Source organism: Colius striatus, chromosome 13 (assembly GCF_028858725.1).
Source record: "Colius striatus isolate bColStr4 chromosome 13, bColStr4.1.hap1, whole genome shotgun sequence".
In the NCBI taxonomy this organism is placed as follows: domain Eukaryota; kingdom Metazoa; phylum Chordata; class Aves; order Coliiformes; family Coliidae; genus Colius; species Colius striatus.
In genome coordinates this window covers 1,907,434-2,044,284 of record NC_084771.1, presented here as the reverse complement: position 1 = coordinate 2,044,284, position 136,851 = coordinate 1,907,434, and the positions used below count along the sequence as shown (strand labels likewise).

At 56.1% G+C, this 136,851-nt stretch overlaps 5 protein-coding genes and 1 pseudogene across 18 annotated transcripts; 3 read left to right on the top strand and 3 right to left on the bottom strand.

The window, feature by feature from the left end:
* The window catches only part of LOC133626596 (metal cation symporter ZIP14-like), a 4,930-nt pseudogene extending 1,928 nt beyond the window's left edge, over nt 1–3,002 (bottom strand).
* Nucleotides 3,003–60,575: 57,573 nt separating this feature from the next.
* BRCC3 (BRCA1/BRCA2-containing complex subunit 3) lies at nt 60,576–69,914 on the bottom strand. 2 transcript variants are annotated; one of them, XM_062006746.1, is made up of 8 exons: nt 69,796–69,914; nt 68,565–68,684; nt 67,377–67,464; nt 66,120–66,208; nt 64,412–64,467; nt 63,684–63,815; nt 63,125–63,168; nt 60,576–61,303 (listed from the first exon to the last, which is right to left on the bottom strand). In XM_062006746.1, exons 1-8 carry the CDS (start codon nt 69,898–69,900, stop codon nt 61,152–61,154), a joined length of 786 nt encoding a protein of 261 aa, XP_061862730.1. In that variant the 5' UTR covers nt 69,901–69,914; the 3' UTR covers nt 60,576–61,151. The 2 variants fall into 2 exon arrangements, with proteins under 2 accessions (XP_061862730.1, XP_061862729.1); XM_062006745.1 differs by lacking the exons at nt 67,377–67,464; nt 68,565–68,684; nt 69,796–69,914 and adding an exon at nt 66,952–67,369.
* A 387-nt stretch (nt 69,915–70,301) lies between these two features.
* CMC4 (C-X9-C motif containing 4) lies at nt 70,302–80,850 on the top strand. Of its 4 annotated transcripts, XM_062007054.1 has the most exons (4): nt 70,302–70,347; nt 70,639–70,686; nt 76,339–76,406; nt 79,404–80,850. In XM_062007054.1, exons 3-4 carry the CDS (start codon nt 76,349–76,351, stop codon nt 79,571–79,573), a joined length of 228 nt encoding a protein of 75 aa, XP_061863038.1. In that variant the 5' UTR covers nt 70,302–70,347; nt 70,639–70,686; nt 76,339–76,348; the 3' UTR covers nt 79,574–80,850. The 4 variants fall into 4 exon arrangements, with proteins under 4 accessions (XP_061863038.1, XP_061863037.1, XP_061863036.1 ...); XM_062007053.1 differs by lacking the exon at nt 70,639–70,686 and having other exon boundaries at nt 70,305–70,347; XM_062007052.1 differs by lacking the exons at nt 70,302–70,347; nt 70,639–70,686 and adding an exon at nt 75,286–75,375.
* Nucleotides 70,693–76,368, top strand: MTCP1 (mature T cell proliferation 1). 2 transcript variants are annotated; one of them, XM_062007051.1, is made up of 5 exons: nt 70,693–74,673; nt 74,789–74,959; nt 75,115–75,166; nt 75,251–75,288; nt 76,339–76,368. In XM_062007051.1, the coding sequence occupies exons 1-3, from the start codon at nt 74,566–74,568 to the stop codon at nt 75,160–75,162; spliced, it is 327 nt and encodes a 108-aa protein (XP_061863035.1). In that variant the 5' UTR covers nt 70,693–74,565; the 3' UTR covers nt 75,163–75,166; nt 75,251–75,288; nt 76,339–76,368. The 2 variants fall into 2 exon arrangements, with proteins under 2 accessions (XP_061863035.1, XP_061863033.1); XM_062007049.1 differs by lacking the exon at nt 76,339–76,368 and having other exon boundaries at nt 75,251–75,339.
* A 621-nt stretch (nt 80,851–81,471) lies between the features above and the next one.
* FUNDC2 (FUN14 domain containing 2) lies at nt 81,472–91,036 on the bottom strand. Its single transcript, XM_062007048.1, has 5 exons — nt 90,965–91,036; nt 89,796–89,946; nt 88,388–88,463; nt 86,314–86,448; nt 81,472–84,042 (listed from the first exon to the last, which is right to left on the bottom strand). Exons 1-5 carry the CDS (start codon nt 90,981–90,983, stop codon nt 83,965–83,967), a joined length of 459 nt encoding a protein of 152 aa, XP_061863032.1. The 5' UTR covers nt 90,984–91,036; the 3' UTR covers nt 81,472–83,964.
* A 7,605-nt stretch (nt 91,037–98,641) lies between these two features.
* F8 (coagulation factor VIII) lies at nt 98,642–131,282 on the top strand. Of its 9 annotated transcripts, XM_062006804.1 has the most exons (27): nt 98,642–98,713; nt 101,117–101,293; nt 104,790–104,914; nt 105,197–105,319; nt 106,114–106,326; nt 107,299–107,370; nt 107,828–107,917; nt 109,743–109,964; nt 110,198–110,432; nt 111,402–111,576; nt 112,626–112,719; nt 115,143–115,354; nt 116,094–116,244; nt 116,372–116,581; nt 117,225–119,970; nt 120,466–120,634; nt 121,739–121,945; nt 122,523–122,751; nt 122,851–123,033; nt 123,184–123,300; nt 124,886–124,957; nt 126,500–126,585; nt 127,074–127,229; nt 128,059–128,203; nt 129,429–129,577; nt 129,865–130,041; nt 130,889–131,282. In XM_062006804.1, the coding sequence occupies exons 2-27, from the start codon at nt 101,145–101,147 to the stop codon at nt 131,042–131,044; spliced, it is 6,663 nt and encodes a 2,220-aa protein (XP_061862788.1). In that variant the 5' UTR covers nt 98,642–98,713; nt 101,117–101,144; the 3' UTR covers nt 131,045–131,282. The 9 variants fall into 9 exon arrangements, with proteins under 9 accessions (XP_061862788.1, XP_061862789.1, XP_061862787.1 ...); XM_062006805.1 differs by lacking the exon at nt 98,642–98,713 and having other exon boundaries at nt 100,889–101,293; nt 120,469–120,634; XM_062006803.1 differs by lacking the exon at nt 98,642–98,713 and having other exon boundaries at nt 100,889–101,293.
* The last annotated feature ends 5,569 nt before the right edge of the window (nt 131,283–136,851 follow it).

Genomic DNA, 136,851 nt, shown 5'->3' with positions numbered 1-136,851 from the left:
AGCACGGGATCCACCACCCCACAGAGGAGCAGGGATGCTAAAAACAGGCTTGGAAACCCTCCGTGGTTGACACAAAGGGCATTAAATAGCTCTACTCTGCTTGAAGCAAGATAGAGGTCTCCTTGGATAGATTCCCTTCCAAAAGAAGGGTGAAACAGCAGCTCTGGCCGCAGTCCTGAGGGCCTTCCAGCCTCCGTCACCTCACTCTCGGCTCCCCAGAGTGAGAGAGAACCAGCCCCCGAGAGAGAGAAAAGCACAGACCCCCCCCGGTCCTCACCCTACCTCGGGAATGAGCTGGAAGAGGACGTTGGAGTAGAGAGTTCCAATCGCCAGAGCTATGAAGTAGAGGAGCAGTCGCTTGTAAAAGGTCTTCTTCATGAAGGGTACGACGCTGGCTCCCACCAGCGAGCAGAGGGAGATGACGGTGACGCAGAGGAAACCGTAACCCCAGACTGCAGGACAAACCCACCCCGGGGGCCACAGAGGGAAAGCAGATCAGCGTGGGGAAGGGGAGGCAGGGGAAGGGATCCACGCCAAAAGGAAAGAGAGAGAAAGGAGGGAGGGAGAGAAGAGGATATTCATTAGTGATTGCTTGTTCATCTGGCATGAGGGGAGAACCTGGTGCTGAGTGGCTTTGGAAATACTCAGAGGGCAGAGCTCACCCCAGACGACCCGGAGAGGAGCTCTGCCTTGGAGCAAACAGCTCTCTGGGCTGAGTTTTGGGTTGTTTCAGAGCCAACACCCCAACTCTGCTCCCCGTAGGAACACCCAGCACACAGGTCCCTGTCCCCTGAGCATCTTGTACGCTCCGTGCCCCCAGAGCCCCAGCGGGACAGACCGCACGGAAGGCGTTTCAGTTCCTGGCAGAGCAGGAAACAAAAGCCTTTGCTGGTTTGTTTTTTTATCTTCAGCAAATAACAACAACAAAATGTCAGTTCTGGAGCTGAAAAAGGAGCCTTGAAAACAAACATTTCCCTCAGCGACACAGACGAGGCGTTCGCTGCCCAAGAGCAAAGCGGGCGGGCGAAACCCCGGCAGCAGCAAAGGCTCTGCCCAGGGGGAAGGCTGGAACCTCGCTGCAGGTTTCTCAGGCTGGAGCCTTGGATCCAGCTCATCACCTGCCCCGGAGCCACAGGGAAGCCCAGGTGTTTTGAAGGTGCCCGGCCTGCGGCCCGAGAGCGTGCGGGCATCGCTTCTTCAGCTCCAGAACAGGGCAATTAACACGGCAATTAAAGTTGCATCCGTCAGTCCCATCAGAGCACCAGGAAACCTCAGGTCAGCCAAAACCCCGGCGGCAACGTCGCTCTGGGAAGCCAAGGTGGGGGGGAAAGAAACGGCAATTTGGGTACTTGCAAAAAATTGGACGACTTGAGAGGAAGCTGGTGGCTCTCTGGGGAAAAACTCCCTCCCAAAGCTGAGCCAGGGCAGGAAACAGCTTCTCCCAGCGCCTTCCAGGACCTGCAAGCTGGGCAGCAGCACTGCAAGGACCCAGCAGGGCCACAGGACACGGCCTCCTCTCTCAAAGGGGTTTCCTGGTGCTGGGAGGAGCGCAAACAAAGCCCCTGCAGAGCCCCTGAGACAAAGCCCTGAGCCTCGGGTGGTGGAGGGATCGGTTGGATTCAGCAGGATGGAGGCAGAGAAGGATACCCAGAAGGGCTGCCCTCAGAGACGGGAGAGAGGCAGGGACTTTGTACCGCACCTCTGGGATGAGCTGGAAGAGCACGTTAGAGAGCAGCGTGCTGATGGAGAGCGCGATGAAAAACGTGAGGACCCGGCTGAAAAAGGCCTTCTCGGGACATGGTACGATGAAGACTCTGAGCAGGGAGGCCACATTAATCATCGACACACTGAGAAAACCAAAGCCCCACACTGCAGAAATGAAAGAAAAACGAAGGGGGCCAGACATTACCCAGGCTCGTGGCATGGGGAGGAGCCCAAGGCACCACGGCCGGGCACGGGGAGCAGCACGACAGCCCCGGCTCTGTGCCCCCCGGGGCCAACGGAGCGTCTCTGCCTGTGCTCAGGATGCTTCAGTTGCCACACAGACCAGCGTGTGGGTGGGAATGAAGCCACTTGGAACAGGCTTTCCCGAGCCACTGCTGTGCTCGGGGGAGCGGCCGATTCAAGACCTTGTGCTTCAGCAGGACCTGGATGTGTGAGAGCTCGGTAGCTGGAGGACTCCACACGTGCCAAACAACCCTCCTCCTACCGAGGAGGCTTCACAGCAACGTCCCTCCCATCATCCAGCTCCCACCTGCAGCATCTGCCACTGGGCTCAAATCCCCAGCGTGAGCCCACGGCACGAACCAGCCCGAGGAAGAGCCGCGGGGGGCTCTCAGCAAGCTGCCTCTGCTCATCGCTGCCAAACTGCCCATCTCACATCTCCTGGGGTACCCCCTGTCCCCAAGCTCCGTGTCCAGGCTCTGGCAGCCCTCGTGCCCGCCCCGTTCCCCACTCACTTTCAGCCGAGCTGGGTCTGCTCTCCTCCGTCTGCTCGTTTTCCTCGTTTTCCAGCTTCTCAGAGGCACATGCCCCCGATTCCAGCTGCTGCAGGATGGTGGGGCAAAACTCCTTGAACTCGCTGTGCCCCACGGCAGAGCCCTCGCTCAGGTTGTGGATGGCGAAAAGCTCCACGGAGCTGAAGCACTGGAGGGTGGGAAGAGACGGGCACATGGCTGTGAGCCCCCCGCAGCATTGCCGGGATGCTTTGGGGGGTCTGTGGAGGTTCCCCCTTCCCTGCTTACCCGGGAGAGGTTCACCTGCTGCTGCGGGGGCTGGGACACGTTGGTGTGCCCCACTCCCACGTCCAGGCGGTTCAGCAGGGCCTTCAGCTGCTTCAGGCTCAGGCTCTCGCTGTACCGCTGCAGGAGGTCCTGAAGGAAGGAGGCTGCGGAGAGCACCAGGCCCACGGCAGCGTCTCTGCCCGCCCAGACCCGCGGGCAGGGCAGGAGGCAGAGCAGGACGAGCAGGCAGTGGCCCCAGGGGCCTGTGCTGGGGTTCATGGTGTTGCAGCGATGCTGAAAGAGAAGCCACGTGCTGCCCTCAGCTTTGGCATCCCACTGCCCACCATCCGATGGCTGGGGGGGGACCATGCAGCTCCACCTTGCTGAGGGCACCCAGATCCCCAGGAGGAACTCAGTATCTTTTCACAAGCCACACAAGACCGAGCCTCTGCTGTGCCCCCACCCCAAACAAAACCCCCAGCACCCCTTCCCCAAGCACCGTGCTCACCACAGCCCTGCACTAGGGGGGCTTCCAGGCACTGTGCTGCACCTCAGTATCCCTTTGAGAGAGCAGCCAGGGCTCAGAAAAGCAGCCAACAAACCCCAGTGTCCTTAATAACAAACACTGACAGCCAGATTTGGCTGTGAGTGGGGTGAAGAGCTGCCACAGCAGCCCCCAGAGCCAGGACACACACCCCCTCGGGGACCTCTGCCTGCCCACGCCAGCGCTGGGAGGATGTGGGAGCTCAGGGGCCAGAGGTGGCTTTTTCATTAAGTTACAGTTTAACCACCATAATTAAGATGAACTGGGTCGTTCCTTCCCAGCCACAAACCGTAGGTGCTTTCACAGGGTTTGCCTACAGTCAATCCTTGCCCTGGCTGCTCCTTTCATCTGCACCGAGGATCAATGGAAGCGGGGAGTGGGGGGAGCTGGGGCTGAGCCGCCAGCACGAGGCGGCTGCAGATGAAGGGGTTCAGAGAGGTCAGGAGGGAGGCTGGAGTGGGGCCTGGGCCGCCCTTCTGGCAACAAGCAGCTTTGGGATTGGTAAGAAGCAGAGAAAGAATTCACTGTGCTCGGGGGAAGCAGTTTGAGGCTCGGGACAGATCCTGGCACGGGAGCCGTGCTGCCGCCGCCGCCGGCCTCCCCGGCACCTCTCCTGGCACCACGCTGTGCCCACAGCTCACAGACAGCTGTCTCCTCCGAAAAAAACCCACCAGCACAAGACATTTTTGAAGCTCAGCCAAACAATTGTTCTGAAAATAACCCAGGGCTCAGTTAGTGAGGCACTGGGCGGTGAGGCTGAGCGCGGCATGACCCCTGTTCCCACCCAGGACCCCGCTGGCCTCCTCCTAGACCTCGTTTTCCCCTCAGCGCCCACATTCCCGTAGGTTTTACAAGCTTTTCAAGCTTTGTTCTCCAGGCGAGACAGGCCTGGGAGGTTTTAGCCTCCTCCTGCCAGGGCTTAGCTCAGATGCTTTGGCTTAACCCCTTCTCCTCCCGAAACAGGGGAGCGAGCTTGGCTGCTGAGGCCCTGAGGATACCTGAGGCACCTCTGTCTCTTCAGCATCCCCAGCGACAGCCAGGCCCCTTCCTTTGCCTCCTCCCTACCCAAATGCACCCCACCAGATGGGTCCCTCCCTGGGCAATGCCTCAGCAGCCACGTGGGTCATTTGGGTGGCCGGTGACTCCCACAAGGTACACAGATGCTGGCACACAGCCCACAGTGGCAAAGGCCTGTCCAGGGGACACGACATCCCGGAACAGGGCCATGGGCTGTCTTCTCCTCTCTGTGCCAGCCCCACGTCCCTCATCCTGCCCAGATCCATCCTGTCCGGACCACAACGATTATCCCTGACCCAAAACTCTCTTCTAGTGCCAAAATACCCAAAGCAAAGGGGAAAACAAACAGCAGAGCCAGGCAGGGCTGTGAACTGCCCAGGCTCGCTGCCTGTTTTGGGGCAGAGAAGAGGCAGAGGAGCCGTCCCTCAGGGCAAAGGGCACAGGGTGGTCTGTGATCCCCCACAAACCCCATGGAGTCCCCAAGGCAAGGCAGGAGGGTGCCAAACACACCCGAGCCCCCCATTCTGGGCTAACGAGGAGCTGCAGCAACCCCCTGGGGACACACACCCCTCCTGAGCTCTCTCCAGCCGAGCTGGATCCCTCCAAACCCCCTCCTCGCAGCCCCCCGGCCTCCTGCCCGCTACTTTCAAGGGCGTCCTCTGCCCAGGCAGCCGCGGTGCTGCGCTCAGCCCAGCGCCTGACCTACTTTATCGCTCGCTGCCGCGCCGGGACGGGGCACAGGGAACCAACCTCTGTGGCATGGGGACGGGATGCCCAGGAGCACGTCCCACGGGGCGCGTCCGGGAGCGATGCCCGGTGCTTATGAGCGCACAGGACGTGCCAGGGCCACGCAAAGCCCCTCATGTTTTCCCACATCCCTCGGGTTCATTTCCCAGAGCTCATCGATCCCGCTCGCAAACCACCTCCCCCTCTGAGCGGGAAGGTGACGCCGCGAAGGAGAAAACGCTGGCAAAGCCGAGCAGGGCCCTGGCAACGGCAGCCCCGTGCCAGACCCTTCCCGAAACCCCGCGCTGGGACAACTCTGTCGCAAACCTGAGCTGGGAAACGGCGGGAAGGAGGCACCAAAGGGTCCCCAAAACCAACCCCGCCAGGGAGGTTTGCAGCCAGCGGTCCCGACATCCTTCCTGAGCAGGAGCCGCGTCTGGCAGCCAGGGCAGGAGCTGGCCACTGCCAGGGAGAGTTTCCGTGCCTTGAGCCACGTTGGCCATGGCCTCCCTTCGTCCCCCGACCTGCTTCCACCCGGCTGCTTCTCCCCTCTTTCCCCGCACCGCCCTGTGCCCAGCCGCTCCGGCCCCATCTGGCCCCGGCCCTGCCACTCCGTGCCGCCCCCAGCCCCTGCCGCATCCCACAGCTGCCCCTCGGCCGGCCTCGCCTGGCTCCAGTCCCCATCGCTGGCTGCTCTGCCCCACACCCGGCTCCTTCTCCCCACGCTCCGCCGCTCCCTTTGCCCTCAGCGGGCCCCGCGGCGGCCCTAGAGCTGCCCCCAGGCCCTGCGCGGGCTCTGAGGCGCGATGCCGGTGCTCAGATCCGCTCGGAGGCCGCCGAGCCCGTTCCTCCATCCCTCTGCGCTCCGCTCCGCGGGCTCCCTGCCCGTCCGGGCCCAGCCCGGAGCTTGCTCAGCCCCCCGGAGCGCCCGCGGCCGCCAGGCCCAGCGCAGCCCCCTCAGCGCCCGTCCCCGCGCGCCCTCACCTCACGCGCCGCCGCCGCCCGCTCGGGGCCGCGCAGGGCGCACGCTCGGCCGCCGGCACGGGGAGCGCTCCCATTGGCTGGCGCTGCGCATGGCCACGCCCCCTCGCGCAGAGGCCACGCCTCCTCGCCCCGTTGACACCCCCGACCCCCCTGAGCCCCGGGACACGGCTCTGAACAGACCCACCGAGACACTCCCGGGTTACGGAGCACCCCTCAGCCTCTTTCGACCACTCCGAGGCACCTCCAGAGGCCCCTGCCCAGCTCTTGAGGGGGGTACATGACATTGAACAGACCCCCTCGGGAGCGCAGGGCATCCCTCAAATGCCCCCAACCACTCTCTGGGGGCATAGGGCACCCCACAAAGCCCCCTGCCCACCTCTTGAGGATATAGGGCATTGCACAGACCATCCCCAGCCAGGGGAGCCGCTCCAGTGGGAATCCCACACCCCCAACCTCGTCAGCCCCAGCATCCACGCAGCCCCTCAGAACCAAGTTTGACCCTGTGCCCAAACCCAGGCAAGGAGGAGGCTGCCAAAGTTCACCAATAAAAAAGGATAAAAACAGGGAATTATTAACTCAGGGGGCAATCCTGGCATCCTGCCAGGGATGGTGTGTGTCTGTGTCCCCCCCACCCTGGGACACCCCCCAGGGAAAAAGGGCTCGGGACATCCCTCCCCTCTCTCTGCCCCCCACAACTGAGCCCACATCCAAAGGAAGGCAGAAACATTTTATTGAGGTTAAACACTCTCAAGAAAAAACAGAAAACCCAATAAACCTTTGGCTTTTGAACGCAGCCCCTGCACAGGGCAGGAGGGAGGGGGAGCTGCAAGCAGGGCAGGGGGAGCAGTTTGATCCAGTCAAGCTGAGAGAAGTGGGAGCAGAGGGGGTGTGCTCCAGCTTCCTCTCCCCCATGAAGCCCAAGAGCCCCCCGAGCTCTGGGTCTGTGCCAGAACCTTTCCAAACATTCTTTGAAAACAGCACTAAACCCAAGAACCACCAGACAGAAACAAGGAACGTTAAAAGAGAAACCACGTTGAAGGCAAACCACGGCCGGTGGTGTGAGGAGGCTGGGCGGCAGCAGCAGGGTGCTGGAGCCCAGCTGGAACTAGAGGAAGAGGAGTCTGTTGCAGAGCTGGAGGTTGGGCTTGCAGTGCAGGACCCGCCTCACCAGGAAGGCCAGCTTGTGGGCGTACTTGCAGGGGGCAGGGACCCGCACTGTGCCCGAACAGTTCCAGTACAGGTGACACAGCTTGAAAGTCAACCTGGGCAGAGGGAGAGAGGGAGAGGAGGGGCTTCATCTTGCTCTTGAGGCGAGATCGGCACCAGCCCCCTCCTCACCTGTTATGGAGGAATTTTAGCAACACATGGGTCAAACACTGTTGCTTAAGTCAATCAGCAATTTTATTAATTACAGCAAGCGTAGCGATAAGGCAATGCAGCGCTGGGCGACAGGGGAATCACCGTCCTGCCAACTGCCGCGCCGACTTCGGTCTAAGCTCCTCCTTTTATACAGTTCAACTTCCGGGTTTATGGTAGTACTCTGCGCATGTCCTTCTTGTTGCTGGGGCTCCTCTTCTTCTCTGCCACTTTAACGGTTCCTGTGTGGGTGAGGTTCCTGGAAAATATCGCTTAACATATTTTGCGTAAACCACATCCAGCCCTTACATCTTGAATTTGAACAAAACATGTTTATAACAATTCCCCCCTTTTTCTCTTAGGTCAATTTGTTTTGTTCATTAAATCGTTTTAGTTCATTTTTGCTCCATTCTAAATCTTCTTCCTTATCTGTATCTTCTAGAGACTCATATTTGGCTCTAATTAGTAACAGATGAGCTGCCTCTAGTCTCCCCTTAACTATTTCAATCACCTTATTAAAAATACAAGGTCCAAATGTCAAACCTAAAATTAATAGGATCAAAGGCCCAGCTATCGTAGACAGCAGGGTAGTTAACCATGGGGAATGGTTAAACCATGTTTCGTACCAACTTTGGTGTGCTTCTCTTTCTCTTTCTCTTTTTTCTAGCTGTTTCCGTAATTCTCCTAAGGTATCTAATACAATACCAGTTTTGTCTACATAAGTACAACATTCCTCTTTTAAGGCTACACAAAGTCCTCCTTGTTGCCAAAACAGCAGGTCCAGTCCCCGTCTATTTTGTAGTACTACTTCTGATAAAGATCTAACGGAATTGGTTAATGCTGTGATAGACTCATCTATTTTTTTCAAATCTTCGTCTACTGAATGTCTTAAAGCGTTTAGTTTCTGTGGCTGGGTGATTAGGGCAGCAGCCCCTGTGCCTACTCCAGTTCCGGCTACTGTCAGTAGTATTGCTAGTGTGAGGGCTGAAAATGGCTCTCTCTTAACTACATAATGTCTTTGAGATGTTGGTTGGTGGTTCAGGACATAGTCTTTAGGATGGTAGATTATCTTAGGAACAATAAGGACTTGTACACAAAAATCATTAACGCTTTTCAGAAGAGTGACAGATACACAGGGGGATACCCCTGTTTTACTGCAAACCCATTTAGCGTTTTTAGCTGGAATAAGCCAGTCTGCCCCTTTAGGTTGTATAGTCCGGTTGCATAAGTTGTTATTTTGGACACTAACATTTCCTATACATACTCCTTTTCCTGTAACTCTAAAGAGAGTAATTCCTGGGGCTTGTTCAGTTACATTTCTGCTTGTCCATTGACATTCAGCGGGATTAGTGCCGTTGGCTCTTTTTATCTTTGCAGCCAGCCCAATGGCTTCATAGAAGGGGGGTCGGATGTCATAACATAGCCAACATTCTCTAGTTAGATTTGGAAATGTTTGATTAAGTACCTCTAAGCTAGCTTGCATAACTTTCCACAAGACACTGTAAGTTCTCGCGGATGGAATCTGAAGGCTGGGGGTAGTTATAGTATGCTCTGACCTTCCTGGGGTGACGTTTGTTGTGTCTTGGTTAAAGGAGTCGTTCTTACCGGCTGAGGTAGGACGCTCCTTTTGATCTTCTTCTATTGCTGCATTTGGACCTATTAGATGACTGTTTTTCGGAGCTAATTCCTTTTTTATCAGAAAGTGTCCCCCTCGATCTCTTCCTGTCTCCCATAGCCTAACTCCCCATGTTTTCCCTACCAGCCAGCCAAGGTCCGTGGGGTTGCTTATATTAATTAAAAAGGTTGTGCAGGAGGTTGAATCCCAATCAGCCCCTACAGCCACAGCCTGCCACACATTAGTAGGTTTACATCCTTGTGGCCATCCAATATGTATGTATTTGTCAGGCCCTCCACCTGGGGTGAATCCGTGAGCGACAGTTTCACAACCCCAGTATCCACAATAATATTCCCCGGGGTAATTGCAATAGCTCTTTCCCGGATTTGAGGCTGGACAAAAGTAAAAACCTAGTTTTGTAAGACATGGCCATCCTGATGCTCCTGGTAGGAGTGCACATAAGTTGGTATCAAATGAGGGTGCCCCTGGTGTGGTTATACTCCGTAAAACCTTCTGATCCTCCCACCTAATCAAGCTCCATTTATAAGGTTGGTGTGGGCTAGCTTTTACACCCTTAATCCATAAAAGCAAAACTAACAATAATAATTTCAGAGAAGTAGCTTTTTCATTGCCTTGACTATATTTATATGTTCCAATTTCTCCCTTAATTTCATTCCCAGTCCCTCGGCATTTCCTGCTCCATAATTTCCTGGATCCACCTATTCCTGGGGCTTGCCTTCCACTTTCTTTTTGCCCTCTGCCTCGCCCGTCGACTCGGTTGCTTCGAGACACGGGGTGACCCATCTTCTCGGCAGCAGGGGTAATCTTCAGGAGGGTTGTCCGCCCTTTCTTTATAGATCTTTGGATATAGGTGTTCCAGTTACGATTCTTAATGTCGGGAGAGTCGCACCTCGGGTTATTCACCTGGTGTCGACAGACTCCTCTCAGGATTCTTGCCACAAAGGGAGCCGGTTCATTCGAGTGATATCAACACAGAGCAGGGTTAATTCTTTTTATAAACATATCCTATCACTCTCTGAATTCCAGTTCTAAAGTTCCATTCTCCACCCTTATTCTTAAGGCCGAATCAGTTGATTCTTATTAAATCTCCCAACAGGGGTAACAGACACCCCTGGGTGGGATCCCTCTTATGCAATGAGTCCACCACTTTTCATCGTAAACTAATCATTGATAACACACAAAAGATAACATTTAGTATTATAACATAAGCTAATACATCTAATGCATATATCACTTGCGTAAATATTTCCTTTCGACTCTGAATGTCAGTTGGTCCATTAATACTATTTAGTCAATTTGGTCCAGTTTTCCGACTCAGTTTTACTTTTAATTCTCCTGGAGGACTTGTTACTTCCCATTCAGGCTTTGGCACAGGTCCTTTAATTCGGCTGGCATGAGTCCATCCGCGCTCGGCAGTTCTCACAGCAGTATTGGTTGTAAGAAGTACTAGGTATGGACCCTCCCAGTGTGGTTGTAGGTTATTTTCTTTCCAGGTTCGAACCAGGACCCAGTCTCCAGGTTGCACCTGATGTAAGTTAATGTTTAAGGGTGGTCGTTGTACAATCTGCCCTTTTTCCCATAACTTGTTTCTGAATGCCATTAACTCTGTAACATATGTTTTTAACTGCTTATCCATAACTCCTGGGTGATCTCGGGGTATCCCCACTTCATACGGCATTCCATATAACATTTCAAAAGGAGATATCCCTAAATCTGCTCGGGGTAATGTCCTCAGATTTAGAAGTGCTAGTGGCAAACATTTAACCCAATTAAGTCTCGTTTCTATCATAAGTTTTGTTAACTGTTTCTTCAGTTCTCCATTAACCCTTTCCACTAGCCCTGAGCTTTGAGGGTGCCAAGGGGTATGTTCTTCCCACCTTATCCCTAATGCATCCGATAGAGCTTTGATAACCCTGGAAGTAAAATGGGGTCCCTGGTCTGAATCAATACTTTCTGCCACTCCATACCTGGGTACTATATTTTCTAACAAAACTTTGGCAACAGTTTGTGCAGTCGCCCTTGCGGTGGGGAATGCTTCTATAAAGTGTGTTAAATGGTCTATTAAAACTAGGATATATCTGTATTTACCCACTTTTGGAAGCTCAGCGAAATCTATTTGAATCTTAGAAAAAGGCCTTACTGCCCCTGGGTGACCCCCTTTTGGTAACTTTCTCTGTACGGACCGATTTACTCGCAAACAAATTTCACAGTTGCGAGTTATTGATTTTGCCAGATCATGTATTCCAATGCTCATATATTTAAGGGCAAATTGATCAATGAGAGCCTGGCTTCCCCAATGAGTTTTCTGATGTATCCTAGACAATAATTGGAATGCTACTGCCTTAGGCAATACTTCTCTTCCATCAGGTAACTTCCATTTCCCGTCTGCGTTTTGTTGGATCCCCATTTTTGTTAATTTTTGTTCCTCCTGTGAGGTAAAACAAATGGGGGAAGTAGGAGAGTCCTCTGTCGGTTTAGGACTTGGATTAATTTGCTTTATCATCTTTACCTGCAAGGCAGCCTTTTTAGCTTCTATATCAGCCCGATTATTTCCCCTTATTTTTAATTCCGTTCCCGATTGATGTCCCCTGATGTGAACTACTGCAATTTTGGTTGGGCCCCTTAAGGCTTGTAATACCTCTCTGATCAGTTCTTGATGTATAAGATCCCTTCCCTGTGAATTAATTAAGCCTCGTTCTTCCCATATTTTTCCAAATGTATGTATTACCCCATAGGCATACTTCGAGTCTGTATAAATAGTCCCTACTTTCCCTTTTAGCCTTTTTAATGCTTGCAAGATTGCATATAATTCACATGCTTGGGCAGACCAAGTAGGGTCTAAGGGTCCAGCTTCCAATACTTCTAAGGTTGTTCCAGTTACTAATGCATATCCTGATTTGCGTTTTCCTTCTACTACTTTGGAAGACCCGTCCACAAATATCACTTCTCCCTCAAGGAGTTCTTCTTCCTCTAAGTCTGGCCTAATTTTTGTCTGTTCCTCTATGGTTTTTAAACAGTCATGAGTTAAGTTTTCTGTCTGTATCGGTTCTCCAAATAAAAATTGGGCTGGGTTTTGCAGTGATGTGGTCTCTAGACTTAGATTAGGGGCTTCTAGGAGAATCCCTTCATATTTTAAAAGCCTTGCGTCAGAAATCCATTTTTCAGCTTTTTGATTCAAAACATTTCGTACATTGTGGGGAGATAATATTTTTAGAGTGCTGTTAAAAGTAATTTTCCGGGCTTCTTCAGCCATTAGGGCACATCCCACAATTGCTTGCAAGCAGGTGGGCCATCCTCTGCTTACAGGATCTAATAATTTAGAAAGATATCCTATGGGTTTCTTTCTCCCTGCCCATTCTTGAGTTAATACTCCATATACTGTTCCATTGTCAATGTTTATAAATAAATAGAATGGTCTTTTTAGATCTGGTAAACTCAAGACTGGAGCATTCGCAAGATCCCTTTTTATTACCTGTAATTGGTCTTCATCTGAATTCTCCCAGCTCACACGATTAGAAGCAGTGAGTTTAGTATACAAAAACTTTACTTTACTGCTGTAGTTTTCTATCCACATTTTACAGTATCCTAACAATCCCAATAACTGTCTGATTTGTCTCTTACTTTTTGGGACTGGTAAAGATAAAATTCCTTGCACTCTTTCCGGATCTACCATTTTCTCTCCTTTTTCAATATAATGCCCTAGATATTTTACTTTTTCTTCTGTAAACTGCAATTTGGATTTTGATACCTTCAACCCTTTAAGTCCTAGAAAGTTCAACAGTTTTATGCTTCCTTTCCTCACTTGATCCTCCGTTTGTCCCGCTATTAAAAGGTCATCCACATATTGAATCAAGGTTAATCCCGGGTCAAGGACAAAATCTTGGAGGATTTGTTCCAATGCTTGCCCAAACAAATTGGGACTTTCAGTGAACCCCTGAGGGAATACTGTCCATCTGAGTTGTTGTTTGCGTCCAGTGTCTGGGTCTTCCCACTCGAAGGCAAAGTAATCTCGACAACTTTCGTCCAAAGGGCAGGCCCAAAAAGCATCTTTTAAATCTACTACACTATACCACAAATTTTCAGGTCCTAACTTGCTTAGGAGGGTATAGGGATTAGCCACTACTGGGAATCTAGATAATGTGCGTTTGTTAATTTCTCGTAAATCATGTACTAATCTATATGTTCCATTGGGTTTCTTTACCGGCAGGATTGGAGTATTAAAAGGAGACATACATGGCTCCAATAGTTTTTGGGATACTAGTCTCTCAACTTCCGGTTTGAGTCCCTTTTGTCCTTCTAGGGATATAGGGTACTGCTTAAGTCGGATGGGTTTATCTGGATCCTTAAGTGTTACTTTAAATGGTGTAATATCCAATCTGCCTACCGTTTCAGAAGTATACCATACTTCAGGATTAATCTTTTGTTCATCTTCAATCGTAAGTTTAAACAGCTTAATTCCTAATCCTCCTTGTTTGATTTCTAATCCTATTCCTAATTCTATCATCAGATCTCTCCCTAATAGATTGAAATCAGCTTCAGGGACTAAAAGAAAATTACCCATACTCATTCTGGATTCTGTTTCTATCAATACTTGTTGTATAATACCCACTTTGAAGGGCTCTCCTTTTGCCCCAATTACTTGGGCAGTCTCCCTGGATAATTTACATCCAGGGGGTATATGTTGTATAGTAGATCTCTCTGCCCCAGAGTCTACCAAAAACTCTACTTCTTGCGCTTGGGGACCTATTTTTAATTTTATCAAGGGCTCATTGTTCGTACGTGTCCCCAATATGTAGAGCCCCTGACTCCCCTATTCTTCCTTAAATACCATTTCATCTCTGATTCTTTGTCTACAATTCTTTTTGAGGTGTCCAGATTTCCCACAATAGTAACAGGTGGGCAATTCTTTTAAGTTTCTCGGTTTTCCCTTGGGTGGCATTCCTGGAGGGGTTCTGTTAGGCCGTCTCCCCTCCTGTACTGCTGCTACCATAATTTTTGCTTGCTTCCTATAACTCTCTTCCATGATCTTTGCTTGTCTACGATAACTTTCTTCCTCTCTCCGCACATACACTTTCTGCGCCTCTCTCAATAATTCATCCAGGCCTCTCTCTTGCCAATTGTCTAATTTTTCTAGTTTCTTCCTAATGTCTTCCCATGACTTGGCTACAAACTGTGTTTTCAGCAGGGCCTGGCCTACTGGAGTGTCGGGATCTACTCCCGAATAAAGCTGTAAATTCTTTCTTAGTCTTTCTAACCACTCAGTCGGGGTTTCTTCTTTCTTTTGCCTCTCATTAAAAGCCTTATTTATGTTCTGTCCTCGCGGGACGGCTTCTCTTATTCCCTGTATAATTATAGTTCTCAGGTCCTGCATATGACCTCGATGTTCCATATTTTGATGATTCCAATTGGGGTTTTGCAGTGGCCATTTAAGGTCTGCTTGCGGGCCCTGCACATGCTGGGCATCCCATATACGCATTCCTGCCTGCCTAATCATATTTTTCTCTTCTGCAGTGAATAAAATTCCTAGGATTGACTGCAGTTCTTCCCAGGTATAGATATTGGGACCTAGAAACTGATCTACTCTTTCTGATACTCCCAGTGGATCTTCCAATAAGTTGCCCATTTCCTTTTTAAAATCCCTTACATCTCCCGAATTGAGAGGAACTGATATAAATCCTATTCCAGGCTGTGGTCCCCCCATCGGCATTTCCCTTAAGGGGTAAAGATTTTGCTGCCTTGTCCTTTGTCGGGTGACGGGCCCCCTTGGTAAATGATCCTCTTGTCCCTGCATGTTATCTTGTTCTGGTAATGGGGGAGCTTGCGGGGGTGGGGGCTCGTCCGGGATCTCGGGAGGTACATAGGGAGGGGGTATTAGGGGTACTTCCTCCTCTTTCTTATTCCTTTTCTTGTTCCGTTGGCAATCGTTTTCCTGTTTTAAATTGAATACTGCAACTCCCGGAGCTTCCATCCATATTGCAGCGTAATCGCTTTCCTCCTGACTAAAAGGTATTTTACTATTTACATAAAAGTTCAATTTTTGTCTCACCCAATCTTCAGATGACCCATACATTGGCCAAAACATATTTCTAGATATCTCTTTCCCACCCCACACCTCAACACAATAATGTATCATTTTGGCCTTGTCCTTATTTCTTGTCTCAGGATAATGCTTCCACTCGGCTAGCATGAATCCTAATGGACTATTCTTAGGTACAGGTGGGGGTTTTATGGGTGAAGGGGGCTTGCTTTTCCCCTGTCCCATCTTCTGGAGCACCTTCCTCTCGTTCACGTGTGTGCACACACTCGCTTCCCTGTTTTCGTGGCCCAGTCCCTCGCGGGAGATGGGAACCGCACTACTTACAGGTCCACACTCACTTGGAGAATCCGGCTGCCAGTCCTCCTCTCACACACACTCACATTCGCCGTGCTCCAGGAATCCCAACCCAGCCCGAACGGATCTCCCTGCCCAAAAGGGGCAGTTACTTACGCGTCCCTGCGTCTTCGTCCGGACCTCGAGTGCACTGAGCTTATAGGGTTTTTCCTTGCCTTATCGTTACAATTTAGGTTCGTCGGTGAGAGTAGGATCCCGGCCTCAGAACCAGGGGCCGCCTATACAGGCGGGGCGCCTCCCCTGACTCCTCCTGCCGGATCTATATTCTCATCCGAGTCACGGCACCAAATTGTTATGGAGGAATTTTAGCAACACATGGGTCAAACACTGTTGCTTAAGCCAATCAGCAATTTTATTAATTACAGCAAGCGTAGCGATAAGGCAATGCAGCGCTGGGCGACAGGGGGATCACCGTCCTGCCAGCTGCCGCGCCGACTTCGGTCTAAGCTCCTCCTTTTATACAGTTCAACTTCCGGGTTTATGGTAGTACTCTGCGCATGTCCTTCTTGTTGCTGGGGCTCCTCTTCTTCTCTGCCACTTTAACGGTTCCTGTGTGGGTGAGGTTCCTGGAAAATATCGCTTAACATATTTTGCGTAAACCACATCCAGCCCTTACATCTTGAATTTGAACAAAACATGTTTATAACATCACCTGCTGCCCAGGCTCAGCCCAGGACCCCGCTGCCTCCTGAAGCCCAAGGCTGGGGGGTTCAGGCAGGGATCCCCCTGCCCCTACCTCTGGAGGTGCTCGCAGCTGAGGTTGGCTGTGTTCAGCAGGCAGATGTAGCGCGTGGGCACGCTGCAGCCCTGGCGAGGGCAATGGGCCAACAGGAAGAAATCCTGCCTGCGAGGGAGGGAAGGACAAGGGGGGTTTGCACCTAAGGGGGGGCTTTCTGTACACCAGGGGGTTGCTTTTGCACCTAAAGCTGTTCTTTTTGCACGCAATAAGTTGGTTTTGAACCCAAGGGAGCTTCCATTTTCACTCAGGAAGATTATCACCCTCGAGGGCTCATTTTTCATCGAAAGAGGGGTTTTTTCACTCCCAAATGGGTTGGGTTGGTTCCCCCCCCCCCCCCCCCCCCCAAAGGCTTTTGTTTGGCATCCAGGTTTTGCAGCTGAGAGTGGGTTTTTTACACCCAAGGGGGTTTGCATTGGCACCCAAAGGGGTTTGCACTGGCACCCAAAGGGGCTGGGTTTGCACCCAAGGGGGTCTGTATTGGCACCCAAAGGTGTTCTTTGCAGCCAAGGGAGTTGGTTTCAGCCTGGGCAACTCTGCAGGGCACAGCCACCGCTGCCACTCACCACTCCAAGCTGGTGACCGTGTGGTCCATGACCGTTCCCGCCCGAGGGGACACGAATTCCTCTGCATCGAGGGCGTAGAAGTTGTTGCTGATTTGTTTCTGCACCACCGTGGCCACCACACCGGGCTGGTAGTTGCCAAAGGTGTTAAAGGTCTTCTGCAGCTGCGGGATCTCGTACTTGAGGATGGTTTCCAGCTGGTTGTCAGACATACCATCCCTGTACAGGACGATCTTCTTGGGCAAGCAGTGGTTTGCTGAAGACAACGGGAGACAAGCCCACCCTGTAGTGCAACAAGTCTCAACTTTATCTGCAAAGATACAGCTCTTTTATAGATACAATAATCAGGCTCATACATATTGCAAAAGCTAAGCTCATCATTGGTTCCCAATTACGTACAACCCCCCCCCCCCATTTCAACATACTTCGGATGCTTGTGGCTGCTCAACCCAAACCAGGCTCCTGATTTTCTCATCCTGTTGTCATACCACTCTCTTGCTCTCACGGCCTTGAGCAGGAGTCCAGTAGCTTATTGCTTAGTGCTCACTGCCTAACCAGCTGTATTCTATCATGTCCTCTTTTCTCTAGCCAAGTCTCTACAAAACTCCCCACATTTCCCCCGTTTTCTTTTTGGAAAATGGTATTAGCCTGCCACATCCTCTCAAATATTCTTTCTATTGTCTGTGGGCTAATAAAAGTCTATGGCAGCTCTATTTTGTAGCACCGCATGATTTACACTTCGAACATCAGCTGTTAACATACCAATAATTTCTGAAGTTTAATTGACCTCGTCCTTAGTCCAACATCCTAACTGTTTAGCCAAATTCATGGCCTTATTGGCTGGTGCTCCTGGCAAAAAGGGTGGCAACTATGACTTGCTTCAGTTCACTCCAAAATCGTGGGAGACCAATATTAGCACAATCAAACTCATAATAACTATGTTTTTTGCGAGAGCTGTTATTATGGTTAGCAAGCTGCATTAGCATGGTTAAGTAAGGGTGGAATAAAGAAAGTTTCCCCAAATAACAGGGTCCACCTGGGGGATTTACTGGTATTCCGTTCCAGGCCCTTTCCCCACAGGTTAAAAATATAACCGTGGGTAATTTCTTCGGTGATGTGATACTAGAAACATTACAGCTGGAATACAATTGCTTAAATACCATTTCTGACTTCAAAGAAGAGTCTAAGGTGGCCCAATATTTTCAATTTCTATTAAAATCGTGGCTATCCCATGACATAAAACTTACCCAATTTTCCCCAGTTCCATTAATACCAAAGCTTGCATTGGCACTTTCAAACAGGTCTATTTCCTCAGGGGGTGAGGCTAATGTGGTATTAAGGGACTTAATTATCTTACATTGATGTTTCTCATCCTAATTGTGCTTAGCCCAGTTCTATTACACAAGGTGTTATTATCTATTAGTCCACAAAGTTCCTCCAGATTCCACACTGGCAATGCTATCAAACACATTTTAAAAGGATTAGTAACCCCTCCCAAACCAAGACAAAGAGATGACTGACCAGTTCGATTAGCAAAGGTTATCCAAATATTATCTCTAGGTTGATTAAAATGCATCACGCTGTTAGCAATGATAGTTACACTAAAAGCTATGGTTATAACAAAACATTACATTATTATTCATTAAAAATCGCTATATTTCTGTTATATAACCTTCAGTCTTTTGATTGTTCAATACCCCCTGTCCTGTCACTGGACGCTACAGGAAAAACCCTCCCTGCTGCCTCATCTCCTTGGCATGCAGCTTTCAGCACTTGTATTAACGAGGTCCCCCCTCAGTCTCCTCCAAGCTGAACTGTCCAAAGTCCAGCAGCCTTTCCTCAGAAGGAAGATGCTCCAGTCCCCTGAGCATCTGGGTGGCCCTGCACTGGCCTCTCTGCAGCAGTTCCCTGTCCCTCTGCAGCTGGGGAGCCCACACTGGGCACAGGACTCCAGCTGAGGCCTCAGCAGATGTGGCAGAGCAGAGGGGGAGCAGAAGCCCCTTGGCCCTGCTGCCCACACTCTGCTGGATGCCCCCAGGCTGCCATTGGCTTCTTGCCCACGAGGCCACGTTGCTGCTCACGTACCGCAAAGTTTTTGGCTCTTGGCCTTAATAAACCTGCAAAGCTCACCCAGTGCAACCCCCTGCCAGGGCAGCACCACTTAGAGCAGGGCACTCAGGAACTCCTCCAGCTGGGTTGGAATGTCTCCAGAGAAGGAGCCTCCACAGCCCATCTGGGCAGCCCCTGCCAGTGCTCCCACACCTCAACAAGGAACAACTTTGTCCTTGTGTTGCTCTGGAACCTCTTCAGTTCCAGCTTGTTGCCCCTTGTCCTGTCACTGGCCATCCCTGAGCACAGCCTGGCTCCAGCCTCCTCACACCCACCCTTGATGCATCTGGAACCATTCCTGAGCTCACCCCTCAGGCTCCTCTCCTCCAAAACCCGGTTGTTGGCTGGTCACCAGTGTGTTCCTCAGGGCTCAGTGCTGGGCCCTGTTCTGTTTAACACCCTTCTCAATGATCTGGATGAGGGGATTGATGCTCCCTCGGTAAATTTGCCAGGTAGAGTCAGGACCCTGAACTTAAAGAGAGTGGATGAGATCCCCTGGGAAACTGCCCTGAGGGACAAAGGAGGTGAGCAGAGCTGGGAGCTTCTGAAGGACAGTTTTTTGAGCCCAAGAGCTCCCTGCCGTGCCCAGGCCCCATGTGAGTGACTGCAGGCAGCCCTGCTGTGGGCTCTGCCAGAGCCTGCACTGGGAGAGGGAGCAGGCAGGGCTGAGCGTCCCGCTGGTACAGGCACTGAGCCCTGAAGGAGGCTGAAGCTGGTCACATCTCAAAGAGCAGTTCTCAGCTGGCCTGTGCTCGGGGGCCAGGGCTGGAAGTGGCTGGTCTAAGGGTCTGGAAGTGGTGTCAGGGGACAGGTTCTCCTGTCTGTTCAAGCAACAACCAGCTGGGCTGCATCTGGGAAGTCACAAATCACATTTGAGGGCACTTGTGGGCATGGAGATGTTCTACAGGGCCCAAGAATCTCTTGCATGTGTTCTCCTGTGGGGCTCAGGGATGCTGCCAGTCCTGCAAAGGCTTCAGCAGAGCTCTTGTCCTCCACACAAAGGCGGGAAGCACTTGGTTGGGGTTTTTAATACAAAGTACATAGGTGTCGTGGTTTGGCCCAGCCAGCACAGAGGCACCACGACAGCCTCTCACTCCGTGCCCCCATCCACCCCCACCCTCGTCAGGATGGCAGAGGCCCCAGAGAAAAGGGAGGAGGAAGAGAAGCAAGGTTGTTGTGGATGGAGACAAGGGCAGGGAGGGCTGGCTGCCCGTTACGGTTCCCGGCAAAACAGGCTCCAGTGCTCGACTGAGAGAGGAAAGGAGGAAAGTTTATTCTGCTACCAACATGAAACAGAACGGAACAAAAGCAAAAAGGGAGCAGGATGATGAGAAAATGACAACCACGGGACACAGTCCTTGGGGAACATCTCTGGCGTGGATTCTTCACACCTCCTCTCTTTCCTCACTGACCTTGGAGTCCGCGTGGTTGTTTCTCTCCCTCTTCCCACTCCTTGCATCGCCAGCAGACAGAGAAGAAGGAGGGACAGGAGGAGGAAGAAACAGGAAGAACCGTCATTTTCCAGCTTCTCCAAAAGTGATGGTGGAGGCGGCTCATTGGCTCAGCCCCAGCAGTGGGGCTGGCTCAGAGCTGGGCAGGGTTTCCAGCGACTTCTTACAGGAGCCATCTTTACAGCCCCTTCCCCCTTCCCAGAAACGGCTGTCATGTCAAACCCTGACCACAAAACATCAAACTCAGTCACTTTCCCCAGCAGAGACGTACCGGCGCTTGGCTTGGAAGCACCAGCAGCACTTGGCACACGAGCTCTGCAGCGAGCGCTGCTGCCTTACAGACAGCAGGATCAAGTGGGTCTGAGTGGCCAGGCAGCAGATGGAGGGCTCGGGGTCTGTCTGCAGGGCCTGGAGGGCTGTGGCAGAAGGAGAAAGGGCCGGGATGAACCCCCGTGGCTTGTGTATGGCCGCCCCGGGCAGCCCCTCCAGACCCTGCCGGCCCCACGCGGCTCTCGCCCTGGCAGCAGGAGCACGTGGCACCAGGGCATGTGCTGGGAGCTGCTGCTCAGGAAGGCCTCAGAGCTCCCAAGCCTCTCCTCTGCCCTGCCAGCGTTTCCCTGGGGCAGAGCAAGGAAGGGCCGTCCCAGCCCCAGCCGTACTCACCGCAGTGGATCTCTCTCAGCCTCTCCTCGCTCCTGTCCCTGGCGAATCGCGCAGCAACCCCTGAGCAGAGAGCCCCGTCACAGCTGCTGCCGCCCAGCACGTCCCCAGCTGCCCCTCGCTGCCGGCAGCAGCGGGGCCGGGCTGCCAGGAGAGGGGCTCTGGGGGCTGCAACTCACCCACAAACCTGATGGCCGCCGCTCGCACGCTGCCCTGCGAGTCCTGGAGGTACCGCAGGCTCTGCTGCAGGTACATGTCAGCTCTTCGCCTGTCCTTCCTCACCTGGAGAGAGTAAGAGGCTGGGATGGACCCTCCACTGCCGGCCAGAGCAGTCCCTTCTCCCGCTGATCCCCTTCCCAGCCCGGGCACGGCCATCTCCCCAGCAGAGGCCTGTGGGGCCGAGGTACGGAGCCGCCGGCAGAGGCGGCTCTGGGGTGCCAAGACCCCTCTGCCCATCTGTCCGGGCTGCCAAAAGGACTGGGGTCTCCTCCAGCGGCCTGCGGGGTGGGGAGGGGAGCGTGGCTGGAGAAGAGCCCCTGGGGCCTCTGTGCTGGAGGGCTCCAGGCTGCGGGCCCGGGCCTTTGTCCTCACCAGGTACTCTGGGATCCTCCACGAGTCCTTGGAGCTGATGAAGCGCGTGGGCTTTTTGCACCGCAGGACGTCCATCACAGCCACGAGGGTGTGCTGAGCCACCTGCAGAGCAGCAGAGGATGGGAACTGGCATCACGGCTTGGGGAAGGAGAGCCGGCGTCCCGCTCCTCTTGGCCAGGCGGCCTGCTGTTCCCAGCCCCGTATGGGGAGAGGCAGAGCCCGAGCGGGGGGCAGTGCCCGGGGCAGGGACATGGGGCAGCCAGCACCGCAGCTGCCTGGTGCTGCCGGCCAGCAGAGATCCCGGAGAGCTGAGGGGCCGTCCCAGAGACACTGGGGCGGGCCGGAGCCAGCGGCACCTGCCAGGGGCACGTCCAGGGGCCTTTAGGCCACTAAAGGCCTGGGCTGCTCTGGGCAGATGGACCCCACCGGCCGCACCCCTGGGGAAATCAGGAAAGCCCATGGGGTGCATTCAGGCCCCGGGTGGCCACGGGCAGTGGCTGCTGAGAGCTGCTGCGCCAGGGCAGGCAGGGTGGGCAACGTCCGTGCCAGCTGCCAGCAGCCCCCACCCATGAGCCTCGGCCACCCCCGGGGTCTCTTCTCCCCCTTCCCCGCATCGCCGGCCCGCTTTGCAATCTGTACCTCGGCCACGCTCTCACAATGGTCGCTGCTGCGGAAGTAGAGCGGGACCAGCGCCCTCCTCAAATGGCTCTTCATCTTCTTCATGTCCTGGCGCTCCACAGTCCCCACCAGCTCTTGGAAGAAGCTGATGGAGAGCTGCCGCAGCTGGAGGCACTCCTGGCAGAGAGGAGGGCAGGGCAGGATGAGCAGAAGCACGAGGGAGGCCGATGGGAGGGGAGATGCTCTGGGCTCAGCTCCCACAGAGGCCTTACGTCGTCAAAGAGCGGCAGCAGCGGCTCCAAGAGCTGGACGGCGATGCAGCTGGCGAGCTCTCCCTCCAGGTGAAACATCACGTTCTGCAGGACAGCCAGGGCCCGAGCCCTCACCTCCATGTTGGCATCCTGCAGCGTCTCTGCAATATCTGGCAGCAGGAACACCATTTCTTTTGCCTGGGTGAAGCAGAGATTTCCTGTGAGGCGGGGCAAAGACCACCCACCCTGGCCAACGTGCTCTGGCCGCTGAGCACCAGGCTCCCCCCGGCTCCCGGCACAGGAGTCGCTGCAGCGGGCTCCTGGCTGGTGGTGGCCGTGGCAGGCAGAGGAGCAGGGCCAGGGAAGGGCAGCAGAGACTCCCTGTGCGCTGCTCAGCCGCTGCTTTGTCCAACCACCCCAGCGGGGCAGATGGCTGGGGAACCCTGATCCTGGAAAGCTCCCCAGGCACCCACCAGCCCCCTCCACGGCAGGAAGGGCGCTTGGAGCCGTCCCCCCGCCTCCTGACCCCCAGCCAGGGCTAAACCTCCGTGTGGGCCAACGTGGCTCCACTCAACACCTCGCTCACCGTCTGATGTCTCCGTGAGAGGGCGCGGAGACCCGCGAGCACCAACACGCGGTTCTCCCTCATCTCTGGGCTCCTCAGGTACTTCTGGAGCAGCTGCAGGAGGTCAGTGCTCTTCCCTTCAGCGTCGAACTCTTGCACCTGAGACAAAGAGACAAAGTGGTGAGAGAGGGGCAGAGCCTGTGGGGCTCCTGCTTCCCACGGGCAGCTCGGAGCAGGGTCCCGGGGCAGCCCTGCCCGCGCAGGACCGCACGGCAGCTTTGCCCACTCCTCCTGCCCTCTGACCATCAGCAGCCTCTTGTCCTCAGCCAGGGCTGGTTCCTTACCATCTGCTTCACGTCCTTGGTCTGCTGCTCCTCAGGGCCCAGCTGCCGGTTCCAATCATCAGCGACATCCAGCAGCTTGTGGAAGAAGTCCGGCAGTGCCACGTCCTGGAGCAGCAGCGTCTCCCACATGGCCAGGCCGGCGCTGCCAAGTCCAGAGCATTTGGTCAGCGGGGCTGTCACGCAGCCCTGGCCCTGCCCAAGGCCCCTGGCCCGGGGGCAAGCAGGAGAAGGCTGAGGGGAGGGGGTTCCCCATGGGGCAGGGAGGAGCGTGGTGGCTGGCAAGTGTGCAGGGGCGGTGGGCCCTGCTCCTCGGGGCTGGGGGGGCTGATACCTGTCAGACAGTGGGATTTGGCTGGACATGGTGTCAACCAGCGCCCTGGGGTAGCTGTGGGCCAGCGGGACAATCAGGCCCATCAGGCTCCGCCGGGCTGCCAGTTTGCTGGTGTTCTCCAAGCTCTTGTGGATGGAGCTGACGACGTCTGACACCTGGAGGGGACACGGACTGTCTGGAGCGCGGCCCTTTCCTCAGCTGCCCCTTCCCACCCCTCTCGGAGAGGCAAGGCAAGGCAAGGCAAAAGCAGGAGCAAAGGCCTCGAGGGCAGGGCAGCTCAGCCAGAGGCTACTTACATCGCCCACCCAGGAGTCAGGCTCTCTCATGGCCTCGTTCAGCACCCTCCTGGCCCCCTGCTCGTCTTCGGTGCTGGTGTCCTGCATGGCTTCGATGGCCGACAAGACGGACCTTCTCTTCTGCAAACGTGATACAGGACCTAGCAGAGGAGGAAGAGCAGGGAGGGCTGTAGAGCAGAGCTGCGGGCAGGAGTGGGCAGAGGAAGGAGCTCTGCCCTTTGTCCCCATGCCCCCTTCCTGGGCACAGCCTCCCCGGGGCTCTCGGAGACAGAGGCTGCGATGCTGGAGCCCCTCACTCACCCGCTTCCAATGGCTCAGAACTCCTGTTCATCTCACACACCAAGTCTTCCTCCCATTTCACCCTGTGCTTGAGTTTCTTTTTCTTAGTGCAGGGAGCCTCATCCTCCTTCCCAGCTCCCTTCGAGCCTGACTCCACACTCCTGTGGGATGCTGGAATGGGTTCAGAGCGGGAATGGCGAAGCCTTCGCGAAGCGACTCGTCTCTTGGAGTTTGTCAGGGACTGTGTCAAAGAGAAGCTGTGGTGGCTCAGGGCACTCCTCAGCTCCCTGCTCCTGACCTGCCCCATGGCTGTCTCAACAGACACTGGCTGGGGCAGGCGGCTGCTGCCAAAGGCCCTGCGCTGGGGGTGACGTCACAAAGGGCCCCGTTCTGAGCTGCCGCCCAGTGTGGGGCACGGGAAGGGGGGATGGAATCATGGGGGGCACGGGAAGGGGGATGGAATCATGAGGGGCACGGGAAGGGGGGACAGCATCATGGGGGGCACGGGAAGAGGGGATGGCATCATGGGGGGCACAGGAAGGGGCAAGGGGGATGGCATCATGGGGGGCACCGGGCTTTGGAATTAAACTTGAGGCTGTGAACTCTGAAATTAGGGTTTGTGTCTGAAAGTGATGCTTTGGTCCTGAAACCTAAGGTTTGCACCCTCAACACGAGTCCTGGGAGGTGCAACGAGAGGCTTTGGCCATGAAACAGTTGAAGTATTCTATGCTAACCAAGTAATTTGGACATGCAGAAAGGTATTCCGGGCCCTTGAAAGTATGGCTTGGAAGTTGGAAATGAGGGCTTCAACCCTAAAAAGAGTCATTGGAGCATCCAGATGCTGCTGTCAACCCAGGAATCAAAGCTGTGGACCCTGCAATGAGGCTGTGAGCCTTCCAACACAGGTGTTAAGATCCTCCTGTCACACCAGAAATACAGAGGAGAGAAAATACAAAAAACAAACCCAAATCCCAGGGTAAAAAGCATTTTCAAAATGAAACAAAATATTTGATCATAGAACCACAGAGTTTCAAGGGCTGGAAGGGACCTGGAAAGCTCATCCAGTGCAACCCCCTGCCAGGGCAGCACCACCTAGAGCAGGGCACACAGGAACCAGCTGGGTTGGGATGTCTCCAGAGAAGGAGCCTCCACAGCCCATCTGGGCAGCCCCTGCCAGTGCTCCCTCACCTCAGCAGGGAAAAACTAATCCAATCAGTTTAAAGGTCATAGTAGAACAAAGCACACTTCGTCGTGATGTGTGCTGCCTGCTGGGAGCCAAGATCCGCAGCGTGGCTGAGAGTGTGCCACGTCTCATCAGGGACGTGGACTGCTGTCCTCTCCTCCTCTTCCACGTGGGGCTGAATGATGGAATGAGCCATGGCATTACCAGAATGGGTTTGGTTCCCTCAGTTAAATCCATTCCTTCAGGTGCCTTCAGTTGCCTGAGTCACGTCAGTGACTGACCCCTGCAGCCCAGTGACACTCCTGTGTGGCGTGTGGAACTGTACATGTGTGGGAGGGAGATGGGAGACACATGCCCTTGTAATCACAGTAATAATAGGCACAAGAAGCTTATTCTAAGAAGTGATCTCTACAACTTTCCTGTTGGTCTTTGTTGCATCTTTTTCTCATGATCAACATTCAAAGTCATTTTTCGTGCTGCTTCTCTTCCTACCCTTGGGTTATTTCAAACAGCTGGTGTTGAAGTGCTTGCTTTGTGTCCCACTAAGCTTTTGCAGGCAATCTCAGGTGATGTTTTTTGCTGCTCCCATCAGGAGCCATGAATGGAAAGCACTTCCTACAACGTGCAGTTTTGTCAGCGTCACAGTTTTTAGCGCAAACTTTGCTCTGCTTCTACCCACAAATCTGTTTGGTATTACAATGAACAAGCCATCCATTTAAAAAGCTTTGTTTCCCTCAAGAGATCATCTCCCAGTCATGCTCTCCAAATTGGACCAAGGGCTCTCTTGACCTTGACACGGGCTGAAAGGTATTTCACGGAATCTGGAGGTTTTTCCATTAGGTTTGGCATTGGGTGTATTCTGGTGGGCAGCAAACTAAACAGGAGCCAGCAGTGTGCTCTCCTGGCCAAGAAGGCCCATGGCAGCAGGGGGGCTGTGAAGAGAAGCAGGTCACAGGCCACGTGCAGAGTCCTGCATCCACTTCTGGGGTTGCGGTTGAAGAGAGACAGAGAATTGGTGCAGAGAGGCCAGTGCAGGGCCACCGAGATGCTGAGGGGATGAAACATCTCTCTGAGGAGGAAAGGCTGCGGGCCCTGGGGCTGTTCAGCCAGGAGGAGGCTGAGAGGGGACCTTATCAATGCTGAATAATGCCTAAAGGGTGGCTGTGGAGAGGAGCCAGTCTTTTTTGCTGACAGTGCCCTGACTGAGGGAGGGGCCGTGGCGGATGCAGGAACCTGACCCAGGAAGGGACCGACACCAGCCGAGCCGCAGGGGAGGTTCCAGAGAGCAGCGCAGGGCCTGGCACAGGGACTGGTCCCCCCGCGGGTCCCCGTCGCCATGGACACGGGGCCCGTCCCGCCCGGCGCCGTGTCACAACGGGCCCGTGTCACAAGGCGACACTTCCAGAGCCAGGGTGCCCGTGGCCCCGCAGTGTCTGACGAGGCCCCGGCAGCCCCACGCTGCTGGGCCTTTGTTTGCCTTCAGCTGCCCTCCCCTCTTCCCCACACGTGCCTCCATCTGCAGGATAGCACAGAGACCGCCCTGGGACAGCCAGGGAGGAGGAGTGGGCTCCTCACAGCATGGAGCAGAGACCCCCCAGCCGCCCCAGGACTGCCTGGGAGGAGGAGTGGTCTCCTCACAGCATGGAGGAGAGACACCCCAGCACAGCCTCGGAGGATGAGTGGTCTCTCGACAGCATTGAGGAAATAGCCCTCATCTGGCACAGAATGGCCTGGGAGGAGGATGGGGCTTCTCAAATGACTGAGGAGAGACCCCCCAGCCACCCCTGGACAGAGAGGGAGGAGGAGTGGGCTCCTCACAGCATGGAGCAGAGACCCCCCAGCCGCCCCAGGACTGCCTGGGAGGAGGACAGGGCTCCTCAGGAGAACAGGTCTCTGCCGAAGCCCTACGAGGTGTCGGAGGTGCAGGTGCTGCAGACGGGTGAGTGAGGGGCTCCCAGGGCTGGGCAGGCCGGGGCCAGCGAGCGCGGCCGGCTCTGTGCCGGGAGCCCGTTTCTGTGGCTCGCTGGCAGCAGCCGTCCCGTGGGCACGGGGCACGGCGGGGCTGCAATGCCAGGGCTGCTCGGGGCTGGCAGCTGGCCGCAGCACAGCCTCCCCCTGCTCAGCTACGACGAATGTCCAGCTCTTTCCACCCTTTGGGGAGGTGGTTGGCAAGGCTGATGAATCCCACTGACCCTTGTCTACACGCCATGTAGGCGAGACGCTGCCAGAGGAGCATCCAGAGGATGAAGCGCTCCAGACAGAAGAGGATTCTGTGAGTGCCGCCTCTCCTTCTTCCAGCAGCAGCAGCAGCATCAGCTTTGTGACTGAGGTACTGAGCTTTGGCCTCGCTGGGTCTCCTGTCCGTGGCACTGTCAGGATGCTGCTGTGAGCAGAGGGGCCCAGAGTCGCCGGGCCTAGCAGGGCCTCACCGTCCCTGGGGAGAGGGCGGCTGCTGTCCCCGAGCAGGGACTGTCTGAGGGTGGCACTGCAGTGTCCCAGGCAGAGCTGCACACCTCCTGGCCACCAGCCAGCCCTGCTTCTCTGCCTGGCAAACACACGCTGCCCGTGATCCCAGCTTTCCTGCTCCTTCCCCCTGGGGATCCTCCATCCTGCAGAGGCTGCAGCCCCTGCTGCCAGCTTTCCTGGGTGCTGCTGCCAGCACTGCTCAGCACCTCTTGTCAGAGCTGCTCGTGCCGCTCAGCCGAGCAGCACCATGGGGGTGCTGGCCAGGACAGCTCCTAACTCACTCTCTTCCCTCCTTCCTCCCTCTCTCCCACAGGACCTTGTGAACAACCTGCAGCCTTTTTATAGGACAGACACCGTCCTCACGGCCATTGAGGCCTTAACAGCATCCAAAGCCTGGGTGAGGCAGAAGGGCAAGGAAATCCTGGACATGGCCATGAGTGACCCGGACTCCTGGCTGTGGGATGTAAGTGCCCTGGGGCTGGATTGCCCTGCCCGTGAGCCCTGCCAGGCCTTGCTCCTCTTCCCTCCCTGACCCAGCTCTCTCGGGCACCTGAGGCCATTTCGAGGCAGCAGAGAGGGACGGGAAGGGCAGAGGTTTGAGAGGCAGACGGTGGGCACCACCATCCTCCCACGTGTTCCCTTCAGGTGCCATCCATCATGAGGTGCATCCACGAAGCCATGGAGGGTGTGCACACAGACATATCCCGGCACATACTGAACTCGCTCCTTCTCCTGCTGAGCGACAGGAGACCCGTGGAGGTGGGCAGGAACTTGCTGAGCATCTCTCCAGCGTGCGACAGGTACTGACCCCGAGAGCCATGAGGGCTTGTTCCCCCTGGGGAGAGAGAGGGGCTGGGTGGCTGCCAGAGCCGTGGCAAGCTGCAGGACATCCCTGAGGAGCGGGGCGTTCGGTCCCTCCCTCCCACCCCACGTCCCAGCCCCAGTGGGTCGGCCAGAGCCGGCCGAGGCAGAGCCCCAGCACCCCGCTCCTTCCCAGCCCTTGGGGAGCAGCCCCTCAGCCCCGTCCCGCCTGCCTGAGCAGGGCCCCTGGGCACCCCAAGCGCAGGAGGTGTCGGGGCAGGGCCGCAGCACGGGCCGGCGGCGCCGAGGCCGGGCGGGCACGGCACGGTGGCTGCGGCAGCCCCGCTGACAGAGGCTCTGTCTCTGCAGCGCTGTCCTGGCCATGCTGGAGGTGATCTTCTCGGCGCCCGGCCCTTTGCACGCTGCCCTGAGGGAGATGATGCGCGCGCTGCGGGAGCGGCGGCCGCGCGGGCCGTTGGGCTCTGACCTGGAGTACACCTGCATCTATCCCTTGGCGGTGAGCGAGGGGTCAGTGCCCCCGTGCCTGCAGCCTCCTCTGCGGGCTGGAGCCCCGGGACTGGGGAAGGGCCGGGGCTGGGGAGGGAAGGGCCGGGAGCCAGAGGCTCTGCTGCTCCCTCACCGCCGTCTCTCCTGCAGCTGCTGTCCCAGGGGAGCAGGACTGCAAAGGGCTTGGAGGAGATGTACAGAGCCTGGAGGTTCCTGAGGCGGCCCAGCACGCCGGTGCTCTCGCTGGTGCTCAGAGGCCTCGTCACCCTGTCGCAGGACCCCGGGATGGTGAGCGGCGCGTAGTCAAGTGACTGCGGCTCGGGGGGGGTCTCTCGGTGCCTCACACACACCAGCCCGTGTGTTTCATCCAGGCCAGAAGCATGCAGGTGCTGCTGCCAGACATGATGGAGATGATGCCGCATGCCAGCGCTGACGTCAGGCTGAAGGCCCTGGCTGTCTTCAGGAATGTGTTGGGGGCCATGGAGATGCACGAGGCCAGCCCCATCGCTCTGCGGCTCTCTGAGGAGCTCCTGCGCTGCTTTGACGATGTAAGGAGCTGTGGAGCCTGAGCCCCACCGATGGCCACTGCGGGAGGACGACTCTGCTCCCCTCCTCGCTCCTCCTGGCTGGCCCTTCACGGGCCTGGGGCTGTTCAGCCGCGGCTGCACATGTGGCCCACATTTGAGGAGCTGATCCCGGAGCTTCTCCCTTCCCATCGGCCACGCCAGTGACCCTGCTGGCCTGGGCAAGGGAGCGGCTGTTGCTGAAGTCCTCCTGTCCTCCTCCCTCCCAGGAGTGTAGGCACTTGCGAGAGGACTCCATCAGGCTCTTCAGAGACGTGCTGCACATGGTGGAGAAGAAGAGCGAGTATCAGCTAAAGAAGAACGTGCGGAAGAGCCTGATCCCACTGCTCTTCCGCATGAGTGACGAGGACATGGCCGTGGCCAAGGTACAGACGTCACAGCATCCCAGTGGTGTGGGGAAGGGTCTGCTGACAGCACGGGGGCTTGGGCTGGGGGCGGTCAGCCCCTTGGAATGTGTGTCACCTTGGGGTCCCACTACCTGAGGCAGCAGGGACAGGGCAGAGCTTCCCTCGTGCCCTGCAGCGGGCCCCTGGCTGCCTTCCTACCCAGGAAGGAGGAGGAGGGTGCCCAGTCCCCCTTTCCCTGGGCTCTGGTGCCATCTCCAGCCTCTGCTTTTCTGCAGGCCTCCATGGTCACCTTCCTGGCCTGCTCAGACATCCTGGGGTGGAGGAAGCTGAGCTACGTGGCTGTGACAAGTCGGACGGACGAGATTGCAGAGTGCTTGGTGAGGACAACCCCCACGGCCCCGGGGGGCTGCAGGAGGGCTGCCCCACGGACCCACAGCCCACAGCTGCGCCCTCCTTCCAGCACCCACCTGCCAAGGGCTCTTCTCTCTCCCCGCCCCAGCCCAGGGTGCTGAAGGAGACCCACGTGGGCCCTGGCAAAGGGACAGAGGTGGCTCAGCACTCCCGGGCCCCCTCTGCCTGTGTCTCTCACCTCAGCCCCACAGCGCTCCTGGCTGGGGGACGGGAATAGCCGGGGGGCAGGGGGGTGCTGCTAGGAGGGATTGGTGCAGATGGCTGGGGAGGGTCTGTAGCAGCCCATGTCCTTGTGCTCTCTCCAGCTGCAGCAGGACAGCACCAGGGCACAGAAGTACCTGCTCTGGAGCGTGCCATACCTACAGGACACTCAACCATCCGTGCGAGCTGAGGCCATCAGGTTCCTGGGTGAGCCACAGCCCCTGGGGCCCCTCTCCTGGCAGCCTGGCCCTGTGCCTTCCTGCCTTCCCCCTGCCCACACGCCTGGCTTGGAGGCAGCCTGTCAGTCCCACAGCCCCAGCTACTCCCCTCCCTTCCCTGGGGCCGTCCCTGCTGAGGGGCAGGAGGGTGCAGGGCCCGTGGCAGCTCTGACAGCCGCTCTGTCCCCAGGTCTTGCCGCGCAGCACCCAAAGCCCCTGAGACGCCAGAAGCTGCAGGACGCCTGCAACGGTGAGTAGGGCCAGTGTTGTGGTCTGGGGCTGGTGGGGCAGGGCACAGAGCGTGGCCCTGCTCCAGGGAAACACTGGAGGGGCAGAGGGATGCCAGGGGCACAGGGCATTGCTGGGCAGCGGCTTCCAGCAGGTCCCTTTGTCTCACCCGCTCCTCCTGGCAAGGGAAAGCGGTGGGTGAGTGGGCATGGCCTGGAGGGCACTGCTGGGGGTCTCTGCAGGCAGGGGGGGTTCATGGCTGCTCTGCTTCTTTCTCTGGCAGCCCTCCAGCCCCTGACGAAAGACAAGGAACCCTCAGTGGCCCACCTGGCAACTCAGACCATCTACATCCTGACGTCTCTCCGGGAGAAGTTACCCGCAGGACAGAGACGGTGGTGGCAGCGCTTCTGGCCCTTCTGAGCCTTGAACGTGGCCACCTGAAAAACTGTTTGCTTTAAAGCAGGAACAACCAGCCCAGTTACAAGGTGTCCTTCCCATGGCCTCTGAGTGTGCTGAGCTGCTCCATTCCTGGCCTCTGCTGCTGCCTGCGGGACGGCGTTTGGGAGTCATTTGTCTCCCAAAGCACCTGCAGGGCATCTGAGGCCCCTCTTCCCAGAGAGCGGCTGGGCAGCAGGAGCTGAGGGGAAGGAGAGGAGGAAATCTCGTTGTTTCCCTTTGCTGCCACACACAGCCTTTGCTTTTCTTTATTAAACTGTCTTTATCAGGACATTGATCATTCCTGCTGTTGCTCTGTCTGTGCTTACAATGTTCCTCTAGAGACGTTTGGATTCCTCTCCCTGCAGCTCAGGCCTGAACCTGCTCTGTCCCAGCTGGAGCCCGGTGAGAAGTGTGTCCAAGGCTTCCTCAGAGCTGGCTCGCTCACAGCCTCTGTCTCTTGAAATGGCATCTGCCCAGGAGAGAGCCTGAGCTCTGAGCCCTCCCTCCAAAGCTGGTGTTGAGAACAGGCTTTAGGAAGAGCATCCTGAAAGTTGCTCTCCCTGCCTGTGCTCAGGGTCACAGCGTCCCCTGTTAGAGACCGAGGACTAGATTTAGGAGTCACCCATCTGCTGCCCTTCTCTCCTCCCCCTTCTGCTCCAGCACCAGCCCTCTCCATGGCCTGCAGGCCTTCAGGAGAAACCTGCTCCTGCCTGGGTTCGCCTCACAGGCCACAGCCACCTTCAGGAGAACGTGCTCCAACGTGGGCTCTCCACAGGCTGCAGCTTCTCTCAGGAAATCTCCTCCTGCTCTGGCTGACTCCCCAGAGGCTGTGCTGCCATTCAGCGGGATCTCAACTGGCTTGAGAGTTGGGCAGAGAGGAACCTCATGAGGTTCAACAAGGACAAGGGCAGAGTCCTGCATCTGAGAAGGAACAACCCCCTGCACCAGCAGAGGCTGGGGGTTGAACTGCTGAAGAGCAGCTCTGCAGAGAGAGACCTGGGAGTGCTGATTGATAATAAACTAAATAAGAGCCAACAACGTGGCCTCGTGGGCAAGAAGCCAACAGCAGCCTGGGGGCATCCAGCAGAGTGTGGGCAGCAGGGCCAGGGAGCTTCTGCTCCCCCTCTGCTCTGCCACAGCTGCTGAGGCCTCAGCTGGAGTCCTGTGCCCAGTTGTGGGCTCCCCAGCTGCAGAGGGACAGGGAACTGCTGCAGAGAGGCCAGTGCAGGGCCACCCAGATGCTCAGGGCACTGGAGCATCTTCCTTGTGAGGAAAGGCTGCGGGCCTTGGGGCTGTTCAGACTGGAGAAGAGGAGACTGAGGGGGGATCTTGTTAACATTTATAAATATCTAAAGGGTGGATGTCAGGAGGTTGGGACATCCCTTTGTTCTGTAGTAGCTAGTAACAGGACAAGGGGTGATGGGATGAAGCTGGAACAGAAAAAGTTCCACTTAAACACAAGAAAAAACTATTTCCCTGTTGAGGTGAGGGAGCCCTGGCCCAGGCTGTCCAGAGGGGTTGTGGAGGCTCCTTCCTTGGAGGTCTTTGAGACCCACCTGGACATGTTCCTGTGTGACCTGACCTAGGTGAACCTTCTTCTGCAAGGGGGTTGGACTAGATGATCTCTAAAGGTCCCTTCCAACCCTACCATTCTATGATTCTATGACTCTCTAACCCCAGGGCAGTGTGTGTCTGCACTTGAGCCCATGAAAGAGCCCAGCAGCTCTATTTTGCAAAGCTGAATGTCTAATACTACCTACATCACTAATCAAGCCTTCTAATGTCATTGAGGTTTGGTTACTTTGTTTGCTAAGCCAGCATCCTAATTTGCATAGCTGAGTTAATAAAGCAGATACTCCTACACCTGGAGCAAATATACTAGTTGCTATTATTGTTGAGGGAGACCAAAGGTAACATGGTCATCACATTTGCCAGTAAATGCATGCACAAATTGTTTTGGATGATGGTGTTTCCAAATCATTGTGTGATCAGGCATCAAGACCGTCAGTTGTCCCAAACTGCGTGGTCCCCCCTGTGATCTCGAGGCTATTCCAGGCCATGCCTGGTCCCCACAGATCAGAAGCATTCCCTTTGGTAACTGCATAGGCACAAGACTAGGCCTGGATCTTTTTGGTGCAGTATAATTGCACCAAGATGTTGTGTTCTTATACACGCCCAGGATGGGATCCACATTCTGTCCCAAATGTTTTGGTATTGCTGGTAAAATTAAACATAACACAAAAATCCATCTTTATAGATCCCAATAATTCTAACTCCTGTGGCTCTGTTGTCATTATTGGTAGCTATGAAACCATCAAACCCCAGCTGTCAACTTTGCCATTACCCCTAACTAAGGGATTTGTTTTTAATGCCTTTGGTACAGGCCATTGTGCCACATCTGATGGAACTCCCACCAAACAGGTAGAAAAAGGATTATCTGGAGTGGCCATTGATAAACATAGTGTAGACTGATTGATTGCTTTGGCCAGTGTAACCCACATGTTGTGCTTGGGTTGTTGAAATTGCCTAAAACCATTTAGCACAATCATTTGAAACATCAACAGTGTGACAAAATCCATTTTTTTTTTACTCCTGATCAAAAACAATCCTTCACCAATGAGTCTAAAACACAAAGCACCTTTTAGCTTCTCAATGTCAAATGTTCTGTTCTTCCAAGTTCCATTCCTGACACCTAAACCACCTTAGAAAGTTTCCACTGTCAGAAAACCACTGTTCATCATCACATCTACAGCAAAATGCACGGCATCACGGCCAACAGTTTTTACACTCGTTGAGGCAAGGGACTGAGGATGGAAAGGACGAGCCCAGCGGTCCGTGAGGGCCGGGGCCGGCGGCGTCAGCGTGGTGTGTGGGGGGGGCTCCGGAGACACTGACCGGGCGCGGGAAGCGGCTGCGCGGTGGCGGCTGCGGATGGAAGGGGCGGGGGGAGTCTGGCTCACTCCGTGCCGGGCCCGGCGCCGGCGGCACAGTCGCTGTTACTCTCTCCTGTGTTTTCTTTGTCTCCCCTTGCGTGCCCGATGGTGCCCAGTCTGACATGGGGTCATGCTCCCCCCTTCTCCTCCGATCATCCTGCACACCCCAATCAGCGACAGCACCGGGCTGTGTTTCAGCGGTACGGGCCACACGAGGCTGTGTTTCAGCGGTACGGGCCGCACCGGGCTGTGTTTCAGCGGTACGGGCCGCACCGGGCTGTGTTTCAGCGGTACGGGCCGCACCGGGCTGTGTTTCAGCGGTACGGGCTGCACCGGGCTGTGTTTCAGCAGTACGGGCCGCACCGGGCTGTGTTTCACAGGTACAGACCAGACAAATGGGTCAGTTTTAAGTCCACCCCCCGCTTTTCTAACAAGCGATGTAAAAGTGAGAGTGCTGCCTCCTTATCCATGTTGCCGGCTCCTCGTCTCACCGCAAGCTGTAGTCACTCCCCCGGGTACAGCAACCTCCGCTTGGGATCTGGCAGGCTTCCTCCTCCAACGACTGCCTCTGCCTCTGGGTTTTCAAGTCTCAGCTCCCCGCAGGCCGGCTCTTTACCCAGTAAAACCCAGTGAGAGTCCCTGTTCGGGCGCCATTTGCCGTGAAGTTTTTGGCTCTTGGCCTAAAAAAAACAGCTCATGGCCTAAAAAACCAGCTCGAAGCCTGAAAAAGAAAAACAGCTCCAAGCCTACTTCATGCGGCGATCAACCCAGGGTCCGATTCTCAGCTGGGTGGGAAGAAATCAATCCTACTCAGTGTGAGTGATAGCAGAAATCTTCTTCCCTTTATTGAGAGCAGGCTCTAACTTACATACACAGCAGCTTCAAAGCTAGCTCAGCAACAGCAGCTGGTAGGTTACATTTTCATGTTCATCCTGCTTGCAGTTCCTGTGATAAGCAAGCCTCCCTTCCTGTCTTGTTTTTCCCCAAAGTTGTTAACCACCTTTAGCCGAAAACAGTCCGACCTTGAGGGAACAGAAAGCGGCCTGCTGTCTACGTGACAGCAACTGCTTTAACCATGGCTCTGACTCTGGTCTTGATTGTGCATCAAATCCATATAACTAGAGCCCAGGCTGCCTTGCCCCAACGGGCCCAGCATTATACCCCGGGATCCATGTCTGTGCTCCCTCAAGTTTTTCTCCACAAGCATGGACGCTCAGCCCTGCCTGCTCCCTCTCCCAGTGCAGGCCCTGGCAGAGCCCACAGCAGGGCTGCCTGCAGTCACTCACATGGGGCCTGGGCACGGCAGGGAGCTCTTGGGCTCAAAAAACTGTCCTTCAGAAGCTCCCAGCTCTGCTCACCTCCTTTGTCCCTCAGGGCAGTTTCCCAGGGGATCTCATCCACTCTCTTTAAGTTCAGGGTCCTGACTCTACCTGGCAAATTTACCGAGGGAGCATCAATCCCCTCATCCAGATCATTGAGAAGGGTGTTAAACAGAACAGGGCCCAGCACTGAGCCCTGGGGAACACACTGGTGACCAGCCAACAACTGGGTTTTGGAGGAGAGGAGCCTGAGGGGTGAGCTCAGGAATGGTTACAGATGCATCAAGGGTGGGTGTGAGGAGGCTGGAGCCAGGCTGTGCTCAGGGATGGCCAGTGACAGGACAAGGGGCAACAAGCTGGAACTGAAGAGCTTCCAGAGAAACACAAGGAGGAATTTGTTCCCTGTTGAGGTGTGAGAGCACTGGCAGGGGCTGCCCAGATGGGCTGTGGAGGCTCCTTCTCTGGAGACATTCCAACCCAGCTGGAGGAGTTCCTGAGTGCCCTGCTCTAAGTGGTGCTGCCCTGGCAGGGGGTTGCACTGGGTGAGCTCTGCAGGTTTATTAAGGCCAAGAGCCAAAAACTTTGCGGCCAAAAACTTTGAGCTCCTCCCTGTGCTCCATGGCAAACCTTGGACCTACCAGCAGTTTTCTTTTGCATCGTTGCTCAGTAGTTTAGACACCGAGTTTAGCACTTGGGTTTCTTCCAGTTTGTGTACGTTTGATTTTCTGGCTTTCTTCACCCTGTGAGAACCATTTTCTACAGCTGGAAACTCTTTGTTACCCTTCGTGTCAACAAACCTGGATTTGTTCCGTGTTGTTTGAGGGACGCAAAGTGCTTTGGTAAAAACAATAAAGCTCCGTCATCAAACCTTAACCAGTGCTCCCCATGTCTGGCCTGTCACGTTTCAAGCAGTAGCTCAAGAAGTCCCAGGGACGGACAGAGTTCTTCAAACAGCATGACAGAACCAAATATTTGTAGGTACAAATATGACTTGGACCAGCCAGCTTGAATAAAGATGGTGGGGACAAGTTAATGCAGCTGGCAAGCTACTTCCAACTATCAGAAACAGGTGCTGCAAGTTAATCAGTTGGGCCCTGGGTGATCACATGGGCAGAAGCAGCATATAAGGAAGTAGCCAGCCAAGGAAGGCTGGCTTTGAGTCCCTCTGTTGGTTGCACTGTGTTGGCTGTGTATGTCTCTGCAGGTGCATTACCCAGCCTGTCTACATCTTTGAATGGATATTGCTTGCACCGTTACAACAGGAAGGTGTCCAAGTGGGTTTGGAAACCTCCCAAGAAGGAGCCTCCACACCCTCCCTGGGCAGCCTGGGCCAGGGCTCCCTCACCTCAACAGAAAAGAAGTTTTTCTTTAAGGGGAATTGTTTGTGTTACAGCTTTTGTTCAATACCCCCTGTCCTGTCACTGGACGCTACAGGAAAAACCCTCCCTGCTGCCTCATCTCCTTGGCATGCAGCTTTCAGCACTTGTAAGTATTAACGAGGTCCCCCCTCAGTCTCCTCCAAGCTGAACTGTCCAAAGTCCAGCAGCCTTTCCTCAGAAGGAAGATGCTCCAGTGCCCTGAGCATCTGGGTGGCCCTGCACTGGCCTCTCTGCAGCAGTTCCCTGTCCCTCTGCAGCTGGGGAGCCCACAACTGGGCACAGGACTCCAGCTGAGGCCTCAGCAGCTGTGGCAGAGCAGAGGGGGAGCAGAAGCTCCCTGGCCCTGCTGCCCACACTCTGCTGGATGCCCCCAGGCTGCCATTGGCTTCTTGCCCACGAGGCTACGTTGCTGCTCATGGTCTGTTATCACCCAGCACTCCCAGGACGTGCAGCTGACCTGGGGCCTGTGCTGGAGGATGGCTTCAAGCCCAGTCAAAACAGCTTTATGAAGGGCAGGTCCTGCTGGACCAATCTGATCTCCTTCTATGACAAGGTGACCTGCTTAGTGGGTGAGGGAAAGGCACACAGGAACTTGTCCAGCTGGATTGGAATGTCTCCAGGGAATGAGCCTCCACAGCCCATCTGGGCAACCCGTGCCAGTGCTCCCTCACCTCAACAGGGAACAAGTTTGTCCTTGTGTCTCTTTGGCACCTCTTCAGTTACAGCTTGTGCCTGTTGCCTGTTCTTCTGTCTGTTCAAGCAACAACCAGCTGGGCTGCATCTGGGAAGTCACAAATCACATTTGAGGGCACTTGTGGGCATGGAGATGTTCTACAGGGCCCAAGAATCTCTTGCATGTGTTCTCCTGTGGGGCTCAGGGATGCTGCCAGTCCTGCAAAGGCTTCAGCAGAGCTCTTGTCCTCCACACAAAGGCGGGAAGCACTTGGTTGGGGTTTTTAATACAAAGTACATAGGTGTCGTGGTTTGGCCCAGCCAGCACAGAGGCACCACGACAGCCTCTCGCTCGGTGCCCCCATCCACCCCCACCCTCGTCAGGATGGCAGAGGCCCCAGAGAAAAGGGAGGAGGAAGAGAAGCAAGGTTGTTGTGGATGGAGACAAGGGCAGGGAGGGCTGGCTGCCCGTTACGGTTCCCGGCAAAACAGGCTCCAGTGCTCGACTGAGAGAGGAAAGGAGGAAAGTTTATTCTGCTACCAACATGAAACAGAACGGAACAAAAGCAAAAAGGGAGCAGGATGATGAGAAAATGACAACCACGGGACACAGTCCTTGGGGAACATCTCTGGCGTGGATTCTTCACACCTCCTCTCTTTCCTCACTGACCTTGGAGTCCGCGTGGTTGTTTCTCTCCCTCTTCCCACTCCTTGCATCGCCAGCAGACAGAGAAGAAGGAGGGACAGGAGGAGGAAGAAACAGGAAGAACCGTCATTTTCCAGCTTCTCCAAAAGTGATGGTGGAGGCGGCTCATTGGCTCAGCCCCAGCAGTGGGGCTGGCTCAGAGCTGGGCAGGGTTTCCAGCGACTTCTTACAGGAGCCATCTTTACAGCCCCTTCCCCCTTCCCAGAAACGGCTGTCATGTCAAACCCTGACCACAAAACATCAAACTCAGTCACTTTCCCCAGCAGAGACGTACCGGCGCTTGGCTTGGAAGAACCAGCAGCACTTGGCACACGAGCTCTGCAGCGAGCGCTGCTGCTTTACAGATAGCAGGATCAAGTGGGTCTGAGTGGCCAGGCAGCAGATGGAGGGCTCGGGGTCTGTCTGCAGGGCCTGGAGGGCTGTGGCAGAAGGAGAAAGGGCCGGGATGAACCCCCGTGGCTTGTGTATGGCCGCCCCGGGCAGCCCCTCCAGACCCTGCCGGCCCCACGCGGCTCTCGCCCTGGCAGCAGGAGCACGTGGCACCAGGGCATGTGCTGGGAGCTGCTGCTCAGGAAGGCCTCAGAGCTCCCAAGCCTCTCCTCTGCCCTGCCAGCGTTTCCCTGGGGCAGAGCAAGGAAGGGCCGTCCCAGCCCCAGCCGTACTCACCGCAGTGGATCTCTCTCAGCCTCTCCTCGCTCCTGTCCCTGGCGAATCGCGCAGCAACCCCTGAGCAGAGAGCCCCGTCAGAGCTGCTGCCGCCCAGCACGTCCCCAGCTGCCCCTCGCTGCCGGCAGCAGCGGGGCCGGGCTGCCAGGAGAGGGGCTCTGGGGGCTGCAACTCACCCACAAACCTGATGGCCGCCGCTTGCACGCTGCCCTGCGAGTCCTGGAGGTACCGCAGGCTCTGCTGCAGGTACATGTCAGCTCTTCGCCTGTCCTTCCTCACCTGGAGAGAGTAAGAGGCTGGGATGGACCCTCCACTGCCGGCCAGAGCAGTCCCTTCTCCCGCTGATCCCCTTCCCAGCCCGGGCACAGCCATCTCCCCGGCAGAGGCCTGTGGGGCCGAGGTACGGAGCCGCCGGCAGAGGCGGCTCTGGGGTGCCAAGACCCCTCTGCCCATCTGTCCGGGCTGCCAAAAGGACTGGGGTCTCCTCCAGCGGCCTGCGGGGTGGGGAGGGGAGCGTGGCTGGAGAAGAGCCCCTGGGGCCTCTGTGCTGGAGGGCTCCAGGCTGCGGGCCCGGGCCTTTGTCCTCACCAGGTACTCTGGGATCCTCCACAAGTCCTCGGAGCTGATGAAGCGCGTGGGCTTTTTGTACCGCAGGACGTTCATCACAGCCACGAGGGTGTGCTGAGCCACCTGCAGAGCAGCAGAGGATGGGAACTGGCATCACGGCTTGGGGAAGGAGAGCCGGCGTCCCACTCCTCTTGGCCACAAGCTCTTGGTTACAGCTTGTGCCTGTTGCCTGTTTAGTGGTGACATTCAGGATGAGTTGTTGCATCACCTTTCCAGGGATGGAGGTCAGGCTGACCAGCCTGTGGTTTCCTGGCTCATCCTTCCAGCCCTTGTTGCAGCCTGCAGTGACATTGGCCTATCTCCAGCCCTCAGGCACCTCGCCTGTGCTCCATGATTGATCAAAAATGATGGAGAGAGGCTCAGCAATCACATCAGCTGCTCCCTCAGCACTCTCAGATGCATCCCATCAGGACCCATTGACTTATGAGCCTCAAGCTTGGCCAGCAAATCTTTAACTTCTTCCTCTTCCACCCAGGCCAAGTGCTCTGCTGTCCAGGCCATCCTCCTGTCCTTGCTGGACTGGGCTTCCCGAGGCTGGCCTTGTCTGTACAGACTGTAGCAAAGAAGGCATTCAGTAGTTCGGCCTCTGCATCCCCTGTCACCAGGGCACCCTCTGTGTTCAGCAGTGGGCCCACAGAGCCCCTCTTCTTCCTTTTGCTGTTGATGTCATGACAAACACCTTCTTGCTTTGCTTTACTTTCTTGGCCAGGTTGAATTCTAGAAGGGCTTTGGCCTTCTTGGTGGCACCCCTGCATGCTCTGGCAATGTTGTGTACTCTTCCCAAGAAGCCAGGCCCCGTTTCCACCTCTCAGAGATGGCTGCTTTCGGCCTGAGCTGTCCCAGCAGATCCTTGCTCACCCATGGAGGCCTCCAGCCTCCGTTCCTACATGTGGGGACACACTGATCCTGGGCTTGGAGGAAGTGGTGCTTGAAGCATAGAATTCAACTATTTCACGGCCAAAGCCTCTCATTGCCCCTCCCAGGACTCGTTTTGAGGGTGCAAAACCTTAGATTTCAAAACCATCACTTTCAGACACAAACCCTAATTTCAGAGTTCACAGCCTCAAGTTTAATTCCAAAGCCAAGTGCCCCCCATGATGCCATCCCCCTTGCCCTTTCCTGTGCCCCCCATGATGCCATCTCCCCTTCCTGTGCCCCTCCATGATTCCATCCCCCCTTCCCGTGCCCCCCATGATTCCATCCCCCTTCCCGTGCCGCCCATGATGCCATCCCCCTTCCCGTGCCCCCCATGATTCCATCCCCCCTTCCCGTGCCCCCCATGATTCCATCCCCCCTTCCCGTGCCCCCATGATTCCATCCCCCCTTCCCGTGCCCTCATGATTCCATCCCCCCTTCCCGTGCCCCCCATGATTCCATCCCCCTTCCCGTGCCCCCCATGATTCCATCCCCCTTCCCGTGCCCCCCATGATTCCATCCCCCCTTCCCGTGCCCCCCATGATTCCATCCCCCCTTCCCGTGCCCCCATGATTCCATCCCCCCTTCCCGTGCCCTCATGATTCCATCCCCCCTTCCCGTGCCCCCCATGATTCCATCCCCCTTCCCGTGCCCCCCATGATTCCATCCCCCCTTCCCGTGCCCCCATGATTCCATCCCCCCTTCCTGTGCCCCCCATGATGCCATCCCCCTTCCCGTGCCCCCCATGATTCCATCCCCCCTTCCCGTGCCCCCCATGATGCCATCCCCCCTTCCCGTGCCCCACACTGGGCGGCAGCTCAGAACGGGGCCCTTTGTGACGTCACCCCCAGCGCAGGGCCTTTGGCAGCAGCCGCCTGCCCCAGCCAGTGTCTGTTGAGACAGCCATGGGGCAGGTCAGGAGCAGGGAGCTGAAGAGCGCCCTGAGCCAGCGCAGCTTCTCTATGACACAGTCCCTGACAAGCTCCGAGAGACGAGGCGCCTTGCAAAGGCTTCGCCATTCCCGCCCTGACCGCATTCATGTGCCCTCCCAGAGCGTGCCGACAGTCGCCAGCTCCTCGAAGGAAGCTGGGCAGGAGGATGGGGCTCCCGGCGCTACGAAAAAGAAACTCAAGCACCGCGTGACATGGGACGAAACCCTGGTGTATGCGATGAGTGAGAGTTCTGAGTCATCGGAAAAGCGTGAGTGAGGGGCTCCAGCATCGCAGCCTCTGTCCCCGAGAGCCCCGGTGTCGTGGTCTGGCCCAGCCAGCACAGCAGCACCACGACAGTCTCTCGCTCGGTGCCCCCATCCACCCCCACCCTTGTCAGGATGGCAGAGGCCCCAGTGAAATGGTAGTAAAAAGATAAGCAAGGTTGTTGTGGATTGAGACAAGGGCAGGGAGGGCTCGCTGTCAGTTATGGTTAAAGGGTAAGACAGACTCCAGCACTCGACTGCGAGAGGAAAGCAGGAAAGTTTATTCAAGTTTATACAGCTGTGGATATTGGGTCCCTTCCTTGGCACACGGCCTCCTCCTCTCTTTCATCACTGACCTTGGAGTCCGCGTGGTTGTTTCTCTCGCTGTTCCCACTCCTTGCACCACCACCAGCCAGAAGGAAAAGAAAAGGCAGAGAAGGAAGAAGATGGAGGAAGATGGAGGAAGAAACCTCCTCTTCTGGCTTCTTCTCCAAAAGTGATGGTGGAGGCGGCTCATTGGCTCAGCCCCGGCAGTGGGTCTGGCTCAGAGCTGGGGAGAGTTGCGAGCAACTTCTCACAGGAGCCATCTTTACAGCCCCTTCCCCCTTACGAGAAGAAGCTATCATGCCAAACCACGACACCCAGGGAGGCTGTGCCCAGGAAGGGGGCATGGGGACAAAGGGCAGAGCTCCTTCCTCTGCCCACTCCTGCCCGCAGCTCTGCTCTACAGCCCTCCCTGCTCTTCCTCCTCTGCTAGGTCCTGTATCGTGTTTGCAGAAGAGAAGGTCCGTCTTGTCGGCCATCGAAGCCATGCAGGACACCAGCACCGAAGACGAGCAGGGGGCCAGGAGGGTGCTGAACGAGGCCATGAGAGAGCCTGACTCCTGGGTGGGCGATGTAAGTAGCCTCTGGCTGAGCTGCCCTGCCCTCGAGGCCTTTGCTCCTGCTTTTGCCTTGCCTTGCCTTGCCTCTCCGAGAGGGGTGGGAAGGGGCAGCTGAGGAAAGGGCCGCGCTCCAGACAGTCCGTGTCCCCTCCAGGTGTCAGACGTCGTCAGCTCCATCCACAAGAGCTTGGAGAACACCAGCAAACTGGCAGCCCGGCGGAGCCTGATGGGCCTGATTGTCCCGCTGGCCCACAGCTACCCCAGGGCGCTGGTTGACACCATGTCCAGCCAAATCCCACTGTCTGACAGGTATCAGCCCCCCCAGCCCCGAGGAGCAGGGCCCACCGCCCCTGCACACTTGCCAGCCACCACGCTCCTCCCTGCCCCACGGGGAACCCCCTCCCCTCAGCCTTCTCCTGCTTGCCCCCGGGCCAGGGGCCTTGGGCAGGGCCAGGGCTGCGTGACAGCCCCGCTGACCAAATGCTCTGGACTTGGCAGCGCCGGCCTGGCCATGTGGGAGACGCTGCTGCTCCAGGACGTGGCACTGCCGGACTTCTTCCACAAGCTGCTGGATGTCGCTGATGATTGGAACCGGCAGCTGGGCCCTGAGGAGCAGCAGACCAAGGACGTGAAGCAGATGGTAAGGAACCAGCCCTGGCTGAGGACAAGAGGCTGCTGATGGTCAGAGGGCAGGAGGAGTGGGCAAAGCTGCCGTGCGGTCCTGCGCGGGCAGGGCTGCCCCGGGACCCTGCTCCGAGCTGCCCGTGGGAAGCAGGAGCCCCACAGGCTCTGCCCCTCTCTCACCACTTTGTCTCTTTGTCTCAGGTGCAAGAGTTCGACGCTGAAGGGAAGAGCACTGACCTCCTGCAGCTGCTCCAGAAGTACCTGAGGAGCCCAGAGATGAGGGAGAACCGCGTGTTGGTGCTCGCGGGTCTCCGCGCCCTCTCACGGAGACATCAGACGGTGAGCGAGGTGTCGAGTGGAGCCACGTTGGCCCACACGGAGGTTTAGCCCTGGCTGGGGGTCAGGAGGCGGGGGGGACGGCTCCAAGCGCCCTTCCTGCCGTGGACGGGGCTGGTGGGTGCCTGGGGAGCTTTCCAGGATCAGGGTTCCCCAGCCATCTGCCCCGCTGGGGTGGTTGGACAAAGCAGCGGCTGAGCAGCGCACAGGGAGTCTCTGCTGCCCTTCCCTGGCCCTGCTCCTCTGCCTGCCACGGCCACCACCAGCCAGGAGCCCGCTGCAGCGACTCCTGTGCCGGGAGCCGGGGGGAGCCTGGTGCTCAGCGGCCAGAGCACGTTGGCCAGGGTGGGTGGTCTTTGCCCCGCCTCACAGGAAATCTCTGCTTCACCCAGGCAAAAGAAATGGTGTTCCTGCTGCCAGATATTGCAGAGACGCTGCAGGATGCCAACATGGAGGTGAGGGCTCGGGCCCTGGCTGTCCTGCAGAACGTGATGTTTCACCTGGAGGGAGAGCTCGCCAGCTGCATCGCCGTCCAGCTCTTGGAGCGGCTGCTGCCGCTCTTTGACGACGTAAGGCCTCTGTGGGAGCTGAGCCCAGAGCATCTCCCCTCCCATCGGCCTCCCTCGTGCTTCTGCTCATCCTGCCCTGCCCTCCTCTCTGCCAGGAGTGCCTCCAGCTGCGGCAGCTCTCCATCAGCTTCTTCCAAGAGCTGGTGGGGACTGTGGAGCGCCAGGACATGAAGAAGATGAAGAGCCATTTGAGGAGGGCGCTGGTCCCGCTCTACTTCCGCAGCAGCGACCATTGTGAGAGCGTGGCCGAGGTACAGATTGCAAAGCGGGCCGGCGATGCGGGGAAGGGGGAGAAGAGACCCCGGGGGTGGCCGAGGCTCATGGGTGGGGGCTGCTGGCAGCTGGCACGGACGTTGCCCACCCTGCCTGCCCTGGCGCAGCAGCTCTCAGCAGCCACTGCCCGTGGCCACCCGGGGCCTGAATGCACCCCATGGGCTTTCCTGATTTCCCCAGGGGTGCGGCCGGTGGGGTCCATCTGCCCAGAGCAGCCCAGGCCTTTAGTGGCCTAAAGGCCCCTGGACGTGCCCCTGGCAGGTGCCGCTGGCTCCGGCCCGCCCCAGTGTCTCTGGGACGGCCCCTCAGCTCTCCGGGATCTCGCTGCTGCTGGCCGGCAGCACCAGGCAGCTGCGGTGCTAGCTGCCCCATGTCCCTGCCCCGGGCACTGCCCCCCGCTCGGGCTCTGCCTCTCCCCATACGGGGCTGGGAACAGCAGGCCGCCTGGCCAAGAGGAGCGGGACGCCGGCTCTCCTTCCCCAAGCCATGATGCCAGTTCCCATCCTCTGCTGCTCTGCAGGTGGCTCAGCACACCCTCGTGGCTGTGATGAACGTCCTGCGGTGCAAAAAGCCCACGCGCTTCATCAGCTCCGAGGACTTGTGGAGGATCCCAGAGTACCTGGTGAGGACAAAGGCCCGGGCCCGCAGCCTGGAGCCCTCCAGCACAGAGGCCCCAGGGGCTCTTCTCCAGCCACGCTCCCCTCCCCACCCCGCAGGCCGCTGGAGGAGACCCCAGTCCTTTTGGCAGCCCGGACAGATGGGCAGAGGGGTCTTGGCACCCCAGAGCCGCCTCTGCCGGCGGCTCCGTACCTCGGCCCCACAGGCCTCTGCTGGGGAGATGGCCGTGCCCGGGCTGGGAAGGGGATCAGCGGGAGAAGGGACTGCTCTGGCCGGCAGTGGAGGGTCCATCCCAGCCTCTTACTCTCTCCAGGTGAGGAAGGACAGGCGAAGAGCTGACATGTACCTGCAGCAGAGCCTGCGGTACCTCCAGGACTCGCAGGGCAGCGTGCGAGCGGCGGCCATCAGGTTTGTGGGTGAGTTGCAGCCCCCAGAGCCCCTCTCCTGGCAGCCCGGCCCCGCTGCTGCCGGCAGCGAGGGGCAGCTGGGGACGTGCTGGGCGGCAGCAGCTCTGACGGGGCTCTCTGCTCAGGGGTTGCTGCGCGATTCGCCAGGGACAGGAGCGAGGAGAGGCTGAGAGAGATCCACTGCGGTGAGTACGGCTGGGGCTGGGACGGCCCTTCCTTGCTCTGCCCCAGGGAAACGCTGGCAGGGCAGAGGAGAGGCTTGGGAGCTCTGAGGCCTTCCTGAGCAGCAGCTCCCAGCACATGCCCTGGTGCCACGTGCTCCTGCTGCCAGGGCGAGAGCCGCGTGGGGCCGGCAGGGTCTGGAGGGGCTGCCCGGGGCGGCCATACACAAGCCACGGGGGTTCATCCCGGCCCTTTCTCCTTCTGCCACAGCCCTCCAGGCCCTGCAGACAGACCCCGAGCCCTCCATCTGCTGCCTGGCCACTCAGACCCACTTGATCCTGCTATCTGTAAAGCAGCAGCGCTCGCTGCAGAGCTCGTGTGCCAAGTGCTGCTGGTTCTTCCAAGCCAAGCGCCGGTACGTCTCTGCTGGGGAAAGTGACTGAGTTTGATGTTTTGTGGTCAGGGTTTGACATGACAGCCGTTTCTGGGAAGGGGGAAGGGGCTGTAAAGATGGCTCCTGTAAGAAGTCGCTGGAAACCCTGCCCAGCTCTGAGCCAGCCCCACTGCTGGGGCTGAGCCAATGAGCCGCCTCCACCATCACTTTTGGAGAAGCTGGAAAATGACGGTTCTTCCTGTTTCTTCCTCCTCCTGTCCCTCCTTCTTCTCTGTCTGCTGGCGATGCAAGGAGTGGGAAGAGGGAGAGAAACAACCACGCGGACTCCAAGGTCAGTGAGGAAAGAGAGGAGGTGTGAAGAATCCACGCCAGAGATGTTCCCCAAGGACTGTGTCCCGTGGTTGTCATTTTCTCATCATCCTGCTCCCTTTTTGCTTTTGTTCCGTTCTGTTTCATGTTGGTAGCAGAATAAACTTTCCTCCTTTCCTCTCTCAGTCGAGCACTGGAGCCTGTTTTGCCGGGAACCGTAACGGGCAGCCAGCCCTCCCTGCCCTTGTCTCCATCCACAACAACCTTGCTTCTCTTCCTCCTCCCTTTTCTCTGGGGCCTCTGCCATCCTGACGAGGGTGGGGGTGGATGGGGGCACCGAGCGAGAGGCTGTCGTGGTGCCTCTGTGCTGGCTGGGCCAAACCACGACACCTATGTACTTTGTATTAAAAACCCCAACCAAGTGCTTCCCGCCTTTGTGTGGAGGACAAGAGCTCTGCTGAAGCCTTTGCAGGACTGGCAGCATCCCTGAGCCCCACAGGAGAACACATGCAAGAGATTCTTGGGCCCTGTAGAACATCTCCATGCCCACAAGTGCCCTCAAACGTGATTTGTGACTTCCCAGATGCAGCCCAGCTGGTTGTTGCTTGAACAGACAGAAGAACAGGCAACAGCCACAAGGTGTAACTGAAGAGGTGCCAAAGAGACACAAGGACAAACTTGTTCCCTGTTGAGGTGAGGGAGCACTGGCAGGGGTTGCCCAGATGGGCTGTGGAGGCTCATTCCCTGGAGACATTCCAATCCAGCTGGACAAGTTCCTGTGTGCCTTTCCCTCACCCACTAAGCAGGTCACCTTGTCATAGAAGGAGATCAGATTGGTCCAGCAGGACCTGCCCTTCATAAAGCTGTTTTGACTGGGCTTGAAGCCATCCTCCAGCACAGGCCCCAGGTCAGCTGCACGTCCTGGGAGTGCTGGGTGATAACAGACCATGAGCAGCAACGTAGCCTCGTGGGCAAGAAGCCAATGGCAGCCTTGGGGCATCCAGCAGAGTGTGGGCAGCAGGGCCAGGGAGCTTCTGCTCCCCCTCTGCTCTGCCACAGCTGCTGAGGCCTCAGCTGGAGTCCTGTGCCCAGTTGTGGGCTCCCCAGCTGCAGAGGGACAGGGAACTGCTGCAGAGAGGCCAGTGCAGGGCCACCCAGATGCTCAGGGGACTGGAGCATCTTCCTTCTGAGGAAAGGCTGCTGGACTTTGGACAGTTCAGCTTGGAGGAGACTGAGGGGGGACCTCGTTAATACTTACAAGTGCTGAAAGCTGCATGCCAAGGAGATGAGGCAGCAGGGAGGGTTTCTCCTGTTGCGTCCAGTGACAGGACAGGGGGTATTGAACAAAAGCTGTAACACAAACAATTCCCCTTAAGGAAAAGCTTCTTTCCTGTTGAGGTGAGGGAGCCCTGGCCCAGGCTGCCCAGGGAGGGTGTGGAGGCTCCTTCTTGGGAGGTTTCCAAACCCACTTGGACACCTTCCTGTTGTAACGGTGCAAGCAATATTCATTCAAAGATGTAGACAGGCTGGGTAATGCACCTGCAGAGACATACACAGCCAACACAGTGCAACCAACAGAGGGACTCAAAGCCAGCCTTCCTTGGCTGGCTACTTCCTTATATGCTGCTTCTGCCCATGTGATCACCCAGGGCCCAACTGATTAACTTGCAGCACCTGTTTCTGATAGTTGGAAGTAGCTTGCCAGCTGCATTAACTTGTCCCCACCATCTTTATTCAAGCTGGCTGGTCCAAGTCATATTTGTACCTACAATTCCCCCCTTTTTGTTTTTGGACCAGCCAGCCTTCAGCAACACATTTCATAATTAAAGTACATGAAGAAAACATCAGAGTTTTTACCCATGGCCCTGGGTTTACAACAAAAGGTCAATAACAGAACACAGAAATCCACACATCCAAAATAAACAGAATGTGATGTGTGTTGCTAGGAGGGACAGACACTGGCGAGAAGGGATGAGTTCTCTGTGCTTCCACTGCTCTTTCTCTTTCCTGAATGTACTTTCTGAGTTCTCTTCAGCTTCTTTAGCATGCTGATCTGTGGGCATTCTGTCAGTTGGGAACATCTCTTCATCCGTAGAAAACACACCAGTTTAGCTTGCAAGGTTCCATTGCCCATTTTGTGAAGTTCTTCAGTTCTTTGAATGTGATACGGATTGCTGGGGGAATTTACAGCAGTGTGTGTGGTGCCACAGTGGACAGGTTTTACATTTCAATAGGGTGATGGATCGAGCGTGGATCACTTGTTTTTTCCTCAAGATTGTTTTCTCCATTGCTCTCACAGTCATTAAGGCCTTTGGGTTGATGTGCCTTGATCCACTTTGCCGGAATCTACAAGGGACCTTGATCTGTAACGACACAAGCATAGCCTCTTCCCCACATTGACAGATCTGCAGGTCCTGGCCACTCTCCAGTAGTGGGATTCTTATACCAGACTTCAGGTTTATCAGTAAAATCCAAATCCCGACTCATTTGGGCAAAGTGTGTTAATGCCGGTGGTTCATTCCGGTTTGCCACAGTTCTGAGATGATTCATTGTATAAAGGGCTTTCATGAGTCTGTCTTGAGGGCTCACCCCCTCTTCCCCCATTCTTTGTTTTTCTAGCAGGCCTTTGAAGGTTTGATGTGTCCGTTCAATCGTGGCCTGTAGGCACAGATGTCGGATATCACCGTCTATGCTCCTTTTGGGCGATTTAAACGTATACATGTCACTATTGATACCTATTGGGCCACGGTTTGGGCCACAGCCTTAACCAGTGACAGTTCTCGAGACATCATAAGACATTGGAGGAGTTGCTTTGCTGTCCTTGGTGTTCCAAGTGAGATAAAAACTGATAACGGCTCGGGATACATAGCCAGTAAAACACGTCAGTTTCTAAACTTATGGGGTGTTAAACATACTACTGGAATCCCAGGAAATTCCACCGGTCAAGCCATTATTGAACGGACACATATGATGGTTTCATAGCTACCAATAATGACAACAGAGCCACAGGAGTTAGAATTATTGGGATCTATAAAGATGGATTTTTGTGTTATGTTTAATTTTACCAGCAATACCAAAACATTTGGGACAGAATGTGGATCCCATCCTGGGCATGTATAAGAACACAACATCTTGGTGCAATTATACTGCACCAAAAAGATCCAGGCCTAGTCTTGTGCCTATGCAGTTACCAAAGGGAATGCTTCTGATCTGTGGGGACCAGGCATGGCCTGGAATAGCCTCGAGATCACAGGGGGGACCACGCAGTTTGGGACAACTGACGGTCTTGATACCTGATCACACAATGATTTGGAAACACCATCATCCAAAACAATTTGTGCATGCATTTACTGGCAAATGTGATGACCATGTTACCTTTGGTCTCCCTCAACAATAATAGCAACTAGTATATTTGCTCCAGGTGTAGGAGTATCTGCTTTATTAACTCAGCTATGCAAATTAGGATGCTGGCTTAGCAAACAAAGTAACCAAACCTCAATGACATTAGAAGGCTTGATTAGTGATGTAGGTAGTATTAGACATTCAGCTTTGCAAAATAGAGCTGCTGGGCTCTTTCATGGGCTCAAGTGCAGACACACACTGCCCTGGGGTTAGAGAGTCATAGAATCATAGAATGGTAGGGTTGGAAGGGACCTTTAGAGATCATCTAGTCCAACCCCCTTGCAGAAGAAGGTTCACCTAGGTCAGGTCACACAGGAACATGTCCAGGTGGGTCTCAAAGACCTCCAAGGAAGGAGCCTCCACAACCCCTCTGGACAGCCTGGGCCAGGGCTCCCTCACCTCAACAGGGAAATAGTTTTTTCTTGTGTTTAAGTGGAACTTTTTCTGTTCCAGCTTCATCCCATCACCCCTTGTCCTGTTACTAGCTACTACAGAACAAAGGGATGTCCCAACCTCCTGACATCCACCCTTTAGATATTTATAAATGTTAACAAGATCCCCCCTCAGTCTCCTCTTCTCCAGTCTGAACAGCCCCAAGGCCCGCAGCCTTTCCTCACAAGGAAGATGCTCCAGTGCCCTGAGCATCTGGGTGGCCCTGCACTGGCCTCTCTGCAGCAGTTCCCTGTCCCTCTGCAGCTGGGGAGCCCACAACTGGGCACAGGACTCCAGCTGAGGCCTCAGCAGCTGTGGCAGAGCAGAGGGGGAGCAGAAGCTCCCTGGCCCTGCTGCCCACACTCTGCTGGATGCCCCCAGGCTGCTGTTGGCTTCTTGCCCACGAGGCCACGTTGTTGGCTCTTATTTAGTTTATTATCAATCAGCACTCCCAGGTCTCTCTCTGCAGAGCTGCTCTTCAGCAGTTCAACCCCCAGCCTCTGCTGGTGCAGGGGGTTGTTCCTTCTCAGATGCAGGACTCTGCCCTTGTCCTTGTTGAACCTCATGAGGTTCCTCTCTGCCCAACTCTCAAGCCAGTTGAGATCCCGCTGAATGGCAGCACAGCCTCTGGGGAGTCAGCCAGAGCAGGAGGAGATTTCCTGAGAGAAGCTGCAGCCTGTGGAGAGCCCACGTTGGAGCACGTTCTCCTGAAGGTGGCTGTGGCCTGTGAGGCGAACCCAGGCAGGAGCAGGTTTCTCCTGAAGGCCTGCAGGCCATGGAGAGGGCTGGTGCTGGAGCAGAAGGGGGAGGAGAGAAGGGCAGCAGATGGGTGACTCCTAAATCTAGTCCTCGGTCTCTAACAGGGGACGCTGTGACCCTGAGCACAGGCAGGGAGAGCAACTTTCAGGATGCTCTTCCTAAAGCCTGTTCTCAACACCAGCTTTGGAGGGAGGGCTCAGAGCTCAGGCTCTCTCCTGGGCAGATGCCATTTCAAGAGACAGAGGCTGTGAGCGAGCCAGCTCTGAGGAAGCCTTGGACACACTTCTCACCGGGCTCCAGCTGGGACAGAGCAGGTTCAGGCCTGAGCTGCAGGGAGAGGAATCCAAACGTCTCTAGAGGAACATTGTAAGCACAGACAGAGCAACAGCAGGAATGATCAATGTCCTGATAAAGACAGTTTAATAAAGAAAAGCAAAGGCTGTGTGTGGCAGCAAAGGGAAACAACGAGATTTCCTCCTCTCCTTCCCCTCAGCTCCTGCTGCCCAGCCGCTCTCTGGGAAGAGGGGCCTCAGATGCCCTGCAGGTGCTTTGGGAGACAAATGACTCCCAAACGCCGTCCCGCAGGCAGCAGCAGAGGCCAGGAATGGAGCAGCTCAGCACACTCAGAGGCCATGGGAAGGACACCTTGTAACTGGGCTGGTTGTTCCTGCTTTAAAGCAAACAGTTTTTCAGGTGGCCACGTTCAAGGCTCAGAAGGGCCAGAAGCGCTGCCACCACCGTCTCTGTCCTGCGGGTAACTTCTCCCGGAGAGACGTCAGGATGTAGATGGTCTGAGTTGCCAGGTGGGCCACTGAGGGTTCCTTGTCTTTCGTCAGGGGCTGGAGGGCCGCCAGAGAAAGAAGCAGAGCAGCCATGAACCCCCCCTGCCTGCAGAGACCCCCAGCAGTGCCCTCCAGGCCATGCCCACTCACCCACCGCTTTCCCTTGCCAGGAGGAGCGGGTGAGACAAAGGGACCTGCTGGAAGCCGCTGCCCAGCAATGCCCTGTGCCCCTGGCATCCCTCTGCCCCTCCAGTGTTTCCCTGGAGCAGGGCCACGCTCTGTGCCCTGCCCCACCAGCCCCAGACCACAACACTGGCCCTACTCACCGTTGCAGGCATCCTGCAGCTTCTGGCGTCTCAGGGGCTTTGGGTGCTGCGCGGCAAGACCTGGGGACAGAGCGGCTGTCAGAGCTGCCACGGGCCCTGCACCCTCCTGCCCCTCAGCAGGGACGGCCCCAGGGAAGGGAGGGGAGTAGCTGGGGCTGTGGGACTGACAGGCTGCCTCCAAGCCAGGCGTGTGGGCAGGGGGAAGGCAGGAAGGCACAGGGCCAGGCTGCCAGGAGAGGGGCCCCAGGGGCTGTGGCTCACCCAGGAACCTGATGGCCTCAGCTCGCACGGATGGTTGAGTGTCCTGTAGGTATGGCACGCTCCAGAGCAGGTACTTCTGTGCCCTGGTGCTGTCCTGCTGCAGCTGGAGAGAGCACAAGGACATGGGCTGCTACAGACCCTCCCCAGCCATCTGCACCAATCCCTCCTAGCAGCACCCCCCTGCCCCCCGGCTATTCCCGTCCCCCAGCCAGGAGCGCTGTGGGGCTGAGGTGAGAGACACAGGCAGAGGGGGCCCGGGAGTGCTGAGCCACCTCTGTCCCTTTGCCAGGGCCCACGTGGGTCTCCTTCAGCACCCTGGGCTGGGGCGGGGAGAGAGAAGAGCCCTTGGCAGGTGGGTGCTGGAAGGAGGGCGCCGCTGTGGGCTGTGGGTCCGTGGGGCAGCCCTCCTGCAGCCCCCCGGGGCCGTGGGGGTTGTCCTCACCAAGCACTCTGCAATCTCGTCCGTCCGACTTGTCACAGCCACGTAGCTCAGCTTCCTCCACCCCAGGATGTCTGAGCAGGCCAGGAAGGTGACCATGGAGGCCTGCAGAAAAGCAGAGGCTGGAGATGGCACCAGAGCCCAGGGAAAGGGGGACTGGGCACCCTCCTCCTCCTTCCTGGGTAGGAAGGCAGCCAGGGGCCCGCTGCAGGGCACGAGGGAAGCTCTGCCCTGTCCCTGCTGCCTCAGGTAGTGGGACCCCAAGGTGACACACATTCCAAGGGGCTGACCGCCCCCAGCCTGAGCCCCCTTCCCCACACCACTGGGATGCTGTGACGTCTGTACCTTGGCCACGGCCATGTCCTCGTCACTCATGCGGAAGAGCAGTGGGATCAGGCTCTTCCGCACGTTCTTCTTTAGCTGATACTCGCTCTTCTTCTCCACCATGTGCAGCACGTCTCTGAAGAGCCTGATGGAGTCCTCTCGCAAGTGCCTACACTCCTGGGAGGGAGGAGGACAGGAGGACTTCAGCAACAGCCGCTCCCTTGCCCAGGCCAGCAGGGTCACTGGCGTGGCCGATGGGAAGGGAGAAGCTCCGGGATCAGCTCCTCAAATGTGGGCCACATGTGCAGCCGCGGCTGAACAGCCCCAGGCCCGTGAAGGGCCAGCCAGGAGGAGCGAGGAGGGGAGCAGAGTCGTCCTCCCGCAGTGGCCATCGGTGGGGCTCAGGCTCCACAGCTCCTTACATCGTCAAAGCAGCGCAGGAGCTCCTCAGAGAGCCGCAGAGCGATGGGGCTGGCCTCGTGCATCTCCATGGCCCCCAACACATTCCTGAAGACAGCCAGGGCCTTCAGCCTGACGTCAGCGCTGGCATGCGGCATCATCTCCATCATGTCTGGCAGCAGCACCTGCATGCTTCTGGCCTGGATGAAACACACGGGCTGGTGTGTGTGAGGCACCGAGAGACCCCCCCCGAGCCGCAGTCACTTGACTACGCGCCGCTCACCATCCCGGGGTCCTGCGACAGGGTGACGAGGCCTCTGAGCACCAGCGAGAGCACCGGCGTGCTGGGCCGCCTCAGGAACCTCCAGGCTCTGTACATCTCCTCCAAGCCCTTTGCAGTCCTGCTCCCCTGGGACAGCAGCTGCAGGAGAGACGGCGGTGAGGGAGCAGCAGAGCCTCTGGCTCCCGGCCCTTCCCTCCCCAGCCCCGGCCCTTCCCCAGTCCCGGGGCTCCAGCCCGCAGAGGAGGCTGCAGGCACGGGGGCACCGACCCCTCGCTCACCGCCAAGGGATAGATGCAGGTGTACTCCAGGTCAGAGCCCAACGGCCCGCGCGGCCGCCGCTCCCGCAGCGCGCGCATCATCTCCCTCAGGGCAGCGTGCAAAGGGCCGGGCGCCGAGAAGATCACCTCCAGCATGGCCAGGACAGCGCTGCAGAGACAGAGCCTCTGTCAGCGGGGCTGCCGCAGCCACCGTGCCGTGCCCGCCCGGCCTCGGCGCCGCCGGCCCGTGCTGCGGCCCTGCCCCGACACCTCCTGCGCTTGGGGTGCCCAGGGGCCCTGCTCAGGCAGGCGGGACGGGGCTGAGGGGCTGCTCCCCAAGGGCTGGGAAGGAGCGGGGTGCTGGGGCTCTGCCTCGGCCGGCTCTGGCCGACCCACTGGGGCTGGGACGTGGGGTGGGAGGGAGGGACCGAACGCCCCGCTCCTCAGGGATGTCCTGCAGCTTGCCACGGCTCTGGCAGCCACCCAGCCCCTCTCTCTCCCCAGGGGGAACAAGCCCTCATGGCTCTCGGGGTCAGTACCTGTCGCACGCTGGAGAGATGCTCAGCAAGTTCCTGCCCACCTCCACGGGTCTCCTGTCGCTCAGCAGGAGAAGGAGCGAGTTCAGTATGTGCCGGGATATGTCTGTGTGCACACCCTCCATGGCTTCGTGGATGCACCTCATGATGGATGGCACCTGAAGGGAACACGTGGGAGGATGGTGGTGCCCACCGTCTGCCTCTCAAACCTCTGCCCTTCCCGTCCCTCTCTGCTGCCTCGAAATGGCCTCAGGTGCCCGAGAGAGCTGGGTCAGGGAGGGAAGAGGAGCAAGGCCTGGCAGGGCTCACGGGCAGGGCAATCCAGCCCCAGGGCACTTACATCCCACAGCCAGGAGTCGGGTCACTCATGGCCATGTCCAGGATTTCCTTGCCCTTCTGCCTCACCCAGGCTTTGGATGCTGTTAAGGCCTCAATGGCCGTGAGGACGGTGTCTGTCCTATAAAAAGGCTGCAGGTTGTTCACAAGGTCCTGTGGGAGAGAGGGAGGAAGGAGGGAAGAGAGTGAGTTAGGAGCCGTCCTGGCCAGCACCCCCATGGTGCTGCTCGGCTGAGCGGCACGAGCAGCTCTGACAAGAGGTGCTGAGCAGTGCTGGCAGCAGCACCCAGGAAAGCTGACAGCAGGGGCTGCAGCCTCTGCAGGATGGAGGATCCCCAGGGGGAAGGAGCAGGAAAGCTGGGATCACGGGCAGCGTGTGTTTGCCAGGCAGAGAAGCAGGGCTGGCTGGTGGCCAGGAGGTGTGCAGCTCTGCCTGGGACACTGCAGTGCCACCCTCAGACAGTCCCTGCTCGGGGACAGCAGCCGCCCTCTCCCCAGGGACGGTGAGGCCCTGCTAGGCCCGGCGACTCTGGGCCCCTCTGCTCACAGCAGCATCCTGACAGTGCCACGGGCAGGAGACCCAGCGAGGCCAAAGCTCAGTACCTCAGTCACAAAGCTGATGCTGCTGCTGCTGCTGGAAGAAGGAGAGGCGGCACTCACAGAATCCTCTTCTGTCTGGAGCGCTTCATCCTCTGGATGCTCCTCTGGCAGCGTCTCGCCTACATGGCGTGTAGACAAGGGTCAGTGGGATTCATCAGCCTTGCCAACCACCTCCCCAAAGGGTGGAAAGAGCTGGACATTCGTCGTAGCTGAGCAGGGGGAGGCTGTGCTGCGGCCAGCTGCCAGCCCCGAGCAGCCCTGGCATTGCAGCCCCGCCGTGCCCCGTGCCCACGGGACGGCTGCTGCCAGCGAGCCACAGAAACGGGCTCCCGGCACAGAGCCGGCCGCGCTCGCTGGCCCCGGCCTGCCCAGCCCTGGGAGCCCCTCACTCACCCGTCTGCAGCACCTGCACCTCCGACACCTCGTAGGGCTTCGGCAGAGACCTGCTCTCCTGAGGAGCCCTGTCCTCCTCCCAGGCAGTCCTGGGGCGGCTGGGGGGTCTCTGCTCCATGCTGTGAGGAGCCCACTCCTCCTCCCTCTCTGTCCAGGGGTGGCTGGGGGGTCTCTCCTCAGTCATTTGAGAAGCCCCATCCTCCTCCCAGGCCATTCTGTGCCAGATGAGGGCTATTTCCTCAATGCTGTCGAGAGACCACTCATCCTCCGAGGCTGTGCTGGGGTGTCTCTCCTCCATGCTGTGAGGAGACCACTCCTCCTCCCAGGCAGTCCTGGGGCGGCTGGGGGGTCTCTGCTCCATGCTGTGAGGAGCCCACTCCTCCTCCCAGGCTGTCCCAGGGCGGTCTCTGTGCTATCCTGCAGATGGAGGCACGTGTGGGGAAGAGAGGAGGGCAGCTGAAGGCAAACAAAGGCCCAGCAGCGTGGGGCTGCCGGGGGCGGCAGGCAAAGCCAGGAGCTGCGCTGGGGGTCTCCCGGGCAGCTCCCTGCTCCTGTCCTCTCCCGTCGCTGCCTTGTCAGACACTGCGGGGCCACGGGCACCCTGGCTCTGGAAGTGTCGCCTTGTGACACGGGCCCGTTGTGACACGGCGCCGGGCGGGACGGGCCCCGTGTCCATGGCGACGGGGACCCGCGGGGGGACCAGTCCCTGTGCCAGGCCCTGCGCTGCTCTCTGGAACCTCCCCTGCGGCTCGGCTGGTGTCGGTCCCTTCCTGGGTCAGGTTCCTGCATCCGCCACGGCCCCTCTCTCGGTCACGGCGGCACTTGCTGTGTCTGCTGCTGTGTGCCCGGGACAAGGGCCTTGGAGCTGTGACAGGAGGGCTATGGCACGGGAAGGGTTAACAGGAGTCATCCTTTTGGGGTTCACTAAGAGGCCTTTGTTAGTGCTCAAACAGTGCTCTAATGGCAATTCATGAAGGAATGAAAATCAAGGGGTCCTCAGGTGACTGGATGCAGGGATTGAATGGCAGTGAAACGGGGATTTGACAGCCAGAGAGTCCCAGCGTGGTGGGGGCTGGAAGGGCCCTGCAGAGCTCATCCAGCCCAAGCCCTGCTCAAGCAGGTTCCCCTCAATCAGGGGCACAGGAACATGTCCAGGTGGGGTTGGAAACCTCCCAAGAAGGAGCCTCCACACCCTCCCTGGGCAGCCTGGGCCAGGCCTCCCTCACACTTCAGCCCGTGTCAAGGTCAAGAGAGCCCTTGGTCCAATTTGGAGAGCATGACTGGGAGATGATCTCTTGAAGGAAATAAAGCTTTTTAAATGGATGGCTTGTTCAAAATGACTTTGAATGTTGATCATGAGAAGAAGATGCAACAAAGACCAACAGGAAAGTTGTAGAGATCACTTCTTAGAATAAGCTTCTTGTGCCTATTATTACTGTGATTACAAGGGCATGTGTCTCCCATCTCCCTTCCACACATGTACAGTTGGATTCCACACGCCACACAGGAGTGTCACTGGGCTGCAGGGGTCAGTCACTGACGTGACTCAGGCAACTGAAGGCACCTGAAGGGATGGATTTGACTGAAGGAACCAAACCCAGACAAAACCGTCCCCTGTGCTGCTTTCATCACCAAATAAATCCGTCCTTTCTCTAGCGTGGTGGGCAGAGGAGCTCAGCAGTGGGTTCCAGCAGCACCTCAGGCAGCACGGGCTGAACTGGAAACGTCTGCTGAAAGCCCAACAACTGCCCATTAAAGCTCACATGAATCCCAGATATACAAGAACAAAATGCAAATAGTCTGCTCAAGCCAGAGTGAAGAAGCCAGGCTGCAGTTGAGAAAGAAATACCTTAGACAGGAGGGACACAAGAAAGCCTCCAGCCTCAGGTACCCTTTAGAGGCATCCCAGGATACCCTGTCACCCAGCAAATTTCTACCATCCCAACCTGTTGCTGACTGACAGGCCACACTGGGATCTCCCTACAGGTGTCAGTATCCAAGGGCTGGGGGCTCTCTTGTGTCACTCACTGTCCACTCCATCTATTCTGCAGCCTGGCTTTTTCAGTCTGGGCTGAGCAGACTAATGGCATATGATTGATGATTGATATGATTGATGATTTGTTGAACTTCATGAGGTTCAACAAGGACAAGTGCAGAGTCCTGCAGCTGGGGAGGAACAACCCCCTGCACCAGGACAGGCTGGGGGTGACCTGCTGGAGAGCAGCTCTGCAGAGAGAGACCTGGGAGTCCTGATTGATAATAAGCTAAATATGAGCCAACAACGTGCCCTCGTGGGCAAGAAGCCAATGGCAGCCTGGGGGCATCCAGCAGAGTGTGGGCAGCAGGTCAAGGGAGGTTCTTCTCCCCCTCTGCTCTGCCCTGGTGAGGCCTCATCTAGAGTCCTGTGTCCAGTTCTGGGCTCCTCAGTTCAAGAGGGGAGATCTTATTAACATTTATAAATATCTCAAGGGTGGGTGTCAGGAGGTTGAGACATCCCTTTGTTCTGTAGTAGCCAGCAACAGGACAAGGGGTGATGGGATGAAACTGGAACACACAAAGTTCCACTTAAATATAAGGAAAAACTGTGTCAGTGTTTCAGTGAGGGAGCCCTGGCCCAGGCTGCCCAGAGGGGTTGTGGAGGCTCCTTCCTTGGAGCTCTTCAAGACCCCCCTGGGCATGTTCCTGTGTGACCTGATCTAGGCGGGAGCTGCTTGTGCAGGGGGGTTGGACTGAATGAGCTCTAAAGGTCCCTTCCAACCCCCACCATGCTGTGATTCTATGATTGAGGAGAGCTCCCACAGCAAAAGGGCTTTGGATAGATCCTTTGCTTGCTGACCTGCAACCCTGGAACCTCTCAAAGGGGTAGGATACCTGAGGCTGGGAGCTTTCTTGTGTCCCTCAGGGTATCTTGGCAGAACCTGGCTTTTTCAGTCTGGGCTGAGCAGTTTAAGTGCATATGATTGAGGACAGCTCCCACACCTAAAGGGCTATGAAGGTACAGCTCTGCTGCAAGGCAGGTTACCCTGAGATCTCTCTAGAAGGGGTAGGGTACTTGAGGCTGGGGTCTTCCTTGTGTCCCTGTCTCTTTCTTGGCTGCAGCTTGGCCCTTTCAGCGTTTGCAGAGCAGACCAACTGCATACGAGTGAGAAGAGCCCACACAGCAAAAGGGCTGGGAAGGCAGAACTTTCTGGCTGCCCTGGGACCTCTCTACAGAGACAGCATACCTGGAGGTTGGGGTTTCTTTCCTCCTTCAGTCCACTGAATGTCTTCCTCTGCCTCAGCCTGTGTTTTTCAGACTGGGCTGAACAAAGTGCTCACCCTTTCCACCGTGGCAACTCTGCTCTATCCAGCCAGGCTGAGAAACCTCGGTTGCAGCACACTGAGGGACACAGCCTGAGGCTTCCCTACCCTAGTAGAGATGTCCCAGGGCAGCCTGACAGCCAGCAAAGTTCTGCCTCCTTGGCTCTTCATGTCTGGGAACTCTCTTCAACCACATGCATTTAGCCCAGGTTCAAAAAGCCACGGTGCTGCCTGGAAAGATACAGCTTACACTGAGCAACGAGAGAAAGCCTCCAGCCCAGATTTCCTACCTGTTTTAGAGAGGTCCCAGGGCGGTTTGTAAGGCAGCAAAGTTCTACCTCCCTAGCTTTTTACATCTGGCAGTGAATGGTATGATTTCAGCCCAGACTGAAACAATCAGGACACTGAATAGTTTACACTGAAGGACAGAAGTGAAGTCTGACAAAAACAAGATGGCTTAAGGGGCTTCCAGATCTGACAGCAGTTTAACAGTTGCTAATTGACACTGGCTCTTCACTGGAAAGCAACTGCCTCCCTCTCAGCTATGCTACTTTCGCCCTCTCAAAGCAACAGTAAAGCTAAGGAGTCGGCAGGAATGTCACAACCTCTGCTGCACTAACTCAGGCAGCTCATTTTCATCTCCTTGAGCATTTCAGGATTTAGATTAGCACCAAGGAGCTGAAACACAAGTGCTGTCTGTGCTCTTGGTTCCTTTGCTCCCTGGAGACAAGGGCTGCCCAGGGGAGTTGTGGAGGCTCCTTGGAGGTCTTTGAGAACCACCTGGACATGTTCCTGTGTGACCTGATCTAGGTGACCCTGCTTCTGCAGGGGGTTGGACTGGCTGATTCCTAAAGGTCCCTTCCAATCCCCACCATTCTATGATTCTATGAGACAGATTCCACAGAACAGAATGCAGATGACAATGTGCATGATGGAGGATACTCTGAAATGCAAAGGATTTGTTCAACAGCAGCTATTACATTTCAACCCAATGAAATTGCTGCAAAGCTCAGCATGTAAGAATGACAAGCCTGCATGTTTATCCACTCCCTTGTCAGCACCTCTGAGAAGGAGCCACATTCTCTTCCCCTGAGCCAACAGCAACAGTTGATGTTGTAGAGAAAGTAAGAGAACACAGACTGTTCCAGAAGTGCAGGCACTGGCACTTGGTAGCACCCACTTCATTGGGACTCCAAACATCTCTGGCTTTGGAATTCTTTATTTGGTTTGAAGTATGCTGAACACAGATCCTATGTCAAGGTTCTGCCAGGTCCCTTCCCAAGCTTCCCTCCCACCTCTTACCTGCCTGGGTGGAAAACCACTAATCCAGAACACTTCTAGATATAAGATCAGGGTCAACTGAAGCTAAGAAAAGATGGCAGGAATTGGCAGCATAAAATACAACTGCAGGGACACACTTTTCCTTCTAACACTCCTGTTCTAGGCTCCTGCAACACATGTGAAGTAATAACCCCTCTCTCAAAACACAGGGGAGGAACAACATGTTCCTTAGGTGTGTCCCCTCTTCAGGTGCTGCCCAACCCTGCTGCTGAGCTGGGATTCCACTGCACTGTGCAGTACCTGGGCAGATGCTGCTGTTTTCCATCAAGCTGAGGCAGGTAAAGCCCTTATTTATCCTGCTGAAGTGCTCTTTGTTGCATGCAGCAAGAGGCACAGCTTGTATCTTCATTGTAAAACAATGCAGGGCCACCCTTCAGCCAGGAGGAAGTCTTGTGTAGAGGTTTCTGTCTCTTTTCTGAAGGGTGTGCAGTTCCTCCTTCACTCCAAAGCAGCTAATTCCTCCAGGAGCTGCTCTTTCTCCTGCTGCAGCTCCTGCACCCGCTGTTTGTTCTGCTCTAGTCTGTCCTCCAGCCACTGAAGAAGTGGCCCACTGATGGCAGACATCTGGCTGCACAGGTTCTTTGTGAACACTGGAAAAAGCAAGAACATACCATACACGTGTGACCACACAGAAAACTCAGTGGGCTACAACCACCCCAAAGCCAAAGAAACTCTCCAACATCCCAGCCAAGGCACCCAGGCATCCCCATGAGAAAATCAGAATCAGCAGCTTCCTAAACAGGGAAATAAAGGATTCCAAGGTCATCTTTGGACACCCAGGGGGCAAATCAGAGCTACCACAGAAGCCTGCAGAGGAGCCTCTCACTGATGCTAATCAATTTCTAAATTCAAGGCAAAGAATGCCTCATTGATTGAACAGGTGAGAATGAGCCAGCAATGGGCAAGAAGCCAACGGCAGTCTGGGGGCATCCAGCAGAGTGTGGGCAGCAGGGCCAGGGAGCTTCTGCGCCCCCTCTGCTCTGCCACATGTGCTGAGGCCTCAGCTGGAGTCCTGTGCCCAGTTGTGGGCTCCCCAGCTGCAGAGAGGCCAGTGCAGGGCCACCAAGGTGCTCAGGGGACTGGAGCATCTTCCTTGTGAGGAAAGGCTGCGGGCCCTGGGGCTGTTCAGGCTGGAGAAGAGGAGACTGAGGGGCAGCTCATTCATAGCTCCAAATCTCTCACTGGTGGGTGTCAGGAGCTTGGGGCAGCACTTTCTCTCTGTTGTATCCAGTGACAGGACAAGGGGTGATGGGATGAAGCTGCAACACAAACAGTTCTATTGAAACCTAAGGGAAAACTGTTTGAGTGTTTGAGTGAGGGAGCCCTGGCCCAGGCTGCCCAGGGAGGGTGTGGAGGCTCCTGCTCTGGAGCTCTTCAAATCCACCTGGACACGTTCCTGTGTGACCTGATCTAGGTGGGAGCTGCTTTGGCAGGGGGTTGGACTGGATGAGCTCTAAAGGTCCCTTCCAAGCCCCCACCATGCTGTGAGTCTGTGATTCTGTGACCATGGGGTGTTTCCCTCAGAACAGAAGCAGGATTAGGATTCACCCTGTCTCACTGGCAAAAGTGAGGATGTCACATGCATGTAGCAAACAAGAAGTGCCAGGAGTACTGAGCATGGGTATAGATTAGCCAGACACTGCTTTAGAACTCAATAAATCCAAAATCCCTTTGCTGTTCTAACTGCAAAGAACTCCCAAACCCAACCATAAAAACCCAGAGAAACACAAAGTCTACTGAAATTTCATCTAAGTGTACAAAGGCAGAAGGATACAGCAGCACCATCAACCCCAGGATTAGGTTCTTCTACAACCTTTGATGTTTTTCTAAGTTACAATCCTGCTCCTCCAAAAGACTTTATGTTACAAGATGACAGCCTCAGGGAATGCTCTGTGTATGAATTCTGTTTGTGCTTTTTATGGCTAAGGGTGGATTGTTACACTTTGGGCCAGAATCTCAGAGTCTCAAGGGCTGGAAGGGGCCTGCAGAGCTCACCCAGTGCAACCCCCCTGCCAGGGCAGCACCACCTAGAGCAGGGCACACAGGAACCAGCTGGGTTGGAATGTCTCCAGAGAAGGAGCCTCCACAGCCCATCTGGGCAGCCCCTGCCAGTGCTCCCTCACCTCAACAGGGAACAAATTCTTCCTTGTGTTGCTCTGGAAGCTCTTCAGTTCCAGCTTGTTGCCCCTTGTCCTGTCACGGGCCATCCCTGAGCACAGCCTGGCTCCAGCCTCCTCACACCCACCCTTGATGCATCTGGAACCATTCCTGAGCTCACCCCTCAGGCTCCTCTTCTCCAAGCTAACTCCTCCCTCAAAGTTAAAAGCCAAACCAACCCCTGCTCAAGACTCTGCTGCTTTGGCTCTGGGAGCAGCATCCTGGATTCTCAAGTGCACAGAAGGAATCCTTACCTGAGCCATTATGAATCTTGGTTACAGAGTCTAGATGGGTGAGGCTGAGAGAATGAACAGAATGCAGGTTACTGACAAGTGAATTTTGTATTAGGCAAACCAGACTATAGAACCAGCTACAGAAAGTCACTGACATCTAAAGCTCTTGATTTGCTGAAGCCCTGTACATTCACAAGGACAAAGAAGAGCTTACAGCACAGAAACACCAGTGTTGAGTACCAGAGGCAGAAAACAAGCAAGCTGGTATTTTACCTTTCAGATTCTTTCTCTTCTTAACACTCTTCCCCTGATTAAACACTAGTGACTGCCACACACACAGCCACCTCACCCAAACACCACCATTAGCTCCCAGCCACTCTCTGATTTGCTGCAACAAAGCAACAATCACACTCAGCTCTTCAACTACAGCTCCTTCATGTGAAGCTGTCCCATCAGTTCCCCCACCAAGGCACAGCAGCTGCTGATGCTCCCGATTTTCTATAGCCCTGCTGAGGGAATGGTATTTAAAGCACAGGAACAGTGGAAACATGTGAGAGAGGTGCAGCCCTGGTGGTGTTACCTGTGAATTCTCCTGTAGGCATCTTGCTCCTCTTGGCAAAGGATCTTGGGCAGCTCTACAGCTGATTCCAGACACACTTTCCCAATGGTTTCGTGGGGGACAACGTGAATAGGAATTTCAATCCTTTCATATCTAAAAGATACAATGGATTTCACAGCAGCAAAGACTTACCACAAGCCTACTACAGTGTGTCCAAGGACCACAAGCCTACTACAGTGTGTCCAAGGCCTGGCAGTGCTGCAAGTTTCCTCTCAGGAACATGTGCCTGAGTCCACAGGCCAATGGCAGCCTGCTGTAGCCACACACTTGTCTTAAATTCAAAGGATAAAATGATAAAGCCACCAGCTGGGCAGCTCTGACAATGTGATGCACAGTGTGTGTGCAGCTGATGGGGGGCTCTACACCATGCAAGCTTGAAGCCTTGACCTTTAGAGCTGAAAACAAAAGCCTTCCACACAAAGGATTGCAGCCCAAATTCATGGATGGACTTACAGTGTCCTGCAACAAATATTCAGCTATGAAATTAAACAGCCTGAATCCTGATTTTCTCTTCAAGCAGCCTACAGAAGTTAGGAGGCCTCATTCAGGCATCTCTGTACACTATTTGCTCCTCATGATGAGCCTAGAAGGCACTTCCTTGAGACAGCTCAGAAAGCACAGACAACATGAAACAAGAAAGCAGAGACAAGATCTGACACTGGACATAGTTATTCTCCTGCTGTACTCACTCTGAGCTCTTCTGGGCCTGAATGGATTGGAAACAGGTGTAGAGAATCCTGCCTGTCTAAGAGAGAGAGCAGAAAGCCAGGTGTCAAAAGCAAGTCATCATTCTGTTACGAAGCAGAAAATGCTTTCAGATACGAAGCAGAAAATGCTTTCAGATAGCATGTCACAGCCTGCAAAGGTCCCCATTTCTCGTTTGGGTTGGTATGCTGGAGCTGCTGACACACAGATACTGACAGACTCACCTCCTAAAGTAACATTTCCTAAAGAGGTCACAGGTAGAGAGGTGCAATAAGCTGCTTCTTATGGCCTGCACAGCTGAAGGGCACTCACAGATCTCAGTGCATTCAGATGCTGCAGCCATCTGACACAGTCCCAGACCCTAGTGCCAGCCCAGCTGGAGACTCAGGCTGTGCAGCAGCACCTGGGAATTCACAACTCCTTCTGCCACTGGGACTGTGATACAAACATCCCCACTGTACACATGCCCTGACAGCTTTCCTGCAGGCTGCAGCCAAGGATTTCAGCTTTGCCTGGAGGGTTTGTTGCCTTTGGAGTTTGATGGCCTGTTTTTGTTTAGGCTTTAGCCAGCAACTAAGCACCAGCCACTCGCTCGCTGCTCTCTCCACCTCCAGTAGGATGGGGAGGAGAAGCAGAAGACAGAGGTAAAAACTTGTGGGCTGAGATAGGGGAGTTTAATGGGACAACACAAGGAGAGAAGAAATACCACCAGCACTAAAAAAGCCCAGAGAGTGAGTGCTGCAACTGCACACCACCCAGAAACTGATGCCCAGCCTGTCTGTCCCCAGGCCCCAGTCCCTTCTCACCCCAACAGACCAGCTTCCCTGGCTACACACTCAGCATGATGTCAGATGGTATCACCCCATGGGATCAACTATCCCCCTGGCAAGGTCAGATGTCCTGCCTCTGTCCCCTCCTCATTTTTCTTGTGAGAAATTAACTCTATGCCAAGTGAGGCCAGGACATCACCCACCAGCAACGTGGCAGCAACGTGCCCTCGTGGGCAAGAAGCCAATGGCACCCTGGGCTGGGTCAAAAGGGCTGTGGGCAGGAGGTCAGAGAGGTTCTGCTCCCCCTCTGCTCTGCTGAGACCACATCTGGAATCTTGTGTCCAGCTGTGAGCCCCTCAGTTGCAGAAGGACAGGGAGCTGCTGGAGAGAGTTCAGCACAGGGCACAGAGATGCTGGAGTGGAGCATCTGCCTTGTGCTGAAAGGCTGAGGGAGCTGGGGCTCTCTCTGAAGGGAGACCTTCTCACTCTCTACAACTACCTGAAAGGAAGCTGTAGCCAGATGGGCTCAGTCTGTTCTCCCTGGTAACAAGCAATAGAACAAGAGGAAAAGGCCTCAAGTGTCAGCAGGGGAGGTTCAGGCTGGGTGTGAGGAGGAATCTCTTGGCTGCCAGCGCTGTCAGGCATTGGAAGGGGCTGCCCAGGGAGCTGCTGGAGTCACCGTCCCTGGAGGGGTTTCAGAGCTGGGTGGGTGCTGCACTGAGGGCAATGGGCTGGTGGGTGATGGGGCTGGGACAGAGGCTGCACCCCATGGGCTGAAAGATCCCTTCCAGCTGAAACCACTCTGTGATTCAATGATTCTCTGAATACCCCCTTGGCTCCTCCAGCTCAGCTGCCCTGGCTCTGTCCCCTCAACAGCTTCTTGTGAAAACAAACCCTACCACAGGCAGACCCAGCACACTACCTTTGTGTTTTTGTCCTCAATGAAGCAGGAAAAGATAAGTCCCACGAAGCCTTGGTCCATCATCTGATACATGGCTTGTGTACGGACATCTGCAGCCAAAGGAAGAAGAGAATGAGAACTCCCTGCTCACCTTTGCTGCCTTTTGAAGGGTGACAGATTCTGCCAGCACATGTCACCAGGCTTTAAAACAAAGTTACTCCAGGTGGTTTAAGAAAGAAATTGCTCCCACTTGAACACAAGGAGAAACTTCTTTCCTTGGGGGTGAGGGAGCCCTGGCCCAGGCTGCCCAGGGAGGGTGTGGAGGCTCCTGCTCTGGGGGTTCCAAACCACACCTGGACACATTCCTGTGCCCCCTGAGCCAGGGGAACCTGCTTGAGCAGGGGGTTGGGCTGCAGAAGCTCTGCAGGGCCCTTCCAGTCCCCACCATGCTGGGATTATATGTGAAATGAAATTAAACAGGGTGAGTTAACAAAGCAAGGAATGATTTTAGCCTCATCCTGCTGCTACTGGTCACTGTGTGGCCAAAACACCCAACAATGGCAGATCCCCACCCACTGCTTGCAAAAAAGCTTTCATTTCTGCATTGGCACTCACAGATGGCAGAAAGCATCACAGGAAACCTACAATCCCTACAGTTTTGGGGGTTGTTTTTGCTATTCCCACACCCTGGGTCTAGTTTTCCTGTCTGGAAGAAGAGTAGTTTTAGCAGTGACTGATCTGGGACTCCTCAACCAGGTAAAGGTTGAGCACATGGGGCACAGAGACAAGAGTGAAGCTGCTTAGACTGGAGGAGACTGAGGAGGGAGCTTATTAATAGCTACAGATGTCTCACTGGTGGGTGTCAGGAGCTTGGGGCAGCACTTTCTTTCTGTTGTACCCAGCGCCAGGACAAGGGGTGATGGGATGAAGCTGCAACACAAACAGTTCCATTGAAACATCCCCAGTGAGGGAGCCCTGGCCCAGGCTGCCCAGGGAGGGTGTGGAGGCTCCTGCTCTGGAGGTTCCCAACTCACTGGACACGTTCCTGTGTGACCTGATCTAGGTGGGAGCTGCTTTGGCAGGGGGTTGTGCTGGATGAGCTCTAAAGCTCCCTCCCACCCAGCTGAGAATCCAGAGGTCCCTGAAGCCCACCCAGACCAGCTGTCCCACCACAGCTCAGCTGCCAAACCAAACCCTTCAGGAAAATGTGGTATATTGAGAACCACAGTGTGAAGCTGTTGGGTTTTCATGCAGATGCCAGAGCCAGGCTGTTCTTACCCACGTGTGAGGGCCAGACAGTGATGTGAGGGTGAGAGTGGTACCAGCCCACCACTCTCATGGGCCGGCCTGTCGTTTCAGCCAACCTGTGTGTGAGTCAAGGAGCTTCTGAAACCCAGGAGCTCATCACTGCCCTGCACTCAGCTTTGCTGAGGCTGCACCTCCAGTACTGTACCCACTTCTGGGCCTCTCCCTATGAGAAGGACATGGAGGTGCTGGAGAGGATCCAGAGGTGGGAACCAAGCCAGGAAAGGATTTGGAGCGTGTCTGAGATGAGGAAGGGCTGAGGGATCTGGGGCTGTTGAGCCTGGGGAAAAGGAGGCTCAGGGGAGACCTTCTCACTCTCTACAGCAACCTGAAAGGCAGCTGCACTGAGGTGGGGTTGGTCTGTTCTCCCTGCTAACAAGCAACAGAACAAGAGGAAACAGCCTCAAGTGTCCCCAGGGGAGGTTCAGGCTGGGTGTGAGGAGGAATCTCTTGGCTGCCAGGGCTGTCAGGCATTGGAAGGGGCTGCCCAGGGAGCTGCTGGAGTCACCGTCCCTGGAGGGGTTTCAGAGCTGGGTGGGTGCTGCACTGAGGGCAATGGCCTGGTGGGTGATGGGGCTGGGACAGAGGCTGCACTCCATGGGCTGAAAGGGCTCTGTCAGCTGAAACCACTCTGTGGTTCTATGGGCTTTTGTACAAGGATAAACAGCAGCTTTAAAAGATCAGCAGAAGTGCTGATCCCTTTCCAAGGGTGATGAGCCACGTGGCAGGAAGCTGATGAAGCCTCTTCTCCAGCCTCAGCAGGTGCCACTGCTGCAGCAGCCTGTGCAAATCAGCATCCCTGGAGGCTGTGCAGGGGAAAAGCCTCTAGTGCACCATGCTTGGAAACAGAGACTTGTCAACCTTTCATCTTCTACCAGTTCTCCCTGCTGAACTGCTGCCCTTCCCCAAAAACATTCTTCAAGTTTTACTTGTGACCAAAGCAAAAAGCAGCCACAACCCCCCCCCCCGCAGTGACAGCACTGGAAATGCTGGAACCAACAAAGGCTCCAGAGCACAGCCCCTCAAAGCAAAGAGCTGTAGGAGGGAAGCAGCACACAGCTTGAAGCCAAACAGAACAGATCCTACACCACAGCACATAAAAAGCAGCCTGAGGTAAAGGCCTTTCCCCTGGTGAGCTGGCTGCTGTGTCAGTAAGGATATCTCTGCTTCAGTGGAAGCAGCTGAGAGCTGCTCAGGTGAGATCTCCACACGGTCTTTCCTCTTGTCGGAGCGGCGCAGGATGATCACGGAGTGGATGTGAACAATGCGGCTGGTGTCCACCTGGGGGAGGAAACAGCCACCACAGAACCTCTGCACAGCAGGGGCTGTGCTCCAGAGAAAAGCACCCTCAAGGGAAAGGAGGGCTGGTGTACCTCCAGCAGGGAAAAGGCATCCCTAGGAGCACAGGCTGGGAAGGCTTCCTCCCCGCTTTGACTGATGTGGCTGTAGGAACTACAGGGCACCACCAGCCAGGAATGGAGAGAGGCCTGAGGTGCAGGGGCATGGCCCACGCTCACCCAGGCTTGTACAATGCTCCCTGCCACACTGACCCAGCCCCACTCACTCTGCAGAGCTGCTCTCCAGCAGGGCAATCCCCAGCTAAGCACCAGGCCAGGCTGGGGGTGAGCTGCTGGAGAGCAGCTCCAGGAGACAGACCTGGGAGTGCTGGGTGATAAGAAACTGCCCATGAGCAGCAACGTGGCCTCGTGGGCAAGAAGCCAATGGCAGCCTGGGGGCATCCAGCAGAGTGTGGGCAGCAGGGCCAGGGAGCTTCTGCTCCCCCTCTGCTCTGCCACATCTGCTGAGGCCTCAGTTGGAATCCTGTGCCCAGTTGTGGGCTCCCCAGCTGCAGAGGGACAGGGAACTGCTGCAGAGAGGCCAGTGCAGGGCCACCCAGATGCTCAGGGGACTGGAGCATCTTCCTTGTGAGGAAAGGCTGCGGGCCCTGGGGCTGTTCAGGCTGGAGAAGAGGAGACTGAGGGGGCAGCTCATTCATAGCTCCAAATCTCTCACTGGTGGGTGTCAGGAGCTTGGGGCAGCACTTTCTGTTGTACCCAGTGGCAGGACAAGGGGTGATGGGATGAAGCTGCAACACAAACAGTTCCATTGAAACACAAGGAGAAACTGTTGGAGTGTTTGAGTGAGGGAGCCCTGGCCCAGGCTGCCCAGGGAGGGTGTGGAGGCTCCTGCTCTGGAGGTTTCCAAACCCCCCTGGTTCCCGTGTGCCCTGACCTAGGCGGGAGCTGCTTGGGCAGCGGTTGGGCTGGTCTCAGGTCAGGGCCTGTGTGACGCGATGAGCTCCCGCAGACCACCAGCCCCGGCCGGGCCGCACCTGCTGCCGCTGTGCCCCCCGCCCGCCGCCCACCGCCCTTCCCCGGCCCGTCCCCGGTACCTCGCCGATGCAGAGCCCCATCACCTCCTCCTTCTCGGTGCTCAGCGCGTGGTTGAGGCACACGAGGAACGCGTCGGCCTCCAGGTGCACGGCCTGCACCGCCATGGCGCCTCCTCCCGCCCCCCTGCTCCCGCCCCCCGCCCCGCGCCGACCAATCCCCGCGCGGCTGCCGCGGCCTCACAGCCAATCAGCGCGCCCGCCGTGCTCGCGCGGCTTCCTGGGGCCCCCAGTGGTGCCGCGCGGCGGAAGCTCCGTGTCGCCCACGCCAGCGGCGGCCCCGGCGTTCCGTCTCCGTTCCGTTCCGTCTCCGTTCCGTGCCGTTCCGTGCCGTGCCGTGCCGTGCCGTGCCGTGCCGTGCCGGTGCGGGGCGGTGCGGGGCGGCGCGGGGCGGGGCTGCGCTGCGTTGCGCGCCGGCCATTGGGGCCCGCGAGCAGGCGCGGCGGGGGAGGCCGGGCGGGTGGGGGGGCGGTGTGAGGCGGCGGCGGCGGGGTCAGAGGGGAGGGCGGGGGAAGGCTTCGGTCGGTGCACGCGGCGGCCGCCACCGGGCTGCAGGTAGGTCACGGGCGGGCGGCCGCGGGGCCCGGCCCGGCGCCTCCCGCTCCGCCCGGCGCCGCCGCACGCCCACGGGCCCGGCTCGGGTGGGAGGCGGTTGCTCTGGAGACGTGCTGCGCCTTCTTCCCCGGCCGCGGCGGACGGGCCTCCCCGCTGCTCCTCCCCGCGCCGCACGGGCCCCCCGCGCCCTCTTCTCGGCTGCTTGGCTCGTCCTTCCTTCCCTCCTCCCTCCCTTCGCCGGGGCTCGCACACACACTACGTCCGTCCCTTCTTGTCTTCCCGTCTCTTTAGAGCCTCCCGAAGCTTCGACCCTCGCGGCTGCACGGCCCCGGCTGGTCGGTGAGCGTCTGCCAGCCCTCGGGTTGGGTCACAGAGCTGTTTTGTTCAGGGCGAGTGCTCCGGGTAGAGTCCAACCCCCCCACCCCCCGCCCTGCCCCCCAAGAAGAAGCTGTAGAGCGACTCAATGTGACGCCAGGCAGCTCCTCTGAGCCCTGACGGGGGCTTTCAGGCTACGTGCAGGGAGAGCAGGCAGCTGAATGCTCTCCACCACAAAGCCCAACTGGCCGGCTCTGATCCAAAAAGCTCTTTAGCCCACACTCTGCCCACTTCCCTAAGCCTCAAGCAGTGCTGGGTTTCTTCCCCCCACACCCCCCACGGTGCCTAAATGGCAGCTGAACACTTGGAGGAGTCAGACTCGGCCTCTTCGAAAACGCAGGGGAGGGAGTGTGGGGTGTGTTTGTGCCGAGCTCCACCTCTGGCCATGGGCCAAGCACCAACTGCAACAGTTCCTGTCACTGTTTCTGGGGGTGGGTTTTTTAGGTAAAAGATGTTAATGAACCTCATCTGAAAGCAAATCAGTTGTGTCCAGCACAAGCTGCAGTCACCCTGCTGGCCACTCTCATGTTGTGGGGCTCAGAAAGCCACCCAGGGCAGCATCAGACTCCTGAGTCTGAAATGGACAGGGTACCTGTGAGGCTGGTTCCTGCCTTTAAATCTCCCCCAGTCAATACCTTAAACAGCCCAGTCTTCTGCAGGCCTGTTGCTGGGATCATGTTGCAGCTGACACCAAGCTGGGTGCAAGTGTGGGTCTGCTTGAGGGCAGGGAAGCTTTACAGAGAGATCCAGACAGGCTGCATGGCTGAGCCAAGGCCAGTGCCATGAGTGTCAGTAAGGCCAAGGGCTGGGTCCTGCCCTTGGGCCACAACAACAAGGCCTGGGGAGGAGTGGCTGGAAGCTGCCAGGCACAGAGTGTTGGTTGGCAGCAGCTGAACAGGAGCCAGCAGCGTGCCCAGGTGGGCAAGAGGCCAAGGGCATCCTGGCCTGGCTCAACAACAGCAGGAGCAGGGAGCTGATCATTGCCCTGGACTTGGCTTTGCTGAGGCTGCACCTACAATACTGTGCCCAGGTCTGGGCCCCTCTCTACAAGGACATGGAGGTGCTGGAGAGGATCCAGAGGCAGCTGCCAAGCTGGGAAAGGATTTGGAGCATGTCTGAGATGAGGAAGGGCTGAGGGATCTGGGGCTGTTGAGCCTGGGGAAAAGGAGGCTCAGGGGAGACCTTCTCACTCTCTACAGCAACCTGAAAGGCAGCTGCAGTGAGGTGAGGGTTTGTCTGTTCTCCCTAGGAACAAGCAATAGAAGAGGAAAAGGCCTCAAGTGTCAGCAGGGGAGGTTCAGGCTGGGTGTGAGGAGGAATCTCTTGGCTGCCAGGGCTGTCAGGCATTGGAAGGGGCTGCCCAGGGAGCTGCTGGAGTCACCGTCCCTGGAGGGGTTTCAGAGCTGGGTGGGTGCTGCACTGAGGGCAATGGCCTGGTGGGTGATGGGGCTGGGACAGAGGCTGCACCCCATGGGCTGGAAGATCCCTTCCAGCTGAAACCACTCTGTGATGATTCAAACCTTTGCCCAGGGCTGGTGCTGCAAATGGAAGCTGCTTGGGGAGATTTTGTTGGATGTGATGTTCTTTGTGCCAGATTCTGAAGGAACCAGGGTCAGAAGCAGGCTTTACACCTCACTTAAACCCCTGCAGCCTCACCTCTCCTTCCAGCCTGGCTTCCTTCAGGCTTCTCTTATTGCTCTCTGATAAAATCTGCCCAGATCAGAACTGTGGATGCTTTTTCCCCCCTTCCTAAGGGTTCAGCTGCAGATGTCTCAGCTTGTGCATCTCCCATCCCCTGTTCCTTTTGTGTGCTTGAGTGCTAAAGGCAGACCTGTCTTACTTCAGGCTTAACACTTTGCTTGTGGCCTCAGGGCTTTACTTGTGGCCTGAGCTCTGCAGCTCCACTGTGGTCTTAGAGGCTGGGCCTTTGAAAGTCTGGCAACTGAACTCAGAGCTCTGGAGTTCAGAGGATGTTTGGGACAAATGAGTGGGGCAAAGGGTGAGGCCACACTGTGTCCTCTGGGTGAGACCTTGTTCTGTCAGTCCTGTGCCTGGCATTGCTGTCATCCTTCACACACAGACACACAGGCCCAGGCTGACCCCTCCTGCCTGTAGTTGAGCAAAGCTGAACCAAGTTTGGGTTTGGACAGGAGACCTCCCAGGAGAGTTTGCTTGCTGTGCCTGCAGTTTCTCTTATACTGGAGTCAGTCTTGAGCCTTCTGGTTCTGGGGGTGAGAAGCTGTGGGGATTCCAGCTTTGAATGGAAGAAAAGCAAGTTGTTTGGTCAGGACTGAAGCCTTTGGCAGTTTGCTGCAGAGTATCCTGGCCAGATTCCAACCTGGGTGATGCCACTGAGCTGCCTGAACACGAGCGGCGGCGGCTGCTGCGTGTCACCCCCGGGCCAAGGGGTTTCCACACGTGGGGTTCAACTCCTCAGGGTCAAGCAGAATAAAAAGCACTTGCAGAAGTGTCCCTTGAACCCTCCCAGCTTGTTGTCAGTCTGCTGTCACCTTCCAGCTGCTGGAGTGGCTGAGCTCTCTGCCAGCGTGGTTCTTATCACACATCCACCCTCCCGCACGTCCAGCAAGGAAAGAAACACAATGAGGGATAGAGAGGTCACCAAGGGACAGCCCAGGTTGTGTTTGTTAGAGGTGGAACCGCTGTCACAGTGCTCTTGAGGCTGGTCTGTGCTTGGTGGTTGGCTTTCAGAAAGGCTTGAGGGATCCTTTAGCCCAGAGAAGCGTTGAGGTGAGATGGAGGAGGCAGCGTGGAGGCGCCTTCCCTGTCACACCCCAGTGTGTAACAGGCTTTGTCCTCTCTCTCTGGCAACCCCCTGCTTTGTTTTGCACCCAGATTTCCTTGCTGATGTCTGGGATATGTGCCCCAGAACTGTGCAGGTTCTCAGGAGGCCACTGTGCCTCCCTGGGGTAGGAATGTGCCACCTGCTTGGGAGCAGGAGGATGTTACGTGTGTTACAGCTTACTTCTGTTCTACTTTCAACCTAGATAAAGCATGAAGACTGTCTGTACCATTTTGATTACCTCTTCTAGGGTTCAAAGAGAGAACCATTTCCCCTGACCTCCATTTGCTAATGGCTCAGCTTGATCTAACTGGCACACAGCTAAACTGGCTGCTAAACACAAACCCCGGTAGGAAGAACCAGCTCCATGTCCGAAAGCCCTTTAGACCTGCTGCTGTGGGTGGCTTTGTGTGACCATCTGAGGGCTGAACGACCAGAGCTGCTCCCCAGAAGCTCCTGTGTGCCTGGACAATGCTGCCATCCTCTTGAGAGATGAGACCAAGGAGCCTTCATGATGCCAGCTCTGCAAGCCGCAGCCAGGAGAGCCCTGTGGCCTGAGCCTCGCGCTTTGTCTCCAGAGTGACCTTCGTTAAGCCACTCCCAGCCCTTGCCACAGCCTTTGCTGCTGGGATTCAGACCACCCTTAGCCACGGGACTCCTCTGGAAACCACTCACTTTGGGTTTCCCACCCCCCCCCTCTCCCCACACTCTGTTTTACTCAACGACTGTTAAGAGGACTGTTAGTGGAATAAGCAAAGCCAATCCTCCCAGGGTTTCACTCGAGCAGCTGTAGCCCCAGAATGCCTTACCACCGCCTGGCCCCTCCTGCAACTCCACCTCAACTTTCTCCTCACTTAGGCACCACCTTCACTTCCCCCCGAGCTGACTTTTAGGGACCTTCTCCAGCACATGCCCATCCTCCTCCAACGACTCCAGCGCCTGGAAGGTGCCTTTCGGCTTTGGAGAGCTTCCCTGGGCGGCCGCCGCCCCCAGGCGGAGCAGCCCATGAGCGCATCCCCGGGGCTGCCCCGCTGACGGGAGGGATGGCGGCGGCAGCGCGGCCGGGAGCTCCCCCCGTCCGCCTCTGGGTGCGACGCGTCGGGGTTTACTGCGACGAGCACCGCAAGACCTGGCTGGTGGCCGCGGAAGAGGCAAGTGTCCCCTCCCCGGGGCTCTGCTGGCGCAGCCGCCTTCTGCTGCATCTGCCAGTAACCGCCCTCTCTCCTTGTTGTGTGTGTTGTTCTCTCTTGTTGCTCTCCCCCCCAGGAGGAAGGTATGCTGAGGGCTCGGATCCAAAGAGTTCAGGTTCCCCTGGGTGAGGCGTTGCGACCCAGCCAGCTCCCCCCATCCCGGCTGCCGCACATGTGGCAGCTGTCCCAGGGTGAGCAGTACAGGGATAGTAACTCTCGCGTTTGGGAGATAGAGCACCATCTCATGGTAAGGATGGTGGCGACAACAGACCATAGTCACTGCCTGTTTGTGAAGTCGTGTTGAGCTCCCTGAGGGACGGCAAAGGACTGTTGTTCTGTTGAAGTCCGTTAGCTCAGCCGCGCTCACTGTAGACGTTTTGAACTTTTCCTTGTCGCTTTCAGCTCGGTGGTGTTGAAGAACTGCTGCTTAAGCTCGTGCCTGGGGATTAAGCTGGTATGTTGCAGACCTTTACCCTGCTTTTGTACCCTGCTCTGGTGGCTGCCAGACACTCTTTAACCTGGATTTTTGTCTTTTCAGGAGCAGTGGCTCTAGGAAGAGCTTCCCTTGTGTGTTTGGTACAATAAATGGTTCTCTCTCCATTGAAACGCGGCCACCTCTGGGGTGGAAGCAGTTAAACAGCACACAGCAACATCACACAAGAGGTTAGGACAGGCAGGGGAGTATTGTGTCCAAGTGAAAGCTCAGGGGGAGTTCTGGGCAGGCAGAACCTCATTGCCCCGGGTGGAGTTTGGCCAGGATGCTGCAAACGATGCCCAGGTGACACCAACGAGTGCTGCGGGCTCAGATGTTGTCAGACATTTCAAAGGCAGCACCTCCCTGGCTCTGGGCAGGGGAAGGAGCTTGACTCTGTCTTGGAGCTGAAGCCCCACAGCCACTTTTGGTAACAGCAGCACTTGCCTGGAGAGGTCTCCCATCCAACTGCCAGCTTTTGCACACTTTTTGATGTCTCACACCAGGTCACGCTCGTTACGGCTGCAGAAGGTCAAAGGGGGTGTCTGAAATGCCACTTGCTGGGGATTGGAACTGAAGTGGGTCTGTGCTCTGCTCTCTTTGGGGTTCTGGGTGTGGGATTTCCAAGAGCCTTTCTCCTGGGAGAAGGAAAAGCCTTTCTTTCTGTCCTTATGGAGCAGCCACAACTGAGTTGGTTTTAGGTTGGTTGGTTCTTTTTCAACACCTCTTGGACCTGCAGTTATGTGACTGACACCAAGCCCTTGGCTGCAGGGAGCTCAGAGAGGGCTTTTGCAGAGATCCATGTTGTACTCCAAGGCCTGGGGGGCACAGAACCTTTTGCAAGGAGTTAGTTAAACTGAATCATCCCAGTGGAAAAGGACACATTTTGACCAGAGAGAAGGAAAAGGCCTTCAGGCCCAGCAGTGTAAAACTTCCCATGCTCAGTGTCCACATCCTCATCCTTCTTCAGGGCACAGAGAGTGCTGGTGTGTGCTGGAGGCAGCTGCCAGCAGCAGAAGGTGCTTTCTGAGCTGTCTGCAGCAGAGAGGGAAGCTGGGAGCTCTTTAAGGCCTCTGCTTTCAGGCAGTGCCTTGCTCCCCCTCACCCCCTGCAAAGCACCTTCTTTCTACAGTAACCTTTTCCTGTCCTTTTAGTTGTCTGAACATGTCCCAGAAGGATCCCTGCCAGAAGCAAGCCTGCGAGATACAGAAGTGCTTGCAAGGTACCAAGTGTGGTTTGTGTGTGGGGTGTGAGTTGTAACAGTCAATGTTGTGCCTCCTTTCGCAGTGTTCTCAGTGCTGGTGCTGAGATCCCATGTGGAGCCTTGAGACTCAGCTGTAGGTGGTGAGATGCAGACATTATAATGAGCTCTCTTGCAGAGTGGGTAGTGAGGTGGTGGGTGGGTTGTGTGAGAACAGTGAAGAGCCAACTCCAGGGCTGAGACATGTCTGTCAGGAGTGGGTTAGGTGTGGGCTGTCTCCTTCCCTGGAGACATTCCAACCCAGCTGGTTCCTGCGTGCCCTACTCTAGGTGGTGCTGCTCTGGCAGGGGGGTTGCACTGGGTGAGCTTTCCAAGCCCCTTCCAGCCCTTGAGACTCTGCTAAGATTCCATGTGTGGGACCTGGCCATGAGATGCTCTCCTTCTGGAGAGCTTTAACAGCTGCTTTGTGTTAGCTGAGCTAAGTGTTTATATGGGCAGGGGAGAGGATGTGATAATGTGTTTGGAGAGTCTGAGCTGATGATTTGCAGAGGACAGTATCTGTAAAGCATGTTGGTTGCTTCTTGGAAAAGGGATTTGCCTTATGGAGTGAACAATGGAAAGGATTCCTCTGTGCCAAGGCAGCTCTGCCATATGGGGAAGTTCTTCCTGCCTCACCTGGTGAGGCTCTCAGCCACCATGCTCCGTGCACGAAGAACTGCTGGTGTTGGTGTAGGGATGAGGAGGCAGTGCCACAACTAAAGTCAATGCCAGGCCACTTCCACAGCAGCTCAACCTTTAGTTTGCAGACCACAGAGCAGGTCAGCTACAGTAGAGCAGGGAAGGAGGAGGTGGTCCTGCTGGGGAAGCTGAGGGATGGCTTTGCAGTAGTGATTGCAATCTGTGCAGGTAACTCAACAGCCCCTGTGCCTGGGGGAGGAAAAGCATCTGGGAAAAAGCAACAGTCAGGTCCTGGTAGATGTCTGTCTGTCCAGGGATTGTGTTTTGGAAGCTGTGTTAAGCTTGCAGCAAGGGTTCAGACACCCCCCTCTGCACGTTCCAAGCGTTTGTCTGGATGTTAGTTGTACTGTCTGCAGGGTTTGGAACATTCTCCCCACAGTAACTGCACTTAAAAGCTACTGTTTGACCCTGTTCTGGTCCCATCTGTGATGCTGGAGGTTATTCCAGTGTAGGTTTGTGTACAGATTTGATCTGAATGGTTGAGTGTTGGCAAGGAATGTCTGTATGCCCCAGACTCTGCCACATGCACACTCCAGTGCCCACCACTCCTCCAGCTCTCATTCTGGAGTGCTGCTGTGGCTGGTGCCTCAGAAGGCTCTGGAGCTGAGTTGCACAGGTGAAGCAGCTGAGTTCACAGCCAGCAAATGATGTTTCCCTGCAAGGATGAAAGTGATGGAGGACGTGTACAGAGCCTGAAGTGACAAATGCACACAGGCAGCGCAGAGGATGGCGAGTGGAGGCAGGAGCTGTGGGAGGTGCTGCCTTTCCAAAGGCTGCTTTGGGAGTGGGTCATTGTTCCAAAGGATCTTGCCTCTGTGAGACTGAATGCCAGCTGTACGTGTCTTTGTGGTTTGCTCTCCATTGCCTGACTAACCATTGTGCTTTCCAGGAGTGCCTCCCTGACACAGGGCAGGCTGTGCCTGGATGTGGCTGCAGTTTGAGAAACAAACCTGCACAGGCAGAGGAACAGTTAGGAGAGCCTTGGAGCCCTCCTCACTGGCAGGTTATGGCAGAGAGGGAGAGTAGCTCCCAAGGGCCTGCTGTGCTTCCTAGGCTGCCAGCTTGGCCAAAGCAGTAGCATCCCCATAACCATTTCTCAGGGGGTGATCTCTGTGCTTGCTACAGGTCACTCACCAACCCAGGGAGGGAACTGTTAGCCCAGCAGTCAGAGCAGGCTGACTTGCTCATTAACTGCAAGACATTTGCTGCTGCTTTCTGGGCTCTCTAGGTGGGTGCTGTGTTTGGCTCCCAGAGTTGCTCTTCTTTCCTTTAGTCTTTTAAAAGAATGCAGCTGTGTTGTCATCCAGAGCAGGGCAGGTAGCTCTGCACTCAGAATCACAGAGTCTCAAGGGCTGGAAGGGACCTGCAGAGCTCACCCAGTGCAACCCCCCTGCCAGGGCAGCACCACCTAGAGCAGGGCACACAGGAACCAGCTGGGCTGGAATGTCTCCAGAGGAGGAGCCTCCACAGCCCATCTGGGCAGACAGACAGGTAGTTATTAACTCATGGAGAGAGTGCAGAGGTGGGCACAGCTGTACATGCACTAAGATGTGAGCCCAGCCATCCCAGGTCAGGTTAGGAGCTTCTTTAGCCCTTCGTGCCAGCCCTGGAATTGTCCAAAGAGAAGCCTAGGAAGGAAAGGGAGAGGTCAAGTAACAGTTGTGTGGCTTAAGAAGCTTCCTGGGCCCTTTGTGAGGAAGGTGGCTGTGTCACTGGCTCTGTGCAGTTGGGCTCAGCTGCTGGTGTCTGCCCAAGCATTCCCACCAGCCTCGCTTGTGCTGCAAAGCCACAGCCCCCCACAAGTGGCCCCCAGGCTGGCAGCCAGGCTGCTCACCTCTTCCTTTTACAAACCCCACAGTGCTGAGTGGTCCCTCTATACCAAATCCTCCTTGGGTGCTCTTACTGCACTTGGCTGCACACCTTACAGCTGGGTTGAAGACCACGGCTGACGAGATGCAGCTGAAAAGCACACAGGCTAAAGAATGGAAGGATTGAAGAGCAGCAAGGAGGAAACCCCCATTCTTATTGTAGTGGGACATGAGAGCTGCAAAAGTAGGGCTCTGCAGAGCCCCATCCCCAGCAGCAAGACTGCCTCTGCAGGGCTTCAGCCACCTGAACCTAAAGAGGGATGTGGGGAGAGCACAGAAAGGGATTGAAATGCTTGTAAGCAGCTCTTGCTTTCCAGAGAAACACCCAGCCCAGCAGCTGAAGGGCTGGGACAGATGTGTCCCAAAACCTGTTCCCCTCTGCAGATTTACTGTCTCCTTCTTGTTTTCCCAGTGAACAACTACCTGGAGTCCAAGTGTGAGAGTGTGCTGCGGGAGATGCGGAGGTGCTGCGCCCGCTACCCCAAGGGCAGATCCATCTGCTGTTCAGGCTTTGAGAAGGAAGAAAGGGAGAAAGAAAAGCTGAAGGTGACTTCAGAAGGAATCCCCTCACCACCTCAGTAACACAATGCAGCTTCAGCAGGTGCCAGAGCAGGGACTCTGCCGCAGAGCTTGTGTGTGCTTTTGCAGGCCAGGCAGATAGCTCCCAGAACACCCCTCCCCCCGGCACACCAAAAAGTACCAACTCATGGCCTGCTCAACAGACTTGATTTCTTTTGTACCAAAATGTCATCTGTATTGTCTTGGCATTTGTACCTGTGTCTGTGAAAAGTCAACTTGGTATTTGTAGAGTGCTCACCTTACTCTAACCTCTCCTTGCTCTCACAATGGGGAACTGGAACCGAGTGATTCTAGCTTCTGGAGCAAGAGGTACAGGAAACGAGCTGAGAAGAGTTGAGTTTGAAGTGCAACACAGGAAACAAGCCCATTCTGACACAGCAGAAGGTCTCACTGCCCTCAGTGCAGTAGTCCCAGACAACATTGGCCTGTCCAGTGGTTCAAGCTCAAGCGTGGGAATCGGGTCAGGGGGTTGTTGCCGGGTCTTGCAGAGATCAGGAGTGACTCAAGTCACTTTGCCCAAGTGCCTCACTTTCCCACTGGACAGGCTCCTGTTTACTTTCTGTTTGAATTGCCTCCACGCTGCTATTTGCATGACAAAGATGTTACAGGCACATTCTTTCAGGGATTGCTACAGGGTTAGGGGTGTTTTTTAAAGAGCAAAAGCAATATTCATTTGGGAGATCTGACTGTTGCAACATTTCCAAACGTTGGGATCACTGAACACCTTGAAGCAATATGTTATGAACCCAGCATAGTTCCACCTGCTGGCACCCAGAGGCCCTGGGCTAGATCCAAGAACTGATGTAGGTGCTGCTTTACTGAACAAGCAGTTGTAGGCACTTGCTTTCAACACAGCAGTTCCAGGCTCCCTCCCCAAGCCGCTGTGGCTGCAGCCCGGGGAGAGGCGGCTTCTCAGAAGCTCTCACCTGTGCAGCACAATTTCCTGTGACCTGTAGGAAGAGCTCAGCAGACAGGTTCCTGCATCACCCTTCAGAGCTGCCTCAGTCTCTGTGTCCTCTGTAGCAGGAGTCCAGGCACCTCAGTGGGTGCCAAGTCCATTTCAGGGCCTAGGCACCTATTCAAACCCACTAGGCCCCTAACTCTGTCATTAGATCTAGCCATAAAGGACTCTTGTGCTGTGATCAAGTACACCTTCCTTATGAGATACAGCTCCTAGAAACAAACCACTGTAGCCTAGGCACAATAGGGGAGTGTATTGAAGCCCAGAAGGGCAAAACCATCTGTATTCACCGCTCTGAGACACCGTGGTACAAAATAAACGACTGGAACAACTGGAAGCCTCAGCTGGGTGGTTTATTGAGGGCCCAGGGAGCTGCAAGGCAGGCAGCCTGGCTGCTGCTCACACTCCACAGCTCCATGGCACACAATCCTGTTTGAAATAGAAGCTGCTGGGTGTTTTTATAGCTTGAGATCAGTCAGGACTGGCTCCTCCTGCCACCCCCCTGCACACAGAAAGCCCTGGAGGCAAAAAGGGGGGCTCAGTGGCCTTGGTAAGAAGGGGAGAGGGGTGACAGCGCTGTGGAGCAGCTCAAACACTTGCTGAGTGGCTCATTTTGCCCCTTTTGCCTTATGTGAGCAGGAGATACCCCAGCAGCTGATTTAAAACCAGCCCAGGCTTGTGTTACACCTCTTCCCAAGCAAAGCCCCATCTCCCTGCCCCTCCCCCTCCTGCTTCAGCAGGGGGGCTCTGAAGCCAGGCTGGCAGCAGAATCACTTGCCCCAGGAGCATCCCACCTATTGAGAAGAGAAGTGATTGTTGCCAGGAAGAGGGATCTATTCAAGCAAAAGGGGAAGGCTGTCCCTGCTCCTGGGAGTCCAAACCAACACTCAGGGTGAGACAAAAGCAAGTCAGTCCCCAACAAGTCACCAGGCTTCACACATTAGAGCAAAACTGTTTAATAAAAGATCACTTCAAGCATTTCCATACAATATATAAAACCACTGTAAAAGCTCAGTGTGTCTGAAACCTCCTCACACTGCAACAGCTGCCACAAGCAGAGCAGGGAAGGGGTGGGGGGAAGCACCTCACCTTGGCACCTGCAACAATCCCCACAGAGCTTGATTCAGCATCAGAGTGTGTGCCCACAGGCACGAGCCTGGCACTGGCACACAGCAGGATCCTGCTGTCCATTCCCTGCCTGCACTCCCATCACATACAGCATGAAATCCCTGTTTCCCCTTCCAGCAGCAAGTGAGGAGGTTCAGCTCCCTCTCTGGGCCGTTTCTCTCCATAGCAGCAAGCTGAGACCTTGTGGAGTTGAAGCCAGTTCCACCTTCCCTGGGGCTGGGCAGAAGTCACTTATTGAGCCTGCAAAGCATTGCTAAGGTCTGCAGATGAGTGTTGTGGCTGGAGAAAGCTTCACAGGGGTTAGTGCATCTCAGAAGACGTTGTGTGAGGCAGCAGGAGGCAGAGGGGCAGCAACACTGGCTTCCTACAGCAACAGGAGCTCCTCTGCACTACAAATGGATCAATTCCTGCACCTTCAGCCTTGCAGGGGTCCTACAAAACACCCAACCAAGCCATGAGCCACCACCATCACCTGTGACTCCACTCCCAAACACCCCTTTACTGCACAGCCCTTTGCTGCACCACATCATTCCTGCAGTCCTGGATAGCTTTAGGAAGAGCATCATCAAAAGGAGATGAGCCCAGCTGCTCCTTCATTCTCCTTGGCCATCTATGGAGCAAAGGAACCAACAAGACACCAACTTCTGGCTCCTGGTTACCTCCAGCCTCACTGTAAGACCCTGAAGGTGAGAAAACCTCAGTTAAAGCCAAGTGTTGCTCACACTGAGGCTTCCAGCAACAGAGCTGACACAAAATGAACAACTGCAGGTGCAGATGCCAAAAGAAGGTGGAAGAGCCCACTGTTCCAGCAGCTCTCAGGGGAACACCCCTGTCCCCAACCACAGTGAGAGCAGCAGCAGATTGATAGAAAGGCATCACACACAGCACTGGAGACAGGGTGCAGCTGCTGAGCCAGACACTGTCTCTGTCACCCTGACATGTCTCCCACTGAAGGAGACCCACATTAGAAACAAAAAGCATTCCTGGCTAGAACTCCTCTGGGGACCTGCTGGAGGACATCCCTGTGCCATCATGCAAGTCCCTGCAGCAGTGCCAGCCCAGCACAGGCAATGCAGAACACCTCCAAGGCATCTGTGGTGCTGTGATTCAATCCTGGAGGTTAGAGTTCACCTCTGCACACAACTGCACTGGGACACACTGTCCAAAACCAGCTGAGCTCTGTGTCTGGGTTGCAGCTGATGGAATTCAGCAGGCAGCTTGCTTTGTGGAAATGGGTAGATGCAAGGAAGGAAGGAACATAACCAAAAGGCATAGAAGTATGAAAATGAGAGACTCCCACAAGAGCACAACCTGGTTTTGCCATTTCAGTTGCTTTCAGAGACCAGGGAGGTGGAGTTTGTGCTCTGCAGAGGCAGGTAAAGGATTGCACTCCACATTTCACATCCTTCCCTGCCACCACTCCAGCAGTGCTGGCAGCAGGTAGCCTGGAGCAGCACAAAGTACCATTAAAAGGGATGCACACATCCTGCCTGCAGTCCTGTCCCACATGGTTACAGCTCTAAGAGCATCACCAACACCAATGCAGACAGAGAAGGCCATGGTGGACCTAGAAACATCCAGCCTGAGGCCCAAGGTGATTTACAGTGTGGCTCAGTGCTCGTGGCAGCTGGCCTGGCACAGACAGGGCTGCCACACTGGCTGCCTGCCCGCCACAGGAGCACCTCAGCACATCCCAGAGGCTGAGCAGCCAGCTAACAGGCAGCAAGGTGCTCTGCAGTGTGACTTTTCAAACACACGAGGAGCAAAGGGCCTGGGGAGCCATCCAGGGTGCTCACTTTGAATCAGCACTGCCAGTGTGGCAGCTGCAGGGAGGTGTGGAAGGAACAGCAGGGGAGAAGCCAAACAGCCACCCACATGCAGTGCAATGGCAGGAGAAGCCCCAGCAGCACACACAGCATCAACCTGCTCCTTATCCACCTGACCTGAATCCAGCCCAAGCTTCTGCATCCACCCCAGGACAAAGAAGCCCATTATGGATTGCACACACCATCTCTGTGCAGAGGGAAGCACAGGCTCTCCAGCTGCTGGAGAGCAGGACAAGTGCAAGCTAAATAGTGGTGACAGCTGTGGTAAACATATGCCATCAGACAAATGGACATGGAGCAGCCCTGAGCACCTGGGAAGAAGCACATTGAAGAGGTTTCTCTGCCACTACGTGTTTAAGAGGCTGCAACTCATCAGAAAATCTGGGTCTGGTCATCTTGGTGGAGAAAAGAATGACAATGATACACCAGAGGCAGAAGCTTTCAGCCTGATTCCAGCACCCTGAGAGTCCAGAGAGTTTCTAGGATGCCATGCCCAGCAGGAACCCTCCAGCAAAGCCTCCAGTCAGGATAACATTCTTCTTCAGAAAGATGATCACCTAAGCATGGGAGAGAAGAGCCAACAGGGTGAAACAGCAGCAGGTCAGCCCCTCTCCTCCCCTCCTCAGGGCTGTGATGCTGGGGTCTGGGAAGGCATCCTGCCTACTGGCCTCCCCTCCATCTCCCCACTGCAGCTCCAGCTCCTCAACCCAGTGCAGCCCAGATCCTCTGAGAGCTGCAGCCTGAGCCTACATGCCCCAGGGCACCATCCCAATCAGCTGCTGCCTGTGCCCAGAGCCCAGGATAACAGAGCTGCTCTGTTGCTCTTGTCAGACTGAAGGGACATCTCTCCCCATCACTCCCCCATGTTTTCTCCCATCCTCAAGGAATGTGCACATGGGGAGCTGGTGTCATGTCTGAATCTCACCCTGGCTGTCTCATACACACACAGATAGAATCACAATCCTTTGGGTTGGAAAGGACCTTTAAGATCACCAAATCCAAACATTGACCTGACCCAGCCCAGCACTAACCCAGGGCCCTCAGCACCTCATCTGCACAGCCCTGGAGGCTGGGGACTCCATCACCTGCCTGGGCAGCCTGGCACAGGGGCTGACAACCCTTTTGGTGAACAAGTTTTTCCTGACATCCAATCTGAAGCTTCCCTGGCACAACTTGAGCCCATTCCCTCTTGTCCTATCACTTGTAATTGGGAAGAGATTAACACCCACCTGACCACAGCCTCCTTTCAGGTTGTCATGGAATGATCCTGTCTCCCTGGAGCTTCCTTTACTCCAGGCTCAACACCCCCATTCCCTCAGCCCCTTCTCCAGCTCTGGCCATGCTGCAGCCCCTCAGTGTCCCTGTGGCAGTGAGTGAGGGGCCCAGCACTGAGCACAGCCCTGCAGCTGCAGCCTCCCCAGGGCTGTACAGAGGGACAATCATTGCCCTGAGCCCACTGGTCACACTATTTGTGATGCCTTCTTGGCCACCTGGCACACTGCTGGCTCACACTCAGGTGTCTATTGACCAACATCCCCAGGTCCTTTCCCTCTGGGCAGCTTTTCCAGCCACTCTTCTCCAAGCCCACAGCATTGCCTGGGGTTGGTGTGACCCAAGGGCAGAACCTGGCCCTTGTCCATGTTGAACCTCATGGTCTCAGCCCATGGCTCCAGCCTGGCCAGGTCCTTCTGCAGACCCTTCCTGCCCTCAGCTCCAACCCAACCTGCTGTCATCTGCCAACTTAGTGAGGGTGCCCTCCATCCCCTCACCCAGATCACTGTTAAACAGAACAGCCCCCAGCACTGAGCCCTGGGGAACGCCACCAGTGACCAGCCACCACCTGCACTTAACTCCGTTCCCACCACTCCCTGCCCTCAAGACATCCAGAGAGGTTTTTTACCCAGCACACTCATGCAAGCCAGGAGCAGCCTGTTTCCCTGTGAGAATGATGTTGGGAACAGCTGGCATGGTCCTGCCTGGGCCAGGTTTTGGTAGCAGGGAAGTTACAGGGGTGGCTTCTTTAAACAAAGAGCTGCCAGAAGCTTCCCCTGTAGCTGACAGGGCTGATGCCAGTCAGTTCTGAGATGGACCCACAGCTGACCCAGGCCTGGCCCATCAGGGACTGAGGTAACACCTCTGTTCTCCTGTGGGTGACCCACACTGGGGCAGGCTGTGAGGAGCTGCCCCATGGCAGACCCCAGGCTGGGGCAGTTCATGAGGAGCTGCAGCCCATGGGAAGGAGCCACGCTGGAGCAGTTGGGGAGGGACTGTCCCCCATTTGAGAGACCCCACAGTGCAGCAGAGGGAGTGTGAGGAGGCCTCCCCCTGAGCAGCACCAGCAAAGTCCATCTGTGATGAACTGACCCCATCCCCTGTGCTGCTGGGGGGGAGGAAGGGGAGTCCTGGGCAGAGGGAGGGCTGGGAGGAGGTGTTTTGAGAGTTTTGTTTCTCATCTCCCTGTTCTGATGGTTCATTAATACATCAAACCCTTTTCTCCCCAAGCTGAGTCTGGTTTGCCTGTGACACCAATTGCTGAGTGATCCCCTTTGTCCTTATCTTGACTCAAGCCTTTCCTTCTATTTCTCTCTCCCCTGTCCAGCTGAGGAGGGGGAGTGACAGAACCACTTAGTGGGCACCTGGCACCCAGCCAGGGCCAAACCACCACTGTACCAAAGGCTTTAGTAAGTCTAGAAGTAGGCAACATCCCCAGCATTTGCAACACAAGCATTCCTTTCCTCTGTTTGCACCCTAAGAGCCCACAAGTCCATCCCATTTCCTGCTGTCCCTGCAGTGAAGCACCTGCACATGCCCTGGAAGAGCAGCCTCACCTCATCCACTTTGCTTTTCACCTCTGGAGACACTCTGTTCCCACTGCTGTGAAGCTTCAGCTGCTGCTTGGCTTTGTTCACATCTCGTTCCACCAGCTTCCAGTCCACTTTGATGTACCCTGTGTGGTTTGCAATCTGCTTTTGAGGAGTGAAGAGAAAAGCTCCTGGAGTAAATGTCTGCATGACCATGGCTAAACACAGCCCTTTGCCCTCCCACCTTCCCCCCCCACAACCACTTGCCACAGCCCAGTCCAATGGGCTGAGAGGACGTGCACACTGGCTTAAAAACAGGACAAAGCCCCACTCCTGTAGCTGTACCAACTGTCCTGCAACATCTGTCTGCCACAGTAATCCCCTGAGAGCAGGCACAGGTTGCAAGCTCAGCCTGTATCAGCCTCTGTTCTCTAAGGTAAAGCTGGCACCACCCCTTCCTGACAACTGCCACGTCTGGCACTCTGCAGCTCTGCTGCTGGGGGTGGACACAACTATTAATAGCCTGTTCCTGTCTAAATGTTTTATCTGGTCAGGATGATTCAACAGTGAAACTCTCCCTGCTCTGAGCAAGCTTTTGGCTTCCAGCAGAACATGCAGAGCCAGGAAAGTGGGGAGAACCAGTCACACCTGAGACACAGCCTGAGCAAACCAGCCACACTGCCCAGGGGGCCTGAGGGCTGCTGTGCCTCCAGCAGGATGGGAGAGCTCCATGTCCACACAGGAGCAGCTGCCCTCAGTGCCAGGGCTCCTGGGAAACAGGAGAAATGGCTGAGGACAGGGAGAGATTTGTTTGTCTCCTCTTCCCCAAGGTTTTACAGGGAGCCCCACCACACTGGCCTGACTCCTCCAGCAGCCAGGCTGGCAGGGAGCACATCACACACATCCTGGGCTGTTACTCCAGGGACACCAGTATCCACAGGACTGAGAGTGGCCAGTTCTGACTAGACACAGAATCACAGAATACAATCACAGAGTGGTTTCAGCTGGAAGGGATCTTTCAGCCCATGGGGTGCAGCCTCTGTCCCAGCCCATCACCCACCAGCCCATTGCCCTCAGTGCAGCACCCATCCAGCTCTGAAACCCCTCCAGGGATGATGACTCCAGCAGCTCCCTGGGCAGCCCCTTCCAATGCCTGACAGCCCTGGCAGCCAAGAGATTCCTCCTCACACCCAGCCTGAACCTCCCCTGGCACAGTTCACCACAGCCAAAGGCTTCCTCCTGCTTCACACAGGTGCCCCTGTGGTCACAGTCCCCATGTGCCTTTGGCCTGGCCTTCATCAGCAGACCCAAAGCAGGCAGCACCTTTTGGCAATCCTGCAGTTTATACACTGATCCTGCTTTAGTGCTGCCCCTGTGGACCCAGGGAATCCCAGAACCTCAAGGGCTGGAAGGGGCCTGGAAAGCTCACCCAGTGCAACCCCCTGCCAGGGCAGCACCACCTAGAGCAGGGCACACAGGAACCAGCTGGGTTGGAATGTCTCCAGAGAAGGAGCCTCCACAGCCCATCTGGGCAGCCCCTGCCAGTGCTCCCTCACCTCAACAGGGAACAGCTTTGTCCTTGTGTTGCTCTGGAACCTCTTCAGTTCCAGCTTGTTGCCCCTTGTCCTGTCACTGGCCATCCCTGAGCACAGCCTGGCTCCAGCCTCCTCACACCCACCCTTGATGCATCTGGAACCATTCCTGAGCTCACCCCTCAGGCTCCTCTTCTCCAAGCTGCAGAGCCCCAGCTCCCTCAGCCTTTCAGCACAAGGCAGATGCTCCCCTCCATCACCTCTGTGGCCCTGTGCTGGACTCTCTCCAGCAGCTCCCTGTCCTTCTGCAACTGAGGGGCCCAGAGCAGGACACAATATTCCAGATGTGGTCTCAGCAGGGCAGAGCAGAGGGGGAGCAGAACCTCTCTGACCTCCTGCCCACAGCCCTTCTGACCCATCCCAGGATGCCACTGGCCCTTGACACCCACAGCCATACAGAGCTCTTGGCAGAGAAGGGAATTGGTCCCACATGCCCCAAGGGGCAATTAGCACCCCTTCACCCCCACCAGCATGGCACTGGGAAAGCCTGGCCCACTGTTCATACACACCTGAAGTAGGAAAAAGCCACCTCCCACTGCTGTTGCTGCCAGCTTCCCAACTTTCTGGAAGATGAATCCAGTACACCTACAAATCAACCAGGCTCCAGTCAGGAGAGTGCCACACCAACCACACAGCCCTCAGCACGCTTCCCACAGGCAGGGCTGCCCCAGGCAGGGCTTCACCAAGGCTCAGAGGCAGCCTGAGGAACAGCAGAAGAGACCCAAGTGCACCAGAACGAGAGAGCAACCATTTCTGCTCAGCCACAAGTGATGCTTTGGCAAGTTTTACATCCCACCACCACATTTCAGCCTTTTGCAGTTTTGATTGTTATCTCTTTGAAGAGATCAAGCTCCTCCCAAGAGAGCAGCCAGAAACATGAGATTTCAACACAAATCAGCTGGGGGAGTTCAGCTTTTTGGGGGTTTTTACAGCTTTGTCTGAAAGGGAAGGAGGCAGCACCTCTGCTGCTGCTCCACAACACAGCATGGGCAGCAGATCACACACAGCAGGCTTCTCTGTGGCCCACACAACTGCTTGCTTTTCATCCCTCACAGGAGAAAAAACCACTGGAACAAGCTGACAGACAGCAGTGGCCTAAAGCCATCCTGCCCTCCAAAATGGGTTCCATGGTCTCAACAAGGGACATCACTGCAGCCACCAAAAGTCAAGCCAGGGCCACACTGCTCAGTTATGCAGCAAAGGGTTAGTGGAGTGTATCACCCAAAGGAGACTTGGACTAAGGTTTCCTTGTCAACATGGCAAAGCACCAAGCCTGCTCTTACCCTTTTCAGAACACACCCACTTGGGGAAGATACAAGAGAGAGGATTCTTGTGGGGGAAAATGAGTGACTATCACCCACAGTTTACCCCTGTGCCAGACCAGGAAGGTGGCCATGGCAGGGAGGAAAGCAGGGTGATTACATCAAGTCTTCCACTCAAAACAATGCTGCTGTGGGAAGGAAATTGTAGAGTCAACGAGCCAGCAGCCTCAGCACTTGTTACAAGTGACACAACACCCCAGGAACTGTGCCCACAGGTGCTTTTTGTGCAGGTGCCTGAACCACATCCACCTCTAGGGAAGGAGACTTTGTTCCAAGAGGCTCGAGCTGGCCCGTGGCTGCATCCAACACCATCACTCCATGCCAGAAATGAAAAGGAATTCTCTCATCTCAATAAATTAAAGCCTGATGCTGTTTTCTCCCCTGGGAAACAGTTTCAGTTCTTCAGCTCCACGTTAAGACACCCCACAGTTCCCCAGAGCACGCCAGGGCACAGTGGGTAGAGCGAGCTGCTCACTTGCCTCCTCTGAAAGCCCAGCAGGTAAAGCACCCTGCCCCTGTCAGCGTGTTCCCACGAGCCCAGCCAGTGCCCAGGGGCACCCTGCCCGCTGTCAGCAGCAGCCCCAGCCCATCTTACCATCCTGTGACCCCTCCAATCACCAGCTGCGTGGCCACGTTGTACTTCTCGGCACTGGAGCCCGAGCTGGGGGTGAAGACCTTGCGCCACCACGGCCGGTTCTTGGTGTACTCCGCCAGGTCCAGCACGCTGAAGGAGTCGTCCTTCACACCTGCAGGCAGCTGCAGAGGCTGAGTGCCAGGACTGCCACGCACAGCCCCTGCCCACGGACACCCCGGGAACACGGGACCCCCGCCCAGTCATGCGGCCCCTGGGGCTCGGCACTTCCCCCCCACGGCCTCGCCCGGGACCCCGCAGCCCCCTCGGCGCTGCTCCCGCGGGCCCAGCCCCTGAGGGAGGGAAGGCCGCGGGCTGAGGAGCCCTGGCCCAGCCCACAACCCGTGAGAGGCTCCAACCCCAGAGCGGCCACAACCCCCGAGCGGCTCCAACCCCAGAGCGGACACAGCCCCTGAGGGTCCTGCAGCGGCTCCAACCCCAGAGCGGCTCCAACCCCAGAGCGGCTCCAACCCCAGAGGGTCCTGCAGCAGCCACAACCCCTGAGGGTCCGGCAGTGGCTCGGGCCCAAAGCGGCCGCAACCACTGAGGGTCCTGCAGAGACTCCAACCCCAGAGCAGCCACAACCTGACGGTCCGGCAGCGGCCACAACCCCTGAGGGTCCTGCAGTGGCTCCAACCTCAGAGCAGGTCCAGCAGAGGCTCCAACCCCAGAGCAGCCACAACCTGAGGGTCCTGCGGCGACTCCAACCCCAGAGAGTCCTGCAGTGGCTCCAAGCTCAGAGCGGCTCCAACCCCAGAGCAGCCACAACCCCAAAGGGTCCGGCAGCAGCTCCAACACCAGAGCAGCCGCAACCTGAGGGTCCGGCAGCGGCTCCAACCCCTGAGGGTCCGGCAGCGGCCACAACCCCTGAGGGTCCGGCAGCGGCCACAACCCCTGAGGGTCCGGCAGCGGCCACAACCCCTGAGGGTCCGGCAGCGGCCACAACCCCTGAGGGTCCGGCAGCGGCTCGGGCCCTCAGGCGCTGCGGGGCTCCGCTACCGGCCGCTTCGCGTTGGCAGCGGCGCCGCGCACGGCACGGACTGGGCCCGCTGTGCGGCGGCAGGGCCGGGCTGGGGGAGCCGGTGTCCCCTTGCCGAGCCGAGCCCTCCCCGTCCCGCCCCGCCCGGGCCCACCTCGGCCTGGCCCCTCCATGGCTCCGCTCAGGCCCCGCTCGCCGCCGAGACCACGTGACCGGGCTGCGCGCGCAGCTGCCTCACGTGACCCGCCTGGCCACGCCCCCGCGGGAACGCGCGCGAAGGGAGCCGCGGGAACGCGCGCGGGGCTGGCGGGAGCGCGGCTGCGGTGCCCGTCCGTGTGAGACCCTCGGGACAGCAGCAGCCTCCCGCAGCGCTGCTCCCCTCAGCCCCTGTCCCCGGGGCACTGCGCCGTGCGGGCTCCCAGCAGCGCCGGGGCAGGAGCACGGGCCGAGCGCGGGGCTGTGGCACCCAGGGCAGGGACGAAAGGCAGCGGAAAGGCTTCCTCAAGCGGTGTGCACCCTTCGGCGAGGGACGCTCTTGCTCGTCTTCGAGCTGCCCAGGGAGCTGCTGGAGTCACCGTCCCTGGAGGGGTTTCAGAGCCGGGTGGGTGCTGCACTGAGGGCAATGGGCTGGTGGGTGATGGGGCTGGGACAGAGGCTGCACCCCATGGGCTGGAAGATCCCTTCCAGCTGAGACCACCCTGTGATTCTGCAGCAGCAGTCTCTTTTTGCCATTTGCATGGAACAAACACATTCCAGGACTCACACTGGGTCCCACAGGGGTGTGGGGCTGGTGTGTGATGCAGCCAGGGGCCTGGGCACGTGGGAAGTGGCAGGGAGGGTCTGCTGTGCTGTGTCCAGCACACACACACAGCTCTGCCCTCCTGTGCCTCTGCCTACCCCTGAGCCAGTCTGGGCAGCCCAGGCATGGTGTCTGTCAGGAGCATCATTTGATTGTCTCCTCTGAAACAACAAGCCTTCCACATTCTGAGCCTTTACCCACTTGAACTGCTGCAGAACACAACCCACCTGCTTCCCACCCAGGGATGTGGCTGCACAGGGAGTAGCAAAGCCAGAGAAACTGAGACACGCTGGTGTGGTTCTGCCTGGGCAGGTTTTGGTAGCAGGGAAGTTACAGGGGTGGCTTCTTTAAACAAAGAGCTGCCAGAAGCTTCCCCTGTAGCTGACAGGGCTGATGCCAGTCAGTTCTGAGATGGACCCACAGCTGACCCAGGCCTGGCCCATCAGGGACTGAGGTAACACCCCTGTTCTCTTGTGGGTGACCCACGCTGGGGCAGGCTGTGAGGAGCTGCCCCATGGCAGACCCCAGGCTGGGGCAGTTCATGAGGAGCTGCAGCCCATGGGAAGGAGCCACGCTGGAGCAGTTGGTGAGGGACTGTCCCCCATTTGAGAGACCCCACAGTGCAGCAGAGGGAGTGTGAGGAGGCCTTCCCCTGAGCAGCAGCAGCAAAGTCCATCTGTGATGAACTGACCCCATCCCCTGTGCTGCTGGGGGGGAGGAAGGGGAGTCCTGGGCAGAGGGAGGGCTGGGGGAGGTGTTTTGAGAGTTTTGTTTCTCATCTCCCTGTTCTGATGGTTCATTAATACATCAAACCCTTTTCTCCCCAAGCTGAGTCTGGTTTGCCTGTGACACCAATTGCTGAGTGATCCCCTTTGTCCTTATCTTGACTCAAGCCTTTCCTTCTATTTCTCTCTCCCCTGTCCAGCTGAGGAGGGGGAGTGACAGAACCACTTAGTGGGCACCTGGCACCCAGCCAGGGCCAAACCACCACTGTACCAAAGGCTTTAGTAAGTCTAGAAGTAGGCAACATCCCCAGCATTTGCAGCACAAGCATTCCTTCCCTCTGTTTGCACCCTAAGAGCCCACAAGTCCATCCCCTGTTCTTACCTCCTCTTAGACTGCTCATTGTATTTCTCTCTCCTCTCCAGTTGAGGAGGGGCAGGGGTTTTATGACTTGTTGGACACCTGGAAAAAGAAAAGGGAGAGAGAAAGAGAACCAAAAAGAAGAGATCCTCCTGGAGAGGTTGTAAAGGATGGAGGAGCAAGCTCGAGCCTCCTGTGAGGTTAACGGGAAGCAGCGCGTGAGTGGGAGCAGAAACCCGAGGCTGTGTGGGCTGGCTGGGGGGACAGATGATGTCCTGGGAACCAGGAGCAGCTCTGTGCTGTGGTGGCCTGGCCATCCCACTCCCTGACAGCCCAGCCTTTCCCTCCCCCTTGCAGGAGACGTGTTGGGAGCCACAGCAGCCTCGCACGTGTTTCCTGCTCTGCCCTCCTTAAGGGGATCGGCTGGAGCAGCGAGGGGGAGGCACTGGGCTTCCCCAGGGACTGAGACACGAGCTCTGGAGCACAGACAGGCACTGCAGCCTGGGAGCTGCTTCCCACAGCAGGTGGGACTTGGCTGGCTGAGGTACTGAGGTGTAGCTGCAGGGATGGGGGTGCAGGAGGAGAGAAGCTGTGTCCAGCCCAGTGCCCATCCCTTGAGCTTCAAGGACTCTGTAGACAGGATGCTCCAAAGGACTTTTGCTCTTATAACCACCTGGAGAAGGAAACTGCACTCTACAAGGGTTTATTTAGCCTCTGGCAGCTGGAAAGCTGCATTTGCTCCCCTGAGCAGCTGAAGCCCCATGGCATTGCTGAGGATCAGGACTCACCTCTGCTCCCAGAGAGCCCTGGTCATCCTGTCCCCAGCAGATTCGAGGGCAGCTCCTCTGGGTGCAGTGTGGTCACCCTTTGGCGACCCAGTAATCAGATGTAGCTGTTGGTGAGACTGTCAGACAGATCCTACACTGACTACTGAGCAGCCAAGAGCACCATTTCTCTGCTGGATCTCCACCTGGGCTCTAGGCAGGGCTGAGAGCAGCTTCCCCTGGGAGAAGAAGATGTGATGGCAGAAGATGATGTGGCAGATGAGAAGGGATGGCTCAGGGCAAATGGGTGCCAGGCAGCAGTGTTTTATCTTGGAAATCTCATCTGAACACTGGGCTGTGGTGGCACTGGAGTCCCCTGCATGCCCAGCACGTGGTGGGCTCTGATCCCCACGCAGCACATGTCCCTCATTTCATCTCCCTGCCCTGGGCAAAAGGCCAGGCAAGATTCCCCTTGTGCCTCGTGCCCAGTGCCAGCTGAGGAGTCCCCTGCACACGTGGTCCCAGGGGTGCTTGCTAGCCTGAGCCTCTGCAGGCCCCCTCTTTCCTGGGGCATGTGCACCATCATCCAGGCCAGAAGCAGCACTTGGCTGCTTCTCTGAGCAGAGAAGGAGCTGGGCTGGAGGTGCTGCGGGGCTGGAGGCTCCTGTGCACCAGGGGCCAGGCACAGCTTGCTCTGCAGAGTGGTGCAGGGGCCAGTGGGTGAAGCAGCAGAGCTTAGCAGCAGCACCCCAGCATCCCACAGCCACTGGGGCTCCCTGCCAGGCACCTCCCTCATGAGCAGCCACCTTCAGGCACTAAAAGCTATTTTTGTCTCAAAGGTTCCCCCTCCCTCCCTCCCAGCACCTCCCAGCCTGTGCACACAGTACAAAGCCATGTCCCCCTGGCAAGTCTCCACTTGCAGAACCCCCAGAAAAGCTCTGTGCATGGCCCCACCATGCCCCTCTGGTCACCTCAGCGAGGTACCCTACCTGACCACCCTCCTCCAGATGCCAGAGTCCCCTGTCGATGGGAGCACTGCAGTGTCCTGGGGGCTTCCAAGCTGCTTCTCCTGTAACTCAGCATGATGTGGCTCCAACGCTGGTGGCCTCGTGTCCCTCAGCCTCTGCTGAAGCCACCAGTGTGTCACAGCTTTTAGCAGAGCCAGAGGCAAGGTCTGAATTCCCCTTTGCTGGGCTGGGGCAGCGGCGCCGGTGTCACGCAGCTGGGCAGGGACAGCCCCGGCTCGGGGGCTGCCTGGGGACACGTCGGAGCTCACAGAGAGGAAATTTGCAGCTCAGCCTCGTCAGAACAAGAGTGTGGGGATTTTTCAGTGGAGTTTCTCACTCTGCCACTGTCTCTGTCTTTGCTAATTTTCTGGAAGTGAAACCAACTGGGGCTCCTGCCCTTCGTGCCAGTGGGTGTCTCTGGGTGTGGGTAACAGCCCTTCTCCTCCACAGCTGCCCAGGGGGACTTTTCAGCTCTCCCACAGCCTCCCCCTTGTTTCCACACCTCAAAGGAAGGCTCTTCTCTCTCCTGCCAGCAGCTGGGATTTGTCTCAGCTGGGTTTAGGGAACAGGAGGGCAGGCTGAGCAGCCTGGTAGCAGGCACAGTGCTGTGCTGACACAGGCAAGGAGCTGCCAGCCACTTCCTCAGCCATCCCCTCCTGCTGAGGAGAGCTGGTTTTTGGGCAGTGAATGGACACAGACAGCCTGGCACGGCAAATGGTGCTGAGTGGCTGCTCAGGTGATACAGGCACTCTCTTCCTGACTCTCTGCTGCCTTGCCAGTGACCATGGGTGAGTCCTGCTGCTCCCTGCAGCAGGCTCCCCAGCTCTAAAAGGTGGATAACAATCCCTGGGGTCAATTCTTGCCAGCTTTCTGCCTCTTCATCCAGAATCCTGGTCCATCTTCCCTGACAATCCCCCCATGTCATGAGTCTGCACCCTCTCCTGGGGCTGCCTGGCCAGCAGCCACCTCTGTGCCCTGAGGTCTGGGCTGGGCTCGTGGGAACAAGCCAAGCATGGTGCAGGGATGCCCATGGGTGCTAGCTGCTGTGGCAGCTTGGGGCTCAGAGCTCTTCTCCAGCAACAGGCACAGCCTGGGGCTGGAGGGCAGCTGGGTTAGAGAGCTACAGGCTACATAGGAGCTCAAGCAGCTCCCTGCATCCAATTCTCCTTCTTGGCAACAATCAAGAGAGGAGTTTTGTGGGACAATGCTTCTCTTAAATAGCCACTGTAATGGAATGCTTTGAAATTCCTCTTGTTGTATTTGGCCCCTTTTCTGGCTCAAGAGTAATCTGTCAGTGCAAAGGTGCCAGGGCTGAGCAGCACTCAGCACTGGGGAAGAATGGGTTAGGCAGGGTGCCCCATGCCCCAGCCCCAACCACAGCATCTGTGGAGGAGAGAGGCTTCTTGGGGAGTGCAGGGAATCAGGAGGTGAGCTAAGCACAGTGCACAACAGACACTGCAGCCAGACACTCCTGGGGAATATGATCCAATCTGCAGGCTGACCCAGCAGCAGCAACCCTCCAAGCAAGCCCAGGGGACAGCAATTGATCTGAGTTTCATCTAAGCAGGCAAGGAGGCTGCTCTCATATTCTCCAGGCTGCTCTGGCACTTTGAGGTGGAAAGATGCTTTAGCAGGAGCTGTGCAAAGGCAGCAGCCACAGGGAGCATCCTCTGGGCAGTGAGAGCCCTGGCTGCTTGTCCTCCCCACTGCCTGCAGGCACAGCCCCGTGTCAGGACCGTGGCTGCTGTGCTCCTGCTGCCTGAGGCATTCAGAGAGGCCTCTGACCTGAGAAAGGGGAAAGGAGAAATGCTCCTCTCATCCACTTACTGCAGGGAAAGCCAGGGGAGGGGAGCAAGCCTGACTTTGGGACCTCCTCCCTGTCAGCATTTCTGCTCTGGGGTTAGACAAGCTCAAAGACTTGCTCTGCACTCAGGGGTGGTGCTGCCATCAGTCCTGCTGTGCTGCTGCTCCCTGGGGGTCCTGCTGGGAGCTGCATGGGGCTGCAGCCCCTCTTTGTCATTGCTGGGATGCAGCAGCCAAGCCAGATCTGCCAGGCACTTCTCCTTCAGCCTGGAGCCTTGATTCCAAAGGAGCGAGGGTTTTTTCTCCCAAGGGCAGGGGTGGACTTTGCTCCTGCTGTGGTTTATCTGCACTAAGGCCAGGGTTTGTCTCTCCATCTGGGCTGGTCTTGCAGCAGCCTGGATGGAGACAAAAGCACCAGGAGAAATGCCACTTCTTGGCTGGGAGTTTGTTTTAGTGGTTTTTTCTTCCTGAGACAGTGGGTTCTGATAGAAAGCAACTCCCCTACAGCAACCTCTGCCCTTGCAGAGCACAATGGGGCTGGTTACACAGGATAAACACATCCCCTGTGACTCAAACCTCCAGAGAGGAGGCTGGAGATCCCAATAGCATCCTTCAGTCCAGCTGTGCAGGGAGGCTCTGGAAAGGTGACAGGGATTTCCTGTGGCATTGGTGAAACCAAAAGTGTCAGCATGGCCAGGGCCAATGGGCTGGGCAGGAGCCAGCCAACACTGTGCTGGCAGCATGGGGAGTAAGCACAGCAAGCCCACACAGCAGGGACTTTCCCAGGTCAGAGCTGTGAAGAGCAGGGATGTGTCCTGGCAGCCCTCAGACTGTTGTTTCACTCTCTGGAACACCAAAACTGAGCCCTGCCTAGGGCAGGCAGGGTCCAGGTGGGATGTGGGCAGCAGCAGGAGATGCTCCAGCTTGGAAATGCTGGTACAAAGGGCTGTGGCTGGTCCTTCTGCCAGATCCTTGGTGCCACACAGCACTGGCAGTGTCTCAGTGCCCCCTGCCCACGTGTGTGCTGGGAAGGGTGAGCTCCCTGGGGCTGCCTGCTGCTGCCAAATACTCTGCATTCCCAGGGAGATGCTGTGAGTCACTCACTCTCTCACATACACACAAAAGAAAAGCCCCAGGGGAGATTAGACATGGCTCACTTTGTTCTGAGTCATTTTTATCTGTCCCAGCCCTGCATTGAGCTGAGAACTGCACAATTCAGGGAAACAAGCAGCACTTTCTGCATGCATGTGGGTCCTTGGCTCTGGCCAAGCAGGATTCTCCAAGCCTCTCAGTGGCAGGAGCCTGTTCTGGCATCCCCATCACATTTTGCACGGGAGGACAGTGCCCTGGCAAGGTTTGGAGATGGGCAGATGTGCTCATGCTGTGCCTCACTCCAGGCAGGACTGGGCTGCCACTGCCTCTCCTCAGCTTTCTCAAAGGCACAGCTGCTGCAGCCTGGCTCATGCCATGCATGGGCCATGCTGGTGCTTTGCAGTGGCACCTGTGTGGGTCTGCATCATTCACACAAGCACCAAAGCAGCATTAGCCCCACTTGCTGGGGCCATAAGTGCTCTTGCTGGGGCATGTGGGCTGCAGCTCAGCAGGCTGGGATGGAGAGAGCCAGGTTGTCTGTGGGTGCCTGGCTGGCACTGGCACATGTTGGCTCTCACATGCCCACACAGAGCATGTCCCACAGTGTGTGCAGCCACAGCCATCACCTGGGCCCCCTCCCCAAGTTATTCCCAAGCATCCTCCAGTTTCACACCTGGATTCCCCTCTCCACAGCCTCAAGTATCTTGATAATAGAATTTCCTTTCTATTCCCTTAGGTTGGACCCCATCTCTCTGGTTTACTCTTATATCTGTGGGACAGGAATCTGGAGCTGCCTCCTGATAACTGGAAATGGTTAAACTCAGCAATTCAGCAGCTGCCAATGCCACAACCAGACATTTCTCACTGTGTACAGGCTCCTGTGACTGCAGCCCCCAGGGGAAGATCTGCCTGGCTCCCCTCTGTGACCCCTGCATGTGCCTGGAGCCTCCCTGCCAGGGTTAGAGGCAGCAAACCCCCATGCTGCCCCATGCAGCTCTCCTGCTGGAGCATCCCTCCTGACAGCCACCTCCATCCCTCCTGCATGCCCATCGCACGCTGCCACCCTCCCACTGCCCTCTCCATGCTCATATTGTCTGCTTGCCAACATTTCTCCCATCTGATTGTTTCTGGAATCATAGAATCATAGAAGAAACACCTTTTCCAGCCTCTCTGGGTGAGCAGAGGAGGAGACACCGGTGCCAGAAGCACAGGCTGGATCTCCCACGCCTCTCCTGGACCTCCCCTCCAGCAATATGCTTCTAATTCACCACATCAGGTGGTACAAAGCACCTGAGCCACTCCTGAATGTGACACAGCACTTGATTTGCCTCAAAATACCTGCTGGAAAACACGAGGTGAGCTGCTGCCCATTCTCCTTGTGAAGAGAAGGAGCCCCAGGCTGGGTGTGCAGCCAGGCACCGGCTCAGGAGCTGGAGGAAACACGTTCCTCCTGGCTTTTGGCCTCTGTGGGAGCAAGCTGGGTGGTGCAGGGGGGAGAGCTCTGGCTGCTGCTGGGCAAGCACAGGAAGGAGTGGGCAGCCCCTCCATGGGCTGGGGTTTTACCCAGGGCGAGGGGGAGTCCCCCCGGGTGCTCCTTGATGCTGCCGTGGCAGCCCCAACCAGACAAACTGCCTGGGATGGTTTGTCCCCTTCAGCCCCAGGGCTGGAACAGGGAGAGGAGTGGGCAATGAGTTGGTGAGAAATGGCCCTTCTCTGAGGGAAGGGGACAGAGAGCTGTCACCAAGCCCATGGGGCTGGATGCTCAAGGTCATTGCTGGGCTGTGTGCAGCAGTGGGACACTGGGGAATGTGTTACACAGAGTCACAGACTCAAGGGCTGGAAGGGACCTGCAGAGCTCAGCCAGTGCAATCCCCCTGCCAGGGCAGCACCACCTAGAGCAGGGCACACAGGAACCAGCTGGGTTGGGATGTCTCCAGAGTAGGAGCCTCCACAGCCCATCTGGGCAGCCCCTGCCAGTGCTCCCTCACCTCAACAGGGAACAACTTTGTCCTTGTGTCTCTCTGGAACCTCTTCAGTTCCAGCTTGTTGCCCCTTGTCCTGTCACTGGCCATCCCTGAGCACAGCCTGGCTCCAGCCTCCTCACACCCACCCTTGATGCATCTGGAACCATTCCTGAGCTCAGCCCTCAGGCTCCTCTTCTCCAAGCTGCAGAGCCCCAGCTCCTTCAGCCTTTCAGCCCAAGGCAGATGCTCCACTCCAGCATCTCTGTGCCCTGTGCTGAACTCTCCAGCAGCTCCCTGTCCTTCTGCAACTGAGGGACTCAGAGCTGGACACAATATTCCAGATGTGGTCTCACAGGGCAGAGCAGAGGGGGAGCAGAACCTCTCTGACCTCCTGCCCACAGCCCTTCTAACCCAGCCCAGGATGCCACTGGCTTCTTGCCCACGAGGGCACGATGCTGGCCACATTGGGCACACAGCTCCTGCATGCACTGGGATTGCTCCTACCCAGGGTGTTCAGCTCCTGTCCCCTGTCCCTTGCCCTATCTGTCCCACCTACCCCATCTAGGACCCCAAAGCACCCTCTACCATCCCCACTGCCTCCCTCTCTTGCGTAAGCACCAGAACCTGTCACAGGGATGCTTCCCCACACACTGGGACGGTCACCAAAGGGGTCACAACACCCATCGCACTGCTGCTGCCCTGCAGTGTGATTTATGGGACATTTCCCCACCTCCCTCACCCAGCTGATTCCAGGAACAGGCAGGAGGTTCCTCCCCACCTTCCTGCCATGGTGAGCTGCAGGAGAGCCACGTGCCAGCGTGTGTGTGTGTGTGTGTGTGTGTGTGTGCATTTGGGGTGTGAGTAGGGGATTTCCTGTGCTTTTTAAATAGAGATACTGAAAAGCTGAGTTCAAAGTGGAAGAAACTTGCAAAAAAAGGTTTCAGTGCATCTTCTCTGAGCTGCTCTGCCAGAAAAGGAGAAGGGTGAGGAGCAGCTGGGAGGGAGCCCCAGGGGATCATCCCAACCCTCTCCTTCCCACGTGGCTCAAAGGCAGGTTGTGCAGCTGTATCATCCCCTTTGGGGTGCAGGCACCTAGGGAAGAGGGATACACCCCACACATGCACTTGTGCATCCCTGCTTTCTCCTCACCTCCAGCACTGCCCCTGCAGATGAGAAGTGCCCTGCAGGCTCCCAGCACTGAGGGAGCACTCTGTCCTTCTCAGTAAGGAGTCACCTGCATCCTGCAGTCAGCTTTTCCCCTCATCACCATTTCCTCAGGCTGGTGGATACAAAGGGCAGCTGTCAGCTCCCTGGGGGACTCCAGCCCCAGGTACAAACCCTGTGACAGGGGGAAAGAAAGGCTCCTGTAGCCCTGGCAGGGCAGTTGCAGGGTGCTGAGCTGCTCCTTCCCCTCAGCAGTGAGAGGGAAGGTGGGAGCAGGCAGGGGCCGCACCTCGATTCCCCTTCCTCCGGGAGCCTCCCTTTCCTCACCTCGCTCCCAGGCGCTGGCGGGAGGCTGAGCCAGCCAGGCCCTGCAGCACAGCTCACTGCTGCACTTGCCTTCCCTTTCCTTTTGTTTTTTCCTCTCCTCCTGTCACTGCCACCCCAGAGGAAGAGAGGGAGAGCCCATTGCTCACGCGCTCCTCTCTGCAGTTACCCGCTGCCGTGATTCCTCTCCCGATGCCTTTGGGAATCTCCCCAGGTTAAGTCATCGTCTCCCATGGATTTCAACAGCTGGAGAAGAAGATAAAGGCTTTTCTCTCCTCTCTCATTCCTTCCTTTTGACTCTTGAAGCCAGAGCAGTCCCCAGCTGACAGGCACGATGCTGGCACGAGCCCTGCAGAGCCTCCTCCTCCTGTGCCTGGTTGAGAAGAGCATTGGCAAGGTCAGAAGGTACTACATTGGGGCAGTGGAAACCTCCTGGGACTACGTGCACAGCGACCTGCTCTCTGTGCTACAAGCACCTGCAAGGTAAAGCTCTTTTGGTTGCAGTTCCAGCACTCTGCTGTGAGTGTTCTCCCAGCCTGGCACACGCAGCACTGTGAGCCAGGGCAGGTGCATGGGGGGCAGCCTGGCAGGGTGGGTGCACTGAGCTGCTGGTGCAGCTGGGAATGGATGTTTGTGGGCACTAAGTGCATCCCCTGATAATGCACACCTGGAATAAATCAGCACAGAGAGATGCAGACCTGCTCTGTGCTACCCTGCACTGCTCTCTCTTAATGCCGTTTGCCTGTGACCCTTTAAAGTCCGTGCTCAGGACCATGAGCTGGTTCTCCAGCCTGTGCTCTTCTGCTCTGCTTCCTGGGAGCTTCAGGGAGATGTGAGGGGAGATGAGGTCCTGTGCTTGCCTGCTGCATCCCCCTGGCACAGAGCAGCAAAGGCCCAGGGGACAGCCAGCTTTAGTGGTTGCATATCTTTGTGGCCATTACACTGCTGAGGCTGAGCTTTTTCCTCTAGGGAATGGAAACCATTATTAGTGTTTGAGCAAAGGATGGTGTTTGTAAGCAGTGGCAAGAAGGAGGAAGGCATGCTTGTTTTGCCCAAATGCTTTGCAGTAGCAAGGAGAAGCAGGAGTTGCCTTGCTGAGGGTGTCTGCAGGCAGCTGGCTGTGAAGGGTCAGTTCTGAGCTCAGTGTAGGGAGCAGAGCTGGATGGATACATTCCCTATAGATCAAGCCATACCCCTTCTCTCTGCTCTGCTGCCACATCCCCTTCCCCAGGCTCTGTTCTGGGGCAATGTCAGCCCACAGCCCCATCTCAGCCCCACTCTGGCTTGAGCAGTGAGGAGCTGTGGTTGTGTGCTGGAGGCCAGGCTGCAGTGATGAGCCAGGTCAGCCTGGCTGGCTGCCACACTCCCTGCACACACTTATGGGGCTTTCCCCCCCCCCCCTTTAGTTACTTCAGTAGAATTATATCCAGCAAGCTCCATTTTATCCCCTGCCCTGCTTTTACTCACACACTCAGATCCCTCAGGCTGTGCTGGAGGTGAGTTCACTCACGCTGTTGATTCAGCCCTGTCTTGGCATTAGCTTCAGTGATGGGCTTGTGCACTGTTTCTGACCCAGGAGTGACTCAGGAACCTGGCTGTGTCCTGGGGACAAGCAGCCCATCAGCAGGTATTCTGAGGTCTCTTGGCCTTCAGTAACATGAGGAAAGATAACTTTGGGGTTCTCAGAGGGATTTGGTGCTCTGCTCCACCCCAGCACAGCTCCCTGGGAAGTCAGAGTGAGAACTGGGGCTTGCTTGGCATGGCTGTGCCTATCCATGACCCTGCAGCCTCAGCATGGTTCCCCCTGCACAGGGAGGGCACAGGGGAGCAGCCAAGCTGGGGAGAAGGGGCATGCAGGCACAAGCCAGGAGAGTGTGGCAGGAGCAGAGCTGAGGTGCCTCAGAGCTGTGTGTGAGGTGTCTTCTTCTCATTCTCCTCCCAGTACCAGCATCTCATGGCAGCCTCCAAAGGTGCACCTCCAGGCAGGACCCTGCTTGGATCCAGTGGTTTCTCTGGCACATTTGTGGAAAGCTCTGCCAAATGCAAGGGCTAGAGCACACCAGGCCAGAGCTACTTATGCCTTCCCCATGAGTTCAGTTTCTCTTCCTCCTGAACACAACCTTCCCAGCAAGGTCGTTGCTGGGAGCAGCACATCCTCAGCTGGCCCCAGCAGTCAGCTCCAGCTCAGAGCTGATGGCCACATAGCAGCAGCCCACGTTTGAGTGTTTCAGCAACACAGGGTGTTTATCTTGGCCATCTCCTGGCTCCAGGAGATGAACAGATAATGTGTCTAACAATGCTGATCAGAGGCGCCAGGAACAACTCTCCCTGCCTCGGCTCCAGCCACCCTTGGGGTAGGAAGTCCACAGGGACCCCAAGTCCACCCAGAAACAGTTGGGTCAGACATCCCTGCTCTGCACTCTGCCTCCTTGTCCCTTGCAAAGGCTGTCAGGCTCTGCTATGCCAGCTGGGACCCAGTGCTGAGCCCCATGGGTCTCATCCCAGCCATGCCCTGACATTCCCCTGGCTCCAGAGGATTTCTGCCTTGTTTACTGCAGCATTAGCAGGACCAGACTCTCATAGCTCAGGGATGTGTTTCCATTAGCAGGACCAGACCCTCATAGCTCAGGGATGTGTTTCCAAAGCTGAGCTTTCTGTGAGGTCGAGATTAAGGCACAACTTCTGGACAGTAGACAGCCCAATGCCTGTGGCACTGCCACTTCCCAGCATGGGGTCACCCTGGAGAGCAGAGCTTGGCTCAGACCCTATTGCCAAGGAGACAGGAATGATACCAGCTTGTGAGCAAAGTCAGCTGAAGGCAACAGCCCTGCTGACGGGGGCTGTGGCTGCTGGGGGCTTCCTGGGTTATAGCTGTGGTAGGAAAGGCAGGAACAGGGCACGTGGAAGGTTTTCATGGGCACCTGTCCTGCTCTGCCCCCAGGGAGGGTGAACCCCAGTCCTCTGGCAGCATCCTGCAGCTGGCAGCGTGAGGGCGAGCGTGCATCACCCTTTCCTAGATCTGAGTCATTCTGGCTCCTTCCTCTTCCTCTTGAGGAAGAGTCACAAAGGGAACCACATCGTGCAAGAAGGCTTAGTCAGAGGGGTAGAGCCATCCTCCCTGCTTCTTCAGAGGGAGGAGAATACCACCTGGCTTTTGCTCCAAACAAAACAAGGTTGGAAGTGGGCTGTCTGGCTGCTGGTGCCAGATAAGCAAGCCTCCAAAATCCCTGGGGAAATGAATGGCTTTGTTATCCTGATAAACATGCTGGATTCCTCTTGGAAAATGAATCTGTTGAGCTGCTTACAGATAGAAAGTGGCCAGCAGAGATAAGCAGGGTGTGAAAGACACACCAGGCTCCTTTATCCTCCTGCTTCAGGGAGTGTTTTACTAGAGTCTGGCTGTACATCCCAGTTTGGTCAGAAAAGCAACTGATGTGGAGACATTGTTGAGAACACAGAGCAAACCTCTGTGACCTGCCATGCAGCCCAAGAGATGGGCTCTGAGGGGGAAATGGGGAGGATGCTCCAGGTTACACGTGATGTCCCACGTTTGCCACAGCTGAAGGTGCTCAGAGTGGGGTGATGGAACTGCTGTGGAGCAGAGGCCACCGTAGCACTGCTATGGCAGCACCCCAAGTACCTCAGTTCTGCTGGTGAGGAAGCACAAAGCTGGCAAAGGATGAGGCAGGAGGCTGGCAGCAATGCTTGTGGCTGGGCTCACTCCCACCTGCAGCTGGGTAAAGGCTCTGGTGCCTCTTGTCCTCATGTCAACACCATGAGACATTAGTCATTGCCATGTGGTCACCTGTGACACACCTGAGGGTTGTCAGGAAACCCAAAAGACACAAGAGGGTGAGTGATCCCCAGGGCTGGCACGTCCCAGGCAAGGTGGTGGGGAGGGGAGGAAGAGGATGGCTGCTGCCCGTCCGTGGTTGTGGCTGTCAAAGCAATCAGCCTTGGCTTTTTCTTCCTCCTGCAGCACGTCAGGGCAGCCCAGCCCACGGCCCCCCGTGCCTGCTGTCCCTCCTCGGTTCAGGAAGGCCGTGTTTGTGGAGTACCCTGATGCCTCATTCACACAGCCCAAGCCCAAGCCAGCGTGGATGGGTAAGAAGCACCCACAGCACAGTGAGCCCTGGCTCTCCTTAACAGTGGCCAAACTCATCCTGGTCTGGGTGCTGGCAGCTCCTTGGCCAGGAATGGGAAAGCACCTGGGTAGAGTCCCAGCAGAGCAGAGCTGCTGGGGATGCAGGGAGCCTTGCTGGGGGTGCTGCAGTTGATGCTGCTATGCTGTGTGAGGGACAACTGCTGACTGCAGGTGGAAAGCCAAAACCCTCTGGGACCTATGGCTGGGTGTGAGCTGCCTGACTGTTGTCTTTCCCTCTTCAGGTCTCCTGGGTCCCACCATCAGAGCAGAAGTCTATGACACAGTGGTCATCACGTTTAAGAACCTGGCCTCCCGCCCCTACAACCTCCACGCCGTCGGGGTGTCCTACTGGAAGGCGTCAGAAGGTGAGCCAGGCAGTAGCCAGGGGCTGCAAGCCCTTGGCCAAGTAGCTCCTGCTCTGCTGTCTGCCTGCCAGTGAGGGGGCATGTCCCTCCCCAAGCCCACTGTTCACATCCCTCTGTGAGGACAGATGGTCAGACGTGGCTTCGCAACAAATCCACACCCAGCCTAGAAATCAGCTGAGATGAGCCATCCCTTATCAACTGTAGAGCTAATGCACAGCTTAAACCTGAGCCTAATGCACAGCTTAAACCTGAGCCTAATGCACAAGTTAAACCTGAGCCTAATGCACAGCTTAAACCTGAGACTAATGCACAAGTTAAACCTGAGCCTAATGCACAAGTTAAACCTGAGCCTAATGCACAGCTTAAACCTGAGACTAATGCACAGCTTAAACCTGAGCCTAATGCACAAGTTAAACCTGAGACTAATGCACAAGTTAAACCTGAGCCTAATGCACAGCTTAAACCTGAGACTAATGCACAGCTTAAACCTGAGCCTAATGCACAAGTTAAACCTGAGCCTAATGCACAAGTTAAACCTGAGCCTGGCTGCTCAGGGCCAATAAGACTGTGCCCTCCAGCATTAGGGCAGGTGGTGGGATGCACAGCCCAACGCAGCCTCCAGCACAGCTCTTGCTCACTGCCCTGAGACCAGCCACCTGCAGTGGGGCTCAGGCTGGCCCTGGGGGCTGTGGTGGAGAGATTCTGCGCTCTGGGTTGGGGGCAGAGTCATTTCTGTAGCTGTGGTGTCTTGGGGATGAACCTTCAGTGACATTTGGCTGTTCCTTTGGCTTTAGGTGCAGGGTATGAGGACGAGACCAGCCAGCCAGAGAAAGAGGGTGACAAGGTGGATCCAGGGAAGACATACACATACATCTGGAAGATCCAGGAAAATCAGGGCCCAACAGATGGTGACTCCTCATGCCTGACCCACTCCTACTGCTCCAACACCGACAGCGTGAGGGACATCAACTCGGGTTTGATGGGAGCGCTGCTCGTGTGCCGACCCGGTGAGGACAGCACAGGGACAGGCCCCAGCACAGGGAGGGACAGGACACAGGCAGCTGGGAGCTGGAAAGCAGAGAAATCAAAGATGCCTTCAAGAGGCTGAACGTGGCAGTGGAGTCAGTGAGCTCAGGTCAACAACAGCACTTCTGGGGTTTGGCCGGTTCCCCCCAGTCCCTTCCCAGAGCACAAGCCTGACCCGCTTCAGGTTTGGAGGGAAGAAGGGGGCTTTTTTCCTTGGCAAGATTTCAGACCACATAGATAAAGTGAATTGCTAGGGAGGCTTAAATGTTTGTCTTTCCTTCAGACCTTCACCAAGCTGTGGTCACTGACTGTCAGCCAGGGCTTGGCCAGAAGAACAAGGGGAGGTTTGCTTCAGCGGGACACGTGGGTCACAGTACCTGTGCCTGCTCTCCTCCCTTCATGGAGAGAAGGGGGAGATAAACATGGAGTTGATAAAATCCTGACTTTATACTTTCTGGGTGCAAGGCACAAAGAAGTTTACCTGGAGTGAGATTGGTCAGCCCTGGTTGAGGCAGCTCCTGGGGGTAGCTGTGGAGATCTATCTGTAGTCACTGGAGAGGAATGAGCAGAAGTCAGCTCCTCCCAGGGCACTATCTGCAGACTCCAGTGACTCACCAGTAGTTTCTCCACTGAGTGAAGTCTAGACAGCCTCCTAGTGCTAATGAGTGGGTGAGATAAAACGGGCTCTTCCAGGTGACTAAGTGGATCCTGAGAACCTGGGAGGGGAAGGCAGCACAAACTGACCTTTTGATGCCTTTTAGCTGCCTCTCAACTGTGGGCTTTTGGGGACTGCAAGGATGGAAACAGGGCTGTGCCAGTTGTGAGACATGAGAAAAGCAATCCACAGCCTGGCCTTGATTTGCCAGTTCTTGGAGGGCACAAAGGGAATTCCCTTGGGAAACAGGCATGGTGCTTGCTGACCTTTACAGAGATCTGTCCATGGCATCTTGCAGGGACCCTGGAGAGCAATGGGAACGAGGGTGCACAGCAGGAGTTCGTTTTGCTCTTTGCAGTGTTTGATGAAGGTAAGTGCCCTGTTGCCCCATGTCAGCCCCTGGATTCAGCCTGGTCTGGGGCACGTGCTTAGCCGTGGTGTGAGTGCAGCTGCCCAACCGCCACGCTGCCTCCCAAGGGTTTGAGCCTTGTAAGGCCACAACACGCTCCTGGTGCCATCTTCTTCTGTTCCTCAGGTGCCAGGAGCTTGCAGCCCCTGCAGCTCTCCCCTCCCATGCCCTGGCCTTGTTCTCAACACCCTGGCTAAAGCTGCAGGGGAGTGATGCCCTGTCACATGCAATGGTCACCACCACACTGATGCAGAGCCATGGGCAGGTCTGCAGTGGATTTCCAACAGGCACCACACAGCTGACCTCCCTGGTTTTGCCTTTTTATCCTGTTTCCTCCCAATGGGAAGATATCCTTTGGTTTGTTTGTTCTTTGAAATGCTGTCAAGTGAAAGATGATTATGTTCTCCTCTCTCCATAGGGAAAAGCTGGTACTCTGAGCTTCAGCCCCTGCCTCACGAGAGGACAGAGCTGCACTCCATCAATGGCTACATCAACGGCTCCCTGCCCGGTGAGTGCTGCTCTGCCAGGAGCAGGGCTGTAGCTGCATCTGTAAAGTCAAGGTAGCTTGTGCAAGGACATGAGAAAAGTCATCAAAAAGGAGCTCCCAGGTGATGGATCTGGTAGGATGTTGGTAGAATATGTTCACCCTATCACATCTCAACTCCTTGTCCTGCCTTGTCCGTTTATAGGGCTTGTTCCCATCCATCTGTGTTGCCAGGTGCAGCTGAGCTTTTTGGAGAGCTCCAGAAATAGTGCTGGTAGCAAAGGATTTCATCTTTTGCAGCCCTGTGAACAAAGCTGGAGGTAGCACCGAGGAGGAAATTCAGCTTTCAGTAGCCTGGGTCTGACAACACACCTCTGTGTGGTTTGTGTAACAGCATCACAGAACGGGTCTGCTTGGGAAAGACCGTTCAGATTATCAAGTCCCACTGTAAACCTGACACTGCCAAGTCTGCCACTAAAGCATGTCCCTCAGCACCCCATCTAGATGCCTTCTAAACACCTCCAGGGATGGTGACTCAACTGCTTCCCTGGACAGCCTATCCCAGTGTCTCACAACCCTTTCAGTGAAGGAATTGTTCAGAACATCCAATCTAAACCTCCTCTGGTGCAACTTGAGGCCATTTCCTCTCATCCTGTCAAGTTGCTGCTTGGGAGAAGAGACTGACACCCTCCTACAGCTTTCTTTCAGTCAGTTGTAAAGAGGTGATAAGGCCTCCTTTCAGCCTGCTTAAAACAAAAGGCTGTTTGTGGTCTGAGTGAAGACAATAGCTGGCATTTTCTGCTCTTCTTCTGGGAGAAGGCTCAGAGCTGCCTGAGAGTGAAGAATCTCCAAGGCAAAGCACTGCCAGGAGACCAATTTCCATCAGCACCTTTGGTGAACCACAGTGTGAAACCTCCCACCTGGGTCTGGCTGTTCTCCAATAAAAGGCAAAAGCAAAAGTCTCCTCAATTGGTTGATCCATGGAGTTTAAGAACTGAAGTAGAACTCATGATTAATCTGTGCCACTGTGCCTGTACAGTAGGTTTCTACCTTGAGAAGGTGTCTACCTGCACCCAGCAACCCCATTTGCCTGTGGGACGTGCCCTGAGAGGTGTCTGATGGAGAGATGGCAATGGAACGCTGAGGGCCTCAGGATGGAGCCTCCACCCTGTCTCCTCCCAGTCTCCTGGGATCTGTTCCAGTCACCTCAGTGGCAAAAACAAGCGCTTGACTCTGTATTTGTTTGGCTTCAGCTTCCAGGAACTCTTCCTTGTTACTCACTTCCCTGCTAGATTACAAAGCCCTTCAGCACACGCTGATTTCTCCCCAGGAAAATGTTTTTGGGATGCAGTCAAGTCCTGTCCCGTTTCCTCAGCACAATGAGCTCTTGGGCTTTCTCTGAGGAAGGAGTTTTCTCCAGTCTTCAGATAATCCTGGTGACCTCTCTCTGCACTTTTTATGGGGTATTTCAACTGCTGCCAAGGAGATGCTGGAGCCCTGCCCCAGACACAATGATTTAGTATCAGGCTTGCCAATGCTATGGCCAGAGAAATGATTCTTCTTCCCTATTCCTGATTCCCCTGTTTAGAGTCAAGGAGCACATCTGCCTCTTTTGCCATTGCATCCTTCTATGAGCCCCCAACCCTGTAAATCTCATCTCAGGGGGGTGATGTGGCCTGTGCCTCTGTTTTGCTCAGATGTTAATCCACGTTCAGATGCAACATCTCCAGCTCTGCAGCCCGTGGGACACATCCAGCACGTGGCAAGCTCTGAGTCCATGACACCAAGAGTGGGGACAAGGGATGGGACAGAGTGCTGATTCCTGGGTCCTTCCCTTCTCTCTCTGCAGGTCTCACGCTGTGCCTCAAAAAGCAGGTTCATTGGCACGTGATAGGGTTGGGCACTGGGCCAGAAGTCCACTCCATCTTCTTTGAAGCCCACACCTTCCTGGTGAGAAGCCACCGTCTCAGCAGCCTGGAAATCTCCCCTGCCACATATCTCACAGCCCAGACTGTGCCAGGGACAGCTGGCTGGTTTCGGATGTTCTGCCAGATATTGTCCCACGAGCAAGGTAACCTCACTCTGCAAGGGTTTGGGGGCAAAACCTTCAGGGGGTGGCCTGGGCTGAGTCACAGCTCCAAGTGCCACAGCTGCAAGGCTCCTCCTGCTGCGTGGTGTTACATCCACATGCCATCTGGCCCGTGAGCAGGATGGCAGAGGTTGACCCATGTGGTGGCCCATTGGGTGGGGACAGCCTGGGGGAACGTCAGGGTGACCCTTTCTGCCTGGCTTGTCTGAACCCAGCTGGCATGGAGGCCGTTGTGAAGGTGGAGGAGTGTCTGGAGGAGCGCCTGATGAAGATGGGGAAGTTGTCAGATGAGCCAGAAGACGTGGAGTACCCCGAGGAAGATGAGGAAACTTACCACGTGATCCAAGTGCGCTCCTTCGCCAAACAGAAGCCCATGACCTGGACTCACTACATCGCAGCTGAGGAAATGGACTGGGACTATGCCCCTGTGAAGCCAGTGTCTCTGGACAGGTAAGAGTGGGCATCTATGAGGCTGCTCTTTCCTCCTGCCCAGCCTGGACTGTTTTGTTCTTAATGCTAATGGCATGGATGCAGGACAAGAATGGTCTTAGGGAGGCCGTGAGAAGGCAGGACCTGGCTTTGCTCCATTTTCCCCAATGCCCTGAAGAGACTTTGATCTCTTTGTTGCCCAGATGTACAGAGCCAGCCCCTTCTGAGAGGGCAGCAATGCCTGGTGACCCATCTTACCTTCCAGCCAGGAGGCTCTGCACAGCCAGGACACGTGCCCACAGCCCCAGGGTGTGGGTGTCCTTGCCCTCTCTGGAAGGATGTGCTCTAGATGGCAGAGGCAATTAGCCCTTGATGCTGCCCCACTTTTTCAGGGGAGAGGTGGTAGAAGTGGGACACCTCAGAAATACCTCAGTCAGCATTGCTGCCTGGTGACACTCGTCACCAGTCCCAACGTCGCTGCTGACACGGGCTGTGTGCAACTGGGACTTGCTTGGTAGTGGGGTCACTGGATTCTGCCCTGGATGGGATCCCAGCCAGCAGCCACTGCAGCAAGGCAGGCAGGGCAGAAATCCCCACGTGCAGGGTAAGCCAGAGGAGAGGTCCTCTCCAGCTTAGGGCTGGCTTTAGCTCCTGGGAAGGAGCTGGGATGATCAAGGAAAAGCAGCTGCTCTGTTGCCTTGTGCCCGCATACAGGTGGCATTCCCTGACACAGAACAACCTGCCATGCTCTCAGCTCTCACAGTTACCACTTCCCTCCAAGACAGCTTCAGCCCTAGGCTGCCACTGTGCAACCTGGCTGAAGATTTCACTTGAGAGGTCATTCCCCAGGATGCAGGTGGTGGTTGCAGGGATGGGTGTCCCCACTGTGTCTGTCCCCTGTGCAGGGTCCTTGGGCAACGGGAGGGTCTTGCTGTGGTTCTGACAGCATCCTGCATGTGGCTGTTTGCTCTCTGTCTGCCTTGCCTGCAGAAACCTGACAGCCCTGTTCCTGGAGGCTGGGCCTCAGCGCATCGGTTCCAAGTATAAGAAAGTGATGTTTGTGGAGTACGAGGACGGCAGCTTCAAGAAGCGCAAGGCATCAGATCAGCTGGACAAGGGCATTCTGGGGCCTGTCATTAAAGGGGAGGTTGGAGATCAGTTTAAGGTAAGAAGGGTTGGTTTCCACAGAGAGGGACTGAAGGGGAAGCTTGGGAACTTGATGCAGTTCCTCCTAGGTTTGTGGCTGAGGTCTGACAGAGCTTTTGAGGTGTTCTGTCAGGTTTGGTAATGGCCAGAGTTCAGCAGGAAGGGAGATGTAACTGAAGGCTAAAGCTAAATGCTCTTGAGACCAGCAGAGATGCAGAGGAGATGGCACAGTGCCCTTGATTTGACTGCATTGCAGGTGTCTTAGGACCCGTGTGAATTAGTCCACACGTGGCATCCAGCGCCTTCCTCTGAGGCAACAGTGTCCTCTCATCCCCGGCTCTTCTCCATCTGTGTGCTGTTACCAAAACCACACAGCACTGGGGACTGTGTCTCCCCACGTGCCTCAGTTGACCATTTGGTTTGTTTGCTGCTAGAAGTAATGGGATGGTTTCCAGGAGACTCACATTTCTGCTCCCTGCCTGGGGTTCCCTGTGCAGCTGTGGGCATAGAGCTGGAGGTAACTCCTGTGGCAGACTCTCAACAGAGCTGAATGTTTCTATTTAGCTAAATATTTGTATTCAATATATAAATATCCAACATTTCTCTAAACAGAGAAATAAATGGAGGGCTTCATGCAGTGAAGTGGGGAGCACTTGGAAGCTGTTGACTGCTGTGCATCCTTAGTGTCTCGGTGATCTCTTCTGTCTCACATGCAAAGTGAGACTAAAAATAGTCCCTTTCCCTTTAATACATTCCTGCTCTGGCAGGGGAGTTGGACTGGATGATCTTTCAAAGTTCCTTCCAGATTCTGTGGTATTTTCCTGCCCTCCCTAGAGTAGGCACCTCCTGGAAGCACAGACAGTGCAGACTGGTAGAGAAGTATTCACTTCTATTCTATCTCCTACCTTGTGGTTCCAGACACATCTGGGTTCCTCCCCATTGGATGCTAGCAGGTAGCTGACCTCAGAACACTCCTGCCCAACGTTTCCCCCCTCTGTGAGGACAGTGAGGGCAGCCTCGAGGCACCACAGTGTTCCGAGAGCCTTAAACGTGGTGTCATCGTTTCAGATTGTGTTCAGGAACCTGGCAAGCAGACCATACAACATCTACCCCCATGGCCTCACCAGTGTACAGCCATACCATGCTGTGAAGTCCTTTCAAGGTAAGACAGACCACGAGAGTTTGAGACCTCACTTGGCTACTGCCATCCATCTGGTCCAGGAGACCTCCCTGCAGCCTGTGGTGGGACTGGTTGTCTGCCCCATCCATTGCACCCTGAGCTCTGCAATCCCAGAGGTGATGATGGTGATGCAGCTTGGATCACGTCCCCCCTGGTGCCATGTAACCTTGTCTTTGATGGTGGATGGAAGAAGGGGCAATGTCAACCAGGAAGATGAGACCATGTTGTTTGCTCCATCCTGGAGGCTTCCACTTTCCAATGAGGCAGGAACCGCCCTGGTGATCCTGCCTGGGTTGGTCAGTTTGCTTACAGCCCTCATTCGTGGCACACCACCCTGCTTTAATGGGTGCTGTTACCTTGCTTTCAGCTGGCAGCTGAATTTTCTCCCTAGTAGCAGGTACAGGGCTGTGGGTTAGATTTGTGGTGAAAGCAGAGGTGGTAACACAGGGATGTTTTGGTTAGTGTGAGCTTGCACAACATCAAGGCCTTTTCTGCTTCTCACCCTGTGAGGGGGCTGGGGAGCACGAGAAGCTGGGAGGGAGCATGGCCAGGAGAGCTGAGCCCAGCCAGCCACAGGCTGTTCCATGCCCTGGGCCATCATGGGCAGTGTGTGACCTGGGGGAGCTGCTGGGGCATCGCTCAGTGCCTGCTCAGCCACTGCTTTGGGCACCACTTGCCTTTGGGTTTTTCCCCTTTTATTTATCCTTTTTTCTTTGTTTTTTATGTTATTTTTCTTCATTATTATCCTGTTTATCATTAATGTTGTTGTTATCTTGTATTTCATTTTGGTTAGTGAACTGTTCTTATCTGAACCCACGAGTCTGATCCTCCCCCCATGCCACAAGGCAAGAGGGAACTACTGCATGTCGCTGGGTTAAACCAGGACAGGGGTTCATTACGATTCAGACACTCCCTCTCAAAGCTTGAGGTCCACAAAGCTTAGGGCCACAGAGATGCTGGAGTGGAGCATCTGCCTTGTGCTGAAAGGCTGAGGGAGCTGGGGCTCTGCAGCTTGGAGAAGAGGAGCCTGAGGGGTGAGCTCAGGAATGGTTCCAGATGCATCAAGGGTGGGTGTGAGGAGGCTGGAGCCAGGCTGTGCTCAGGGATGGCCAGTGACAGGACAAGGGGCAACAAGCTGGAACTGAAGAGCTTCCAGAGAGACACAAGGACAAAGTTGTTCCCTGTTGAGGTGAGGGAGCACTGGCAGGGGCTGCCCAGATGGGCTGTGGAGGCTCTTCTCTGGAGACATTCCAACCCAGCTGGTTCCTGTGTGCCCTGCTCTAGGTGGTGCTGCCCTGGCAGGGGGGTTGCACTGGCTGAGCTCTGCAGGTCCCTTCCAACCTGTGATTCTGTGAGGTTTTTGCTCTGGAGTTGCTGAGTTATCAGGTTCCTGTCCTAGAACTGCTTTCATCCCCTGACAGCATGCTTCCATGGTCAGGACTTGTGCAAGGCCATCCCACATCCCCCCAGCACTAAACTGTGTCCCATCCCTTTTCCCTTCTCTCTGCCATTTCGGGTGCATCACAGTGACTGGAGCAATCACAGAGGTGAGAGAAAAGCTCCTGTGCTGCAGCAGAGGTGGCAGCAGCAGGATGGCACCCACTAAGGTCTGCAGTGAACTAGGGCAGCTCTGTGACCTGTTACTGACTAAATGAAGGGTTTCCTTTCAGGAAAGCCAAAAGGGCAAAGCAGCCCATCATCTGGCAGGACTAAAGAAGTCAAGCCACACAAGGGAGCTGGGAGACATGTCACTGACAGAGGTTCCCCAGCTTTGCCAGCTGGTGGAAATGGGCAAGTCCTGCTCCTGGAGCCACAGGGATGATGCTCACAGGGAGCAGAAATGAACTGTTCCTACCCTGACTGACAGATGAGCTTTGCAATGGCTCTCAGGTGGGCACTTGGAGCAGAGAAAGGTTTTTTCCTAAGGCTGTGTCAGTGCAAGGTCCTGCTAAATGTTCAGAGGATGTATTTGCTGTTTCCTCCTTCCTTTCCTCATGGTCTAGCTATATTTGCTTAAAAGCCAGCGTTTCCATGCTTTGTTTTTCACCCAGCCAAGCCCAGCTCTGTAGCTCCATCTGCACACTCCTCTAGGCAGCCCAGAGCTCAGACAAAGCTGAGACTGGGCACATTTTCCAGTTTGCAGGAGTTTCAAGGGCTTTCCACACTAGACAAATGTCTCTTCACCCTCACCTGGTCCCAGGGCTCCTTTTGTCTGGATCAAGGTTCCATGCAAGCCCACGTTAGCAGCCAGTGTTGCCAGCCCAGGCTGCCCATAGCTGTGGGCAGTATCTGATGGAGCTTGTGTGGTCAAGGAAAGCTCCCTTTTGAGCTCTTAAAAAGTGAGATCACACCTTGCAAGAGCAGCCCAGGCCTAACTGATGTGTCCTCGGGCTGTGTGTTCCCAGATAAGGATGTGAAGGACATTCCTGTGCCCCCTGGCCAGTCCTTCACCTACAGCTGGAGGATCACCACCGAGGACGGGCCCACGCAGGCAGATCCTCGCTGCCTCACCCGCTTCTACTACAGCTCCATCGACCCAGTCAGAGACACAGCCTCAGGCCTGGTTGGGCCCCTCCTGATCTGCTTTAAGAAGTCCATGGATCAGAGAGGAAATCAGGTGAGTCCTTTGTCACCTCAACTGCCAGGCTGCAAGACTGGAGTAACTGTGGTGGGTGAAATATTTGGGTAAAACCAAATTAGTCCCCATGCCCCTGCCTTCCCCATCCTCCCCTGCATGCTCCCTTCTTGGGCCCCTCAGCTGCAGAAGGACAGGGAGCTGCTGGGGAGAGTCCAGCACAGGGCACAGAGATGCTGGAGTGGAGCATCTGCCTTGTGCTGAAAGGCTGAGGGAGCTGGGGCTCTGCAGCTTGGAGAAGAGGAGCCTGAGGGGTGAGCTCAGGAATGGTTCCAGATGCATCAAGGGTGGGTGTGAGGAGGCTGGAGCCAGGCTGTGCTCAGGGATGGCCAGTGACAGGACAAGGGGCAACAAGCTGGAACTGAAGAGGTTCCAGAGCAACACAAGGACAAAGTTGTTCCCTGTTGAGGTGAGGGAGCACTGGCAGGGGCTGCCCAGATGGGCTGTGGAGGCTCCTTCTCTGGAGACATTCCAACCCAGCTGGTTCCTGTGTGCCCTGCTCTAGGTGGTGCTGCCCTGGCAGAGGGGTTGCACTGGCTGAGCTCTGCAGGTCCCTTCCAGCCCTTGAGACTCTGTGATTCTTTCCACACTTGGACTCTAACTTGTGTGAAATAAGAGTAAACTGTTCCCCATGCGCTCAGACCAACACTTGGAAGCTGCACTGGGGCCTGGAGGCACTCTGATCAGACCAGGAGTAGGCACTTCCCTCGTTGCCTTGCAGATCATGTCAGACAACGCGAGGTTGGTGCTGTTTGCGGTGTTCGATGAGAACCGCAGCTGGTACCTGCAGGAGAACATCAGGCGGTTCTGCAGCGACCCAGCACGTGTGGATCCCCAGGAGCCTCAGTTCTATGCCTCCAATGTGATGCACAGTGAGTGCTTGAGCTGCAAAGCCTCAGCAGATGCAAGGCCCATCCCTGCCCTAGGGAACAAGCAGGGCACATGCAGCCGTGGGGGAGTCAGGTCCTGATGGGATGTTTCACTCCTGCTCTCTTTCAGCTATTAACGGCTTTATGTTTGACAATCTCCAACCAAAGCTCTGCCTGCATGACGTTGTGTACTGGTATGTCCTGAGTGTTGGGGCCCAAACAGATTTCCTCTCTATCTTCTTCTCTGGAAACACATTCAAGCACAACATGGTCTTTGAGAACGTGCTTACTCTGTTCCCGTTCTCTGGAGAAACGGTCTTCATGAGTTTGGAAAAGCCAGGTTAGTACACAGCTGGTACACACCACGGGCCTGGAGGCACAGCAGAGCTGATTGAGCAGCTCCATCCAGCTCTCTGGTACCCTGTTACATTTTGGCAGGTCTGGGAACAAAAGCAATGCACAACCTGCTGGAACAGGAAAGTGAGAGGCAATGATTAAATCCTTGCAAAGCTTCAATCAAAGGAATCAAATAACTGTGCTTCATTAATAGGATGATCCTGTTTAGGATCATAAGATGTTCTGCTTGATAATACCATGAGCAGCAACGTGGCCTCGTGGGCAAGAAGCCAATGGCAGCCTGGGGGCATCCAGCAGAGTGTGGGCAGCAGGGCCAGGGAGCTTCTGCTCCCCCTCTGCTCTGCCACATGTCCTGAGGCCTCAGCTGGAGTCCTGTGCCCAGTTGTGGGCTCCCCAGCTGCAGAGGGACAGGGAACTGCTGCAGAGAGGCCAGTGCAGGGCCACCCAGATGCTCAGGGGACTGGAGCATCTTCCTTCTGAGGAAAGGCTGCTGGACTTTGGACTTTGCTTGGAGGCTGCCTGGAAGCATAAGTTTCACTAACAGTGGATTGACATGGGGATGGCAGCTCTTCTGATTTCCCACCAGGGTGGGCTGATGGTGTCCCTCTTGTCCTCTCTTGACACAGGTGTCTGGACTCTGGGCTGCCTGAATCCTGAGTTCAGAGACCGAGGGATGCACGCCAAGTTCATCGTTTCCCAGTGCCAGCACGAGCAATACCCTGATGAGGAGGATTATGTGGATTATGAGGAGGAGAACTATGCTTTTGACTTCCAACCCAGGGGCTTCTCCAAAAGAAAGAGGTGGCCCAAGCCATGTGTGAAGGAGCAAATGAACAACGTCACCTCTTCCAGAAATGAGGCAAAGAAGCCGAGGTTGTGCTTGCCACAACCCAGCCGTGGGGCTCTCCTGGGCAATGGCAGCATTTCTGAGCCCACTGCCAATGGCACATCAACATCCTTAGGAACAATCCCACATCCACCTGCTACACCCATGTCTTCTCTGCCAGAGATAAACTATGAGCCAGTGTCCTATGAATCCTTCCTGGAAGATGAAGAAGAAAGGTCAAAACTCACCAGCCAGGATGAAGGGTTTGGAGCTGTCCCACCTGGAGAACCCTTGACAAGTGTCAGTGGAAGGGTCCAGGGTGCTGTGAGCTCAGAAGAGGGTCAGCAATGGCTTCACCAAGTCATGCCAGCTCCACAAGATGCTGATGCAGGAAAGGTGACAAAAATCTCAGAGGTGCAGGAGCCAGTAGAAAGGATGATGGTCCAACCTGGTGGACCATTAGAGATCCTGGAGGCAGAGCCTCAAAATACAACTACTCGTGCAATGAGCTTGTGGGATTTCATTGCTTATGCCACTAGCAAAGCTCCTCTTGAAGAGAACAGGAGCTCACTTGACCAGAACGACCTGGAGCACACCCTGAGACTTCAAGGGGTGTCTTCACAGGGTGCTGAGGACAAGTTGCTAAGAGGGGCTGATGAAATATCCTTCGATCTCTACAAGCCAAGGGAGACAATCAATCCCAAGCCAGCTGTAAGCAGTGATCATCACTCCTACTCCACACTGCACAATTCTTCTGCCTCTTCAGGTGAGACAGGAGACAAGAAGACTTCTCGTGCCATGGTTCACAGCCACACCAGAGAGAGCTCATCAAATGAGCTGGATGTGAGGCTGAAAGAGAGCCCTCACAGAGTGGTCTCACAAGGATTTGATCTGTCTCCTGAAGGGAAAGATACTTCTTCCTCAGACCTGGGACCCAGCAAACCTGTCCAAAGGCAAATCCTCACAGATGAGAGTAACTCCTTGCCTGCAAAAAGAGACCCAGAACAAGAGGCCAGTGAACTTGCCAAAGGCATAAGCCTTCTAGAAACCACTTTTGCACACACCAATGACCTTGAGCCTTCCAGCTATGTAATGACAGAAGAGAGGGACGAATTAATCTTGGAGTCAGTGTTTCAGGATGCTACAGCCACTAAAGAATTGCCAGAGATGGACAGTCCTGCCTTTCCTGAATCAAATGTTGCAGCCAATGACACAAGGCAGTTCCCAAATGCTTTCTTAAACAGCCCTGAGCAGATTCTGAGACAGAAAGCTCCAGCCCCGAGCGTGAGTGGCCCTGACTGGAGGCCTCGACAAGTCAGGTCGCCGGAGAGCAGAGGTTTGATGCATGGTCTGGGTCTTCCCAACACCAGCTGGCCTGGCAGCAGAGAGCCCCTCTCTGAGGGTAACAGAGCAGAGCAGGATCTGCCTAGGCAGACCCCTGAGACAGCAGTGAATAAGAAAGGCCCACAAGTGTGTGGACCCCATGCCCCTTTTTGCAGTGCTCGCTTCAAAAAGAGGTCCCTGATCTCAAGTGACACTTTGCCTGAGGTAACAGTGGCCCAGCAAAGCCTGGAGGAAAAATCAAATGGGACTGGAGGGAAACCACAGCCAGGCAGGGATGCTCCACAGGGGATGCTTGGAGATAGTGCTGACAAGATGCCTCCTGAGGGGAGGCCAAGCACAGGTCGGGGTGTACAGAGCAGCAGTGAGAGAGCCTCATGCATTGGATGCTCCTTCCCCGTGCAGGGGGCACTGGGGAGTGAAGCAGTGATGGAATCAGGCAGCTCAGAAGTGCAGGCTGCTGCTAGGGCTGGAGACCTGCCCTCAAACTGGGACCCAGTGTCCATGGGGACAGCAGGACATGCTGGGGGCTTGAGGAGCCCAGCTTTGGAAGAGCTGCAGCCAGGCAGAGAGGCTGTCTGGGGGGCTCCTGGGAGCGAGCAAGCTCTGAGGAGAAGCCAGATGGAGGAGGAGACAAACTCTGTGGAGCAGCTGGGGCAGTTCAGCCCTCAGCCTCAGCAACTCAGGGTCAGTGTCACAGAGGACTACGTGCCTGAGAGCACCTCTGGGCAGACTCCAGAAGAAAACCCTATGAAACCAGCCTCCAAAGAGGACTACTCCCTGTCTCCAAGCAGCCTTGCTCCCAACCACAGCACTAGCAACCAGCCAGCCAAAGCTGTGCAAGCCACTCAGGATGGGTGGCAGGAGCTTGAGGGGGAAGATGTCCTCAGAGAAACCAGGAGGAGAGAGGACCAAGGCCTCGGAAAGCTCACGGAGAGTGGGGAGACAGATGGGGAGATGAACCACGGCCCAAGACAGAGGAAGAACAACGGGACCCGCTCCAGCCCCTCAAGGCCAAAGGCTGACAAGGCAGAGTACGACGAGTACGGGGACACGGAGCAGCCCCCCGAGGAGTTCGACATCTACGGCGACGAGGAGCACGACCCACGCTCCTTCCAGGGGGAGGTACGGCAGCACTTCATTGCAGCAGTGGAGGTGATGTGGGAATATGGGAACCAGAGACCTCAGCACTTCCTAAAAGCCACGTAAGTGTGACTTGTCCCTCATCACAGAATCATCTCAAGGGCTGGAAGGGGCCTGGAAAGCTCACCCAGTGCAACCCCCCTGCCAGGGCAGCACCACCTAGAGCAGGGCACACAGGAACCAGCTGGCTTGGGATGTCTCCAGGGAAGGAGCCTCCACAGCCCATCTGGGCAGCCCCTGCCAGTGCTCCCTCACCTCAACAGGGAAGAAATTCTTCCTTGTGTGATGGATTCCTCCTGCACTGAGTTGGCATGAGCTGGCAGGCAGGATCACAGGTCTATGACTACACAACCCAGCCGAGCAGCCCAGGGGAAGGATGCTCCCAGCACCTCCCCTCCACCTCGAGAGATTTCTAACTTGAGCCAGCTAAAGCTTCCTTGCAAGTGGGTCAGGGATGCTCTTAGGCTCTGCCTCACCCCTGCCCTGCAGCAGCTTTGTCATGGCTGCCCTTCCTATGGGGGACTCTTGCCTGTGTTCCCTAAGTGCCCTCCCTCCAGCAGGGAGCCGTGGGGCAGCAGCAGGAAGCCCCGGCCCCGGTACCGCAAGGTGGTGTTCCGAGAGTACCTGGATGAGTCCTTCAGCCAGCCGCTGCAGCGGGGGGAGCTGGAGGAGCACCTGGGCATCCTGGGGCCCTACATCAGGGCAGAAGTGGAAGATGTCATCATGGTGAGTCAAAAGTTCCCATTTCCTATAAAACCTGGGATTCCCCCCGTTGCCAGCCGTGCTCAGCTAGAGGGAGAGCTGAGGTGGGCTCTGTCATGCCCCTGGGTTTAGAGCTTAGAGAGAGAGGAGCTTCCTCATTGGTACCCTGCATGGCAGTGGAGATGGTGTCAGGTTGAGAGGCAAAGCCACCATTCAGAGGGACCTCAATGGCTAGAGGAAGGGGCCAGGAGGAACCTCAGGATGTTTGGAATCACAGCCCTGGACCTGAGACAAACCCAAGCCCTGTTAGAGCACAACCCAAGCAGTTCCTGGGCTCCATGGGGAGGCTATTGAGTGAAGGAGGAAGATATCATGAAAAGGCTAATGAGCTAAGCAGGACTGGGTGCTCTGTGTGAGGGCAGGCTCAGGCTTTCCTCACCACCAAAGGTCCTCCAGCACTTACCTAAGGAAGAGGTGAAAGGCTCTTCACCAGGTTCAGGACTTGTTGGCCTGGAGAAGTTGCCCAGTTTTCACTAAAATCTTCACCAGGATGGATTCAGCACCTTTGGGCTTGACAGGCAGCTGATTGTGCTCCCATTGACCAGGATGCATCTTCCACTGGGGATCACAATGTACAGCCACAGCTTGTGGTTCAGCAAGGGTTGGCCACTGCATGGGGCCCAGCTGGAGGTCTGGGCACTAGGGACACGGCTGGATCCAACCCCAGAGTCACAGAATCTCAGGGTCTCAAGGGCTGGAAGGGACCTGCAGAGCTCGCTCAATGCAACCCCCCTGCCAGGGCAGCACCTCCTAGAGCAGGGCACACAGGAACCAGCTGGGTTGGAATGTCTCCAGAGAAGGAGCCTCCACAGCCCATCTGGGCAGCCCCTGCCAGTGCTCCCTCACCTCAGCAGGGAAGAAATTCCTCCTTGTGTTGCTCTGGAAGCTCTTCAGTTCCAGCTTGTTGCCCCTTGTCCTGTCACTGGCCATCCCTGAGCACAGCCTGGCTCCAGCCTCCTCACACCCACCCTTGATGCATCTGGAACCATTCACGAGGTCCACAGCACTCTCAGCCCTGCACCCAGCCCCCTCCCACACTCCTTTTGCTTTGCCTTTGCTCTGGTGCAGGTGACATTCAAGAACCTGGCCTCACGGCCCTTCTCCTTCCACTCCCCGCTGCAAGCCTACGAGGAGCCGCCGGGCACCGCGGCGAGCGGCGAGGCCGTGCAGCCCGGCCAGCTCCGCAAGTACTCCTGGAAAGTGCTGCCCCAGATGGCTCCCACCACACAGGAGTTCGACTGCAAGGCCTGGGCTTACTTCTCCAACATAGACCTGGTAGGTGGGAGCCTGCTCTCTGGGGCATCCTAGGAAGGAGAGCTGGGCAGCGTGCCCGGGTGCAGGCTGTGAGGTCAAGGCTTTTGCTATAGTGCCATGCTGAAGGTAGCTCGTGGCTGTGTGGATTCCCAGGTGTCTGATAGTGACAAATGCATGCTGCTGCTTTCTCTTCCTTTCTAGTAATTGGGTTTTTCTTCTCTTTCTCAGTTGTACCAGCTTATGAGACTTGTAGGGAATTAGGCTTCTGCAGCCCCCTACAGCTCTGCCAAACCTGGCTGAATCTGGCCCTCGGGTTCCAGTGTTAGTGAGGCAGGGACTGTTGGAAAGACAGACAGACACCACTTCTCTTGAAAGCATCCACTTGCTGCACAGCCTTTCTCACCTAGGGACAGAGTGGGGATCCCCCAGTGAACTGTGTTCTCCCCACCCTGCCCACGCCGTACCCCGTGGGAGCCAGCCCAGAGATGCAGACAGGGACACACACAGGGCCACCACTTTCCTGGCTGCTCTGCTGCTTGTGGGTGTCAGCACTGCCTCCCCCTCCAAGGCAAACCCTTCTTCCCCGGCTGCCTGGCAGGAGAAGGACCTGCACTCGGGCCTCATCGGGCCGCTGGTCGTCTGCCGCCGTGGGGTGCTGAGCTTCGTGTTCAGGAGGCAGCTGGCTGTGCAGGAGTTCTCCCTGCTCTTCACCATCTTTGATGAGACTAAAAGCTGGTACTTCCTGGAAAACATGGAAAGGAACTGCCAGCCTCCCTGCCACATCCACCACAACAACCCTGACTTTAAGAGGAACCATTCCTTCCACGGTGAGGACCCTTTGCCCCCGCCCTTTCCATCCCAGGATCTCTACTGGGATGGAAGAGCCCCGGAGCCTTGAGCCGCTCCTGAGCCGCTGCCTTCCCCAGCCATCAACGGCTACGTGAGTGACACCCTGCCCGGGCTGGTGATGGCCCAGCAGCAACGGGTGCGATGGCACCTCCTGAACATGGGCAGCACCGAGGACATCCACTCTGTGCACTTCCACGGGCAGCTGTTCAGCGTCAGGACCAGCCAGGAGTACCGCATGGGGGTCTACAACCTGTACCCCGGTGAGACGCGGCGCGGGCACCCGGCACAGCCCAGCTGCCAGGGCTGGGTGTCAATGCCTGTCAGCAGGGGCATGGGTTTGCACAGCCCTTGGTGCTGTGGGGTGTGTTACAGACAATAACCGCTCTGCTCTGCTCTCCATCCCTGGCCAGGTGTCTTTGGGACGGTGGAGATGTGGCCCTCTCATGCTGGGATCTGGAGGGTAGAGTGCAAAGTTGGAGAGCACCAGCAAGCTGGCATGAGTGCTCTCTTCCTTGTGTACGACCAGAGTGAGTGATCCTCTTTGTGCTGTGGTCTGCTTGCTGCCATGGCCATGGCCAGCTTGGTTTAGAGCTCCCTCCCCCAGGTCTCTCAGCATTTCCCCTGGGGTGACCCAAGTGAGACCTTCTGGTCATGACTCTGTCCAGAGACAGGCAGTGAAGCTGGGGAAGGGACAAGTCTGATGAGGAGCAGCTGAGGGAGCTGGGGGTGTTCAGCCAGGAGAAGAGGAGGCTGAGGGGAGACAGCAGCCCTCTCTGCAGCTGCCTGAAGGGGAGTTGTAGTGAGCTGGGGGTCGATCTCTCCAGTGATGAATGACAGGACACGGGGAAATGGGCTCAAGTTGCACCAGGGGAGGTTGAGATTGGAGCTGAGGAAGAACTTTTTCACCTAGAGAGTTATTAAGCACTGGCACAGGTTGCCCAGGGAGGTGGGGGAGTCCTCAGCCCTGGGAATATTCACAAGACTCATAGATGAGGTGCTGAGGGCTGTGGTTTAGCTCAGTGCTGAGCCTGGCAGTGAGAGCTGAGGGGTTGGGCTCGACCTTAAAGGTCTTTTCCAACTGTAACCATTCTGTGATGCTGTGACTTCAGCCCTTACCACCCTGCAGAGAGCAGAGTCAGGGCCATGGCTGCAGTGAAGGCTGGGAGACCAGCTTCATCTGCCTACAAACATCTGCTTCCAAAACTGAGGGTCCCTGGACCTCCCATCAAATGCACTTCCCTCAGCCACTACCTGCACACACTGGGGCCTGCCCATGTTGTCAAGAGGTAAACTGAGGCAGGGAGTGATGGCAGGAGGCAGTGAGCAGCAGCACTGCCTGACTGCTGGTTGCTCTGGTAGAAACAGCCCCAAGAGCAACTGCAGGTTGCACAGGAAACCTCTGCCTCCATCCACCCCAGAACACCACGTTTCTGCCTCCCCAGAAGTGAGCACTGGAGGAAGTGGGTTGTGAGAGGAGTGTTTTATCACACAGTCACAGTCTCTCTCCTCTAGACAGGTGTTAAAGGTCAGCCAGAAAATGTTTTCCATAAGTTAAAAATCTGCTTAAGGCTGGAAACTTGAAGCATGAGCCATGCAGGGGAGAGGCCACGGTGGGACAAGCTGCTGACAAACAGCCCTGAGCTCAGCACACCAGAAGAGAGACACAGAGAGACAGAGGTGTCAGGAAAACTTCCCTTTAGTGACATGATATTTGGTTTTAAAAGATGCTGCCTAGCAACAAAAGGGCTCAGGAGCAAGGCATGGGTATAAGGAAGGACACTTGTCAGCATTGCTGGGGATCAGGACATGGGAATGAGAGGCTGGGGACCCAAGAGACAGGAGTTTGGCAGGAGGCTGCTGTGGCTGATGCTGGGGACTCCCTGCTGCTGATGTTGAGGTTGAGAGCACTTTCCAGCACCTCTAAATGCAAGGGATGGATGTGGAGGCATCCAGAGCCCTCTGCTTGGGGTGTGACACAGTCCTGGGGGCTCCTGAGACAACCTTGCTAAGCCTGAAGGCTGCTACCCAACCTAGGCTTTGCCTTCCAAAACCTTGTATCTAACCAGTTCTCCCTGTTTTTTTTTTGCCCTCCTTCTCCCTGTTTGGCTTTAGACTGCAGAAACAGCCTGGGTCTGGCCTCGGGCCACATCGCAGACTCTCAGATCACAGCATCAGGGCACTATGGTGAGTAGGGGCTGTTCCTGAAGGAAGGTCCCTGAGGTTTGGGCAGCTTCAGCCACCACAGCTGGGTTCTTTGCCTGACCAAGGCTCTGCTGTGTCTCTGGCAGAGTCCTTCCTCCCTCCATGGCCAGGTCAGTGTCTGGCCCATCCTGTCAGTGCCCTGCCACTCTGTACATGGCTGCTCAACCCTGGGCTGATCCTCAGGCCCCATCCTGAGGATGGACTTACAAAACACCACACAGCTGCTCATTTCACCCTCCATCCTCCCCCACCCCCAATGGTGGGATGGGGCAGAGAAAAGATAACCAAGGGATCAAGATAAGGACAGGGAGGCCTCAGACAAAACAGACAGGGTTACTCAGCTTGGGGAGGAAAACAACATCAATCTGTATGCAATCAAAAGCAGAACAGATAGAAAACAAAACAGAGGAGGATGATGAGAAAGGTGCAGCCTTTAAGGTTTAACCTTTTCCCTCCAGCTGTCTTCCTGGGCTCAGCTCCCTGCTCCCCATATCTCCCCCACCTCAGTGGCACAGAGTGGCAAGGAATGGAGGATGCAGTCAGTCCCTCACAGATGGTCTCTGCTGCTCCTTCCTCCTCAGGAGAGGAGGACTCCTCACATTCTTCCCCTGCTGCAATGTGGGGTCCCTCCCACAGGATACAGTCCTTAATGAACCTCTCCAGTGTGAGTCCTTCCCAAGGGCTGCAGCTCCTCACAGGCTCCTGTAGCGTGATCTCCTCTGCAGCAGCAGCCTCACAGGCACATTCTGCTCCAGTGCTGCCCTCCCACAGAGTCACAGCCCCTCTGTGACAGTCACTCCCTCCAGTGTGAAGTCCTCCCTGGGCTGCAGGAGGATCTCAGCTCCACTATTGCCCTCCATGGGCTGCAGGAGTATCTCAGCTCCACTATTGCCCTCCCTGGGCTGCAGGAGGATCTCAGCTCCACTATTGCCCTCCCTGGGCTGCAGGAGTATCTCAGCTCCACTATTGCCCTCCCTGGGCTGCAGGAGGATCTCAGCTCCACTATTGCCCTCCCTGGGCTGCAGGAGGATCTCAGCTCCACTATTGCCCTCCATGGGCTGCAGGAGTATCTCAGCTCCACTATTGCCCTCCCTGGGCTGCAGGAGGATCTCAGCTCCACTATTGCCCTCCCTGGGCTGCAGGAGTATCTCAGCTCCACTATTGCCCTCCATGGGCTGCAGGGGGACAGCTGCCCTCTCCCCATGGGATGCAGGGGGATCTCTGCTCCAGCACACCTCCTCCCCTCCTTCCTTGCTGACATTAAGTCTGCACAGTCATTTCTCCCAGTCTTTCCACCACCAGCTGCAGATTTCCCCTTCTCAGTGATGGCAGAGGTGCCTGACTGGCCTGAGGTGGGGCCAGCTCAGAGCTGGGGGAAGTTTTGAACAACTTCTTACAGGGACCACCCCTGAAACCTGTTACTGAAATACAGCTCCACATCAGCCCAATGTAGCCCCACACCACCTCCATCTGGGCAGTGGCAGGGGCCAGTAGCACCCTCATATGTGTGTGCTCTCCTCACAGGGCAGTGGGCTCCGTACCTGGCCAGGCTGGGTAACACTGGCTCCATCAATGCTTGGAGCACCGACCGCAGCAACGCCTGGATCCAGGTGAGAGGGGCCCTGTGGCTGCAGGCACTGCTGGGAGCACTGCAGGGCTCCACTCCTGACTGCTGCCCTGTGCACAAGGACCTGCACAGCTGGCCAGTGTCTCCCCAGCTCCATCTGCCAATTCCCCTGCTTCCCCTCTGGGAAGGAAGCTCTGAGATCCTAATAGCAGTTGGTCTGGCCATGGTTGCCCCTGGCCTGAGCCCCAGATCCCTCCTCAGTGCAGCAGAGGAATCACCTGATGGCCTGGCTACAGCATCAGATTGTGAGAAACTACCCCCCCAGAGACCAAATGACAACAGCTCACCCTCCAAACAACTCTCCTGTGCCCCCTCCCAGCTGTTGACTAACTTGGACCCTCATGAATGACTGTTATAACTAGTTCCATAAGCTGTGCTCAGCTGCATCCCGAGGAAGTGAGTCCCACAGCTTTACAGTGCCCTGCCTGGATGTGCTTTGGGCTTTCTGTCAGACCTTTCTTTTGTTCCCAGGTGGACCTTTTGCATCTCATGATTATTCATGGCATAAAGACCCAAGGGGCCAGACAAAAGTTCTCCAGCCTTTACATCTCCCAGTTTGTTGTCTTCTACAGCCTCGATGGGCAAAAGTGGAAGAAATACAAGGGGAATGCCACCAGCACTCAAATGGTAAGGCAAAGGGGCCCTGAGGACACTGGCTTCCCAGAATGGTGTCTGTCAGGGTGGTGAGGGCTAAGGAGTTCTGTACACAAGGCAGAGATCTCCTGAGCCCCTGCATTTGATGAGGGCAGGAACAGTGAGCCAGGATGACTGAGCCACACATCTGAGATCTGCAAGGGATGTGCTGCCTGTGTCCATCTGTCTCATTTTGACTGAGCTATTTCTCTCCACAATCCCGAGGGGCTGTGAGATTCACTCTCTGATGCTATGTTGCATGTTCCTTAGGGCTAGCCATCAGATTGTGCCTGAACGTCTTGTTCTTGACCCCCAAAGGCAAATTTGGCTTTCTCAAAGCAGTGGGCAGATGCAGCTGATTTGAGGCTTCTCTGCTTTATTAGAGAGAAACTTCCTAGCCTAAATATGCATCAGCACTGCAGCATGAGAAGTATCCAGACAAACCTCCATCGTGGCCAAAACTTAGCCACGTGGCAAGCACTGGCTTAGCACCCAGCTGCTCCAACAGGTTCTACAGTTCCACTGATGCAGGTTCTACTGACTTTTGTTCTTTATTTGCTGGAAACACAACAAATGCATTTGTTTGCACAGATCCTGAGTTCCTCCTCTTCCAGGGTGTGGTTCACCCTGCTTTGGCCCATTCACACCTCTTTGATCTGAATCAGGTCTCAAATCCTTTCCCTGAGCTGCCCCTGGTGATAAGATACAGACCTGCCAGACAGAGATCTCCTTCTCCCCACTGCTCCTGGCTACCTCTTTCCACTGCTCCAACAATCCTTTTGGGTTTGGGTCGTGAGGGGTTGTTTCTTCCCTTTCCCTGCAGCTGTTCTTTGCAAATGTGGATGCAGCTGGGGTGAAAGAGAATAGCTTCAGCCCCCCCATCGTAGCGCGGTACGTCCGCATCAACCCCACGCACCACAGCATCCGCAGCACGCTGCGCATGGAGCTCCTGGGCTGCGACCTCAACAGTACGTGTGCCCCTCTGCATGCCAAGCCCTGCAGCTCATCCCCCGGGCTGCTGAGCGCTTCAGGACTCAGCTGGGGAAGGGGGAGGCTGGAGATGGCATTGAGGTGTTGTGGGAACAAAGCTGGAAAGTCTCACTGTGGTCTTAGGGTCAATAGCAATGGCAACAGCAGAGAGAGCGGGGCCAGCTCTCGCCACTATTATTCCTGAACCTCTTCCTCCAGGGGAGGTTCAGGCTGGGTGTGAGGAGCATGGATTTGGAGCATGTCTGAGATGAGGAAGGGCTGAGGGATCTGGGGCTGTAGAGCCTGGGGAAAAGGAGGCTCAGGGGAGACCTTCTCACTCTCTACAGCTACCTGAAAGGCAGCTGCAGTGAGGTGGGGTTGGGCTGTTCTCCCTGGTATCAAGCAATAGAACAAGAGGAAAAGGCCTCAGGTGTTACCAGGGGAGGTTCAGGCTGGGTGTGAGGAGGAATCTCTTGGCTGCCAGGGCTGTCAGGCATTGGAAGGGGCTGCCCAGGGAGCTGCTGGAGTCACCGTCCCTGGAGGGGTTTCAGAGCTGAGTGGGTGCTGCACTGAGGGCAATGGGCTGGTGGGTGATGGAGCTGGGACAGAGGCTGCACTCCACAAGCTTAAAGGGCTCTTCCAGCTGAAACCATTCTATAAGTCTATGATTCTAACCACCAGAAGCCTCCAGCAGCAGCTCTGCTGATAGCTGGGGAGCTGCTGCCTCAGTCTGGGGGAGCAAGGAACAAGCAGAGACAGTCACTATTGGCTTTTGCTGTGATTTTGACACTCCAAGGTGAGACAGGCTGCTCTGGCCCACAGAGCAATGGTGCTCTGGCTCCTTTCTTCACACGCCAGCAGGGCAGACTGTCCAGTGTCACCCCATGCCACAAGCCTGACAGCTGTTTCTGAGGCAGCTATCCCCCTGACAGGTATTCTTGTCCTTACCCTGGAGACTGGTTCTGGAAGATTCTTAACATTCCCCCTAGATAAAAATCTTCAGGGAGAGAAGAAGGTGAGACCAGTATCAGGTGCAGTCTGTCACTGTGGAGCCACAGCCATGCTCCACACAGAGGCCCTGAGCAGTGCAGGGACCATGACACCAAGGCAGAGAGGAACCTGTAACCAGGGGAAGCACATGGAGGGCAGCTGGAGCAGTGAGCAGCCAGAAAGCATCTCCAGGACAGGATGACAAGCATCACTCCTCTCACTCCTCTCTTCTAGGCTGCTCCATGCCCCTAGGGATGGAGAACAGAGGGATCCCTGACCAGCGTATCTCTGCATCCTCCTACAGCACCAACGTCTTCTCCAGCTGGGCACCGTCCCAGGCCCGCCTGAACCTGCAGGGAAGGACCAATGCCTGGAGGCCAAAGGTAGCCCATGTGAGGAGATCCCCAGGCAGGCAGGCAGCTGGGCATGGTGGGATCCCAGCAGGCAGGCTGGGTGCTTGCAACCTCTCCTAGCCAGGGCTGCGTGGGGAGTGTGTAGAGCCACGTGCACAGAGCTCCTGCACTGACTTAGCACCCAGCTGCTCCAACCAGATGCCTGCTAAGGGCTGGTGATGCCCTAAACTATATTCAGGGCCAGCTTGGCTTCAGCTGCAGTGAACATGTCTTTCTCATTGCTGCTGAAGGGTTGAAAGCTGTCTGTCCTTCCCCAGAACAACAGTCCCAGCGAGTGGCTGCAGGTGGACTTTGAAGTAACCAAGAAGGTGACTGCAATCATAACCCAAGGTGCCAAAGCTGTCTTCACCAACATGTTTGTGAAGGAGTTTGCTGTCTCCAGCAGCCAGGATGGTGTGCACTGGAGCCCAGTCCTGCAGGATGGCAAGGAGAAGGTAGGCAGAGCTGCTCCACAGCCAGAGGCAGCCCATGGCCACCCTTGGGGCAGCAAGCACAGCCCCTGGCACCAAACATGCTCACAGGACTTTCTGCAAGAGCAGTGAGCCAGGCTATGTCTCCCTTCCAAATGCATCATTCGTGATGCATCCAGCAGAGTGTGGGCAGCAGGGCCAGGGAGCTTCTGCTCCCCCTCTGCTCTGCCACATGTGCTGAGGCCTCAGCTGGAGTCCTGTGCCCAGTTGTGGGCTCCCCAGCTGCAGAGGGACAGGGAACTGCTGCAGAGAGGCCAGTGCAGGGCCACCCAGATGCTCAGGGGACTGGAGCATCTTCCTTGTGAGGAAAGGCTGCGGGCCCTGGGGCTGTTCAGGCTGGAGAAGAGGAGACTGAGGGGGCATCTCATTCATAGCTCCAAATCTCTCACTGGTGGGTGTCAGGAGCTTGGGGCAGCACTTTCTTTCTGTTGTATCCAGTGGCAGGACAAGGGGTGATGGGATGAAGCTGCAACACAAACAGTTCCATTGAAACACAAGGGAAAACTGTTTGAGTGTTTGAGTGAGGGAGCCCTGGCCCAGGCTGCCCAGGGAGGGTGTGGAGGCTCCTTCTTGGGGGTCTTCAAGACCCTCCTGGACATATTCCTGTGTGAGCTGATGTAGGTGGGAGCTGCTTTGGCAGGGGGTTGGGCTGGATGAGCTCTAAAGGTCCCTTCCAGCCCCCACCATGCTGTGAGTCTCTGATTCTAAAGCTTTCCCAATCCGTGCTGCTCTGGGTGGATCCTGTCCTCAAGCCATGGGCTCGCTGTAGGGGTAGAGGAGAGCATTGCCCTGATTTCTCTCTCCTCTCTAGCTTTTCAAGGCAAACCAGGACCACAGCAGCACGGTGATGAACCCCCTGGAGCCGCCGCTCTTCGCCCGCTACGTGAGGCTCCATCCCCGCCGGTGGCACAACCACGTCGCCCTGCGGACCGAGTTCCTGGGCTGTGACACCCAGCAGCAATACTGACAGCTGTGGGGCCTGGCACGGGCACTGCCAGCCTGAGGGCTTGTGTTGGCCATGGCACTCGCTCCAGAGCCACAGCCAGCCCTCCAGGGCCTGGCCAGCCTGGATGGTGGGGAGGGAGAAGGCCTGCAGAGCCAGTTGGCTCCTCATCAGCCTCTTCCCGTCCCTCCTCTACCAGATGCCACAGTCAGATGTCATGCTGAAGAATTAAACTGTAATTTTCCAGTGTAATGTTGAAGAATTAAACAGTAATTTTCCAGTATGTCTCTGCTCTTTCTCCTCTGCTTCAGCCTGGGAGTCCCTGGGGGCTCAGCCAGTGTTGCCAGCAGCTCTAGTAATTAATTAGCCCCAGAGCTTCTCAGCTTCGTCTTGCAGGAGCTCAGGCTGCCTGGGAACAGTCCTGGAGGAGGAGGAAGCAGAAGAGATAAGGGCTGGGGGAGGAGGCCCTTCCTTCCCCAGGCCCCAGAGCCCATTTCACAAGTGGTGGGGATGGCTGGCTTGAGGAAGGCAGCACACAGCCTGACTCAGCACTGGGCTTTGGCCTTCCACTTCCCTCCATCTCCTTCCCGTGATGCTCCTGCCAGCGTGGCTACGTGCCCTCAGCCTGCTTTCCCTGGCTGCCTCCAGCAAACCCTCCCTGCTTGCTCCCAGGAGTGCTGTAGGTGCCTGTGGCTCCCAGGGGCTCTGCTGGGATGAGCTGTCACCTTGCCACGATCCCCAGCAAGGTGTGTCACGGGCTGGAGCCATCTTCCCACCCTCAGCTCTCCCCCTCCCTGGCACCTGCCCTGTGCAGTGGCAGACGTTTCCCCTCCCAGGACCAGCAATGAGCAGGGTGACACTGGCTCCTGCCTCGTGTTTCTCATGGGGTTGGGACCTTCCAGAGCAATGGTTAGGCCTGCCAGGCAGCATGCTTCCCCTCCATGGTGGTGGCAGCATTGTCACCAGTGCCAGCCTTGCCAGAACCTGTGCCAGCCCTCTGAGCCAGGCAGCCCCACACACACGTCTGGCAGCTGCTCTGGGCTAGGAAGCAGGGTTATGAGGGGGCTTTGGAGAATGGTGGGGGTCACCCAGGTGCTGGGCACCATCAGAGGGGGATAGGTAGGGTAGGTTCAACAGCCCCGCAAGAGCCAGCAGTTGGCTCATGAATTCCTGTGGCACCCCATCAGAGCTGGATAGTCTCTGCTCACACCTGTAAGAGAGGTGGCCTGGGCTGGCTCTGAGGAGAACTCCCTTGGCAGCATCAGGGGAGGGTGATGGTGGGGACCCCAGAGCCCTGCCATGAGGCTCAGTGGTTGTGCGAGGGAAACAGGGCTGAAAAGGCTTCGTGTAACTGCCAGGCTGCACACTGCTGTACAAGGAGCCTGTGCTGTGCCCCTGGCAGTGATTACATTACAGCCCCAAGCAGGAGATGCAATCACCCTCTGGCTTAATTGCATTCTGACAATAACCACGCACTGATGTGAGGACAGGCTGCCTGGCAAGCACTGGCCTGAGGAGAGGAATTGGAGCCATACACTTCTCAAAGGGGAACACCCCTGCCTGAAGCAGGGTAGCCTTCAGCTTGGGAGGACACAGCCTGACACCTTGGGCCCTTCTCAAGGGAACTTTCCTCAGCTCCAAGGTGAGTACTTCTCCCCTGAGCACAGTAGGCAATGCTGCATAAGGATGGCACTGGTCAGCAGTGCCATAAGGATGCTGCATAAGGATGGCACTGATCAGCCGTGTCCCAGGCAGGGTGACAGGCCTGGTGGCAGGTAGAACAGAGATAGACATCATCTCAGTCACAAAATGCATGTGGAGTGTAGACAGACACTGAGGAACTGGCACAGTGCCCCATGCTGATGCCCTTGGGCAGGAGCAGACCTCTACCCATGGCTACCACTGCAGGCCAGGCTGGGCTGAAGCTGAAACACCCATCAGCTGAGAGACTGGTGGAAACTGGGTCAAGAGCAGGGGTGGGGGTTGGCAACACAAAACCATTGAGGACCACAAGCCCACCCAGGAGCTGGCACAGATGCAGGTGCAGTCAGCCACACGGGGCTGGCTGCTCTGCATGGCCCTGGCTGAGCCCTGTCCCAGGGCTGGTGCCCTGCTCTGCTTGGGGAGGCAGGGATGTGGCCCCTCTGTGTACCACTGAGTCTCATCCTGCCCCTAGAAAGAAGCAGAAAGAGATGGGTGTAGCACATGTGTTTGGTGACACAGGGTGAGGTCAGAGGAAAACCTGTGTGCATCAGAGCCCCTTTGGATTCCTTTCAAAGAGCAAATCTCTGCAGGCAATCCAGTAGCCTCCACCAGCCGGCTCTAAGCAGCTCCAGGATGTTCTCCAGACACCCAGGAAGCAGTGAAGGGGCTGTAACTGAGTGAGAGCACTGGAAAGGGGCTGTGAGCAGGCAGGGAGGTATGTCAGAGCCTGCCAAGCTCCAGCACCCATTACTGGAAGTGCCTCTTGACATTTACCTCGTGGGGAATGGAGGCCAGACGCTGTTTCCCCCCAGCATGACACAGATCTGAGATGTGCCACAGCTGTTTCTGTGCAGGAGAAGGGCTTGACCAGCACACAGCCTCTCAGCCAGGGGGATGCTCTGCCTAGTCACCAACCCACAGAAAGCCCTGCTGCAGCAGGGGCTGCCTGGTCAAACCCTCCCAGACACCAGCAACCTTATTCTCTTTCATGGCTGAGCTGCCAGGACTGCCTGGGCTGGGTGATTCATTGATCCTTCAACTATCTGGTGTCTGCAGGCAGACAAAACACATCCCTGCCATCCCTTTCTAGTACAGCCCGAGCAGAGGTGATTTTACAGTGTGCCAAGTGCCATGGGCCAGGGCTGCTTCAGAATCTGAGAGCCCCCAGGATGGAGCCCCCAGGATGCAGCCCCCAGCCAAACCAGCCACGAGGGATGGAGGCAGGGACTGCAGGGAGGCACCATCCCCTGAAACAGCTGCCAGCACACAACAGAAAGGGGCAGCAGCAGGCTGGAGAGAGGAGCTGAGCAGGGATCTTGGCTGACAGAGCAGCCAGCTCAGCCATGGAGCTAGGGCCAGGTTGCTCACCACCTCCTCCCCTTTGGTCTCCCTGTAGGTAACCAGGAGGGAATGAACAGACCTAAGACTTCCTTTATCTAAGTGTCTCTTGTCACATTTCTCCCTCCTGCTACATATTCCACAATTAACTGCAGGGCTTCCTTCTGCTCTATCTCTTGCCTCCCACCCCACTCTGTTACCAGCCTGGGAGTGCACGAGGAGCCTGGAGCCGAGGTGTCCTGCTCAGGGCAGCACGTTGCAAAGCCATGCCTCATGATCTCACTGTTGTGTCCATACTCCCCCTCTCCAGGTGAGGCAAAGCTTGCTCTCAATGAGTACTTCTCCTCCCAGGCTCTGGGGAAGGATGCACCAAAGCTCTCTGCAGATTCTTCTTGGCCAGCCAGGCAGGGCTAGAGGGGATTATGGTCTGAGCAGCATCCTCCAGCCCAGGAGGCACCCCAGGACCTGATTTAGACCATTATTTTCTCATCCTAATCTGGCTTTCCAGGGAATTTTGTAGCCACAAGTCCCACAAGGCTGAAAAACACAGCCCTCATAGCTGTGTCACCTACTCGTGGTGCTGACTGCCCTGATCTCCCATCACTGAGCCTGTTGAGCTGTTTGATATACTAACATGGAACTTGCTTAGCATGGCTTGCTCAGCATTAGGAGCTGAATTTGCTGAAGCCTTAGGCCACAGGCTTTGAACTTTCACCCAGATATGCTGAACCTTTTACCTGATTAAGTAAAAGAAGGCCCCAGAGCTGGTTCAAGCTGGAAGATAAGGAAGTCAGGAAGGCTGCTGCCATCAGCTGACACAGCAACCATCCAGATAAGAAGAGAAACTGCCTGCCCAGAGACAATGCCCCAGTGAAGAATGGGAAGATCCCACACCCTGGTCAGAACTGTTGCAAGAGGAATGGGGAACTTAGATTGTCAAGGTTTAATTGCTTTGTTTAGAGCCCTTCTTTGGATGCACCCAGCTCAAGCTGCTCTGCATGCTGGATGAATAAAGCACCAGCTGATTGATGACTTGTGTTCTTCAAGCAGGAACCTAGGGCTGAACCCTGTTGATGGCAAAATTCCTTGTGATGGCACAATTCCCCCAGCACAGCCCAAGGCCACTTCTCACCTGGGCAGGGTGAGGCTGAGCAAGCAGAGCTGGAGTTCCATGTGGATGATGCACAAGTCTCCAGCTAGGTGATCCCATGTGAGTGCACACATCCACAAGCTTCTGCCTCCTAATCCCCATCCACCTGAAAAAAAACCTGCTGTGGAGGAGAAAGAGGTGGGTAAGTAACCTTACAGGGCAGTCCTGGGCTGGAGACCACTGCAGCAACTGGAGTTTTCCAGGAGATTCCTTGGCAAAGCTGAATTTCTCAGTGCTGGAGGGGTCTGGCCCTCAGGATCTAGGGGTCTTCTGTCCACCCTGTTGGCCTCAGCCTGCAGCAGACAAGGCACCCAGCGGTCCTGACTGGGGAATGCCCTTTGTTCTGCCCCAAATGCCTCTCTTGTCCTCTTTGGATGTGTGTGCAGGATCAGGCTCGCTCCTGTACTTGCTGTGCACACAAGTAAAACCAGTTTGCACAGAGGGCACTGGCTCTGTCCTGAGGCTGAAGTTCCTTACCCTGGCCCCTGAGTGAAGCATGTGTGTGTGGAGTGAGAAAGGCTGGATGGCACACATCAGTACAGGGAAAAACCTTGACCCTGCATTAAAACATGCTCAGATCCAAGAAACAGGAGGGTTTATAGTGTCTCTCTTCTCTGTCTGGTACAGAGTTTTGCTGCAAGACCCACCTCTACAAGAACTTCCCCCAGGCACTCCTGCACATCCTCCTGTCCCCCTGCTGCTCCTCTGCTGCCTCCCTTACACATGTGGCACACAGCACCTGCTGAACCCTTTCTCTGGGACAGCTTTGCTCTCCTGGCTTGTGCTGTCTCATTCATAGCTGAAAAGTAGCCACCAGTCCATAAGGCCATGGTTAAAAGTAAGTTAGAACTATCAGACAGGGCCCCAGAGCACAAAGTTTAGGTCAAAAGGGCATCTGCTCAAGTTTGGCTGGCTCCATTTGTGTTTAAAGATGATGCATTCCTGGTGACACAGCCTCAGTGGCCCTGTGGGATGTGTTGGAGACAGACCCCTCAGCACCTTTCCTGCCTCTGAGCAACCACCTTGGGAGAAGCAGGGCTGGGATGCCTCGCTGCAGCACAGCTCTCTCCTTGCTCCCTGCCCAGACTGTGCTGCTGGGGCTCTTTCCTCTTGGCAGCATTAAAGCAGCTGCTGGAGACAGCACCTGCAGCTCCCACACCTCCTCTTGCCTGAATCTCACAGCACTCTGGGCTTTCTGATAGCCCACTCAGGACCAGGTTTATTCCCACAAGCAGAAGAAACTTGCTGTCAGGAAAAGACGGCTTTTCTGCTTCATTCCCCTCCCCTGTTCTCATGCTTTCCTGTTTCTCTAGGGATTTACACCCTTCTTTTCCTTGCATTTGTTGGGATAACATAGGACTGAGGCAACCTGGAGCAGCAGGGTGGGAGCCCAGTGCAATGAAAGCTCAAAACCTCCAGGATCCCAGGAATGGCATAAAAAAAGAGATCCTTTCAGTGATTATCTGGGAGAATATTCCACCTGAATTGACTTTCCATCCCCCAAGTCAAGCTCAGGCTTCTCCTGGCTTCTGGCATCAGTAAGATTGACTAAGATTCATTCAGTAAGAGCATAAAACGTTTCACAACAGCTTTTGCCACCAGGCACAGCTCACGGGCACAGGGATCTGCCATCCCAGCC

Bases quoted from the DNA above. Each gene is read 5' to 3' on its own strand.
- BRCC3 (XM_062006745.1), bottom strand. From the start codon at position 67,348: ATGAAAACCCAACAGCTTCACACTGTGGTTCTCAATATACCACATTTT. The intron at 66,209-66,951 runs GTGAGACATCTG...CTTTGGCTGCAG, and splicing joins CAAGCTCCTGACACCCACCA to ATGTCCGTACACAAGCCATG. The intron at 61,304-63,124 runs GTAAGGATTCCT...TGCTTTTTCCAG, and splicing joins CAAGATTCATAATGGCTCAG to TGTTCACAAAGAACCTGTGC.
- MTCP1 (XM_062007051.1), top strand. From the start codon at position 74,566: ATGGCGGCGGCAGCGCGGCCGGGAGCTCCCCCCGTCCGCCTCTGGGTG. The intron at 74,674-74,788 runs GCAAGTGTCCCC...TCTCCCCCCCAG, and splicing joins GGCTGGTGGCCGCGGAAGAG to GAGGAAGGTATGCTGAGGGC. The intron at 74,960-75,114 runs GTAAGGATGGTG...TGTCGCTTTCAG, and splicing joins AGATAGAGCACCATCTCATG to CTCGGTGGTGTTGAAGAACT.
- CMC4 (XM_062007054.1), top strand. From the start codon at position 76,349: ATGTCCCAGAAGGATCCCTGCCAGAAGCAAGCCTGCGAGATACAGAAG. The intron at 76,407-79,403 runs GTACCAAGTGTG...TTGTTTTCCCAG, and splicing joins GATACAGAAGTGCTTGCAAG to TGAACAACTACCTGGAGTCC.
- FUNDC2 (XM_062007048.1), bottom strand. The intron at 88,464-89,795 runs GTAAGATGGGCT...GTTGATTTGTAG, and splicing joins ATTGGAGGGGTCACAGGATG to GTGTACTGGATTCATCTTCC. The intron at 86,449-88,387 runs GTGTGTATGAAC...CCTCAAAAGCAG, and splicing joins GTGGCTTTTTCCTACTTCAG to ATTGCAAACCACACAGGGTA.
- F8 (XM_062006804.1), top strand. From the start codon at position 101,145: ATGCTGGCACGAGCCCTGCAGAGCCTCCTCCTCCTGTGCCTGGTTGAG. The intron at 106,327-107,298 runs GTGAGGACAGCA...GGCATCTTGCAG, and splicing joins GCTGCTCGTGTGCCGACCCG to GGACCCTGGAGAGCAATGGG. The intron at 129,578-129,864 runs GTAGCCCATGTG...GTCCTTCCCCAG, and splicing joins CCAATGCCTGGAGGCCAAAG to AACAACAGTCCCAGCGAGTG.